Source organism: Scyliorhinus torazame, chromosome 9 (genome assembly GCF_047496885.1).
Source record: "Scyliorhinus torazame isolate Kashiwa2021f chromosome 9, sScyTor2.1, whole genome shotgun sequence".
Taxonomy (NCBI): Eukaryota; Metazoa; Chordata; class Chondrichthyes; order Carcharhiniformes; family Scyliorhinidae; genus Scyliorhinus; species Scyliorhinus torazame.
In genome coordinates this window covers 188,299,968-188,444,146 of record NC_092715.1, presented here as the reverse complement: position 1 = coordinate 188,444,146, position 144,179 = coordinate 188,299,968, and the positions used below count along the sequence as shown (strand labels likewise).

The 144,179-nt window shown below is 47.7% G+C and overlaps 1 protein-coding gene across 2 annotated transcripts; it reads right to left on the bottom strand.

Moving 5' to 3' along the window:
- Nucleotides 1–77,794: 77,794 nt before the first annotated feature.
- On the bottom strand, nucleotides 77,795–142,537 carry LOC140429645 (caspase activity and apoptosis inhibitor 1). 2 transcript variants are annotated; one of them, XM_072516911.1, is made up of 6 exons: nucleotides 142,392–142,537; nucleotides 133,725–133,913; nucleotides 131,250–131,337; nucleotides 128,906–128,987; nucleotides 95,115–95,188; nucleotides 77,795–80,974 (listed from the first exon to the last, which is right to left on the bottom strand). In XM_072516911.1, the coding sequence occupies exons 1-6, from the start codon at nucleotides 142,494–142,496 to the stop codon at nucleotides 80,619–80,621; spliced, it is 894 nt and encodes a 297-aa protein (XP_072373012.1). In that variant the 5' UTR covers nucleotides 142,497–142,537; the 3' UTR covers nucleotides 77,795–80,618. The 2 variants fall into 2 exon arrangements, with proteins under 2 accessions (XP_072373012.1, XP_072373013.1); XM_072516912.1 differs by having other exon boundaries at nucleotides 131,250–131,334.
- Nucleotides 142,538–144,179: the final 1,642 nt, after the last annotated feature.

Sequence of the window (144,179 nt, the reverse complement as noted above, 5' to 3'; positions counted from 1 at the left end):
CCGCTTTCACGATGCTCCGCCCCCTCCAAAACACCGTACTCTCCGAGTACGCTACATCACATATCGACGGCCTCAGGACATTACCTGAGCCCTGCACCCCGGATGCTCTGCTTCCGACCGGCCAAGTTCCCGACAGCGTGGGGCACGTGTGGTCTCACCCGTCGGGAACTCGGAGTGGCGGCTGCGGACTCAGTCCAGTGGCACCACAGTCGGGGGAGGGCCAATCCGCGGGCAGGGGGGGCATTATTCGGGGCAGTGGGCACTGTGGGGGGGGGTGGTCCGGGGCACACAAGCTGTCAGAAGGGGGGGACTATTTCACGGACCGGGCCCGCGAGCGGCCGCCGCCATGTAGCACGGCCCGGCCGCAGCAGGCTGTCGTGCGCATGCGCTGCCACAGAACCGACAATTCTCCAGGTCGTATCGGCAGCTAGATCCGGGTGCTCTACGTTGCCGTCCTGCTAGCCCCCAGAAGAAAGTGGAATCGGTGGCCAGTTTGCACCATTTTTCCTGGCGCAAAGCGCTGCCATACCGGCGTGGGGGCATAGCCCCAGAATTGGAGAATCCAGCCCTATGTTCTCCCGCTGAAACTGAATCATTCTGGTTTGCCTTGGTGCTTGTAGTGCCCAGAAGCAATTAGATTGCCCTTACCATACAAATTTATGCATGATGGGGAGCACAAGGGATTCCATTCCTAGTCCTGCTGTTGGGTCACCATTTTGAGCTGGCTGCTCGATAGCAAGGTCCAGCAGCTGGCCCCCTCCGCCCCCGCCTACAATGCAAATTCTGCCCAGCCCCCACTGACAAGTAGGGACATTATCTCCCCCTCACCAAATCAATATTTATAAACATCTAGCTATGATTGACAGCTCCTGACCCTATCAAATGCAGATAAGTGCTTCCTGCTGAGAAAAAGAGGAAGCATATTCATTTATGGATGGGAGTGTTGTAATGATACGCATAAGCAATTCTGTATATTAATATATTAGACCTCCAACCAGCAGGTGGCAGTAGAACTACACTATGTAACACTGCAACCTCTGGGAGTCTGGGTGAGGAGTCGTTGTGGATAGTCGTGTTTAGTATTAGCTCCCACATTCTAGTTGTTAACAATTTACAGTTCGTAATTAGTATTAGTATTATTTTCTACCCATGTTATTGTAATTCAATAAATCTTAACTAGTCACAAACGAGACATTCTTTGGTGCACTGACTTGATCATTGCAATGCACTAGAACATAACAAGCTTCGCTGGCTGGACCAGCATTAATTGCCCATCCATAAATGACCTCCAATTATAATAATAATAATCTTTATTGTTACAAGTAGGCTTGCATTGCAATGAAGTTACTGTGAAAAGCCCCTAATTGCCACATTCCGGCACCTGTTCGGGTACACAGAGGGAGAATTCAGAATGTCCAAATTACCTAACAGCACGTCGTTCAGGACTTGTGGGAGGAAACCGGAGCACCCGGAGGAAACCCACGCAGACACGAGAAGAACGTGCAGGCTACGCACAGACAGTGACCCAGCCAGGAATTGAACCTGGGACCCTGGTGCTGTGAAGCCACAGTGCTAACCACTGTACTACTGTGCTGCCTCTAATTAAGTGAAAACGTTTAACTCTGAGATGTTTATAAACATTGTGGTTAGGTTCAAAGCAGGGTACTTGAAATGCATTCAAGCGTGCAGGGAAATGAAAATAAACAATCTGGCCACCTGGTTTTCTGGAAGCTTTACCCTGTAAATTGCAGCCTGCTAAAAGCTTTTCTTCTTTGAAAAATGAATAGAAGCCTTGCAGGTCAAAGAATCTGAGGGGGGGATAAATATGTGGTTTTAGCTTTCAATTAAGTAACAGCTGCTGCTTTGCATACCTCTGTCTGTGGCAGCAGGTGTAAGGGTCAGGTGAGCGATAAAGCAGTTATCTTTCTGGCTGGACTGCTCTTTAGCTTCCAGGCAGGGTTGACTGATGGGAGGATCTCTAATATGGGGGGTCTCTAATATGGGGGGTCTCTAATATGGGGGGTCTCTAATCGGGAGGGGTCTCAAATAGGGAGGAGTCTCTAATAGGGAGGGGTCTGATGGGGGGCCTCTGGTAGGGGTGTCTGGTGGGGGGACTGGGAATGGGCAGGATTTGCATTGTGCCAGGGAGAGGGATCCCCCAATGGAACTTGGAGACACCTACGTTAAATACTTACCTTTTTGGCCCGCTGTAAGGTCCAGTACATGAGAGCCACACTGGTAAATACTTGCGCCAATCCATACCCACGTGAATCCCGGCCCAGAGGGTCGAGGCAAGAATCCGGTGTCCATCCCGTTAATATGTTGCAAGTGGGTTCAAACGCACTAGACAGTTTACAATCCTCCCCAATATGTCTTTTTTTTTACCAATGCTGCATGATATAGCAGTGGTTGGTGACAGCACTATTTACCCTTCAAGATGGAAAGCACCATCTGAAAGCCATATAGTTCAGACCAGAAAGAGCAAATACATGTTTATTAGGAAGTTAGATAATATAGAAGCAAAATAAATAAACATATAAGAATAATAAAAACATTCCTTATCCTCCGTATACTGTGGCATTATTTATTTATTTATTTATATAATCCCTTTTCGCTCATGTGTCACAAACATGTGGAGCCCGATTTTTCTGGTTTGTTTGACGCGCGCACAAATCCTGTTATGTCCGCTAAATAAGAGCATAAGAACTAGGAGCAGGGGTAAGCCATCTGGCCTTTCGAGCCTGCTCCGCCATTCAGTGAGATCATGGCTGTTCTTTTGTGGACCCAGCTCCACTTTCCCACCCGAACACCATAATCCTTTATTCCTTTAATCCTGTATCTGGATACATTACTCAAGACTTCTGTATAAAATTAACTATTTTCCTACGGTCCAGTTCACAATGACTGGCAGTATTATGTGTTACAGCTACTTAGTTCATCATTATTTTGAGAAGTTTAACTAGGGAGGGCCCAGGCTTACAAAAGGAAGGGATCACAGTAAAGAACAGTGACAAACCCTCCAGCTGTATTCTCAGTGTAAATTGCTGCAAATGTCATATTTGTTTCATTATCAGTTGCTTCAAGTGTTGAAATGATCCCCAGGATTATCATCTCAAATCATTACTTAATCCAGCGTCAACATAAGTCTCCCCTCTCAGTCCATCTTTTCTTCAAGGTAGATCATAATTAACACATCGAGGTGATAATTAACACATGGGGGCAGTACGGTGGCTCAATGGTTAGCACTGCTGCTTCATAGCACCAGGGATCCGTGTTCGATTCCAACCAAGGGTGACTGTGAGGAGTGCACATTCTCCCCGTGTCTGCATGGGTTTCCACCGAGTGCCCAGGTTTCCTCCCACAATCCAAAGATGTGCAGGTTAGGTGAATTGGCCATTCTAAATTACCCCTCAGTGTCCAAAAGATTTGGTGGGGTGACGGGAATAGGGTGGGGGCATGGGCCTAGGTCAGGTGCTCATTCAGAGGGTCGGTGTAGGTTTGATGTGCTGAATGGCCTCCTTCTGCGCTGTAAGGATTCTATGAACATTCTATGAACAATACAATTTGGACAATTTTATGCTGTCATACATTGTGAGCTTTGTTAACATTTAAAACATGCTTAATTATATCAGCAGGCATTTTGACATGGAATCACTTACTGCAATTCAGATCAAAGCATCCATTAGTCCAAGGAACAGTCATTAAGAATGTTTGAAACTGGACAGTCTGAGAATTTGAGCCTGTTGTTTCCTCAATTGATATTTGTTCAAAATGTCCTCTTTTATGCTCTGCAATTCCAGTAGGATTTCCTGATAGCTTTCTTATTATTTTGAAACAAAGACGGATACATTTCCTCCTTTTTAAGTATCAGTGAAAAGGCAGGAGAGATAAAAACTGCTGCACTCATTTTATATTCACACCTGCTTTTTCACTGGAACTGTGAAGTCAAACAATTTACCTTGCTACATATATTGAATAAAGAATTATCAATACCTTGACATCATTAAAAGGCAGCAATCTATCAGACACGAACGACAGTGAAAGCAAACCTACAGTCGGTAATGAAGGCATCATCTGAACTCCAAAGGTAGATTACGAAGAGTTATGAAGGGTTAACCTTTCTCTCCATTCTTAATCAATAAACAAAAGATCCAATACATGTTAGGTATGAATGATTCTGTTAATTATTTCCTTTGTATAGGTGTTTAGCTCTATTTTTGGTGTTGTTTGTGCGAACAGCTGCTTTACATTTAATCTAATTGAAGGATTCACTGTCTTGAGAGCAATCAGAATTTTATCTATTACCTTTACAATAGAAATACTGTGAATAGTTCTATTCAGTTTCAGGTTTATGTTGTTGCAAAGTTACCATGAAAGAATACAACAATATATATATTTTTTAAATAAATGTTTTTATTGGGTTTTTGAACAAAGTATATTTAACGTTATTTACACAGAATAAGAAATATATATATATACATATATAGAAGAGAAGGGCACACCCAAACATACCAAAAAATAAAGTAATAATTAAAAAATAAAATAGAATAACTGGTAGGGTATTGTGCACCAGCTCAACAGTAGCAACTCTGTACAACTGGCAAAAGTATTTACAACACATAAGTAGGCGACTGTTTGTGGGGGGGAGTGAGGGGGGGGGGGGGAGACTGGGGAGGTAAATACACATTTGGGTGCCGGAGAAACAATTACAGTGGGCAACACTCGAATGGGTCTGGTGTTGGTGTTGTCACTTGCTTCTCCCGGACGGATCTCGCTGCCGTTGTCATCTCGCGCTCACCTCCGCTTCAGCCGTTCCTCCCGTTTTTCGCCTGTATTCTCCTTGTTCTCTGTTCCCGGAGATGCCAAGTTTGTTATCGGATCCCGTGCCCTCCTTCCGGATGTCATTTCCCTGCCGCCTCCCCCCCCCCCCCCCCCCCCACCCCCCACCTCTCTGGTTCTCCTCTCTTGGTCCCTGCCCCTTCCCTCTCCACCCCTCCCCCCTCCTGTGGTTCGCCTTTCATTCCTCTTAGGTTTAGCTGTCCGTACCCCCCCCCCTCTCCCAGTCTATCTCTCCCTCTCATGCTTTGGCTACTTTCCCCTGATTCTTGGATACCTGGCTATTCTTCTGCATGTTCGTTGGCCACAAACAGGTCTCGGAACAATTGGGTGAATGACTCCCACGTTCTGTGGAAGCCGTCGGCTGACCCTCGATGGCGAATTTGATTTTCTCCATTTGGAGAGATTCCAAGAGGTCGGACAGCCAGTCTGAGCTTTGGGTGGTGCTGCTGACCGCCAGCCGAACAGGATTCTACGGCGGGCGATCAGGGAGGCAACGGCAAGGCGTCCGCCCCGAGATGTCATTTCCGCGCCAGCTGGCGGGGCAACAAAGGCCGTTTCCGCCAGCTGGCGGGGCGGAAATTCCTCCGGCGTCGGCCTAGCCCCTCAATGTTGGGGCTCGGCCCCCAAAGATGCGGAGCATTCCGCACCTTTGGGGCGGCGCGATGCCCGTCTGATTGGCACCGTTTTGGGCACCAGTCGGCGGACATCGCGCCGTTTCGGGAGAATTTCGCCCCAGAAGTTAGGTCTCAGCTGTGAGAAACATCTGATACATGGAAGCCAGATAAACTCTGAGTCAAGAAACTCCCCCAAAACTTAATGTCATGGCATTTTTTAAAAAAAATTATATGCCAAATTGCTTTTAAAAAAGTTAAAAACCTGGGGCGAAATTCTCAGGAAACGGCGCGATGTCTGCCAACTGGCGCCCAAAATGGTGCAAATCAGACGGGTATTGCGCCGCCCCAAAGGTGCGGAATCCTCCGCATCTTTGGGGGTCGAGCCCCAACCTTGAGAGGCTAGGTCGGCGCCAGACGAATTTCCGCCCCGCCAGCTGGCGGGAAAGGCCTTTGGTGCCCCGCCAGCTGGCGCGGAAATGACATCTCTGGGCGGCGCATGCGCGGGAGCGTTAGCAGCCGCTCACGGCATTCCCGCGCATGCGCATTGGAGGGAGTCACTTCTGCCTCCGCCATGGTGGAAACCGTGGCGGAGGCGGAAGGGAAAGAGTGCCCCCACAGCACAGGCCCGCCCGTGGATCGGTGGGCCGTGATCGCGGGCCAGGCCACCGTGGGGGCACCCTCCAGGGCCAGATCGCCCCGCCAGGACCCCGGAGCCCGCCCGCGCCACCTTGTCCCGCCGGTAAGGTAGGTGGTTTAATTTACGCCGGCGGGACAGGCATTTTAGCGGCGGGACTTCGGCCCATTCGGGCCGGAGAATCGAGCGGGGGTCCCGCCAACCGGCGCGCCGCGATTCCCGCCCCCGTCGAATACCCGGTGCCAGAGACTTCGGCAACCGGCGGGGGCGGGATTCACGCCAGCCCCCGGCGATTCTCCGACCTGGCAGGGGGTCGCAGAATCTCGCCCCTGGTTATCATTCAGAATAGCAGTCTGGATGATAAGTAGTCTCCCATATTGAGACTCGGATGACTCTTTACTTTTACCTATTGTTCTTCCCGTCTTCATTTCAGTCTGATGTGTTGGGTGTTCTGGATCCGTGGAACACATACAGGCCACCAACACTTAAAATAGTGCAACACTATTTTATTAAGTTAGAAACTGTTGAACATACCTTCACTGTGGGTTAACACGATGTTAGATTAAACTAAAGACCTCTGCCTGTCCGAACCAGTCTATGCACTCAGCACATGGTGAGGATCTGTGCTGTAAGCTGTAAGCTCTGTCCTTGTAGGAGGCTGCATCCCGAATCAGCGGGAACTCTGATGCCCCCTGTCTTTATCGTGAGTGTGCTCTAACTGGTGATTGGCTGCGGTGTTGTGTGTGTTGATTGGTCTTGCTGTGTGTCCATCAGTGCGTGTGTATCTGCACCATGATATAATGGTGTGTATTATGACACTGTCCTTTACAAGAGCTTCCCATTCTGATGAAGGCCCTGCACCCAAATGCTAGCTAGCTTGCTTTTCAGATACTATCAGCCCTGCTGGTGGCCTTTTCAGTTTTCATTTTTGCTTTAAGTAGCTACTGATCACAAACTGATACCTGCAGTGCAACAGTATCCTCAGAGAGGTCATGTCAGAGTTGCCTAAAGGTTTATAATGAATCAATTGTTCAGGCCATGCCACATCTTATTTAATTAAATGCATGAAAGTTCTCAGCTCGCATACATGAAAGGAGATGTGCACCTTTTCATCGAATTAAATATTGTTCGTGTAGACTGGGTGACAAAAAGCTTTCAGTCTCTTTAACTGATTGTAATGAAAGGTTGGAGATAAATGATTGCTCGAGGTTACAAATCTGTCCGGTTATTCTGCAAACAGTTTGTTATTTATTACGTGCCACCACGTGTGCAAATTGATATGATTTATTTTGTAAAGTGGAACTTCTAAGCATTTCAGCAAACAACAAAATAGAATAAAATACTTGGTAATCAGTGAATATAATCAGATAAAATATTACAATAACAAATCAGTATTTGTAATAACTGCAAGCTAAAATTTACAAATAGGTTGGCCTGAAGCAATCAGCCAAACCTGATTATAAGACGCTAAATCACAGAGCACTTGACGATTTGCTTGTTCAAATATTCAACATAAAAAGAACAAAACAAGGTTACATGTGCTTCAGAACTAACAAAGCCAGTTTTGTATAAGTTTATCGTTAAGAAACCAAACTATAATATTTGGATGCACTATTATTTTTTCTGTCTTTTTCACCTGTTTTGCTTACCCTGCCAAATTAGCCCATTGCATCTGTCTATCCTGTTTGCAGGCTTCACAAAGTGATGTAGGAAGAAACTCTCACATCCTTCCTTGGTAATATTCCCATGTTAGATCCCAGCAGAAAGTATCATCCCCCAGAGGAACAGAATCTCTTGATTGAAAGTCCTGTTAATCGAACGGTATGCCTTGTATAATTCAGGTTTGTATCTGCTAATCAGTCTACATATCCCATGAGTTGTTATTCGCCAATCTTTCACTGAAGTGATCATAGTTTGCTGTTTGGCAGCGCTAAAAAGTTAATTGTCGCATCTTGGCTTTAATGATTGGACTGATTACCATTCAGTCACATACAGCACAAACTGTTCAATAATTTAGAATAATCTGGTAACGCATTGCATCTAATTCCCTGATAACTTCCTAATGACGCAGACCGTCCCTGGCTCAGTCCTTTCATTGATAGTGTTTGTATGGGCAACCTCCTTGTCACATGAAATAATCCCCAAAAATATCACACAGAAATCAAGAACCCTGCAGGCCAGTGAGTTTTTATTTCATGAATTTAAAAACTTTCTGTTTATGCACCTACCCTCATTACAATCAGAGCTGCTGGTTTACGATAAGTAAATTAGCCACAATTATTTCTTTTGGGATTAAAATATTCTTTTTTTCTGATCACATTTCATATTACCAGTCATATTGCCTTAAAAACTGATATGCTCAGTTATAGTAAGCACTAGTTTCTATTTTGTGTCCTTAAATCACATTTTAATATAAATCTTCCAAGATAAAGAAAATGTGTCAAAAATAGTTACAAGTATCTATTCTTCGTACAACCTTCGTATAGCACTGAGGGACAAAAGGAGGAGATTGTATCCCACTCCTTGTGTATTTTCCTCAGCAGGTACAAGTTATAATCAGTTTGTCTGTAAGTAGCAAGCCAGCAGAGTTATCACGAATATTTGCTCATCAGTTATAGTAACCATATAGATTCTAGGGCCTGCATGAGTACGGGATTTGTAAAATCCAAGAATGTCCACAAATACCTGCAAGTGTCAGTGTAGTAATCTCTAGCAGGAGCATGTGACTTTCTCTAATCCCATGAAGCTCAAACAAGGCTAATTGGAATTCCTCCAAATCGCAAGTGGAGTCCAAGAGATTTACCTATACCATGTTGTTGAAAGATAGACTGACATATTTTTCAAAGCTTTCAAGATTGCACAAAAGAAGTTTTTCTTTATTTACTGGGCCTAAAGGATTAACCTTAGCACTCGGAGTGAAATAATGCGAGCTGCAATAGCAATATTCCATAAAAGGGTTCAGAAAATAGAATTTTAAAATTATAGATTCTTAAAAGATCAGCATTTTTCATTTCAGCATAAATTTGCCAATAAGGTACGATTGATAGTCTTTGCTCCTTATCATTAAAACATTTTTAAAAACAAAAATAATTGTCGGCTAGAAATTACTCAACTGTATTTATAACTTTGTATTTTCAAATGGATTCCGCTGAGCACCACTTTAAAAATAAATGGGTTAACAGATATATTAAAATAACATAAATGAACTTGCAAGTGTATTAGATAATTACTGCCAAAATTAATTTGAATCAATTTATTCTTCTGATCGTTTTATTCAAGCATTTACAGGGAATAATGGCTTCATGAGTCAGCCATTTTCCAACTGAGGCCATGTTCTGCTAAAACACCTTCATTACAGTAATAAAGCTACAAATGTTAGTTCCATAGCATTCATCTTAGGGTACCAAACCAAATACTCTAAAAAAAGTTCAGCAAAAAATTTAAAACTTGCTTGCCCTTGCTTCCAGTCTGTTCTACATTCGTTCATTCTTATATTTTCATTATTTTAGTTTAGTTCTAAATGATATACTGTTATATTTACTGTCTCGTTTAATTAACATCAGCCCATTACAGGAAAAATACTAGAAGCCAAGGCAAGGGGCACAGCTGATTCACACGAATTATGTTAGGAATGAGAGATTATAGTTTTGAAGAAGGCCAAAGGAAATTACAGGAAGGATTATTAGATGGGGTGGAAAAATGGCAACCAGCATGATTTTGTCAGTTTCCCCACTGACAAAAGGCTGGTTTAAAGCTACCCCCATAGGTCTTGTTGAGGCTAGCAGCGGTACAGGGATTTGGGGCCACCTAGCCTATTTTTCCATGCTATAACCTTTCGGATATATCCAAACTTAACTTGTTTGTTTATTTCTTCCTATCTGAAACAATTTATTAAATTTTCTGCTTTCCTGCTATTCCAGGTTCCAAGTCTACATTCTGGAGATAGTGCCATATAATACAAAATTAGCCCTCCAGTTATGTTAAGGATTGAGCCGGTCAAATCTCTTGATCAGTCTGGTCAAGTTCTTCACAGGATTTATGATTACGTCAGGGGCTCTCCTGCCATTCAACAAGTGATGGAAGGAAACTTATCACTGAAACAATCAGTAGTAGCATCCCACAGGTTAATTAGCTTGCCATAGACCTCCAGCTGGAGGCCACAAAGCTCATGCCTAATACAGACTGATTTGTTTTACTTTATAGGAGCTAGGAATATTGCTAGAATGAGAGAAAAATATTGTTTCAAAAAGATCAACACAAGTGGACTTCAAGGAGTAGATAACTACTCACTGAGTTTCAAAGAGATTCAGGATTTAAAAGACAATAATTGTGATGCATGATTGCTTTGAATTTACTATTTAGCTGCACAGTACTACCTTAGCGACATCCTGGAAGTATGATCATGCGATATTTGGTCACATGACATTCAATGACAGATAACAAACATTCCATTTACCTAAGTTGTGTAGCAAAGTATTAACAGGGATCAAATAAAAAACGTTACGCTTCATGTTTTGTCGGTTAAGATTTGAGTCAGATGAATTATTGCATAATCAATCAACTAAAGCGAGTTTGGATAATACATTTCTGAGTAGTTTTTGGACTGATGCTGAACTTTCTTTTCTCTACCACGAAAGAACCTACCATTGTTCCACTTTTCTTTTTACTTTGACATTCCCTATCCTGCCTCTTCATTCCCTATTTTTTTCTCTTCACATTATCTGTATTTAACATCAACTTCTCACTACTGCTAACCTTTGTGTGTTGTGCTGACCCTAACGCTCTCCCTTCTTGTCAATTAGTTTGGCTTGATGGTTCTTTCCAGATTCCAAACACGTAACCTAAATTGAGAGGACAATTGGAATACTGCAAAGATTAATCTTTCAACTTTGAATTAATTCTGTCGGATCATGCACGGCCTTTTCCACCCTCTCAGATTTTGGTTGGATTTTACAATTTTTGTGACATATTTCCCCTCAGTTGAAATCTCTGAGGCACACAGATGCAAAGTTGCACTTTACTGCTGGGTTATTAGCAGCATCACCCGGGAGAGCGACCCTGGGAAAACCAGCAGGGTTGACATCACTACTTACAAAATTGATGGAAATGAAAGTGGGGAAGAGAAACTTAGTTCCATTTTTTTCTCCCAACCGTCTATGTTTTAGAAATATAGATTCTAAGTGTTGCTTGTCCAATGTTCAATTTGTATTACACATTGATATGTTCCATCATTTTTCACAGGTTCTATTATATTTGCATTACTCTGATAAGTGTCTGTTGCAAAATGATAACAAACAGAATAGAGGAATATGTTTGTGACCATTGAGCTGTTTTTCAAGATCTTAGTGCAGGATTTTTTTTAAGTCCCCTGTACAATTTATTATGCTTTTTCTCATGAGAACCTTGTTTTTACACCAACATTCTTTCCTGAATAAAATCAGGGTTGTTTTTGCAATGCATACACAAGTCTTCCACAAGGAACAAACAAAAGACAATTCTGAATGTGTAACAGTGAGAATAATATTTTTTAAAGGTTCAATTCCAATCAAAATCAAAATGTAGAAGCATTCCAAATGTACTGACGTGTCAAAATAGTGGCGTTGAAAGATTTGTTGTGGAGTAATTGCTGTGGTACTTTGACACGTTACCGCGGCTGGGGACTGGCAGCAGATTTCTATTATGGTCACTGTCGCAAAAAGAGGTTAACTCCTTTGTCAATAACTTCCGGGTGGTTCAATTCCAACTGTGTGCTCAGCTGTGGACTTCCTGACCATCTGATAAATCTGCAATGTTGGTCAAAAGTACAATCCCAGCTGTGAGGAAGGTGATAGGCAGAATTTTATATTGCGCATAGTTCCCTTGCTCTCTGGTATAAATGTCTGGGACAAACCCATTCTGGTGTGTTTTCCTGCAGCCCTTTAATGTTCAGCCGGGCATTAATTGGCTCAGGGCAAAACCTCTTCCCACGTCTGAGAACCGCCAGTCTGGTCCCAGTATCACCATTGGGAATGAGCACAATACTGCAGAAAGCCTGAAGGAGTGCTGACAGTGCAGGGATGCAAGTAAAAAGGAAATTAGGAAATCAGTGAGGGCATGAAAATCTATTGGCATGCAAATTCAAGAGAAATGAAAAGATGCTTTATGAACAAATTAAGGACAAAAGAATGAGACAGGAAATGTAAGGCCTATCAGAGACTAAAAAAGGAATGTGTGTGCAGAGGTGGAAGACATGGACATGCTTTTTAATTAATACTTTGCCTTTGTCTTCACAGAAGAGATGGACAATGTAATCCTTGCATTTTAGGAGAAGCAGCATGAAATACTGGGTGGGATAAACACAGTGAGAGTGGGCGACAGAAACAGACAAAAGTCTGACCTATGCACGGTCAGGGTGCGGAAAGAGACAGAAAGGATTGGAAGGGGATAAAATACCAGGCCTGGTTGAAATATATCCCAGGGAAGCAAAGGGGGAAAAATAGTGAAAACACTGACTATCACTTTCCAATCCTCTCCAGCTACAGGAATGGTACCAAAAAACTGTAAATATGCCATTTCTTAAAAAGGGAGAAATGGATAGACTGAATAATTGCTGTCAGCCTAATCTTGGTGGGGAGCAAATTAGTTGAAAATAATCTGAGGGACAGCATTGAAGAATGAAGATCACGAGCAGTCAATTTGGATTTGTTAAGTAAGGTCACGTCCAATTAATTTAGTTGAATCTGTTGAGGTAACAGGAGGGTCAATGAGGGCAGTGTTTGATGCAGGGCAGACCTTTCGGCATTACCACCAGCGGATCTTCCAGTCTCACCAAAGATTACCTAGTTGCCGGGGGGCATAGTTCCGCAGGATATGTGTTGTGGGGTAGGGGGGCCAGTCGTCGGACCTTGGTATCGGGCCGGCCACTCAAAACGGTGGCCTGATAGCGGGATTTGGAATGGAATCTCTTGTGCTCCCCACCATGCATAAATTTGCATGGCAAGGCAGAGTGAATCACTTCTGGGTGCCGCTCCTGGCACCAGCACAAACCAAAAACCATTCAGTCCCAGTGGGATAGCCTCCCAAATGGAGAATCCAGCCCCTAGTCTCCAGAACAGTGAATCCAGTCCCACATCTGGAGCACTGTGTATAATTGTACTCTCCTTGCATAAGAAAGGATGCACTTGCTTTGCGGCTCCAAAGGTTTCCCAGACTAATTCAGAGGCTTCTGGGATGAGGAGGTTATTCTGTGAGGATGAATTGAGTACAGTGGACCTGAATTCTCCAGAATTTAGAACATAAATGAGAGGCAATCTCATTGAAGCACATAAAATTAATAAGGGGCTGAATAGAATAGATACTATGAAGCTACTTCCTTTGTGTGGGGAGTCAAGAACTAAGAGGCCACAGTCCCAGAAAAAGTGCTCAGACATTTAGGACTGAGATGAGTAGAAATATCAGGACTAAAAAGGGTTGTGAATGTTTGGAGTTATGTACGCAAGAGCAGTATTTTTCAAACTTTTTTTCCCGGGGCGCACCTTTGCCAACTGGACCTTCAGGACCTACACGCCCCGACCTTCGGGGCCCACGCCATGTTTACTAACCAGTCAATCCTGAGTCAAGGCAGTGTTTGAGTGTGGTAGTCACCACTGTTGTATATGTCACATACAAGATGTAATACGGTAAGGCGCCTGTACTACAGGTACGGGGGTAGATCCCTGCCTGCTGGCTCCGCCCAGTAGGTGGAGTATAAATGTGTGTGCTCACTGAGCTGCAGCCATTTTGGCAGCAGCTGCAGGAGGCTACACATCTCTGCTTAATAAAGCCTCGATTACACTCTACTCTCGTCTCGTCATAATTGATAGTGCATCAATTTATTACACAGAGATTTTACAACGATGGACCTCGCATCAAGCCGGATTGCCTGCAGCTGCACCCTCAAGCAGACAACGCCAAGTTGGCCTTTGCACATTGGCTAGCTAGCTTTGAAGCCTACATCGGATCTGCGACAGGACCACCCTCAGAGGCACAGAAGCTCCAGATCCTGTATACGTGGCTGAGCTCCGATATCTTTCCCCTCATCCGGGACGCGCCTACCAACGCTGAGGCCATGGCGCTACTGAAAGAGAACTACACTCAGCAGACCAACAAGCTCTACGCCAGGCACCACCTGTCCACGTGGCATCAACTGCCCGGTGAGTCTGTGGAAGATTTCTGGCATGCCCTGCACGCCCTGGCGAGGGACTACGATTGCCAGGCCGTTTCGGCCGTTGAACATTCCGAGCTCTTAATTAGGGACACTATCGTTACGGGCATAGGGTCAGCGTACATCCGCCAGCGCCTCTGAGAAGGAGCCACCCTCAACCTCCCGGCAACCAAGAAACTCGCGATCTCACTAATGGTCACCTCCCGTAATGTACAAGCATACGCCCCCGACCGCACAGTGCACCCCTCCTGGACATCGTGAACCCCACCAGAGAACACCCCATCGTGGACCCCACCAGCGAACACCCCATCGTGGACCCCACCAGCGACCGCCCCCAGCCAACCCCGGGGGACCCAAGTGCTACTTCTGCGGACAGACGCAACACCCACGGCAGCGCTGCCAGGTGCGGAGCGTACTCTGCAAGGCCTGCGGGAAGAAAGGACATTTCGCTGCTGTGTGCCAGGCCCGCTCGATCGCCACTGTAACCAGGCCCATTGTTCCTGCACCCCCCACGTGCAACAAGTGGGCGCCACCACTTTCGCCCCCGCAACCCACGTGCGGCCCATGGGCGCCGCCATCTTCCATGCCTCAGACCACGTGCGGCCTATTGGCGCCGCCATCGTGCTTGCCCCAGGACACGTGCAGCCTGTGGGCGCCTCATCTGGCCGCTCATCACCTGCCGACCAGGCAGGGGCCTTCCAACACCAGCTACATCTCGCCTCCATCACGATCGACCAGTCCCGGCTGCAGAACCTCGCAACCGCGTCGACAACGGTAAAGGTCGGTGGACACAAGACATCATGCCTTCTTGACTCCGGGAGCACAGAGAGCTTCATTCACCCTGATACAGTAAGGCGCTGCTCCCTCGCGGTACACCCCATTAACCAAAGAATCTCCCTGGCCTCCGGATCCCACTCCGTGGAGATCCGGGGGTACTGCACCGCCACCCTCACCATCCAGGGCGTAGAGTTCAGCGACTTCCGGCTCTATGTCCTTCCCAACCTCTGCGCTGCCTTGCTACTCCACCTGGACTTCCAGCGCAACCTCCTAACCCTGAAAGTCTAATCCTGAAATTCAGCGGGCCCCTACCACCCCTGACTTTATGCGGTCTCACGAACCTTAAGGTCGACCCGCCTTTTCTGTTTGCAAACCTCACCCCGGATTGCAAACCCGTTGCCACCAGGAGCAGATGGTACAGTGCCGAGGACAGGGCATTCATCAGGTCTGAGGTCCAGCGGCTGCTGCGGGAAGGCATTATCGAGGCCAGCAACAGCCCCTGGAGAGTCCAAGTGGTAGTTGTGAAAACTGGGGAGAAAAACAGGATGGTCGTTGACTATAGTCAGACCATCAATCGGTACACGCAGCTCGACGCATATCCCCTCCCACGTATATCTGATATGGTCAATCAGATTGCACAGTACTGGGTCTTCTCGACAGTGGACCTGAAATCTGCCTACCACCAGCTCCCCATTCGCAAGGCGGACTGCCCGTACACTGCGTTTAAAGCGGACAGCTGCCTTTACCACTTCCTTAGGGTTCTCTTCGGAGTCACTGATGGGGTCTCGGTCTTCCAACGGGAGATGGACCGAATGGTTGACCGGTACGGACTGTGGGCCACCTTCCCATACCTGGATAACGTCACTATCTGCGGCCACGACCAGCAGGCCCACGACGCTAAACTTTCCAAATTCCTCCACACCGCCAAACTCCTCAACCTAATGTACAACAAGGAGAAGTGCGTGTTCAGCACCAACCGCTTAGCCATCCTCGGCTATATGGTGGAAAATGGAGTTCTAAGGCCCGGCCCCGATTGCATGCGCCCCCTCATGGAACTCTCCCTCCCCCACTGCCTCAAGGCCCTCAAACGATGCCCGGGGTTCTTCTCATACTACGCCCAGTGCGTCCCTAACTATGCAGACAAGGCCCGCCCATTCATTCACTCCACCGTTTTCCCCCTGACGGCTGAGGCTCACCAGGCCTTCAACCGTATCAAGGCCGACATCGCCAAGGCCGCGATGCACGCGGTCGATGAGACGTTCCCCTTCCAAGTCGAGAGCGATGCATCAGACGTCGCTCTGGCTGCCAGCCTCAACCAGGCAGGCAAGCCCGTGGCATTCTTTTCACAAACCCTTCATGCCTCCGAAATTCGGCACTCCTCTGTCGAGAAGGAGGCCCAAGCCATCGTAGAAGTTGTGCGGCATAGGAGGAATTACCTGGCCGGCAGGAGATTCACTCTCCTCACTGACCAACGGTCGGTTGCCTTCATGTCCACAACACACAGCGGGGCAAGATCAAAAATGATAAAATCTTGAGGTGGAGGATCGAGCTCTCCACCTACAATTACGAGATTTGGTATCATCCCGGTAAGCTCAACAAGATCCCCGATGCCCTATCCCGAGGTACATGTGCCAGCGCACAACTGGACCGACTCCGGACCCTACACAACGCTCTCTGTCACTCAAGGGTCACCCGGTTCCTTCACTTCATAAAGGCCCGCAATCTGCCCTACTCCATTGAGGAGGTCAGGGCTATCACCAGAGACTGCCAGGTCTGCGCGTGCAAACCGCACTTCTACCGACCAGACCGCGCGCATCTAGTGAAGGCCTCCCACCCCTTGGAACACCTCAGCATGGATTTCAAAAGGCCCCTTCCCTCCACCAACTGAAACACGTACTTCCTTAATGTGGTCGACGAATATTCCAGATTCCCCTTCGCTGTCCCATGCCCCAATATGACGTCTGCCACCGTCATCAACGCACTCAACACCATCTTCGCCCTGTTCGGTTTCCACGCCTACATCCACAGTGACCGGGGATCCTCCTTTATGAGTGATGAGCTGTGTCAGTACCTGTTCAGCAGGGGCATCGCCTCGAGCAGGACGACCAGCTACAACCCCCGGGGAAACGGGCAGGTGGAGCGGGAGAATGGGACGGTCTGGAAGGCCCTCCAACTGGCCCTACGGTCCAAAAATCTCCCGGTCTCCCGCTGGCAGGAGGTCCTCCCCGACGCCCTTCAGTCTATCCGATCGCTACTTTGCACGGTGACTAATGCAACCCCCATGAACGTCTCCTTGCCTTCCCCAGGAAGTCCACCTCCGGGGTTTCGCTCCCAACATGACTAGCAGCTCCAGGACCCGTTCTCCTCCGCAGACACGTGTGGCTCCACAAGATGGACCCGTTGGTCAAGAGGGTATAGCTACCCCATGCAAACCCGCAGTACGCCTACGTGGCATACCCCGACAGCCGCCAAGACACAGTCTCCCTCAGGGACCTGGCACCAGTTGGGTCCCCAACCCCCCCACCCCCCCACCCACCCCGGCGCCACCCTTCCTCCCCCCAGTGCACCTCACCACAGCCCCGGTCCAGGATGATCAGTCCTCCCCTTTGTCCCACCCAGGGATGAAGATGAGGTGTACACGCTCCCGGAGTCACTAGCGACCGAGCCGACGCCAGCATCGCCACCGGGACTGCGGCGCTCATAACGGAGGATCAAGGCACCCGATCGGCTGAATTTGTGAACTTTCCCCAAAATGTTGACCTTAAAATGCATGTATATAGTTTTCCACCAGCCCCGCTTGACTCTTTTTTAACAGGGGGTGAATGTGGTAGTCACCACTGTTATATATATCACAGACAAGATGTAATATGGTAAGGCTCCTGTACTACAGGTATGGGGGTAGATCCCTGCCTGCTGGCTCCGGCAGCAGCTGCAGGGGGCTACACACCTCTGCTTAATAAAGCCTCGATTACACTCTACTCTCGTCTCGTCATAATTGATAGTGCATCATTGAGACACTAAAGTTTTCTTGCCCAGGCAAGGGAGGGAAAACAAATCATTAGTTTTCCTGTTCTTAGTCAGTATCCAGTAGCCTCTGGTGCATTAAATTCATGTCAACATTGAGTGAGGACAGGATCATATATGACTGTGATGTCCACTCATTCAGTAAAGTTCACTGTCCATGGTCACACATGAAGGGTAGGTACATACAAGACATACTGGAGTGCCACCAACAATTGTGAACCTGTGCACATCCTGAGAGAATGCCTCGAGGAAACAAAAAAGTGGAGGAAGAAGACTGAGGAGATAAGAACAAGATATCAGTGGGAGAGAGCCATATGTGATTCTTGTAAATAAAACAGCCATAAATCTGAAGATAGTGATATTAAAATCTTGGTCTATAATTAGATTAAATGCAATTCAATTATTCAATGCAAGTTTATTCAACTTCAAAGTACACTATTAGAAACAAGTTAATTGGGGAATTAGTGGCGTAGTGGTATTGTCGTTGGACTAGTAATTCAGAGGTCTAGGATAATGCTCTGGGAACCGGTTTTGAATCCCACCATGGCAGATGGTGAAATTTGAATTTGTTAAAAATATAAATAAAATCTGCAATTAAAAGTAATAATGATGACCATGAAACCATTGTTGAGTATCGGTTGACTAATGTCCTTTCGGGAAGGAAAACTGTCTTCCTTACCTGGTCTAGCCTACATCTGACTCCAGACCCACAGCAATGTGGTTGACTCTTAATGCCCTTATAGATTGGCAATAAATGCTGGCCCAGCCAGCAATGCCGATATTCCGCATGAACGAATAAAACAAAAATATTGATAAAGGCTGACACACTAAAACTGACGCACAGACAACTGACAAACTAACTGTTCTGGTTATCGTTAATCAGGCAAAATAGACATTGAGAAAAGTAATCTCAAATATTTATTATTTTCTCGGATATTCAATTGTGGCATCGTAATGTGCTTATGTCTCCCCAACCAGAAGACATGACATTGCAGTCATTTCATGGAGACTGCCATCTCCAGTAATGTAGCTCTTGCTGCAATGGATGCAAATTCCCTCCCACTGAAGGTGCCTCCATGGCATCGCTGACACACACTCTTCTGGCCCTCAGCAGCAACCACACTGCAAGAAGGTCTGCAGAAGGTTTTCAAGCTATTTGTCTGCACGGGAGACATTCCACATACACACAATCCCTGTGCAGGTTGGTGCTCACTCACTGAGGACTCTGACATAATCTGATTCTCGGATCTGCTGAGCTTGGCGGCAAGTTCGCTGATGGTCTCCGTTTGTTTCATGACGGGCTGGTTCTGCTGCCAAATGGTCTCCCGGAGGACAAGTATGGTCCCCTTGATGTCGTCCAGTAGACAACTGTTCTGCATCGGGGAAGAGCACATGGGATCCATGTCCAGAGGGATGGACGTGCTGATGGGCCACGTCTGGGCAAACACTTGGGCCGCAGCTTTGACCAGGAGAGGGCGAGGAATCCGGCAAACGCTTTGAGGCACATGGTTTTTGAAGCGGAACCGCCGCCGGGAAGGGGTTGGGAGAGGAGCTGTGTGGCTTACAGGAAATCCGTCAAATAATTGCTCCCTCTAGAGGACTAAAGTGATACTTTAGGCAGGATTTTCCCTGCAGTCTTCTGAATGTGGACGTTGGGAAACTCTGCATTAGCAGCTGATGGGTGCAGAACACCATGACGCTTACCTCCGCGACTCTTCTGACACCTGCCCACAACCCACCCATGGGTTGCGACCAGCACCTTGAAAAATCCTGTGCGAGAGGATATTCTAGAAAGATTTACATATTTATGGTTACAAAGGGAATCAAGCAATTTGGGGATAGTAGAGGAGTTGGAGTTGTTGAAGATCTGTCATGATCTCACTGAATGGCGGTGCAGGATCATAAGGGTGAATGCTTTTATGAAAACAATATACTGCAGTCACCTTAAAATGAAAGAATACCCTTTCTGTGTGATTCAGGTTCTAAACTCAACAAAGTCTGTAATGGGTTGCAGAATGCAAAATAAACATTGTAAAATCAGAAAGAAATCATGTAAAACCTGCAAAGAGAAAGTAGCATTATTATTTTAATTTAATTAATAGAAAATCCATGATTAAGCATTAGCTTCTTTGCAATAATTTGTCTTGGTAATAGCATATTGTATTGCAATTAATTCTATTGAAAATAGAATTGCATTTATTTAATTAGAGTAGGTATCACCTTTCCATGGTGATTACTTGGAAAAACAGAATTTAGAAGTTTCCACCAATTAAACCCAACTGCTCAGTATACTTGACAAGGGAGGCTTAGTATTACTCTAAAGCCACAAAGAGTTCATCTGGCTCGGTTGCTGCCCCCAAATTTAACTCTTTCACACAAAGTCAAACCACCCACCCCAACCCCAGCTCTCTCCCATTTCATTTGTGAAAACTCAACTCTTGCTCTCTCAGCTTCATTCCCACTGGACTCTTGATATCCCAAGTTTTTGTACTGCGTCCCATTATAAATGATCACAACCCCTCAAGCACTTATGTCCCCTTCCTTGAAAACACCACTGTCATCACCACCCTATTAAAAAAAACACCTAGAACAACTGTCCCAATGTGAACCACTGTACTGTTTGGATAAGCCACAATTTATGACTACTGTTGCCATAAACTCTGCACTGGCCATTGATTGCAGTCCCTTACTAGCCATTGTCCCAATCTGAATTTGACTGCTCGCAACCTTAGCACCTTGTTTGACCCTAAGCATAGCTTCCATGTCCATACCTCTTTCATCACAGCCTATTTCTACCTCCATAGCTTCATCTGCCTCCACTATTACCATAACCCATCTGCCAGTGAAACACACATCCATGTCTTTATAAGCTGGAAACCCAATTATTCAAATGCTTCCCCTCTAAATTTCAGCCAACCTTCTGCAGCAGGTATCCTATCCTGAAAAAATTCCTCCTCGACCATCAGCCCGGTCCTTGCTTACTTTACCTGGTTTGATGGATGCCTCAAATTTAGAATTCTCTTCCAAGTAGTTAAATCATTTTGACGCCTCATCGCTACCCATCTCCTCCAGCTCTACAACCTTTTCCACTGAAATCACCACTCCTCTAAGTCTTTTGCATCCCCAGCACTTTGACCCACCACTAGACGCCATGCCCAAGTCACTGAAGCTCCATAATCTGAAATTCTCAGCTGCTACTATTCCATCTTCCTCTCTTGATATAAGAGCTTTAAAAAAAAACACCCTTTAACCAAGCTTTTCAAAACCTCCTAATGTTTGTCCATTTTTTGTTTATGCCTCGGAAGGGACTTGAGACATTTTTCTGCAGCAAAGGTGAAATATAAACTAAAGCTGCTGTAGAAACTATGTTGTAGAAAAGTGGTTTTTAAAAATTCTATTATGGGATGTGGGTGTCACTGTGAAGGCCAGCATTTGTTACCCATCCAAAGTTGCCTTTGAACTGACTGGCTTGCGAGACCATTTCAGAGAGCAGTTAGGAGTTAACCACATTGCTGTGGATCTGGAGTCACAAATAGGCCAGATTTGATGAGGACGGCAGGTTTCCTTCCCAAAAGGACATTAGTGAACTAGACAGGCTTTTATAACACTAAATGGTGGTTTTTATGGTCACCACCACTGAACCGAACTTTCAATCCAGATTTATTAATTGAATTTAAATTTGAACTCATGTCCCCAGAGCATTAATCTGGGTCTCTGGATTACTCATTCAGTGACATTACCATTAGCATCATCTCTCCGTGCATTTTCCCCTGTTCAGCAAAATACAAAAAGGATGTATTCTAATTTTTGTTATATTATTCTGGCAGGTGCAAACAATTATTGTCTCCTTCCAAAAATAGTGAATGATGGAAAAACCGTAACTTTTTCACCCAAACGACAGTTTGTGTAAGTGTTTTGTTGGAAGAGTGGTTTGGTGATACAGTGCATTAGTATTAATGCATGCTGCACCCCTGCAGTGAATGTACGTTCCTATCTGTAATTCCCTATTGTCAATGAATGCCACATTGTGGAACTGAACTGAGCAGAGCCAAGAATACGACCACAGAAAGAAGCAAGGAAATCCGAAGGTGAATAAGGATATCCTGAGAGACCTCCGAGAGGCCTTTAACATAGAAAGATCAGGAAAACACAAAAGCATACCCTATGCTAAATATTACATTAATGGAAGGTACACATCTCCTTGTTAAAAATCCTTATTGCAGTTTTCAACTTTCCTTGATGGTCAACAATAGGAAATCCTTCAGAACTCATGAAGGGATCAGCTGTGCCATTATTTCTGTGGCCAATTTCCTATCTTGGGTGTTTGCCACAGATACAGGTTATGGTAGAGAAGGAAAATAACCGTTTGGAAATTAACTAAATCGAAAAAGGCCAAAATAGATGACTCTTTGATTGATCTAAAGATTTGAATTACAGATATTTCTCAAGATTATTTCTTCCCAGACGGAATATAAATCCCCAGAGCATCTCCGTGATTATAAACAATGGTTTTATTCATGAACAGGAAATAGGACGACTAAAGGTCCATTACCCCCTACTAATTAAATTAGCTGCCCCTTGAGGTAGAGGGCCATTTCTGAAATCTGTTTCATGTTTTGCTGGGTTAGTTTGTTGAGAAATCCCAGGATTGCTCGAATGTGTTTTTCAAGAATTTTGCCTTAATAAAAGAACAGCAAGTTTCAACTGAAGATTCTCAAGAGGTTTAGAGATACACAACTCAGCATTAAGGAAGGAACAGAAAGCAACTTTGTATTCGTACCACACAGGATTTGACAACATATATTTCAACTAGTTTGCAGTTTGTGTAATATTAACCTTCAACAGAAATGTTTTATCGTGGCAACAGATTAAATCAGAGGATTTGCTAGTGGATATATTTCACCCAGTTTACTTGATATTTCACTCTTCCCAATTATACCTTATCTAGGAAGTATACTACCTGCCTGTTGTAATACCAAAGCCAATAGAAGGACAGACAAAAAGTCAATCTTTGAACACTTTCATGTTTATTTACAGTGTCACACATTATAAGCATATGCCTCCTAGTCCAACAACCACAGTTTCAGTCAATGTTTATTTGTAGGATTCAAGTTAATGCCCACTACGTGCCTACAATTAAACACAATTAACATTGCCTGTATTATTTGTATTTCTTCTCAGGAGAAACTGTGAAGTAAGAAAAGACTTTGTTGTGGCTAAGGAGTCTGTAAGTTCTGCTTTTAGAAGGTGGAAAGTCAAATTCAAGAAGATCCATGGAAGTAGGTTACATAGGTCTTGCCCTAAAATATAAACTGAACTTCAGGGTTATCATGTAAAAATAGAAACAAAATTGATAGTTATTATAAACTTCAAGAGGTGGTAAATATGAACACAAAAATCAATATGACCTTAGTTATCTTAGCTTCTTTATGAATTGGAAAGCACCAACAATTTATTAACATCTTCAAAATTTCCAAATATTTTAACCAAATCAGATGTGAACAACTGCAAATAATGGTGGCACGGTAGCACAGTGGGTAGCACTGTTGCTTCACAGCCCCAGCGTCCCAGGTTCTATTCCCATTTTGGGTCACTGTCTGCGTGGAGTCTGCACGTTCTCCCTGTGCCTGTGTAGGTTTCCTCTGTGTGCTCCAATTTCCTCCCACAAGTCCCGAAAGACGTGCTGTTAGGTAATTTGGACATTCTGAATTCTCCCTCTGTGTACCCGAACAGGTGTCAGAGTGCAGCAGCTAGGGGCTTTTCACAATAACTTCATTGCGGTGTTAATGCAAGCCTACGTCTGACACTAATAAAGATTATTAGATGCACTGGTAAGAAAGAATGCAGCAGGACTTTCACTAAGGACAATACTAATGCCACTTTCAAAGGACAAAACAAAGTAAGTGTGCCCAAACAGTGAAAAATGAAAAGTCTCTAACAGGCAATTGATCCAATAATAAATTGCCTGAGTTCTGAATCCAGAACTTTTAACTCTACCCAATCTGAGCTGTGACTTGAATCTTTCAGTTGTGACAAGTGTTGATAAATGACTTCAGGTCACATGTAATTTACCAATATTTTTTCCAGCCTGTGCATTCCAGCAGGAGCAGAGACATTAATCAATTTATGGGATCTTGAAACAAAATATAGCAGCAGGAATTCCCATCAATGAGCATCTTCCCAATTGTGTTGCAAGTTGGAGGCGTGTTATTATTCTCATCTGCTTTACCCAGATAATTCCAAATATTTCTTCCATAAGCTCAGAACTGGCACTGTTCCGCTAATGATTTCAGGATTCAGTTCCATTCACAATTCTGGAGATAAGGTAACAGTCCATGCCCTCATGTAGTAATACCTGGACAACATCTAGACTTGGCCTGATAAAAGGGCAAGTAGAATGAATGCCATATAAATGACAGGCAATGACCATACCCAACAAAAGAGGCTAACCACGTCCCTATGGCATTCAATGTCATTTCTGTTGTATATTCATGTTTGCTCCGAGTTAGAACAAGGTCACTTTAAGAGTTCGATCATGTGACGTGTTGATGACATCATTGTCAATTTACATGGGAAAACGGGCAGTCTATCCTAATAGCCTGTAGAGTAAACATCTTTCCAGTAAAGGTTTTCTTTGTGTGTACCTTCATGATCCGCAAGCCTGTCCTTTAAAAACACCACAAAGAAAACTGCTGATGTGGAGGTTGGAACCACACTGCCAGACTTCTGGAGAAGTAAAAAATAATAGAAGTACAAAATAGGAGAAAATAATTTTTTTTAAATAGAACAATTGTCGATCCGTGTGCAGACATCTGAAAAGGATCAAGAACCTATAAACATTGCGACACCAAAGCTGGCGACGGAGGGGTGCCAAATATCAGTAGCAGCCATCGAAGGAACCAAAATTTAAAGGTAGATTTCAGAGGAAACAATATTGAAAAGAAGCTCACCACGTGCTCTGCCCAAAAATATCTGGAACAGTAGCGGGAGCACTGCAAGTAGCAAGTACCTTGCAACAATAGTTTAGGGCTCGGGATGTTCCAAAACCTGAAGGAAACAGGCTGAGATAAAAAGAAGCGAGGTAGTGCAAAAATATTTGTGGCACATCATACTTATGTATCTCCTTTCCGTAGTAAAAATGGCGGGAATGTTTGGCTCAGTGGAACCGTACGATGAGATCACTGAGCAGTGGAGCTCTTTTACTGAAGGATTTGATTATTTTGTCCAACTGAATGAAATTACAGCAGACATTGTAGTCCCAACTTTCCTGAATACAATGGGGGGAAACATTCAACCTCCTGCAAAGTCTGATTCAGCCAGGCTGAGGTGATGAGATTGTGGAGATATTGCAGGGCCACTTCTCAACTAAAATTTTGGTCATTGCTGAGAGGTTAAAGTTCCATAGACGTAAGCAATGAGAAGGTGAATCAATCATACAGTTTGCAGCTACTCTGAAGAAATTAGCTGAATTCTGTGAATTTGGAGATGTCTTGAACAACACCATTAGAGACAGATTAGTGTGTGGGTTAAGATGCAAAGCTATCCAAAAAAATCTGTCAGCAGAAAGCAAATTAAACCTAAAGAAGGCTTTCAAAGTTGTGACCTCTATCAATTTAACAACAAAGGAAGCCCAATAATTAGGTATGAGCACTAAAACAAAATGTTGACTGAGACCCGAATACAGATACAGGTTCGAGATTGCCACCAATGTGCAAAAACTGGGCACGCAGACTGCTGGTGCAAAGATGCAAAATGCAGGAATTGTGGTAAAAAGGGACACATTGAACATGCGTGTTCGGGTTAGAAACAAGTTCCAAACAAGAACTATATGAAGCAAAAACCAAGTGTATCAAATGGAAAAACGAATAGAGGGAAAAAGATCCACGTAATACAAAAAGGGCATGAGAAATGACCACAGTCATAGAACATAGAACAATACAGCGCAGTACAGGCCCTTCAGCCCACAATGTTGCACCGAAACAAAAGCCATCTAACCTACACTATGCCATTATTATCCATATGTTTATCCAATAAACTTTTAAATGCCCTCAATGTTGGCGAGTTCACTACTGTAGCAGGTAGGGCATTCCACGGCCTCACTACTCTTTGCGTAAAGAACCTACCTCTGACCTCTGTCCTATATCTATTACCCCTCAGTTTAAAGCTATGCCCCCTCGTGCCAGCCATTTCCATCCGCAGGAGAAGGCTCTCACTGTCCACCCTATCCAACCCCCTGATCATTTTGTATGCCTCTATTAAGTCTCCTCTTAACCTTCTTCTCTCCAACGAAAACAACCTCAAGTCCATCAGCCTTTCCTCATAAGATTTTCCCTCCATACCAGGCAACATCCTGGTAAATCTCCTCTGCACCCGCTCCAAAGCCTCCACGTCCTTCCTATAATGCGGTGACCAGAACTGTACGCAATACTCCAAATGCGGCCGTACCAGAGTTCTGTACAGCTGCAACATGACCTCCTGACTCCGGAACTCAATCCCTCTACCAATAAAGGCCAACACTCCATAGGCCTTCTTCACAACCCTATCAACCTGGGTGGCAACTTTCAGGGATCTATGTACATGGACACCTAGATCCCTCTGTCATCCACACTTTCAAGAACTTTTCCATTAGCCAAATATTCCGCATTCCTGTTATTCCTTCCAAAGTGAATCACCTCACACTTCTCTACATTAAACTCCATTTGCCACCTCTCATCCCAGCTCTGCAGCTTATCTATATCCCTCTGTAACCTGCTACATCCTTCCACACTATCGACAACACCACCGACTTTAGTATCATCTGCAAATTTACTCACCCACCCTTCTGCACCTTCCTCTAGGTCATTGATAAAAATGACAAACAGCAACGGCCCCAGAACAGATCCTTGTGGTACTCCACTTGTAACTGAACTCCATTCTGAACATTTCCCATCAACCACCACCCTCTGTCTTCTTTCAGCTAGCCAATTTCTGATCCACATCTCTAAATCACCCTCAATCCCCAGCCACCGTATTTTCTGCAATAGCCTACCGTGGGGAACCTTATCAAACGCTTTGCTGAAATCCATATACACCACATCAACTGCTCTACCCTCGTCTACCTGTTCAGTCACCTTCTCAAAGAACTCGATAAGGTTTGTGAGGCATGACCTACCCTTCACAAAGCCATGCTGACTATCCCTGATCATATTATTCCTATCAAGATGATTATAAATCTTGTCTCTTATAATCCCCTCCAAGACTTTACACACTACAGACGTGAGGCTCACCGGTCTATAGTTGCCGGGGTTGTCTCTGCTCCCCTTTTTGAACAAAGGGATCACAGTCAGATGATTAAAGTACGGGCCATTGTGGGTGCAACAAACTGTTGCTGAATCATTACAGGATGGGCAACTGGTGAAAATGGAGGTGGACACTGGAGCACCAGTTTCGTTGGTACAGGTTAAAGGTAATCATCCAGCCTAATGGGAAGAACCTGGCTGAAGAGGATCAAGCTAAATTGGGTCGAGGTGAATTTCATATCAGAGTCCAAAGCAGCTCTACCAAAGATTTTTTTTTTCTAATTATGGGGTAATTTAGCGTGGCCAATCCACCTACCCTACATATCTTTGGGTTGTGGGAGTGAGTCCCACGCAGACAAGGGGAGAATGTGCAAACTCCACATGGACAGTGACCCAGGGCCAGGATCGAACCTGGGTCCTCGGCATCGTGAGGTGGCAGTGTTAACCACTGTGCCACCCTACCGAATATTTTAGGGAAACATGCCATTGTCTTTCATGGAGAGCTGGGACGCATGAAAGAGATCTCAGTCAAGCTAAGGATTAAGGACAAAAGCCAGACAAGATGCTTAAAGGCTGGGTTAGTGCTGTACACCATCAGGCCTAAGGTCAAGGCAGAATTAGAGAGGCTGGTAAAGACAGGGGACCTGAAACCCCCTTTAGGAATTAGGAACAGAGGTAAGCAATTCAGCCCTTCGATCTTGCTCCGCCATTCAATCACGTCATTGCAGAGTTCTTCCTGGTCTCAAATCCACCTCCCCACCTGTTCCCCATATCCCTTTAACCCATTTTTATTATAAATATATCTACCCCCTTCTTGAAACCAGTTAATGACTCCATTCTACCGCACTATGGGGCAGCGAGTTCCACAAATTCACCACACTCTGAGAGAAGTCGTTCCTCCTTATCTCAATTCTAAATCTATTGCCTCTCAATCTATATCCGTGACCTCTCGTTCTAGATTGCCCCACAAGGGAGAACATTTGGTCTATGTTTACTTTATCAATCCCTTTTAGTATTTTATACGCCTCAATCACGTAAGTATTTGGGCCGCATATATATTACCCTTGATAAAGAAAGATGCCTCGGTGGCAGTGTTAAAGTCACTATTAATTCGGAGCTGTGTGCAGAGCAGTATCCTCTGCCTTTAATTGATGATTTATTAAGGGTTGGCTGGAGTCCAGCCAGTACTTCAGTAAAGTTGAGCTTAATCAAACTTGGCTCCAGATAAATGTGGATCCAGATTCACAACAATATTTGGAAATTGTGGCACACAAAGGGCTATTCAGATATAAAAGATTTCCATTTGGTATCACGCTGCACCTGCGTTGTTCCAATGTGCCATGGATCAGCTTTGATATGCGCTTGGCTGGGATTATGGCATTGAAGGCGGAGCTGTAGACAATGAAAATGAGTCTGACATAGGGGGCGGGATTCTCCGACCCCCCCGCCGGGTCGGAGAATCGCCGGGGGCTGGCGTGAATCCCGCCCCCGCCGGTTGCCGAATTCTCCGGCACCGGAGATTCGGCGGGGGCGGGAATCGCGCCGCGCCGGTTGGCGGGCCCCCCCCCGGCGATTCTCTGGCCCGGATGGGCCGTAGTCCCGCTGCTGGAATGCCTGTCCCGCCGGCGTGAATTAAACCACCGCTCTTACCGGCGGGACAAGGCGGCGAGGGTGGGCTCTGGGGTCCTGGGGGGGGGGGGGCGCGTGGCGATCTGGCCCCGGAGGGTGCCCCCATGGTGGCCTGGCCCGCGATCGGGGCCCACCGATCCGCGGGCGGGCCTGTGCCGTGGGGGCACTCTTTTCCTTCCGCCTTCGCCACGGTCTCCACCATGGCGGAGGCGGAAGAGACCCCCTCCACTGCGCATGCGCGGGGTTGCCGTGAGCGGCCGCTGACGCTCCCGCGCATGCGCCGCCCGGCAATGTCATTTCCGCGCAAGCTGGCGGGACACCAAAGGCCTTTCCCGCCAGCTGGCGGGGCGGAAATCAGTCCGGCGCGGGCCTAGCCCCTCAAGGTTAGGGCTCGGCCGCTCAAGATGCGGAGGATTCCGCACCTTTGGGGCGGCGCTCTGCCGGATTGATTTGCGCCGTTTCTGGCGCTGGTCGGCGGACATCGCGCCGATTATGGAGAATTTCACCCAGGATTCCTTGTTGTCGCGATGCTCCAGGGATGAGTGTAGGGCCAGGGAAATGGTGTCTACTGTGAACCGGTTGTTGTGGTATGTGAATTGCAGTGGATCAAGGCATTCTGGGAGTATGGAGTTGATATATCTCATGACCAACCTCTTGAAGCACGTCATAATGGTCGATGTCAATGCCATCGGACGGTAGTCATTGAGGCACGTTGCCTGGTTCTTCTTTGGCACCAGATGGTGATCTTCTTGAAGCAGGTGGGAACCTCGGAACACATCTGCCAGTTGCTTCACGCAGGATCTGAATGCATGACCAAAGACTCCGTTTTCCAAGGGCTCACTTTCAAGTAGGCCGATCTGACTTCGGAAGTTGTGACGTTAAATATGGGTGTGTCCAAGGTTGCTGGGGAAGTTGACAACGGTTTGAAGGTTTCCTGCTCGAACCAAGCATAGAATGCATTTTCATCGGGGAGGGGTGCGCTGCTGCCGAAGATTCTACTTGGCTTTGCTTTCGAGCCCATTATGTTGTTTGAGTCTTGAAAAACCAGCGAGAGTCGGTGACGTTCGTCTGTGGCTCTAGCTTAGTCTAGTATTGTCTCTTGTCATACCTGGATTTCCTGTATAGGTCAGAATCTCCAGTCTAGAATGCCTCAGACCTGGCCTTCAGTAGGGAGTGAATCCCCCGATTAAGCCATGGTTTCCAGTTGGGGAACGTACTTACTATCATATTTTGCACGCAGTCTTCTACAAACACGCTGATGAAGTCTGTGACGATGGTAACATACTCGTTGTGGTAGTACCAGGTATTGCGGTACCTGAGAGGCTGATGACCATTGGTTAGACCCAGGAGTCTACCATTGGCTGTATTACATAGCTCCGCCCTGAAGGCGGGGTATAAGAGATGGCGCCGTCCCAGCAGCATTCACTTTCTGTATCGAAGCTGCTGGGGAAAAGGTTCTAGCAGATTAAAGCCTTCAGTTATGGAATCACTTTGTCTTGAGTGTAATTGATCGCGCATCAATTTAATCTGCTACAACTTAAGTTGGAAGGATGGATCTCCGAATCAAACCGGAGTGCCTCCAGCTCAGCCCCCACGCGGATAACTCTGCTGCTATTTTGAAATACTGGCTGGCGTGCTTTAAGGGCTACCTCGACACGGCCGTAGGCACAAACATGGAAGGACAGAAGATGCATCTCCTGCGCTTCCGGGTCAGCCCTGGGATCTACCCCCTTATCGAGGAGGCGGAGAACTTTGCTGCCGCTATCGAACTGCTAAAAGGATATTACATCCGCCCTGTAAACCAGGTCTACGCTCGTCGCCTGCTTGCAGCTAGGCGGCAAAGTCCCGAGGGAACGTTGGAAGATTTATACCGGGCGCTACTGCTGCTGGGCCAAAACTGTGGCTGCCCGCAAGTTTCGGCGAGCGAGCACACGGAACTTTTAATCAGGGATGCCTTCGTTGCAGGTATGAGCTCCCCCGCTATCCGCCGAAGACGCCTAGAAAGGAGGGTCCATGGACGTTGCCGACAAAAATGCACTGTCTTTTGCACCCGATCGCGCGGTGGCCCCTTGGGCTGTGTGGCACCCCGCAGCAGCAGCCCCTCAAACCTTCTCCCTGACCCCGCAAGCCTGCGCGGCGAGACGGCCCGCTAGCGCCGCCGGGCCCCGCTGTTTCTTCTGCGGGCAGGCGAACCATCCCCGCCCGCGCTGCCCGCCCACACCGCCGCCTGCAAAGGGTGCGGCACGAAGGGCCACTTTGTGGGGGTCTGCCAGGCCCGCGCCGTGGCCGCGGTCTCCAGCGACTATGGACCGCCGCGGCAACCCCCCCTTCAGGCCCCGACCGGCCAGCGCTCACCGCCACCCCACTATCCTAGCGCCACGTGCGACCCACGGGCGCGGCCATCTTGCCCCCCGGACTCCACGCTGGACGGGTGGGCGCCGCCCTTTTGTCCATCGCCGCCGCCATCTTCTTCATCCCCGGACACCATGTGCGACCCATGGGTGACGCCATCTTGGATGGGGCCCCAGGCCCCCAGCACGGCCGGCTACACGCTGCCCGACCAGAACTCGCAATTGCTTCATCTGGCCTCAGTGACACTGGACCAAAGTCGACCCTGGACACTCGCAACGGCTACAACGGCGGTCCTCATCAACGGCCACGGGACGTCGTACCTGATTGTCTCTGGGAGCATGGAAAGCTTTGTTCACCCCGACACGGTAAGGCGCTGTTCACTTGTAACCCACCCTGTAAATCAAAGGATCTCCCTGGCCTCCGGGTCACACTCGGTGGAGATACAGGGGTTCTGCCTAGCGAACCTCACTGTCCAAGGCAGGAAATTCAACAATTTCCGCCTGTACATCCTGCTGCCCTCTTCGCGGCTACCCTCCTGGGGCTGGACTTCCAATGCCATTTGCAAAGCTTGACTTTTAAATTCGGCGGCCCTATACCTCCCCTTACTGTCTGCGGCCTTGCGACCTTTAAGGTCGACCCGCCTTCCCTGTTTGCGAACCTCACCCCGGATTGCAAACCCGTCGCCACCAGGAGCAGGCGGTACAGTGCCCAGGACCGGACCTTCATCAGGTCAGAGGTCCAAAGGCTGCTGGGGGAAGGGGCCATCGAAGCGAGCAACAGTCCCTGGAGAGCTCAAGTAGTGGTGGTAAAGACCAGGGAGAAGCATAGGATGGTCATAGACTACAGCCAGACCATCAACAGGTTTACGCAGCTAGATGCGTACCCTCTCCCCCATATAGCCGACCTGGTAAACAGGATCGCACAATACAAGGTCTTCTCCACGGTGGACCTCAAGTCCGCCTACCACCAGCTACCCCTCCGCACTAGTGACTGCAAGTACACTGCCTTCGAAGCAGATGGGCGGCTCTATCAATTTTTAAGAGTTCCCTTTGGTGTCACTAATGGGGTCTCGGTCTTCCAGCGCGAGATGGACCGAATGGTTGACCGGTACGGCTTACGCGTAACGTTCCTGTATCTGGATAACGTCACCATCTGCGGCCATGACCAGCAGGACCACGACACCAACCTCCGCAAATTCCTCCAGACCGTGAAAATCCTTAATCTGACATACAATAAGGAATAATGCGTGTTTATCACCGACCGTCTAGCCATTCTAGGCTACGTAGTGCGAAGTGGGGTCATAGGCCCCGACCCTGAGTGCATGTGCCCCCTTATGGAGTTCCCCCTCCCTCACTGCCCCAAGGCCCTAAAGCGCTGCCTCGGGTTCTTCAGCTATTATGCACAGTGGGTCCTCAATTACGCAAAGCCCGACCCCTGATCTAATCCTCAACCTTCCCCCTGTCGACGGAGGCCTGCCAGGCCTTCAGCCGCATCAAAGCAGACATTGCAAAGGCCACGATGCGCGCCATTGATGAGTCCCTCCCCTTCCAGGTCGAGAGCGATGCGTCCAACGTAGCTCGGCCGCCACACTCAACCAAGCGGGCAGGCCCGTGGCTTTCGTCTCCCATACCCTCCAGACTTCCAAAATTCGTCACTCCTCGGTCGATAAAGAAGCACAAGCCATAGTTGAAGCTGTGAGACATTGGAGGCATTACCTGGCCGGCAGGAGATTCACACTCCTCACGGACCAATGGTCGGTTGCCTTCATGTTCGATAATGCACAGCGGGGCAAGATTAAAAACGACAAGATCTTGCGGTGGAGGATAGAACTCTCCACCTTCAACTACAAGATCTTGTACCGTCCGTGGAAGCTGAACGAGCCTCCTGATGCCCTGTCCCGCGGCACTTGTGCCACTGCACAAGTGGACCGCCTCCGAGCCCTCCACGAGGACCTCTGCCACCCGGGGGTCACTCGTTTTTTCCATTTCGTCAAGACCCTCAACCTGCCCTACTCCATCAAGGAGGTCAGGACAGTCACCAGGGACTGCCAAATCTGCGCGGAGTGCAAACCGCACTTCTACCGCCCAGAGAGGGCGCACCTGATAAAGGCTTCCCGTCCCTTTGAACGCCTCAGCATGGACTTCAAAGGCCCCCTCCCCTCCACCGACCGCAACACGTACTTCCTGAACGTGATTGATGAGTACTCCCGGTTCCCATTCGCCATCCCCTGCCCAGACATGACCACAAACCACCGTCATCAAGGCCCTCCAAGGTATCTTTACACTGTTCGGTTTCCCCGCATACATTCACAGTGATAGGGGGTCCTCCTTTATGAGCAACGAACTGCATCAATTCCTGCTCAGCAAAGGCATTGCCTCGAGCAGGACGACCAGTTACAACCCCCGGAGAAACGGGCATGTCGAGAGGGAGAACGGAACGGTCTGGAAGACCGTTCTACTGGCCCTACGGTCCAGGAATCTCCCGGTCTCCCGCTGGCAAGAGGTCCTCCCAATGCCCTCCACGCCATCCGGTCACTGCTCTGTCCAACCACAAATCAAACGCCTCATGAATGCCTCCTTGTTTTCCCCAGGAAGTCCACCTCCGGGACCTCGCTCCCAACCTGGCTAGCGACACCCGGACCCATCCTGCTTCGGAAGCACGTGCGGGCGCACAAGTCGGACCCGTTGGTCAAGAGGGCCCACCTGCTGCACGCTAACCCCCAGTACGCCTATGTGGCATTCCCTGACGGCTGGCAAGACAGTCTCCCTTCGGGAACCGACGCCCGCCGGAACCCCACACGCACCCGAACCATTGTCCCCACCCCCACCTCCCCCACAGCACCTCACTGGAGAGTCAGTACTCCCGTCGCTCCTGCCTAGGCCTGACCACCCACCGATGCCTCCTACAGGTGCCCCCCCTCCCTGTCAATCTTTTGACCCTACAGCGCCGCCTGGGGTGATGAAGCTGCCAGGGAGGATGACACCACGCTCCCAGAGTCGCAACCGCTGGGACCCTCGGCAGAATCACCGCCGAAGCCCAGACGCTCCAGAAGGACCACCAGGCCGCCCGATCGACTGATTGCTGCACTATGAACACTTTGTACATATCCTCGACATCACGGTACCTCCATACCTGGTCATACCATGCTAAAGGCGACTATTAACGCTGGCCACCAACCCCGCCGGGCTCTTTTTTAACAGGGGGTAAATGTGGTAGTACCACTTATTGCAATACCCGAGAGGCTGATGACCATTGGTTAGACCCAGGAGTCTACCATTGGCTGTATCACGTAGCTCCGCCCTGAAGGCGGGGTATAAGAGATGGTGCCGCCCCAGCAGCATTCACTTTCTGTATCGAAGCTGCTGGGGAAAAGGTTCTAGCAGATTAAAGCCTTCAGTTATGGAATCACTTCGTCTTGAGTGTAATTGATTGCGCACCAATCGTTTAAGTTGGTCACTGAGTTCTTGAATATGGACCAGTCCACTGACTCCAAGAAGTCATGTAGGAACTCTTCTGTTGCTTCTGACCAGCACTGAACGACCTTCTTAACCGGATTCTCCCGCTTACGTTTCTTTTTTTAAAATAAATTGAAAGTACCCAATTCATTTTTTCCAATTAAGGGGCACTTTAGCGTGGCGAACCCTGCACATCTTTGGGTTGTGGGGGTGAAACCCGTGCTAACAAGGGGAGAATGTGAAAACTCCACACAGTGACCCAGGGCTGGGATCTAACCTGGAACCTCGGAGCCACGAGGTTGCTGTGCTAACCACTGCACCGCTGTGCTGCCCCCCCGCTTCTGCTTGTATGGCGGAAGCAGGAGCACTATCTTATGGTCCGATTTTCCGAAGTGCGGTCAAGAGCTGGATCAGTAGGTGCCCTTGATGTTTGTGTAGCAGTGGTCGAGAATGTTGGCACCCCTGTTAGGAAAGGAGATGTGTTGGTGGAATTTTGGCAGCACACTCTTGAGGTTGGCCTGGTTGATGCCTCTAGCCATGATGAACAAGGCCTCTTAATGGCCCCTAATAGGTGGCCCCCAGTAGAGGTGAGGAGACCAGAGGGGGCGTCCTGGATCTTTGGGCTCTCAAACCAGCCGAGCAGAGGACGATGATGGTCTGTGGTGGTGGCAGCATACTTGTTTAGGTTGGTCGCTGATTTCTTGAATATGAACCAGTCCACTGACTGGTGCAGGAGAGGGCTATCTCCGAGGCACAGGTTGGCACAGTTGGAACAGTCCAATCACCTTCAGGTGCTGGAGACCTTGCTGACAATGCCGGGTACCTGTTGGATCTCTGTATCTTTTCATATACCAGTAACGCCGGACCATTTACCAAATAACTGAGATTCAAGACTGCCTTTTTGCGATAAAGGCAATTTGCCACCTTTATTTTTTGTCAGCTTCTAGTGTCTACTGATAAGTTTCAATTTTCACACAAGTACAAATTTAGAAGGTCCGACTAGCCCTGCAGTAAGCTAATCAGAATGATTGTTTGTCCTTAGCAAATACAGATAAGTTGAATTCAAAATACAAGCACAGCTCCTAGTAATTTCTTCAAGTCAAGATAAACAGTACAAAAGGACTGTGCAGTTTAAAATAGCGATTTGCAAAGCAAGAGGATAGAACAGATTTTAGAGAATAGGTTGAGTTGATTCTCGAATGGCTATCTCGTCTCGATACCCAAACTTTTAAGAAGATCATTATCTATTACGTTTCGTCCCCTTTACATCTGTGATTGGTGTTGACTAATCTAAAATTCATTTAATTGACTAAAATATCTGTCTGCTAAATCAAAGATGAAACATTTCAGTAACTTTCCACTCTGATGAAAAGTTTACTCAGCAGGAATTCCTTTCCGTGGGGTGATTCTATGGTTACCATGGACATGGAACTGGATCCTAGCCTATCTCTTCTAAGACAATGAGCCTTTCTCTCTGTTCGGCCTTGCAAACGTTTGCAGTTTCATTATCAGATCTTTTCACAAGCTCTCAGCATTTTCTGCTGTTATGTTTGATATATGACTTTTAAAATCTTAGTTATTATGATTTCTTTGAATAATTTCTTCCTTTAACCCCTTTTTCCGATAATAAAAGGTTAGTTTCTATCAGTACCCAAGCCAACACTGAACGGTGGTGTCCGTGGTGCAAGTCTTGGGTCAAAACATCACAGCCATGGGTCAAGATCAGCAAAGCTTGTGGCACACTGTGCAGCCGACGGCTGATACTCAGCAAAAGAGAACCAGTCACAGGCAGCCATGTACTGGGCCCACGTGGACATTGCTGCAACGCCCTAGAGCTTGGCGCAGCCACAAAGTGTCATGGCTCAGGGCATCAAGAACATTGGCCAAGTGCTGACTGACCTGGACCAGTCACTCGCTGAAGGACATGGCCAAGTCTCTGTGCTCCTTGGTTGAGGGCATTGAGATCCTGGTTGGGACGAGAGCAGGCCTCCAGGACTGGCAGCTCCAGGTGATGGTGGGGCCTCCAGAGCACGCTCCACCTCACCTCCATCCCATGGAGTAGCCCAGCGAAGGAGGAAGTGATGGGGCCCATGCCAGTGCCACCCGCAGGTGAGGTGCTGGAACACCTCAGCACTTCTGAATCCCACCTGGCGCCCCCTCCCCACCTGACATTGCTGCATCTGATGGGCAGCTGGCAGGTGTTTACCTTGTCACCTGTGACACCCAAATGTCAGCCAGGCCCATCCACGTGGAGACCCTCCAGAGGACGGCCACCAAAGGAGTCTCAGGTCAGTGGATGAGATAAGCAGCAGGCTGCTTCCACGTCTGATGTGATGTCTGTGGTCACACCTAGAATGTTAGACATTAGAATGTTAGATGTTAGACACCAGTTAAGTTAGAAATCTTACAACACCAGGTTAAAGTCCAACAGGTTTATTTGGAATCACTAGCTTTCAGAGCGTTACTCCTTCATCAGGTGATCAGGAGACTCACCTGACCAAGGAGTTACGCTCTGAAAGCTAGTGATTCCAAATAAACCTGTTGGGCTTTAACCTGGTGTTGTAAGACTTCTTACTGTGCCCACCCCAGTCCAACGCCGGCATCTCCACATTATGATCAGTTAAGTTGGCACGGGAACAGTAGATAGGATAGAGGTGGGGGTCAGTGCACAGCAATTGTATTTGGTCACGATTAAACACCTTTTCAGCAACATTCCAACCTGCCTCAATCCTCTGTCTGAAGGGTATGAGGGATGGGCTGGGCTGGGTGCAGAGTGTGTGCTGGGCGGGAGGGGTGTGGGAGGTTGGTGGTGTGGGGTGTGGGTGTTTGAGGATGGAACGGGCCGGGCCCCCAGGACAATTGAATGTTCCACCTGGAGTCACCCTCAGAGACAGCAGGGAACGGGGCTAGAAGTGTGCGGCCGCCTATTAGGACAGCTTACCCAGAGAATATCACATCACCACCCAAGATCTCCATAACCACGACCCCTCCATCCCCCTCCACCCAGCCCCCACCACAACTCCCTCCACCACCCAAAAAAATATATGGACCCAGGAGATGGAATGGCCGGCAGACATGCAGGGATCACCTGGGCGGACAGTGGAATGTGACCCTGATGGCAGGAATCAGACTTTGTCAAACGATGAGGAGCATCAGAGCTCATCTCACAGCGAGTCATCATCATCCTCCGTCCTGTGGACAAGACCCGCTGATACTGCTTGCCCAGGGGCAACACTCCACAGTGATGCTGGTAGGTCCCTTGGACGGGGAAGGGATAGATGGGGTGGTGGAATGGAGTGAAGGGAGGAGGAACGGGGAGGATGTGAGTGGCTATGGGGAAAGGGTTGATGGGGAGAGTATGGTGAGATGGGACAGGTTGGTGGAGCTGCCGGTGTCTAGGCCTCTTAGTTAGAAAATCTGGAGGTAATGAGGTTGTCCTGTGCGCGGCAGCCCTGGAGCACACATTGGACAGCCTACTGTGCGAGCCCAGGCTCCATGCATGGACATTCCTGGCTATCCTCCTCATCAGATCAGGCGTGGCACTCTTCCTCCTCCTCCAGCGTGCCCCTCCTCTGCTGCACGATGTTGTGCAGGATGCAGCAGGCCAGCATGATATTTGAAACCCTCCTGGGGATATATTGGAGCTTCCCAGCGGAGCGGTCCAGGCATTGGAAGCGCATCTTTAGGACGCTAATGCACCGCTCAATGACACCCCTGGCTGCTGCAAGGGTACCATTATAGGGGTTCTCTATGTTGGGTTGGGGTCTCCAGATAGGCACCATCAGCCAAGGCCTCAGCAGGTAACCCTTGTCGCCCAAGAGCCAACCCTTCACCCGAGAAATTGCTGGGAACCGACGAGTGCTGCAGGACTTATGCGTGCAAACATGCATGATGTGTAGCTGATGGTCACACATTAACTGCACATTCAGGGAGTGGAAGCTCTTCTGATTGATGAAGGGCACCCCTGATGAGCCGATGCTCCTAAGGGGACATGTGTTCCATCGATCACCCCCTGGACCTGGGGTATTCCAGCGATGGTGGCAAATCCTGCTGCCCGGGCACCCTGGTGGGCTTATACTCTAACGTTCATATAGTCCGCTCCCCGCATGCATAGGGCATCGTCACAGTGCGGATGCACCTATGCACGGATGTCTGTGAGATCCCAGACAGGTCCCCGCTCAGACCCTGGAAAGACCCAGAGGCACAAACGTTCAGGGCAACCATCAACCTGATGGCCACCAGGAGCCTGGTATCCATCTCCATAACCCCATGGTTCCAGCTGCGCCATCTGGCACAGGTGGTGCACGGTCTCTCTGGTTAGCCGAAGTCTTTGGCGGCACAGACAGTCCAGCATCTACTCGAAGGACAGGTGGTGACCGTTTACACATGGCCTGATATGGTGTCTCCTTCGCACCTCCTCCGCAACCTTTTGGACAGCTGGTACTGGAGCCTCACTGGCAGGCCTCTGCTCCTCTGCGGCAGACTCCTCTTGTGCAGGGTCCTCTCTGAGCGGGCCCTGTGTCTCCAGCCTCCATGTGTCCGCAACGGCAGTTGCAGCCAGAGAGATAGAAAACAATCCTTGTTGTATTCCAAAATTCATTCTCTGCAGAGGAGGAAAGAGAAGACATGTTGGCAAGTTGAGTATCCCCTTGCCCATCCAGATCTAACAGGCTACATGGTTACCCCTAGTTGCACTTCAGCTCCACCCTCCACATAAACCCTCAGCCATTCTCCCTGAAATGTGGGTTTCCTCACTGCACTCCGATCCCCATCAGTGAGTGGCACCAGGCCTATGATGTGGGGAGCCTCTAACCTCACCGCCCATACCGGTCAACAGCAGTACTGGTGGCTGCCGCATCCTGTGTCAGCGATAGGCTCTGCGGCCCCTGTCCTGTACAAAGAACAAAAAACAAAGAAAAGTACAGCACAGGAACAGGCACTTCGGCCCTCCAAGCCTGCGCCGACCATGCTGCCCGTCTAAACTAAAATCTTCTACACTTCCTGGGTCTGTATCCCTCTATTCCCATCCTATTCATGTATTTGTCAAGATGCCCCTTAAATGTCACGATCATCCCTGCTTCCACCACCTCCTCCGGCAGCGAGTTCCAGGCACCCACTACCCTCTGTGTAAAAAACTTGCCTTGTACATCTACTCTAAACCTTGCCCCTCTCACCTTAAACCTATGCCCCCTAGTAATTGACCCCGCTACCCCGGGGAAAAGCCTCTGACTATCCACTCTGTCTATGACCCTTATAATTTTGTAGACCTCTATCAGGTCGCCCCTCAACCTCCGTTGTTCCAGTGAGAACAAACCGAGTTTATTCAACCGCTCCTCATAGCTAATGCCCTCCATACCAGGCAACATCCTGGTAAATCTCTTCTGCACCCTCTCTAAAGCCTCCACATCCTTCTAGTAGTGTGGCGACCAGAATTGAACACTATACTCCAAGTGTGGCCTAACTAAGGTTCTATACAGCTGCAACATGACTTGCCAATTCTTATACTCAATGCCCCGGCCAATGAAGGCAAGCATGCCGTATGCCTTCTTGACTACCTTCTCCACCTGTGTTGCCCCTTTCAGTGACCTGTGGACCTGTACACCTAGATCTCTCTGACTGTCAATACTCTTGAGGGTTCTACCATTCACTGTATATTCCCTACCTGTATTAGACCTTCCAAAATGCATTACCTCAGATTTGTCCGGATTAAGCTCCATCTGCCATCTCTCCGCCCAAGTCTCCAAGCAATCTAAATCCTGCTGTATCCTTTGACAGTCCTCATCGCTGTCCGCAATACCACTAACCTTTGTGTCGTCTGCAAACTTACTAATCAGCCCACTTACATTTTCCTCCAAATCATTTCTTTGTACTACGAACAGCAAAGGCCCCAGTACTGATCCCTGCGGAACACCACTAGTCACAGCCCTCCAATCAGAAAAGCACCCTTCCATTGCTACTCTCTGCCTTCTATGACCTAGCCAGTTCTTTATCCACCTTGCCAGCTCACCCCGATCCCGTGTGACTTCACCTTTTGTACCAATCTGCCATGAAGGACCTTGTCAAAGGCCTTACTGAAGTCCATACAGACAACATCCACTGCCTTACCTGCATCAATCATCTTTGTGACCTCTTCGAAAAACTCTTATCAAGTTAGTGAGACACGACCTCCCCTTCACGAAACCATGCTGCCACTCGCTAATACGTCCATTTGCTTCCAAATGGGAGTAGATCCTGTCGCGAAGAATTGTCTCCAGTAATTTCCCTACCACTGACATAAGGCCCACCGGCCTGTAGTTCCCTGGATTATCCTTGCTACCCTTCTTAAACAAAGGAACAACATTGGCTATTCTCCAGTCCTCCAGGACATCACCTGAAGACAGTGAGGATCCAAAGATTTCTGTCAAGGCCTCAGCAATTTTCTCTCTAGCCTCCTTCAGTATTCTGGGGTAAATCCCATCAGGCCCTGGGGACTTATCTACCTTAATATTTTTCAAGCGCCCAACACCTCGTCTTTTTGGATCTCAATGTGACCCAGGCTATCTACAAACCCTTCTCCAGACTTAACATCCACCAATTCCTTCTCTTTGGTGAATACTGATGCAAAGTATTTGTTTAGTACCTCACCCATTTCCTCTGGCTCTACACATAGATTCCCTTGCCTATCCTTCAATGGGCCAACCCTTTCCCTGCTACCCTCTTGCCTTTTTATGTACGTGTAAAAAGCCTTGGGATTTTCCTTAACCTTATTTGCCAATGACTTTTCGTGACCTCTTTTAGCCCTCCTGACTCCTTGCTTAAGTTCCTTCCTACTTTCCTTATATTCCACACAGGCTTTGTCTGTTCCCAGCCTTTTAGCCCTGACAAATGCCTCCTTTTTCTTTTTGACGAGGCCTACAATATCTCTCGTTATCCAAGGTTCCCGAAATTTGCCGTATTTATCCTTCTTCCGCACAGGAACATGCCGGTCCTGAATTCCTTTCAACTGACATTTGAAAGCCTCCCACATGTCAGTTGTTGATTTACCCTCAAACATCCGCCCCCAATCTAAGTTCTTCAGTTCCCGCCTAATATTGTCATAATTAGCCTTCCCCCAATTTAGCATATTCACCCAAGGACCACTCTTATCCTTGTCCACCAGCACTTTAAAACTTACTGAATTGTGGCCACTGTTCCCGAAATGCTCCCCGACTGAAACTTCTACCACCTGGCTGGGCTCATTCCCCAATACCAGTCCAGTATAGCCCCTTCCCTAGTTGGACTACCTACATATTGTTTTAAGAAGCCCTCCTGGATGCTCCTTACAAACTCTGCCCCATCCAAGCCCCTAGAACTAAGTGAGTCCCAGTCAATATTGGGGAAGTTGAAGTCTCCCATCACAAGAACCCTGTTGTTTTTACTCGTTTCCAAAATCTGTCTACTATCTGCTCCTCTATCTCCCGCTGGCTGTTGGGAGGCCTGTAGTAAACCCCTAACATTGTGACTGCACCCTTCTTATTCCTGATCTCTACCCATATAGCCTCGCTGCCCTACGAGGTGTCCTCCCGTAGTACAGCTGTGATATTCTTCCTGATCAGTAGTGCAACTCCGCCACCCCATTTACATCCCCCTCTATACCGCCTGAAACATCTAAATCCTGGGACGTTTAGCTGTCCTTCCCTCAACCAGGTCTCTGTAATACCAACATCATAGTTCCAAATACTAATCCAAGCTCTAAGTTCATCTGCCTTACCCGTAATACTTCTTGCATTAAAACATATGCACTTCAGGCCACCAGACCCGCTGTTTTCAGCAACATCTCCCTGTCTGCTCTTCCTCAGAGCCACACTGTCCCTATTCCCTAGTTCTCCCTCAATGCTTTCACCTTCTGACCTATTGCTCCGGTACCCACCCCCCTGCCATACTAGTTTAAACCCTCCCGTGTGACACTAGCAAACCTCGCGGCCAGGATATTTATGCCTCTCCAGTTTAGATGCAACCCGTCCTTCTTATACAGGTCACACCTGCCCTGGAAGAACCCCCAGTGGTCCAGATAACGGAAACCCATCCTCCTACACCAGCTGTTTAGCCACATTTAGCTGCACTATCCTCCTATTTCTAGCCTAACTGGCACTGTCTCCCCACTGGGTTTGACTTTGGGTGCCCTCATTGTGTGGGCCTTGTGTTATCCCAACAGCAGGGTGGCACCTGATTGTGCGGTAGAGAGGGTCACTGTGTGCCACTAATCACCTCCATGTTTAGAGGCTTGTGTGTGGGCAGGTACTATAGATGGCGGTGAGGCAGGGAAGTGTGCATCTGCTGGGAGTGCAGCTCCAGTCTGATGTGGGTCCTGGGCAGGATGGATGGGAGCAGGCGTGTGCTGGACAAGCAGGGCTTGGAGACAGATGGTGGCCCTGCGGAGTGGACTAGCTGATAGTGTAACTGTTGAGGCCACTACCCTGATAATGGCAGTGTGCCAGGGAGGATGTCAAAGGCCACAGTGCATGTGTCCTTTGTTTGGGGTGAGCTCTGCTATTCCCTGCTCCCCTGCAGTGGGAATGCGCTTCTGATGAGTGCACTGAGGAGTGCCAGCACCTGATTAAGCTTGGCCACACCCACCCCATTGAGGGGTCAGCTGGGGGTTTCCAGAGGAGAGGCCTGGGTGGGCTCCAAAATGACCAGAGTCTCTATGAACATCTACAGGACACAGGGCGCAGTCAGCAGAGTGAGCATCCGGGGACCTGTACCTTGTACCAAATGGGCGCATTTAAAACAAATAAATCAGCAATGGCAACCTGAGCCAGGCCACCCCGATCCCGAGGGGGGCACATAAATCCACCGAGCTGTTAGTAAGTCGCTGCCAGCTACACTCCCCTGCCCTGGCAGCCATCCCCAGCAACCGGGACAATATTTAAAAAATGTCAAACTTTACATACCTCCTCTCTCCCCCTCAGCGGCCATGGCACCCATTCCCCATCTGTAAGTACCTGTATTAAACTGCACGCAAGTGACATCCGCTTGAGGAGGGTGGACCATCAGGGAGGCCCGGTGCATACTGAGTCAAACCTGGCAATCACATTGAAGTAAATGGAAATGCCGGTTTTGGATACCGCTGCCGCTGTGGGGCACGAACATCGCCACCAACGAGGGACTGGAGCTTGGCGTCCAATTCAGCCCTGGGCACGGACCTCGATTTTGGCCAGACGCCCAATTCTCTACCCGATCACGGTCTGCATTTGCCGCATCGGGAGGCGGAGAATTTCACCCATGATTTCAGGGTTACAGCAGAGTGAAGATTTGGGGAAGAGGGGGAGGTTTTGTTTGCTGGTGAAGGAGGAGGAAGCAGCATAGGCAGGAGAGCAGATGATCAGAATCGAAGACTAAGATTACAGTGAGCTCTTTGTGCAGATTATTAGATGAGACGTAGGAGGCGGCAGAGGAAAATCATTTAAAAAGGCTGGGTAGTGACTTACATTGTTTTTTTTCCAATTTGACCTTGGATGAAATGAGTGGTTTGCGGGGGATGAAAGAATGATTTGAAAGTGTTTGAAGAGATCTAATTAGATCAGGTACAGATTGGCTCAGTCAGTGATATGTCAGATATATTCACATCTCTTGTCTGAAGTAATCGGGTCCTACAGACCCAAAACGTTAACTTTGTTTTTCTCTCTCCTCAGGTGCTGCCAGAACTGCTGAGTTTATCCAGCATTTCACAGAGTCTGCATGGCTCTTCTTAAGACCTTCATTTTCTTACCTTGACAGATTATTCCCTCCACCCGCAGGCCCTTCTCATTTCATGCCACCAACCCAACTCCGTTCCCTCCCTTCACTCCCTCCACTCCACCACTGACTCACCCTTGCCGGTCTCGAGTCTCCAATCAAGCAGCCTATCTCCTGATTGTGGTAGTCACCACTGTTGTATTATATTGTATATACTGCACTGCATACGAGGGTATTACAGTAAGGCCCCTGTACTACAGGTACGGGGGTAGATCCCTGCCTGCTGGCTCCGCCCAGTAGGCGGAGTATAAATGTGCGTGCTCTCTGAACTGCAGCCATTTCGGCAGCAGCTGTAGAAGTTCACACATCTCTGTGTAATAAAGCCTCGATTACTGTCTACTCTCATCTCGTCGTAATTGATAGTGCATCAATTTATTACACAGAGATTTTACAAAGATGGATCTCCGCATCAAGCCGGATCGCCTGCAGCTGCAACCTCAAGCAGACAACGCCAAAAAGGACTTTGCACATTGGCTAGCTTGCTTTGAAGCATACATCAGATCTGCGACAGACCCAATCCCAGAAGCACAGAAGCTCCAGATTCTGTACACGCGGCTGAGCTCCAACGTTTTTCCCCTCGTCCAGGACGCGTCGACCTACGCAGAGGCCATGGTGCTACTGAAGGAGAACTACGCTCAGCAGATCAACAAGATCTACACCAGGCACCTCCTGTCCAGGCAGCACCAACTTCCCGGTGAGTCTGTGGAAGATTTCTGGCATGCTCTGCTCGCCCTGGTGGGAGACTGTGATGGCCAGGCCGTTTCGGCTGCTGAACAGTCTAACCTGCTAATGAGACACACGTTCATTACGGGCATAGGGTCGGCCTACATCCACCAGCGCCTCTTAGAAGGGGCTACGCTTGACCTCGCGGCGACCAAGAAACTAGCGCTCTTGCTCACAGTTGCCTCATGCAACGTGCAGGCGTATGCCCCCGACAGCACGGCCCACCCCTCCAGGGCATCGTGGACCCCGCCAGCGGCCACCCCATCATGGACCCCATCAGCGACTGCCCCCTGCCAACCCCACGCCTGCGCCGCGCGGCAGCCAACCAACCCCAGGAGACCCAAGTGCTACTTCTGCGGATAGACAAAACACCCCCGGCAGCGCTGCTCGGCAAGGCCTGCGGCAAGAAAGGACATTTAACTGCAGTGTACCAGGCCCGCTCAATCGCCGCTATTGTCCCTGCACCCCCCGCATGCGGCTAGTGGGCGCCGCCATCTTCGTCGCCTCAGACCACATGCGGCCCGTGGGCGCCACCATCTTGCTCCACTCACACCACGTGTGGCCCGTGGGCGCTGCAATCTTGCTTGCCTCACAACCAATGAATGGAGCCATCTTGCCTGCCCCAGGACACGTGCGGCATAAGGGCGCCGCCATCTTGCCTGCCTCAGGACACGTGCGGCCCATGGGCGCCGCCATCTTCCCCGCCTCAGGACTCCTGTCCGTCGGGCACCTCATCGGGCCGTTCATCGCCTGCAACCGCCGACAACCAGCCGCGTCTCGCCTCCGTCACGATTGACCAGTCCCAACCGCACAACCTCGCGACCGCGCCGACAAATGTGAAGGTCGACGGGCATGAGCTATCCTGCCTTCTGGACTCTGGGAGCACTGAAATGAAATGAAAATTGCTTATTGTCACAAGTAGGCTTCAAATGAAGTTACTGTGAAAAGAGAGCTTCATCCACCCCGATACGGTAAGGCGCTGCTCTCTCGCGGTACACCCCATTAATCAAATAATCTCCCTGGTCTCTGGATCCCACTCCGTGGCGATCCGGGAGTACTGCATCGCCACCCTCACCATCCAGGGCGTGGAGTTCAGCGGCTTCCGGCTCTACGTCCTCCCCAACCTCTGCGCTGCCTTGCTCCTCGGCCTGGATTTCCAGTGCAACCTCCAGAGCCTAACCCTGAAATTTGGCGGGACCCTACCTCCCCTTACTGTATGAGGCCTCACGACACTTAAGGTCGACCCGCCTTCTCTGTTTGGCAGACCTCACCCCGGATTGCAAACCCGTCGCCACCAGGAGCAGACGGTACAGCGCCCAGGACAGGACCTTCATCAGGTCTGAGATCCAGCGGCTGCTGTGAGAAGGTATCATCGAGGCCAGCAACAGCCCCTGGAGAGCCCAAGTGGTAGTGCTGAAAACGGGGGAGAAAAACAGGATGGTCGTTGACTACAGTCAGACCATCAATCGGTACACGCAGCTCGACGCATACCCCCTCCCACGCATATCTGATATGGTCAATCACATTGCACAGTACCAGGTCTTCTCGACAGTGGACCTGAAATCTGCCTACCACCAGCTCCCCATTCGCAAGGCGGACCGCCCGTACACTGCGTTTGAAGCGGACAGCCGCCTTTACCATTTCCTTAGGGTTCCTTAGGCGTCACTAACGGGGTCTCGGTCTTCCAACAGGAGATGGACCGAATGGTTGACCGGTATGGACTGCGGGCCACTTTCCCGTACCTGGATAACGTCACCATCTACGGCCACAACCAGCAGGACCACGACGCTAACCTTTCCAAATTTCTCCACACCGCCAAACTCCTCAACCTAACCTACAACAAGGAGAAGTGTGTGTTCAGCACGAACCGATTAGCCATTCTTGGCTATGTGGTTCAGAATGGAGTTCTAGGGCCCGACCCCAATCGCATGCGCCCCTCATGGATCTCCCCCTTCCCCACTGCCCCAGAGCCCTCAAACGATGCCTGGGGTTCTTTTCGTACCACGCCCAGTGGGTCCCTAACTATGCGGACAAGGCCCTCCCACTCATCCACTCCACCGGTTTCCCACTGACGGCCGAGGCTCACCAGGCCTTTCAAACGTATCAAGGCCGAAATTGCCAAGGCCGCGATGCATGCGGTCGACGAGACGCTCCCCTTCCAAGTCGAGAGCGATGCATCAGATGTCGCTCTGGCTGCCACCCTCAACCAGGCAGGCAGGTCCGTTGCATTCTTTTCCCGCACCCTCCATGCCTCCGAAATTCGGCACTCCTCCGTCGAAAAGGAGGCCCAAGCTATCGTTGAAGCTGTGCGGCACTGGAGGCATTACCTGGCCGGCAGGAGATTCACTCTCCTCACAGACCAACGGTCGGTTGCCTTCATGTTTAACAACACACAGCGAGGTAAGATCAAAAATGATAAGATCTTGCGGTGGAGGATCGAGCTCTCCACCTTTAATTACAAATTTTGTATTGCTACGGTAAGCTCAACGAGCCCCCCGATGCCCTGTCCCGAGGTACATGTGCCAGCGCACAAGTGGACCGACTCCGGACCCTGCACGACGATCTCTGTCACCCAGGATTCACCCGCTTTTATCACTTCATTGAGGCCCGCAATCTGCCCTACTCCATCGAGGAAGTCAGGGCTGTCACCAGAGACTGCCAGGTAAACGCACTTCTTGCGGCCAGACCGTGTGCACCTGGTGAAGGCCTCCCGCCCCTTTGAACGCCTCAGCGTGGACTTCAAAGGGCCCATCCCCTCCACCGACCGTATTTTCTCAATGTGGTCGACGAATATTCCCGATTCCCCTTCGCCATCCCATGCCCCGATATGACGTCTGCCACCATCATCAAAGCCCTCAACACCATCTTTGTTCTGTTCGGTTTCTCCGCCTACGTCCATGGCGACCGGGGATCCTCATTTATGAGCGATGAGCTGTGCCAGTACCTGCTCAACAGGGGCATTGCCTCGAACAGGACGACCAGCTACAACCCCCGGGGAAACGGGAGAATGGAATGGTCTGGAAGGCCGTCCAGCTGGCCCTATGGTCCAGAAATCTCCCGGCCTCCCACTGGCAGCAGGTCCTCCCCGACGCACTTCACTCCATTCGGTCTCTCCTGTGCACGGCGACTAACGAAACCCCCCATGAACGTCTCTTTGCCTTCCCCAGGAAGTCCACCTCCGGGGTTTCGCCCCCAACGTGTCTGGCAGCTCCAGGACCCATTCTCCTCCGCAAGCACGTGCAGCTCCACAAGGCAGACCCGTTGGTTGAGAGGGTACAGCCACTCCATGCAAACCCGCAGTATGCCTACGTAGCGTACCCCGACGGCCGCCAAGACACAGTCTCCCTCAGGGACCTGGCACCAGCTGCGTCCCCACAAACCCCCCCCCCCCCCTGCTCCGGCACCACCCTCCCTTCCCCCAGCGCACCGCACCACAGCCCCCGCTCCAGGACAATCCGTCCTCCCCTTGGTCCCACCCGGGGATATAGAGGATGTCGACACGCTCCCGGAGTCACCGACGACCGAGCCGACGCCTGACTCGTCAACAGCACTGCGGCGCTCTCAACGATAGACCAAGGCACCCGACCGTCTAAATTTGGAACCATCTCTGAAATGTTATTGACAACCTGTATGTAAATAGTTTTCCACCACCCCCGCTGGACTCATTTTTAACAGGGGGTGAATGTGGTAGTCACCACTGTTGTATTATATTGTATATGCTGCACTGCATACGAGGGTATTACGGTCAGGCCCCTGTACTGCAGGTACGGGGGTAGATCCCTGCCTGCTGGCTCCACCCAGTAGGCAGAGTATAAATGTGTGTGCTCTCTGAACGGCAGCCATTTCGGCAGCAGCTGTAGGAGGCCACACATCTCTGTGAAAGAAAGCCTCGATTACTCTCTACTCTTGTCTCGTCGTAATTCATAGTGCATCACTGATCCCCTCCCTGTGCTTCAGAATTCGACAAGGAAAACTTGCCCGCAAATACACAAAGTTGACTGTTGCATGCCACCCTTAAATGACCATGCACTGGATGCGATGAGATTCTCGTGTGCTGCTGACTTTATCTTGAAGGAATGCAAATGTATTAATATGGATTTCTGAAAGGGAAATCATGTTAAACAAACTTTTTGGAGTTTTCTGAGGATGCAACTCGCAGAATGGGTTTGGTTGAACAGTATTATGTGGCATATTTAGATTTTCAGAAAGCTTTTGATAAAGTTCCAAACAAAAAGCTAGTGAGCAAAATTAGAGCACATGGGATTGGGGGGTAATATATTGGCATGGACTGAGAACTGGGGAATGGGCAGAAAACAGAGAGTAGGAAAAGATTAGTGGGGTGTGGTATTAAAGGTATTTTAGGTACCTGATAGGCTAAAGCACCATTGGTGGAAACTATATGCTTTCTATTGGTTAGAGTGTATGATATCTCCGCCCTGATAGGTGAGGTATAAGAGCCCGTGCCGCCCCAGCAGCCCTCATTCTATACCTGAGCTGCTGGGGGAGATATCTAGCTTATTAAAGCCTTCAGTTGGACTACAACCTCGCTTTAGTGGTCATTGATCGTGCATCAATTTAATAAGCTAGTTTTTTTTAAGACAAAAGGATGGAGATCCGAATCAAGCCGGAGTGTCTGCAACTTAGCCCCCACGCGGCGAACTCAGCGGCAATCTTGAAGCGTGCTTTAAAGGGTATCTCGGGACGGCCGAAAACGCACCCACGAGAGAGCAGAAACTGCACCTCCTGCACTCAAAGGTGAGCCCGGAGATTTACACCCTCATCGAGGAAGCGTAAGACTTCGATGCAGCAATAGAGCTGCTAAAAGGACACTATATTCGCCTGGTAAACTAGGTCTACGCCCGGCACATTCTTGCAACAAGGCAACAAACCCCTGGGGAATCGCTGGAGGAATTCTACCGTGCACTCCTTGTGTTGGGCAGTAGCTGCGGCTGCCCGCAAGTTTCGGCGAGCGAATACGCAGAACTCTTAGTCCGGGACGCTTTCGTGGCAGGTATGCTATCGTCACAAATCCGCCAGCGCCTGTTAGAGAAGGACACCCTGGGTCTCAGGGAGGCACGGGCCCTTGCAGGCTCCCTGGACGTGGCCTCCAGGAACGCCCGCACTCGCGTTCCCGACAGCGCGGCAGGCCCCTGGGCAGTGTGGAACCTCTCCGCGGCTGATCCCGAGACTTCCCCCATTCCCGACAGGCCTGCGCTGCAAGGCGGCCTGGCAACCCCGAGGGGCCCCGCTGCTACTTTTGCGGGCAGGCCAAGCACCCCTGCCAGCGCAGCCCGGCCCCCGCATCCACCTGCAAGGGATGCGGCAAAAAGGGCCATTTTGTGGGGGTATGCCAGGCCCGGGCGGTTGCCGCGGTCTCCAGCGGCGAATGCAGACCGCAACCACAAACCTCTCTACGGGCCCCGTGTGGCCAGCGGTCGCCGCCACCTCCATATCCCAGGGCCACGTGCGGACCCCGGGTGCCGCCATCTTGTTCCGCGGATGCCACGTTGGAGGGATGGGCGCCGCTATTTTGTGCACCCCCAGCCATGTGCGACCAATGGGAGACGCCATCTTGGATGAACCCCCAGGACCCCAGCTCGGCTGACCACACACTGCCCGAACAGAACTCTCAACTGCTGCGACTAGCCTCGGTAACTCTTGATCAGTCTTGGCCTCGAACGCTCTCAAACGCTATGACGACCGTATTCATCAACGGGCACGAGGCGTCCTGCCTAATCGACTCTGGGAGCACGGAGAGCTTCATACACCCCAACACGGTAAGGCGCTGTTCTCTCCTCATCCACCCTGTTAATCAAAAAATCTCCCTGGCCTCCGGTTCACACTCAGTGGAGATAAAGGGGTTTTGTATAGCAAACCTCACAGTCCAGGGAAGGGAGTTCAAAAACTTCCATCTCTACGTCCTTCCCCACCTCTGCGCAGCTACACTCCTGGGATTAGACTTCCAGTGTAACCTTCAAAGTCTGACCTTCCAATTCGGCGGCCCTATAACCCCCTTACTGTCTGCGGCCTCGCGACCCTTAATGTCGACCCGCCTTCCCTGTTTGCGAACCTCACCCCGGATTGCAAACCCATCGCCACCAGGAGCAGACGCTACAGTGCCCAGGACCGGATCTTTATTAGGTCAGAGGTCCAAAGGCTACTGAGGGAAGGGGTCATTGAAGCCAGTAGCAGCCCCTGGCGAGCTCAAGTAGTGGTGGTAAGACGGGGGAGAAGCATAGGATGATCATCGACTACAGTCAGACGACGCAACTGGACGCGTACCTTCTCACCCGCATATCCGACCTGGTAAACAGGTCTTCTCCACGGTGGATCTCAAGTCCGTCTACCACCAGCTCCCATCCATACTAGTGACCGCAAATACACTGCCTTCGAGGCGAATGGGTGGCTGTATCACTTCTTAAGGGTTCCTTTCGGTGTCACCAACGGGGTCTCGGTCTTCCAGCGCGAATGATTCACCGGTACGGTTTACGGGCAACATTCCCGTATCTCGATAATGTCACCATCTGCGGCCACAACCAGCAGGACCACGACACCAACCTCCGAAAATTTCTCCAAACCGCTAAAATCCTTAACCTTACATACAACAAGGATAAATGCGTGTTTAGCACCGACCATCTAGCCATTCTTGGCTACGTAGTGCGAAATGGAGTTATAGGCCCCGACCCTGAACGCATGCGCCCCCTCATGGAGTTCCCCCTCCCTCACTGCCCCAAGGCCCTGAAACGCTGCCTAGGGTTTTTTAGCTACTACGCTCAGTGGGTCATCAACTATGTGGACAAGGCCCATCCCCTGATCCAATCCACAGTTTTGCCCCTGTCGATAGAGGCCCGCCAGGCCTTCAGCCGCATCAAAGCAGACATTGCAAAGGCCACGATGCACGCCATCGACAAGTCCCTCCCCTTCCAGGTCGAGAGCGATGCATCCGACGTAGCTCTGATGGCCACCCTCAACCAAGTGGGCAGATCCGTGGCCTTCTTCTCCCGTACCCTACATGCTTCCGAAATCCGCCACTCCTCAGTCAAAAAGGAGGCTCAGGCCATAGTAGAAGCTGTGCGACATTGGAGGCATTACCTGGCCGGCATGAGATTCACTCTCCTCACTGACCAATGGTCGGTGGCCTTCATGTTTGATAATGCACAGCGGGGCAAGATAAAAAACGAAAAGATCTTGCGGTGGAGGATCGAACTCTCCACCTACAACTACGAGATCTTGTATCGTCCCAGGAACCTAAACGAGCCTCCTGACGCCCTGTCCCGCGGCACATGTGCTACTGCACAAGTGGACTGCCTCAGAGCCCTCCACGAGGACCTCTGCCACCCGGGGGTCACTCGATTTTTCCACTTCATCAAGACCCGCAACCTGCCCTACTCCATCGTGGAGGTCAGGACAGCCACAAGGGACTGCCAAATCTGCACGGAGTGCAAACCGCACTTCTACCGGCCAGAGAAAGCGCACCTGATAAAGGCTTCCCGTCCCTTTGAACGCCTCAGCATGGACTTCAAACACCCCCTCCCCTCCACCAACCGCAACACGTACTTCCTGAACATGATTGATGAGTACTCCCGGTTCCCATTCGCCACCCCCTGCCCCGACATGACCGCAACCACCGTCATCAAGGCCCTCCATAGCATCTTTGCATTGTTCGGGTTCCCCGCTTACATACACAGTGATAGGGGGTCCTCCTTTATGAGTGACGAACTGCGTCAATTCCTGCTCAGCAAGGGCATCGCCTCGAGCAGGACGACCAGTTACAACCCCCAGGGTAACGGACAGGTAGAGAGGGAGAACTGAACGGTCTGGAAGACCGTCCTACTGGTCCTATGGTCCAGGAACCTCCCAGTATCCCGCTGGCAAGACGTCCTCCCGGATGCCCTCCACTCCATCCGGTCACTGCTTTGTATGACCACCAATCAGACACCTCACAGACGTCTCCTTGTCTTCCCTAGGAAGTCCTCCTCAGGGACCTCGCTCCCGACCTGGCTGGCAGCACCCGGACCCATCCTGCTCCGAAAACATGTGCGGGCACACAAGTCGGACCCGTTGGTCGAGAGGGTCCATCTGCTCCATGCTAACCCCCAGTATGCCTACATGGCGTACCCCGACGGCCGACAAAATATGGTCTCCCTACGGGACCTGGCGCCTGCCGGAACCCCATGCACATTCCAGCCACCAGTCCCACCCTCCCCTCCACCGCAGCACCTTACAGGAGGATCGGTCCTTCCGCCGCCCACGTCTAGGCCCCCCACCCACCGACGCTCCCCGCAGGCGCTCCCTTCCCAGGTCAGCCGTTTTTCCCACCAGCGCCGTCTAGGGGTGACAAAGCTGCCATGGAGATCGAAGCCACGCTCCCGGAGTCACTGACGCCCGAGCCTCCACCGGAGTCACCACCGAAGCTCCGACGATCACAGAGGACGACCAGGGCCCCGGATCGACTGATTGGTTCATTTTAACTGTAATCTGTAAATATAAACCATCAAATGTACATAGCTACCAGACTTGTAAATAGTTACTAAACACTGTACGGAGGTATTACGGTACCTCCATAATTAATTATACCATCTTGCTATGTTTTGTAGTTCCTGGCCACCACCCCTGCCGGACTCTTTTTTAACAGGGGGTGAATGTGGTATTATAGGTATTACGGTACCTGATAGGCTAAAGCACCATTGGTGGAAACTGTATGCTTTCTATTGGTTAGAGTGTATGATAGCTCCGCCCTGATAGGCGGGGTATAAGAACCCGTGCTGCCCCAGCAGCCCTCATTCTGTACCTGAGCTGCTGGGGGAGACATCTAGCTTATTAAAGCCTTCAGTTGGACTACAACCTCGCTTTAGTGGTCATTGATCGTGCATCATGGGGTACCGCAAATATCAGTGCTTGTGTCCCAGCTGTTCAAAATCTATACTCAATCATTTGGATACAGGGTTTAAATTTAATATTTCCAAATTTTCAGATGACAAAACTAGGTGAATGTGTGAGTTGTGAGGAAGATAGAAAGAACCTTTCAGGGGATTTGGAGAAACAAAGTGAGTGGGCAGAAATTTGGCAGATGGAATACAACGTGGAGAAATGTGAGAATATCCACTTTGATAGGAAAAATAGAAAGGTGGGGGAATCTTTCAATTTTATGCAGTGTCGCAAGGGGCGGGAGAAGGGGTGTTGAAGCAGCCAGCCATAACGGCAGCTTTCTCTGCCTGATACAAGAGAAAACTCCAAGGGTGTGTCCCATAACATCACGCTGGTGGGGCGGGCTCAATCAGCCAGCAACTTAGATTTTTAGAGGCCACCCTGATATAAAAAGGTAAAAACCGACCTCCCAACACCTCCCCCAACACCCTCCCACCCCCTCCATGCAACACCCTACCCTCCCTCCACCCAGCACTGTCTTCTGGCACTGTCTGGACAGTGCCCCCAGTGCCAGGGGATAGTGCCAGGGGCCAGTTCTCAGCTACTGCCTGGGCATGAACCTCTCACCACTAACAAATGTATTCACCTGAGCTCCTGATCCTGCCCACCAAGTGCACGCCATAGGAGACCTATTGTAATTCACGTTGGCGTGCCCTCTTGCTGATGTGAATTAATAATGTAATGACTGGCACGGCATGGGGACGTGGGGAGCCTTATCAGAGACCTGATGCAAATTCATTGTAATGGGGTTTCTGACGCTGAATGTTGCGATTCCAGTTACATCACTATCAGGGAAGCGGGGACAATCGCGTCACGCATTTACATTGGTGTGAAACACAATTTGGGCCATTCGTAGGATTTTATGGTTCGGTCGCCAATCCTGCCTGACGAATGAAGTAGAGAATGCCCCCCCAGCATATTGCTTAAATGGTGAGAGGCTGGGAAGTGTTGAATTTCTTGGGTGTTTTTATTCATGAGTAACATGCAGGCACAGCAAGCAATTATGAAGGCAAATGGCATGTTGGCCATCATTACAAGAGGATTTGAGCATTGGAGTAAATATGTCTTACTGCCTTGGTGAGTCAGCACCCTGGGTATTGTGCACAGTTTGGTCTCCATACCCAAGCAAAGATATACTGACCATAGACGGAGTGGAACGAAGGTTCACTAAACTAATTCCTGGGATGGTGGGATTGCCCTATGGGCAAAGATTAAAAGACTGGGCCTTTATTTTCTAAAACTTAGAAGAATGAGAGGTGGTTGCATATAAACATACTAAATTCTTCCAGGACTCGACAGGGTAGATGCAGGAAGGATGTTTCCCCTGGCTGAGGGCCCCAGAACCGGGTGACATTGTCTTATGTCAGGCCATTTTGGACCAAGATGAGGAGGAATTTCTTCACGCGGAGGGTGGTGAACCTTTGGAATTGCCTGCCCCAGATTGTTGAGTAAGTACAAGACTGAGATCGATAGATTTCCACATGTTAAAAGCATCAAGAGATATGGGGACAGTGAAGGAAAGTGATGTTGAAGTAATAATAATAATAATAATCGCTTATTGTCACAATTAGGCTTCAACAAAGTTACCATGAAAGTAGGTCAGCCATGGGCCCATTGAATGTCGGAGCAAGCTGAAAGGGTTGAATGGCCTAAAACCTCCTATGTAGAGGTGGGTACTTGTCAACAGGCCCGACACTCGACAAACAAGCTGCATCTCAATTCGCCATTGGGAAAATTGAAACTTTGCATCTGCCTAATTCAGCCACATTTACCACTCATGGCAGGCACCATGAAACCTCTCTCTAAGAATGGTGAAGCCTGTCACAGTAACTTCATTTGAAGCCTATTTGTGACAATAAGCTATTTTCATTTCAAGAATGGGGGTGGTTGAAAAAAGAATAGGATTGTAATGGAATGGCATAAAGTATGGTTCTCAGAGGAGGAGAAAGTATCAGAGAAGTATAATGAAAATACCAAGATATGGTATGTTGATAAGGTCCTATCCAGCAGTTGGGCAGTACAAGTGTAGCTGGATGGAGGGGCTTCAATAAGGGGAAAGGCATCACCTCTCACCTGTTAATTTTCCCTCAAAGTAACGTTGCCATTGGAAAGATCGACGATGAGGGTCACAGTGAATGACCACAATGTTGGAACACTGCCTTTCAAAACATGGAGAGAGATGTTAACCTGAAGGACAAAACAATTAATACACAATATGCTTTTCTACAGGAGAAAGCAAGAAAAAACGCAAAGCAGGAAAATATACTAAATGTTCCAAAACTATTTTAACCAGAATGTAATTTTGGAGTTATAAATAAAAAAGAGCTTTGAACTTTCAACATTACCTGATGAATTGAAGGCATAGGAAGCACAGTCATAACTATTGGCCCATTGTGATGTAGAGGTTTCTGAGATTCTGCAGGGACCCAAGGTGATTTTATGACAACCTTCCCTTTGGTCTTTCAAGTCTGAATGTGCACTATGCTGTCACAACATTAAGGGCTTTGCTCCCAAGCAGATTGTCTAAAATTGTCATGAAAATATTTAAATTCAGAATATAGAAAATTAAAATAGAGCAGTCATTTTGTAACAATTCAAAATTAAATTAGAGAAATTCCGCATTATGGGGATAACAGTCCACTTTATTGCGCTCAAATGCTAAAAAAATTCCATATTTCACAGGATGGCTGAAATATCATATTGTTTGGAATTTTCCAATATTTTTTCAAATTCAGTTTTAGCGCAAAAACAAGAGAAAATCTCTCCGCCGCTGTCAGCGAGCAAACGCACAGTATATTCAACCTCTTTAAGGAAAAAAAACCATTTTTCACAAGTTTCACACTGGCCCCCATGGTGGCTTGCGTCTGATTCGCTCACCGCGCTACAACTTAAACTCTGAAACAAATGGGGCCCACCATTTGAACACCTTCCTAGACTCCCCAGCACTTGTTCCAAGTCCAATCGCAATGATGGCTGCCGGAAAGACTGCACCACGCTTCGCCAAGTAAGTCCTCAGCAAGCTTCTGGATGGAGTTGAGCAGAGGTGGGAAAATCTGTAGTCTCAACCGGGCAGACGTCCAGCCAGCAAAGTGCCCAACCCCACCTGGGAGGTTCAGGCCGCGATTGTGAGCACCAGCTCAGTCCACAAGGGGATGGGGATACAGTGCTGAAAGAAGAATGATCTTCTTTGTGCAGCCTGTGCTGAGGGCATGAGCTCCATGCTGCAGGGCTTCAACAGCATGCTGCAGGGACTTGTGGGAATCCACGAGTGTCAGAACCAGAGTATGGTGAGGCTTCTGGATCTCACTCCAGCTGCCCCTCTATCCCATGGAGGGGTCCAATAGCCCCCATGCACCCAAAGGGAAGAAAAGCAGCAGGAGTCCAGCCTGGGGGCCTTCCAGCCTATCTGACGTTCCTTTCCCTCTGAGCGCAACACCTCCAGCCCCACTCACCCGCGCTGCCTCAAATCAGGCCAGGACTAAGAAACAATAAGCACCGAGTTGGCACGGGTGATCCTAAGCACTAGTAGAGAAAAGTCACCATTGTAATAACAAGCTTGTATTAAAATTCCCTTTGCTCACCCATAAAGAGCCTCCATGCAATCACGTCTTCGTACCACAATCCGCAAACCCGGTTCCTTCTCCCTGTGCTGTGTGAGAATGGCAGTGCTATGTCTCTCCCATCTCCCGCACTGACCATTCAGAAATGCCACTTCTGGTGCGGGGTCCCCAGATTTATTCCCCCCCCTCCTCCCCCCCCCCCCCCCCCCCACCCCCTCACCCCACATCAGCGTTCAGGTCTCTCATGTCTGCCAGCATTCTCTAGTTATGAGGATGCCATTATCTGAAAACATGAGGGAGTTTGACCATCTCCTCAGTGTGTGAGGAAACACACTGGGTCTCCTGACCTTGGAAGAGCAGTAGCAGCTGAGATGTGTCATTCTGTTTCTATGGACCTCAAGAACACCCCGTTCAATGGCAAGTTGCGTTTAGCTCTCTATCAGGCAGGCGTCAGACATTTCGTGGAGGAACATCGCTCTGTCCTCACTACAAGTCATCATCATTCTTCTGCAGTATGCAGTCAGTCACTTTAGCGCCCTGCCTATGAATGAGTGGATGTCAACCCCATGGTAGAAGGGGTCTTCACAGCTTGGCCTTGGCCGTCACCAATCCGAGAGGTCATAAGATATAGGAGCAGATTTAGGCTACTCAACCCATCAAGTCTGCTCCACCATTCAATATGGCTGATATTTTTCTCATCCCCATTCTCCTGCCTTCTCCCCATAACCCCTGATCCCCTTATTAATCACGACGGCGTCCCTAGTCCTGCGCCCCATGCGGATCAGAACCATTTCCCGAGATCCTTCCACCTCCTCTGCCATGGGTTGCCCCTCATCACTCTACCTGACCTCGTCTTCATCCGAGGAGATGTGGCACTACACGTCTCCTCCTGGTCCAGCTGCTCTTCCCGCTGCAGTGCCAGGTTGTGCAGAGTACAGCAGACCACTATGATGCTGTATGGAGGGTTCCCCCGATTGGTCCAGGTACTAGAACTGCATCTTGAGCAGTCTAATCACACCAGCATTGATGCATGAGCGTCGATGTACTGGCGCCACCAGCCACCTCCTGAGTGGGTGCCCTTTGACCCTGAGAAACCATCCCTCCAGCTGTTGCTCGCCCTTAAATACGGGTGAGATTTGCGGGATTCCCAGGATGTAGCTGTCTTGGACGGGAAACAGACATATGCCCACATTATGCACATCGTATGGTCACACACTTTCCGAACATTGAGGGCGTGGAATCCCTTGCAGTTCACAAATGATATCCATGCCCACATGGGGAACGCAGAACCACGTGGGTCCAGCCATGACACCCTGCAACTGGGCAGGCCAGCTTTGCGAGCAAAACCCATCGTCCTGGGTCATTGGGTCCTGGTGCAAGTTAATCTACATGTGGGCTCTGGCAAATGGTATATCGATCACTTCCCCTACACATTTTGGGCAGCAGACTGGGAGATGCCACATATGTCACACTGTGCAGTCCTGAAATGAACCGTTGGCATTAAAATTCAGAGCAGTAGTTACTTTCAGGCCACAGGCAATGGGTGACCTCCCAGTCCATGTGGTGATAACTCTTGCATCACCTGGGACAGGTGGTTGATTGTCTCTAAAGACAGACGCAGCCTTCTCCGACACTGGACCTCTGACATCTGGAGGTAATTCTTCTCCCGTCGCACACCAGTGGCCAGCAGTACCTCCTCCAAGGCTCCGCCATCTGTGGCAATGCTCCTGGGGGATCAGCGGGCCCTGCCTCCTCCACCTCTGCAAGGTGCTAATCCTGGTCACGTGCTGTTACAAATTGATGTCGCTGATGCTACTTCACAGTTAACAATAGAGCCGCCTGTTCGACTGGCTCCATGATTCTCTCGAATCAATAACTGAAAGTAAGAGGTCATAAAAGTGAGCAATGAGGAGTCCTGACAATGCCCTGACCCACAGCCCTCTCATGATCTTGGACATCTACCCATGTGTATTCCTCTATATGAGTGCCTTTCCAATGAGCCTTACTCCCTTTTCACACAATAGTCCATCATTCACAGTTGGACCTCTCAATTCCACTTGCCAGGAGCACCCCGACCCTTCAGAGCCTCAGCGCACCACATGTCGTTCCCCCCCCCCCCACCCCACTCCAAGGGTGAGGCCTGTGGGCAGTTGACTGTGTTCAATTGACCTGCGTTGTAATCTCACGGGTCAACGAGATGCTGCCACCCGTCATGCCCTGAATGGGGATGACTGATGAGCACCTCTACCCTCCCACCTTGTATTAGGGCCGTCATGTGTGACACCTCTCTGTTCAGGAGAGGTGGGTGTAAGCCTTGGCGTTCAATGCTTGGGGGCTCAGCTCCCAACTATCTTGATCAAACCGTTGGGCACCAATCAGTGGCACACTGAAGCATTGCAGGACTGACTAAATTGGGATAATTGACTCACCAAAGAAGGGTCAGGGAGCTGATTAGGCAACTGGCTTGCCCTTGTGGTAGAGGGGAGGCAGACCTAATTCTTGTTGAAACAGCAATTTACAGTCACCTTCATCCTCAGATGGCACCCCCATTCCCCCAGCCCTTAAGGTATGCAAATTAAAGAAGCCTTCCACCATGAACAGCCAGCCACCCCAACTTTATTCCCTGATAGTCTGGCCTCCAAAACCAGTTGCTCTTCCCTTCCAGACAACTCGTGCCCTGTGACACTTTGCAGCCTGAGGGTTGGGAGTTCATTCTGACTGCATTAATCCTCGCCCCTGTGTGAGGGTCTTCTGCCCCCAATTAGCTGCTCAACATACCTTGTCAGAGTCCCGCACTGAAATGCAGCCGAGCATTTCATGGGACCTCAGCCAGGGACCTCATAGTCACCCCCTGTGCTCCGCCAGTAATTGCACCTGCTCCCACCCATCTCCAGCTGCCTCACTAGAAGGCCAATTGCTCAGCAGAGAAATGGCCACAAGACCAGCAAGGCGGGATCCGAGAAGCGAACCCAGTCACACCAACCACCAGACCCCTGAGACCTGGATGACTAAAGCAGTGAAGGGCCACGAAGACGTGTGAGCAAACCACATTCCAATGCCTCCGAAATTCTGCGACACAACCTCTCGCCTCCCCACCGACCCAGTTTCCACTTATCTGGTCCCCCACGTCCTCTCCGGTTAGCCCTTGTCAAATTATACCCTAGAGGGTGATGGCGAGCGAGTGCTCACCTCCGATATTCCCTTCAGAGGCCAGGTCAGCAGGTTCTCGTTATTATATAGCTTTAGTAAATCGCGCCTGTGTGATGTCATGCTTGCGAGCAATTAATACTTAGTGGGGGGGGGGGGGGGGGGGGGGGGGGGGGAGAGTCCCAGTGAGGCGGCTCACTAATGATGTTATAATATATTTAAATGAGGTTCCCTGCCTTCCTGGGCGGGAACCTCGTTATGTCATCAGCGAGGAATGTGGAAAACCAGGAAACGCGATCTCGCCAGTCAGAATCGCGTTTCCCGACTCTCCCGGGACTTTGCGCCCACATTTCCGTTCTCACTGGGGGCTAATGCTTGCTCAAAATTCCTTCCAATAGTATTCTTAGTTCTCTTATGATGGATCCTCTGATTTCACACAGTTAAAGGATGAAAATAACATAATCCTTTGGTGTGCTGAATGGAGCTTAATTGTCTATGTAAATTAACCTTGGCTTCAGTGCCTAATCTACATGTAGAAGTAGAATTGATCTAATTTGCATCTGAAATTTCTCTTATGACCAAGGCAAAACCTCATACAAAACTCAAAGCAATTAATTGCAAACTTCATACACAAGCAACAACAGCCAATTAAATAGACACGTCAAGCATATAGCTTTTGCATTTACAATTTAAGATAAACCACCTATCTGTTGACAGGAAACTCTACATTATAACCTTGAGTCAGTGGTAGCATTCTTACCCGAGTCAGAATGTCCAAGCTCTACTCCAGAGATTTAGCCCATAATTGCAGTGTGAAGGGTGTAGATGATGATGGACCACTGCCACTAGTCAGTCATGTGTTTGACTCTCTCAAGAGGTAAAGATCTACAGTCATGCCGAAGAGCAACATGCCTACTCTGTAACCTGTTTTAGATGTAGTACTAATAAACAAGCGGATACAGAGTATGTCTACAATCTGTCTAAGAAGCAAATCCCACGCCTAGAATCCAAGGCAGAAGGACCCAATCTCAGAACATGGTGGCAGTGATGGAGAGATTGATGCAAAAGACACATCAATGTTATCAAATGAACGACAGAGTGAAGATACCTTTGAAATCAGCTCAAAGAAACTGGTAGTAAAGGAGACACAGTGACGAGAGGTAACGATGACCGTACCTGGTCAGCAGCCCCTGCCATTCCCCACCAATTTGACTGCCTTGAGGGCCCAAAGAGAGGTCGGCAGTGGGAGTTAGAGAAACACCATTTTCTCTGGTACTGAGCAGCATCAGGTCATCACCATAAAGAGCCAAGTTAGTTTCCTGATGCAGTAAATGGAGTGGCATGTGACATTCCCAAGGCAAGGAGTACAGGAGTCCACCACAGATTTTCATTCCATTATTAAAACCTCTTTGAAATCTATTTTAATCTGAAGCAAAATTTAGGAACTGAAAAACACGATTTAACCAGTGCTCTCAACAACCAGGGGAATCAATTCAATTATTCCTAACTGACCTTTGGGGCACTGAAGGCCAAGTTAATCCATGATTGCATAGATATGGGACACGTTCATACTTACTGTCATAGCCGCAGAAGTCAGATCGGCCTTCTTGAAAGTGAACCCACGGAAAGCAACAGGTCCTGACAGACTCCCAGTTGATGCACTCAACTCCAACTGGCGTGTGTGTTCATGGACATCTTCAACCTCTCCCTACTCTGTTCTGAGGTTCCCACCTGCTTCAAGAAGACCACCATCGTACCCGTGCCAAGGCAAAGTGTCTCAATGACTTCTGTCCCGTAGTCGACATCTATTATTGTGAAGTGCTTCGAGAAGTTGGTCATGAGACACATCATACACTCCATACTCCTACAATGCCTTAATCTATTGCAATTCACATACTGTCACAACCTGGCCACAGGAGACACCATCTCCCTGGCCCTACACTCATCCCTGGAGCATCTCGACAACAAGGACTCCTATGTCAGACTCCTAATTATTGACTACAGCTTCACCTTCAACACCATAATCCCAGCCAAGCTCATAGGCAAACTCTAAAACCTTGGCTCCTCCCTCTGCAACTGGATCCTCGCCTTCTGACAAATAGACTACAATCAGCAAGGATAAATAACGACACCTCCTCCATGATAGTCCTTAATACCGAGGTCCCATAAGGCTGCATACTTAGCACCCTACTATACTAGGTGTAAACATCACCAACAGTCTGTCTTGGTCCACCCACTTCACCGCTATGACCAAGGAAGCACAACGGAACCTAAATTCAAGTTTACAGAGGTTGGAAGGTTGGAGTTCAGACAGAATGACATTGGCATAGTCAAGTCTAGACGTAACAGAGGCATGGATAAGGATTTTAGCAGCAGAGAAGCTGAGACAGGGGCAGAGATAGACAAGGTTATGGAGGCAGTATTGAGCTGGGAGTGAATTGGTTCCTGGAATGAGAGCTAAATATTGCTCACATGGGATCTTTTTGCCATTGGGTGCAGAAAATATTTGATAGAAAGTGGCATTTGAGTCAGAAAATCTGAAAATAAGGGGGCCCCAAATAATTTGGTTTTACTTACCTATTTTTCGTTATTAGATTGAGTATCAGTGAGACAATGGAAAGGTGTCCAAAATGTATTACACTAGAAATGAAGGAATCTACCCAGTACAAGGTTGTTTGGATAAATATCATCAGTGACCAAGAGCTAAATCACCTCAGTTGGTAGCATTCTTGCCCCTGTGTTCGAGGTTGTGGATTCAAACCCCAATTCAGGTTTTGAGTACACTGTCCAAGTTTAACATTTCACTTTAGTGCTGTACCATGTCAAGAAGTTGTGACACAGGGAAAATTGAGGAATCTAATCTATTGGGTGGCATGGTGGTGCAATGGTTAACACTGCTACCTCACAGCGCTAGGGACCAGGGTTCAATTCCGGCCTTGGGTGTCTGAGTGGAGTCTGCATGTTCTCCCAGTGTCTCCGTGGGTTTACTACAGGTGATGGGGTTTCCTCTCGTTCAAAGATGTGCAGGTTAGGTGACGAGAGTAGGGTGTTTGGAGGGCCGGTGGAGACTCGATGGGCCGAATGGCCTCCTTCTGCACTGTAGGGATTCTATAATGATTGTAAAAGGCATTCTGCTGGGTGTATGATTAAAAGACAGCAAATTATTTTCAAATGGGAATTGGTTAGGAAGACAGATTGGCTGAGGTGAACGAATTGAGGTCTTTGATATGCGGATTTGTTTGGCAACACCAAAACCAGATGTATACCTAAGAGAAATGGATAACAATAGGACAGATTAGCCTCGCAACATTGTAACCAGATGTTCATTGAAGAGAAGTGGATAACAATAGGGCATAGAAGTTCAGGAGTTAAAGCAAAGATGGTAAAATTTCAAAATAATAATAATCTTTATTAGTGTCACAAGTAGGCTTACAATAACACTGCAGTGCAGTTACTGTGAAAAGCCCTTAGTCGCCACATACCGGCGCCTGTTCGGGTACGCTGAGGGAGAATTCAGAATGTACAATTCACCTGACAAGCACGTCTTTCAGGACTTGTGGGAGGAAACCGGAGCTCCCAGAGGAAACCCACGCTGACACGGGGACAAAGAGCAGAGTCCGCACAGACCATGACCCAAGCCGGCAATCGAACCCGGGTCACACTTACATTCCACAAAGGTGAGCTCATGTAAGAAAAGTCATTATGAGGGAAATCTAGGAAAGCTAGTTCAGATAAGAAAAGATCAAAAGAAAAAGCAGTATAGCTCTTTAGCTCTGAAGAAGAGTCACATGGACTTGAAGCGCTAACTCTATTTTCTCTCTTCACGGATACTGCCAGACCTGTTGCGCTTTTCGAGCATTTTCTGTTTTGTATCAGTGGCAGAGTTCGTCCTATGCAGAGGAACTGATGCAAGGTCATGGCCATACATGGCGACAAGTTGTGTTAAGTCCCAAACCAGAAAATGCCTAGAGATATGTGGGCAGGATTCTCCGTCGCTAACGCAGAATCACGAAAAACGATTGGGTGGAGAATCAGTTTTGACACCGAATCATGTCCGGTGTCAGGTTCACGCCAAATCGCAATTCTCCGGTGCCTCGATAGTGGCGTCAATGCATTCCACTCTGCAGTATAGTAAACGCCATTGGCATATCATTAACAGTCCTGACCCGGTATTCTCCGGGGCTACTGCGATCCTCCACCAGGGGGGAATTCCTGACGGCGAGGTTTACTTGTGCTTTCAAAAATTGTGAAACAGGTGCCGTGGCTGATGAGGGGGGAGTGAGGGGGTACGCAAAGTGTCCAACGTCGTCATAATGTGCTGACATTGGTGCCACTGGCTGGGGGCATCTGCCAGGGCCAGGGGGAGTAGCAGGGGGTGGCCAAGAGGTGGGCCGTGGGGACGGGATGGTTGGGCACATGACACCATCGCGGCAGCCATGCGGCTGCATACGCCGCTGACTGCCCACTGTGAACCTAGCACCATGGGTCATATGCGTTCCCCCCCCCCCCCCCCCCCCCCCACCTAGGCCATCCCTCCTAGTTACCTTATGGCCCTAGCCAACCATCAAAGGGATGGGCGCGTTCCAGCGCAGCCAGTGCCATCTTGTTGTTTGGGATGAGTGTGTGTGGGGACTGGATTGCTAATATGCGGCTGCAGCTTGTCAGTCTCTCTCGTGTCCATCCCAACCCTGGAGAATCCAACACAATTTACCATTGGAATCAATCGTGTTCCACATTGCACCACTGCTAGCCCTCCAACGGTTGCTGAATCAGTCCAGGTGCTGCGCCAGTTTTGTTGTCTTAGAACTACACGAATCCTGCGCCGGCGTCAACACTTAGTCTCAGGAACGGAGAATCCAGCTGATAGTGAAGCCAGAAGCAACCCCACAAGAGATATAAATTCCGAGTGTGGTAATTATTATTGAATTTTGCTTATGGTTTCAAACCTATGTGATGTTGCTTGGGGAGATTAGGAAAGTAGAGGGATTTGGAACTGCATCAATTTAAATGCATTCTGTGCAACCTTTAATAAAGGTAATTGTATGTTTTTAGTTACCTTTTGAGTTGTCTGCTTTACTGTTTCATAAACATTTATGTTGTTGAATTATTACAACACTGGATCATTCTTCCCTGGACTTCACATCTTTCTTTACATTATACCAAATTGCAGAAAATATAGTAAGGAACCGGCTTTCCCAATTTCCCTTCTGAATAGCCTAGCATTTAAATTCAGCTGGATTCTTCATAACCATCGTAGGTGCTGTCTGACACGCACACACACATAATAGACATAAAGTCACATTTTAATCTGCCCGTACACAAGCCTCTTCACATGAGGCGATTGGCAGCCATGTTGACAATGTCTACCATCTAACATGTTGCCACCCTGCTGGTGGTATAACACATGGCCCAACAGTGCGGAGACTCACAGAAGACCCACTGGGGTAAACAGGACATGGGCTACAGAGCTGATCGCAGCAGCCACCGGAAACCCTGTTGACGGATCCCCGCAACACAGGCCAGGTGCCACTCACTGATGGAGACGGGCTGCAGTGCGGATAACAAAATAAGGGCAGCACAAGTGGCTAGCACTGTGGCTTCACAGTGCCAGGGTCCCAGGTTCGATTCCCCGCTGGGTCACTGTCTGTGCGGTGTCTGCACGTTCTCCCCGTGTCTGCGTGGGTTTCCTCCGGGTGCTCTGGTTTCCTCCCACAGCCCAAAGACGTGCAGGTTAGGTAGATTGGCCATGATAAATTGCCCTTAGTGACCAAAAAGGTTAGATGGGGTTACTGGGTTACGGGGATAGGGTGGAAGTGAGTCGGTACAGACTCGATGAGCCGAATGGCCTCCTTCTGCACTGTACGTTCTATGTTCTATATTGAAAGAGTCGGGTGAGGTGCGGAGGTGGGGGACATGTTGAAGGTGGCACAGCAGTACAATCCAGGGTAACCAGGTAACCTGGTGGCTTTGGATGGTCAAGGGAATCCTCATCTTGCTGAACAAATTCCAATTTCCTCTGCAGCCCAGATGAGATATCCTGAACCTTGCCACCAGGTAGGCAAAACAACCTTTAGGACTTGGGGCTCTCGGTCCTGGTCATGAGAGCAGTGACTACCCCCCTAACTATATTATCCCTGATTACGATTACATTTCTCTCGTCTCTCCCCGCCCCCCCCCCCCCCCCCCCCCCCCCCCCACTTGACTGGCTTCCTATACCAGTGCTGTGATCAGTTTGCTCATCCTCCCTAACGTCACTGCTCTCATCCACACAGGGAACAAGAATCACGAACCTGTTGGACAAGGACTGAGGCTCCGGAAACCTTAGCTCCTAAATCCCTCTACCTGCCTCACTCATATTCACATCCTCCTGTCCCTGACCACTGGCCGAATTCAAAGTAGTGTTTTTTTATATTCATTTTTATGGGATGTGGGCTTCCCTGGCTCAGCCAGCATTTGTTGCTCATATCTAATTGCTCTTGAGAAGGTGGCAATGAGCTGCAGTCTATGTGGTGTAGCTCCACCCACAGAGCTGTTAGGTTGGGAGCTCCAGGATTTTGACCCAGCAACAGTGAAGGATTGGCGATATATTTCCTAGTCAGGATGATGAGTGACTTGGAGGGGAACTTCCAGTTGGTGGTATTCCCATGCACCTGCTGCCCTTGTCCTTCTAGGTGATAGCGGTCATGGGTTTGAAAGGTGCTGCCTAAGGAGCCTTGGTCAGTTCCTGCAGTACATCCTGTAGATGGCACACACGGCTGTTACTGTGTGTCGGTGGTGGAGGGAGTGAATGTTTATGGCAGGAGTGCCAATCTAGCGGGCTGCTTTTTCATGGATGGTGTCAAGTTTCTTGAGTGTTGTTGGAGATGCACTCATCCAGGCAAGGGGAGAGTATTCCATTTCACTCCTTACTTGTGCCTTGTATGTGGTTGACAGGCGATGTGGAGTCAGGAGAAGGGTTTACTAGCCTCAGGATTCCTAGCCTCTGTTCTTGTAGCCACATGTATTTTTATGGCTAGTCCAGTTCAGTTTCTGATCAGTGGTAATCACCAGGGTGTTGACAGTGCAGGATTAATGATGGTAATGCTATTGAATGTCAAGGGACAATGGTTTGATCCTCTCTTATTGGAGATGGTCATTGTCTAGCACTTGTGTGGTGCGAATTTTACTTGCCATTTGACAGCCCAAACCTGGATATCATCCGGGTCTTTCTGCATTGGCAGGTGGACTGCTTCAGTGGCAAATGGTGCTGATCATGTGCAATCATTAATGAACATCTGTCCCGCTTTTTGTGTGCAAGACATACCTGGTCAATTTTCCATATTGTTGGTTAGATGCCAGTGTTGTAGCTGTACTGGAACAGCTTGGCTAAGGGCACTGCAATTTCTGGAGCACAAGTCTTCCGCACTATTTCTGGAATACTGTCAGGGCCCATAGCCTTTGCAGTTTCCAGTGCCTTCAGCCATTTCTTGATATCAAGTGAAGTGAACCGAGTTGGCTGAAGACTGGCATCTGTGATGCTGGGGAGCTCTGGAGGAGACGAGTTGGATCATCCACATGGCTTTTCTGGCTGAAGGTTATTGCGGATCCTTCAGCCTTGTCTTTTGCACTGAGGATGGGAATATTTATGGAGCCTCCTCCTCCAGTGAATTAATTGTCCACCACAATTCACAACTGGATGTGGCAGGACTGTAGAGCTTAGATCTGATCTGTTGGCTGTGGGATCACTTAGCTCTATCTCTTGCTGTTTATGTTATTCAGCATGCAAGTGGTCCTGTAGCTTCACCAGGTCAACACATTATTTTTCAGTATGCCTCGAGTTGCTTGGGTATGCCCTCCTGCACTCTCCATTGTCCCAGGGTTGATTCCCAGATTTGGTGCTAATGGTAGAGTGCGGGATAAGATAGGACTTCATCTCCACAAGGACTGTGCTGACCGATACCGTAATGTACAGATGCTTCTGCAGCAGGCAGGTTGGTGAGGTCGATGTGTAATATGTTTTTCCTTCACCACCTGTTTCAGACCCAATCTAGCAGTTATGTCCTTCAGGATTAGGTCAGCTTATTCAGTAGCGGTGCTACCGAGCCACTCATGGTGATGGACCCAACCAGAGTACAGGTTAGGATAATAGGAAAGATTTATCAGAAAACATTCATATTGGATTTCATGCCAGCCTGACAATGTCAATTTTACTGAAGTGGCCCACCTAATGTACTAATATTGGCCTGTCTCTTTCTTTCAGATACTGACTGATTTACTGCATTTTAAAAAATATATATACTTATCGCTCATTTGGTTTCATGAATACTTGAGTTCTACCATTGTTGCCAATTCGCACCGGAGACGCCAATAATGCTGCTCCTTTTAACTGGACACTAATATGACAGCTGTTAATGATGATATTGCTTTTCAGAGTCGCCAGGTATCAAATGATACCACCACAAGGTTTGGCCGGATATCAATCAAAGACCCAACAACCAGTTAGTTAGTTCAAGTTCAATGATAGTTTATTTACACACAAGAATTACTTTGACATGCAACATAATAAACTACAAGCTAAATTACACCTAACACTACAACAACCTGTACTTAACTTCAGGCAACCGGCTTTATGCAGAGGAACAAGGCCTTGGTTTGGATCTTGCGTGGCTGGGTCTGGAGAATTGACTTTGTTTCTGCTGAGCTCATCCTCCTGGTAGCGATCGTTGGTCTTGAACGTGCTTCTGGTCGTGATGCTACAATTGGTTTTGGGCACAAGCCAGGACCAAGAGAGTGCTGGTGCCCCGGGGCCAAAAGAGACCGAACAAATGGCAGTGTCTCTTTTTATCCTTCGGGGGTTTCGCGCTCTTTTGGGCAGTCCTTAGCTTTGGACCACTAATTCGGCAGGCTTCGATTACTGCCTTCAATTTTAGCCAATAAAGGGGCGAGTGCCTTGGTGGCTGGGCGCGTCCTGAGCGGTCATTGACCTTGGCTCTTTGAGCTTCCTGGGTGAAGGGAGTGGCGCCAATGAGTCTGGATCTGTATCTGATACCCGAGTACAAGTCTTTTGTTCTGGGGAAATGGGCCATCAGAATGCAAATCAGCTGGGGGTTTCGATAGTGTCTGGTTATCTAGTGGCAAATATACACTTAAGCTCTGAGTTCGTCTGGATCCTGCATTGGCCATATTTCCTGTGATTCTTTGCAAGTGGCCATGTTTCCCTTCGTAAGTGGCCACCCCAGATGGCTACACCATGCACAGCAAAATCCTGGGAAATCAAATTCTCACTACATGAGTATTGCCAAAAAAAAATTCTGAAGCTTTTAATCTTGCATTTATTTATCAGGACAATTTGCAAGAATATTAAATGTAAAGGGAACATCAATTTGTTCTATACAAGTGCTGATTGGTTAGCAAGTGGACTCGAGTTGAGGTGTTGTCATGAAGAATGCAACCATTGATGGTGACCGACAGTTAACTGCCATGCATTGTCTGAAAATTTATACTAGACAACTAAGTCAGATTGTGGAGATGCCAGTGCTGGACTGCGCTGGGCACAGTAAGAAGTCTCACAAAAGGGCAGCATGGTGGCGCAGTGGTTAGCACTGCTGTCTCACGGCGCCGTGGTCCAGGTTCGATCCCAGCTCTGGGTCACTGTCCGTGTGGATTTTGAACATTCTCCGTGTGTTTGCGTGGGTTTCGCCCCCACAACCCAAAGATGTGCAGGGTAGGTGGATTGGCCACACTAAATTGCCCCTTAATTGGAAAAAATGAATTGGGCACTCTTAATTTTAAAAAAAGTCCCACAGCACCAGGTTAAAGTCCAACAGGTTTATTTGAAATCACAAGGAGTGCTGCTCCTTCATCAAACCTTCACCTGATGAAGGAGCAGTGCTCCGAAAGCTTGATATCAAATAAACCTGTTGGACTTTAACCTGGTGTTGTGAGACTTCTTACTAACTCTGATTGGTCAAGGTATTGTCCTAAGCAATGAATGAGTGAATGGCTGTCACTTATTTTGCTGAAACAGGTGCAATGTGTATATATATCCTTTCTGCCTGTAAATAGTGCCTTGTGCATGAAGCTTCCAGTACATGCAAATACACCACAGCTTCAGTCCAACGGATAATCTTAAATTGGTTGCCAGTGTAATTCTTCAGGATTATTTCATAAATGTTGCCCAAACACGGAATCACATCTAATGTTGGACAGTGTTTTGAGTTTGTATCTTGCCCATTGCAAACAGCAGAAGGGACCACGCTATTTTATATGATCCACAAATCTTTTGGACATATAATGCTATATAGCTTGCATCTCATTGGTACTGAAATTCATATGCCACAACACTCATTTGTGAGATAGGCAGAATGTATTTTTGGCTTGCTGGAACATCCTGTTAGTGGCGAATACAACTTGCATTGCTACTACATACAAGCAGTGTAAAATAGCTAGCTTAATCTGTTGCTCAATTTTTTTGAGATATCTTTCCCTTCCAGATTATCCGAAGTAGACTGGGTGCTTTTCACAGCCAAAAGTGACAACAGGTTGCATAGAACACGTGACAGCCATTTGTTCATTCAATCCCAGCCTTGACTAATCAGACTGTCAGTCATCAACCCGTGCATTCTCCATGGCTCAGAATCCACTTGCCAACCAATCAGAACTCTTTTCCAATACCATTTGTCTTGTTGAAACGCCTGCAAATTGTCCTGATAAGTACAAGACAAAAAGCTTTGACGAAAGATCTCTTCAGTGTTATTCGCTGAACGACTATTCTCGTCATTATTATTTTAGGATCTGTTTGGAAGACTTTCATCTGGTTGACAAAATTAACCAATTTGTATTGTTGGTCTTTTACATTTTTTTTAGTGTAGTCATATTATCCCTGAATATATTCTTTGGGGCTTTTGTGATGAGGCACGTTGAATGGAAGATTTAATTCAATTTTTATTTGTGACAATGATTAATGTTTAAGACATTGTTGTTGTTATTATGTGAAGACATGTTTTCTCAAGATGTTTTCTGTAACACCAGGTATTTTCTCCTGCAATTTTACTGAATTACTTAGCAATTGCAGAGATTTTTCCATTGAAGTGATTGAGATTTACCTTTACACTTTTAGATTTTATGCTCAAGATAAAAGATGGTAAGTTCCACATCAAGTACAGGTAGATCTGAGACAATTCCCTTTCCTCGGTCTCAAGAATGAGCTTTAAATACCTCAAAAAAGGGCCCACATACTACACGACAAATGAGAATTCTCCATTTATAGACAAACTTTATGAAAATCATGATTGAAATTGTCCATAGCTTTGTGCTATGTGTTTAAGGAATTGGGGTGATGCTACCCAAACATTTCCTATATAGCTATTGTGACCACAGAGGAGTCCACACAAAAGGCACAAAGAAACTGGTTATTTATTCATATCAGTAACTATTTACACGATGTACACAGGTCCTAGTCGGTACTTCTCTGCTCGGCTCCCACTTGGGCCGATTTTTTTATACATAGTGGGGTCCACGCCACTCAGTGGGGGAGCTCGTACTCGACGAGACTTGCGAGACCAATTGATCGGACCCGTAGGTCTCGTGCGGGTTATAACAACCCCCACCTGCCCCTGCCCTCGCCAAAGTCCGAAGACTCTTTTAATGAAGGTGGAGTAGGAGGGTGTGCTTGTGGAGCTGGATCAGGTGGTGTATATCTAGACGGTGAATGCCGCTTCCTCGTTGTGGTTGGAACACCACTGGCGGCTGCTCATCTGTCTGTTCACCGTCAGAAATGCCCGGTGCCCGAGTCTCTATTAGTCCGAATCCTTGACCGCCTGAATATCTGCATCAGAAAACCTTGGACTAACGCAGCTAGTGCCGGGGCTATCTGAATCAAAGTTGGCTCCTCTGGATGAGGTTTACATAAAACTGGCCTCCTGTTGCGGCGATGATCAAAATGCCTCTTCATTTCTCGGTTCTGTACCCGAAATTGGCACGAAAATCGGTCCCTGTTGTTGAACTACCGTGCCTGAAACCCACTTGGTGCTGTCACCCAAGTTCCTGACATCGGCTGCTTACCTGGTATGAATTGCCTGGCCTGTTTCGGCAACGCACTTGCTGCTCTCAACCGTGGCGTATTCTCCTGCTAATTAATATCTGGAAACACAAGCTGAGACAACTAAGGAGCCCGCGACCCATCAAAAGTTCTGCCAGCGCTACGCCGGTCACAGCATGTCGGATGATAGGATAACAAAATTAGAACCTGGCCAGTTGCGTGTCGAGGGGGCCAAGGTCTGCTTTTTCAATCCTCTCTTGAATGTTTCCACTTCTCCTCTGGCGAGCACATTTGAAGCAGGCGATACAGGACCATGTGAATGTGGCACACCCCGTTAAGTCTTCATAAAATCCCCAAGCTCTTCATTAGTAAATAGCATGCCGCTGTCAGTGACTAACATTCCCGGGATACCGTGTGCGCTAAACAAGAGGTGCAGTTACTCATCATCGCCTTTGAATCACGGATGACACCCTGTGGACAACTAGCCATTTAGAATGTACATCAATTATGATCAGGAACATTGAGCCTTGAAAAGAGCTGGCAAAATCGTCGCGAAGCCGTACCCAAGGCAATCCCGGCCATTCCCAGAGCTAAAGAGGTGCAGCGGGCGGGAGTTTCTGGAGTCCCTTGCATACGCAACATTTTTGGGCCGGTCGCTCAAGCTCCGCGTCCAGACTTGGCCACCACATAGCCGCGGGCGAGCATTTTTGTTTTGGGACACGCTCTGGTGTCCATTATGAAGGTTCCTCAGTATGTAGGTCCCTCAGTATGGGGTCCTGACCCTTGTCTCCCAGAGGAGGATGCCGTCTTCCACACTGAACTCAGCTATTTTGGTGGTAAAAGCCTTCAACTCGTTGGATAGTTTCTGATACTGGCCCCAATATAGTACCATAAGGTGAACTTTGGACAATAAAGGGTCTGTTTGTGTACACGCTCATATTTGGGCCGCCGTAACTGGCAACGTATTCATGAAGTGCAACATGGCTATCACTTCACTGGGTCTGGGAGACATTGGCTGACTAGTCAGCAGCGGGAGTCTAATCATAGATCATAGAATTTACAGTGCAGAAGGAGGCCATTCGGCCCATCGAGTCTGCACCGGCTCTTTTTTTTGAAAGAGCACCCTACCCAAGCCCACACCTCCACCCTATCCCCATAACCCGGTAACCCCACCCAACGCTAAGGACAATTTTTGGACACTAAGGGCAATTTATCATGGCCAATCCACCTAACCTGCACATCTTTGGACTGTGGGAGGAAACCGGAGCACCTGGAGGAAACCCACGCACACACGGGGAGAACATGCAGACTCCGCACAGACAGTGACCCGGGAATCGAACCTGGGACCCTGGAGCTGTGAAGCAATTGTGCTAACCACTATGCTACCGTAATCATCGCGCCCTGCATGTCCGGCTGAAACTCCAACGTATATAAGAGGACCCATCTCTGGATTGTGGCCGTGCTACGGACGGATTGGCCTTATCCTCCTTGAAGAGTCCCAACAGCAGTTTGTGGTCAGTCAACACCATGAAATGACATCCGTACACATACTGATGGAACTTCTTTACTGCAAAGACCACAGCCAGACCTTCTTTCTCGATGTGTGCACAATTGCGTTCAGCCACAGCCAGTGCTCTGGAGGCGAATGCAACCGGTTGTCCATCCGATGTGACAAAACGGCGTCAATGCCATATGGCGAGGCATTGCACATGACTCGGAGTGGTTAGGCAGGATTGTAGTGCATCAGCAGGCCGGGTGAAGTCAGTTGGCATTGCACTTTAGCAAACGTCTTTTCCTGTTGCCCATTCTTGATTTTTCCTTATGGTTGTGAGGCCCAGGATAAATTTGCCGTAGTCTACTAGCTCCAGAAACGATCAGTTGAGTATTCCGATGTGCGGGCTTGTTTGATGGCACTTACCTTTTTCTCCACTGGGTGTATGACACCTCAGACAAGACAACCTTTTTGGTGTGAAAAACGCACCTCTCGAGGAGTGCAGAGCACCTCATCCAGATTGCTCATGTGTTCATACTCTGTCATCCAAATAGCCCTCCATGTGTAGTAAGCCCCGCAGAATATTTTCCATAACTCACTGGAAAATGACACAAGCTGATGATAGCCCTAGTGCACACATACAACCCCATGGTATTTATTGTCACGTACTGCTGAGACTCTGAGTCCAAATCCAATTGGAGGTATGCATGGCTCATATCGAGCTTTGTGAACGAGTGACTTTCAGCCAATTTTGCATGCAAGTCCTCAATCCGCGGTCCAGTCCAGTCTAGAGATCCTATTCAGTCAATTTATAAATCGCCACAAAGACAAACAGTTTTATCCGGCTTTAGGATGGGGACTACTGGCCCTGCCCAGTCAGCGAATTTAACCGGTCTGATAATTTCCAGGTCTTCTAGCCACCCGAGCTTTGCCTCAATCTTTGGTAGCAGTGGTAGGGAACCCAAAAATAGTTAGGTTGTGTGCTAGGGCCCCTTCGATTTTCCCCAATCTGGTCTGGAAAACCTCAGGGTACTTCCCCAATATCTCCTGGAGGCCTCCTGAGCCCATCTGAAAAATACGCTGCCAATCAAGGCGGAGACTCTAGTCATTCGCCGCCTAGTAAACTGGGACCATGTTCTTTCACTATAATCAGCGGTAGCCTTATGGACTGCTGTCTGTAGACGACTGGGGCCACCGTAGGCTATAGCCAGTGGTTCTCCCTTTTGAGGCCAATCATGCCTCAGTATCCTGTAACTGCACATATTGTACTCCTGATTTGATTTTCTCAAATGTTTGCCGAGCAATGACCGAGACAGCATGTCTAATTCAATTTCCAACGAATGGCCGTTTACTTGGATGGTGATTCTAATGAGGGAACCTTTGGGTGCCGTGATGCAGTTTAGTTGTTTATACCCATCCTCTGGCTGTTCCAAAAGAAAGGTGTGGGATACAGACGGAGTGACGGGCTGACAGTCCGTCCTGTGGTTTTTGCTCCGTGTCTTCTACGGGCGCACCACGTGGGGTCTTCCTCTTCTGGTTCGGGGGGGCGGGGGTCCCTCCTGTTCGACTCGGTCCTAAACCCTCGCCTTGACCTTGGCGGGGTTCCATTCAGGGTGGGATTCCAGTGGTTTCCATTATAGGGAATGCCATATGCCGGGACGGGGCGTGTCCACACTATTGACTTCCATACCTTGCAACGTCGGCACTCCCTGCTCTCTCGACACAGATTTCCACAGACGAGCAGCGGCTTGAAAAGTAACTTCCGTTAAGTCGCTATGTTATTCACACCACAGACCAATCTGTCCCGTAATCGGAAACAGAAGGGCCAAAACTCATTTCCTCAGACACGTCAAAAACCCTGGTGTTCTTTCACCGGTTGCACAATGACCAACTACTTGGGAAGGCAATGGTTTGCCATTGGTGTTACCAACTCTTTAAACAACTGTGTCTGGGGATGTGTGGTATGGCTTTTGCTTACGCTGAAGATGGGTGCTCCGCAGGCAGTCAACAGTATCACTGTCTGGTGCTCGTCATCAGTTATAGCATTAGCCCTGAAGTAGCACATATGTTCTATGTATTGTGCCCAATCTTCCAAGCTCACATCAAACGCATCAAATCTACCTAAGTGAGGCATTTTGAAAGTGGTGCAAGCAGAGGTGGCTCCATTTCCAATGATTAGCGGCGCCACGGCAGCTCCACTGTATCCTTGTCACCAATATGGTGGCCACAGAGGAGTCCACATGAAAGGAGTAAAGAAACTAGTTCATTATTTATATAACTATTTACACGACGTACACAGGTTCCCACTCTAGCCGAGTTTTTGTACATAGTGTCCATTGCTCCGCTGATGGGGTCCCCGTCCCTGTGTGGGAGCTCCTACTCGACGAGACCCATGGAGAGACTAATTGACCTTGTAGGTCCCGTGCAGGTTATAACAATAGCTTTACAATCAACAAATAGAGGAAATGTTCATTCGATTAGCCTGTGTTGCATTCAACCTTTGCCTTTAGGTGCAATTATCAAACCCACGGCTATAATATCCAAATCAGAAATGTACACTGGCTTCTTAAATCCTGCTTTCCCCAAAACCTATTTCTAATTACATTGTTTTCATTTGTCCCACTTGCTTTATTGCATTTACAATATTTAATTGGTATACATATATTTAATTCAGATGCTTTATTTTTGATTTGTGGCCGAGCAGAACACAAACAGGAAGAGCAGAAATTCTCCTTGTGTGAGAATGGTGACTACGCTTCAAAATTGGAATTTATAGAATGACACGCTTTGAGCAATGAAAGCCAATATTTCTAATTAATAATATTCACAAAGAATTGTTTAGTGTCTATTTTTTTAAAATATTACTTTAAATTCTGATAACCATTCATGTTAAGATAATGATCAGCAGGATTTCTCCTAATACAGTGTCCAGCGATACTAGAAACAGATTAAATTCAGAACGATTAGTTGGGTAGATTTAAAAGTAGTTTACAGCAAAAATATGGAACTGCACAAAAATAGTTCAAATATGCATTGAAACATAAAAATATTCAACTCAATTTTGATTCCATACCTCTGGCAACCAATTTATAGTTCAATGGCACCTCTGTAGTGCCAAAGTCTTCCATAAACTTCCATCCCTCACTGGTGGTCCTCAATGCCCTTGTCTCAACATGATCCTTGTAGGTTAATAAAATTTATGCTAATTGTTGATCTCATTAAAAAAAAAAACCACAAAGCCAAATACACTCTCAAGATAATATATATACTTCAGTCAACATTCACTTTTAGTATAAATGCCAACTCATTAACAATTACGAGGTGGTTAAGTAAAGCAAGCCTGTATCAGTCAAACCAACTCAATAATAAGGCGACACGCACATGCTATTGAAAAGATTGTGGTTTAATTATATTTGAATATAGACAACCAAGATGATGTCAAAGACCCACAATTAATATAATGGTAAACACTAGAAAATGCCACTCTGCTTTCCAGGGGAATGTTCTCAAATCTGAACAGCATGTGGAATAATTGCTCTGTTGAATTTAGACAGATGCCTGTGGCTACTTTCACCTGAGCAAATTCTGTAATTCATTCTCCTTAAAGGAGTGTGTTTCAGCTGATGTAGGCTGTAAAGTGGAAACTGCTTGTAGGTTTTCCAAAAATTAAAAGCAATAGAACATAACAGCGCAGTACAGGCCCTTCGGCCCTCGATGTTGCGCCGACCTGTGAAACCACTCTAAAGCCCATCTACACTATTCCCTTATCGTCCATATGTCTATCCAATGACCATTTGAATGTCCTTAGTGTTGGTGAGTCCAATACTGTTGCATACAGGGCATTCCACACCCTTACTACTCTCTGAGTAAAGAACCTACCCCTGACATCTGTCTTATATCTATCTCCCCTCAATTTAAAGCTATGTCCCCTCATGCTGGACATCACCATCCGAGGAAAAAGGCTCTCACTGTCCACCCTATCCAATCCTCTGATCATCTTGTATGCCTCAATTAAGTCACCTCTTAACCTTCTTCTCTCTAACGAAAACATCCTCAAGCCCCTCAGCCTTTCCTCATAAGATCTTCCCTCCATACCAGGCAACATGACCTCATGGCTCCAAAACTCAATCCCTCTACCACCGTACACCTTCTTAACAATGCTCTCAACCTGGGTGGCAGCTTTCAGGGATACATGTACATGGACATCGAGATCTCTCTGCTCATCCACACTGCCAAGAATCTTACCATGATCCCAATACTCTGTCTTCCTGTTATTCCTTCCAAAATGAATCACCTCACACTTGTCTGCATTAAACTCCATTTGCCACCTCTCAGCCCAGCGCTGCAGCTGATCTATATCCCTCTGTAACTTGTAACATCCTTCCACACTGTCCACAACTCCACCGACTTTAGTGTCATCCGCAAATTTACTCACCCATCCTTCAACGCCCTCCACCAGGTCATTTATAAAAATGACAAACAGCAGTGGCCCCAAAACAGATCCTTGTGGTACACCACTAGTAACTGGACTCCAGTCTGAACATTTCCCATCAACCACCACCCTTTGTCTTCTTCCAGCTAGCCAATTTCTGATCCAAACTGCTAAAACACCCTGAATCCCATGCCTCTGTATTTTCTGTAGTAGCCTACCGTGCGTGGGGAGTCATTTAAAAGAAAAATCAGCTTTATCAATACAGGAGAGAATAAGTTTCCTAAAATAGATAATACAAAACTGTTTGGAAGATATGGTTTTAAAATACGGCAATAAACATCATATGCTTTCAAATCTAAGCTGAATTGGTTTAGAATTCCATTTTCAAGAGCGCTTCTTGAAATTCGAATTTTCAACAAATGTAACCACATCATTTCTCTCAACCAGATTAAAATGTATGTTTTTGTTAGATATAATGGGAGTTAGGGGCGGCAAGGTGGCGCAGTGGTTAGCACTGCTGCCTCACGGCGCCGAGGTCCCAGGTTTGATCCCAGCCCATGGTCACTGTCCGTGTGGAGTATGCACATTCTCTCCATGTCTGCGTGGGTCTCACCCCCGGACTGGTCACGCTAAATTGCCTCTCAATTGGAAAAAAAAAATGAATTGGGCACTTTAAATTTATAAAAAAGATATAATGGGAGTTTTCAGATCTTTCAATAAATGTGTTTGCCTCAAGCTCCAATTTACTCAAGAACATCTATTGTTAACTCATTAATTAAACTAAATTGAATTAAAGCAGCCACAAGCCAACATAGAAATCACATTTTGAAGTTTAATTAAAAAGCATAGGTAAGTAAAAATTGTGGTCTTAACAATTTCAACTTTTATTAAATTTCACCGTTAAAATTAAAGTTTTTTTTCAACAAAACTTAACTGGATAAATATTCTTCCATAGAACATACATGCACAATATCTAAATATTCTGTATTTAGGAGGGTGTTTCTCCATGGATGTGCCTGGTTGCTATGCCAATAGCCCTATTTAAACATTTTTAGATAGGTGCAATTTCGAACAACTTCAACTTCAAAAAGAGCTGCTTCAAAGTCTAAACAGAGTGTGTTTGGCAGCTTGTTATGAATAATGACATTCAAGATCATTGCAATTTTGTATTGGTGCTCAGCATTGCAAAGCAATAAAACACATTTGAAACACTTGTGTTTTATATTCTTGAAATCACGACGCTCCACTCCCCTTGTTATTTAACCTCGGTTATTGAGAAGATTCCTTCAAAGTGCTGACTCCAGTTAACAGGTAAGGTTCTCCACAGAGGGCAAGATGAGCATTTGTTTCCCATCAGTAAAAAGTTGATCACATCTCCATCAGCATTAGGATGTAAACATTTGACTAAACAAGGAAAGGTCACTTACCATTTCACTGCCAGGTCATCCAGTATACAACTGATTATTAAGTACAATGCATGTGAGCACACTTTGCCCAAATTCAAAATATCTTTACCCATTATTACAATATTTTTGAAAGTATTTGCAACAGAAAATTTCAGATCCATAATTTATTACTGAATAATAGGGTACTGATGGAGCTGAAGTATGATAAATAAAATCCCAAACATTTCCTGGTAGGGAGGGTGCACAAAGCAAGTAAATTTTCAATTTGAGAGAAATACCACGGTGAAAGTGGAAACTAAAGACAATTCTATAGTACTCTATCTAGCCTGTAGTGTTAGGTTACAATATTTTGCACTTTCTCAGAGTAATAGTTAAGACTGCATTTTGGTGTCACCAGCTCTCATTAGGGCCTTAATTGCCCGGGCCCGCATTTCTAGTTCGAGCAGTTCCAGTTGCTGTGCTGAAGGGTGAAGACCATCCCCATCAGGATTGGGGGAACCAGCTGTTTGAGGGCTTTCTGTGGTGGAGCCTGACAAGCCTAGAATCTCATTTACGCTCTTTTCGATGTCCTTTTGTATTTCATCTTCAACACCAGCGCGAGTTGCCGTACCTTTCTGAGGCACCAGGTTTGTACTGTCGTCTTGATCATTGCAGTTTTGTTCTATGTCACTATCATATGCTTCTGCATTTATGCTTAGGGCATCACTTTCATCTCCAGAGCCCCCACCTGATTCAGAAAGGACAAATCCATACTGTTTACCAAGTAAATGCATTACATCAATTACCAAAAAAACACACATTCCATAAAGCTAATAAACAAAATATACCAAGAATGCAACAAATCCAGCTGTTGCATTGCCATTTCAAATTTGATACATTACTTAACTGGTAATATTCCACTTATGACACACTCTTGATATCATTATAATTTATGCAGTGTTAAACTAAGCCTACATGTAACACTAATAAAGATTATTATTAATTAAAATTAACCAGTTTTACAAATTAAGATATTTATGCATTTGCATTTAAACAATGAGAGAGGAAAAAAAGTGAATTGAATCAGGTGTGATCAGTGCATTGCTAACCAACAAAGAAACACTGCCGAATTAAAATCACAAAGCACCATTGCATTTTGAGATTATATAACATCCCATACCACTAGAACATTAAAATGGAAGTTAAACGTAGTGTGTAAATATTAAAATTTCGGGGAATTAACCATGAATTGGAACGTATAGAAGTACAGTTAGTCCATCAGTTTTTGAAATAAGTATTAAAATTAATGTGGTACAAGCGAGATTGGAGAATAGATATGGGATTACAAGGATGCCAGACCTCCCAAATGAAAACATTATCCCCCTCAACAATACATTCCCCAAAATCCAATGGTCTCTGCTCAACTGGTGTTACAGCTATATGATTATTATATTTTGGGACTGCAGCTTTAAATTTAGAGTAAATGAAGGGCTTTGTGTGAGCTTTTCTGCAGTCTGCCTGACAGTAAGCCTGGGTGGTTTGATTGTTAAGAGATCAAAAGTAGGCCTTGATTGTTTTATACCGAGAAGGAGCACACGGTATTCATACTTGGAAACAATGGCAGCAATTTCTGAGTTTACAATGAGTAGACAGAGTCTCCCAAAGTCCCAGAAAGGTGTTGAAGGTACTAGATTTACTTGTAGGATGACAAGTGTGTTTGTCAAAGACAACTAATTATCATTCCTACCTGAATACATTTAATGTATTTCACATTGCTATGGGGAAGAGGGCTGAGGAAGTCATTTTTGTGAGATCAGGTTATGAGCTTTCCTACAAATCAATGAATATTGTACAGCTGTTTTATGTGGTCAGCAGTATGGCTTGGAGAGTGCTGTTGGGAATGTAATCAGAATAGGCATTGTTGGTGGACTTAAGGACTCTGTAAACGGAGGAAAATGCCTGGAGATGGTTGTTTAAAGTTACTACTTGGCAAGAGAGAGACACGGGAACCCATTGGAAGCTGGGAGAAACTGTGGTCTGCTTTCCACAAGGACTGCAATTGCATTGAGTATGCAATAAGCGAGTATAAAAGGAGTTTGAGGTAAATGTTGCCTACTAAAAGAAAAGTATTGTCAATAATCCTTTCAATCATTTGTTACAGTAAAGATTTTAAAATGTCAACTTTTGCCATATCATCCTTCCAGCTAGTAACTGAGAGTAAGAATCTCTTGCTAAAAGTGATCAGAACCTAGGGGGTTGCAATACAGATCTGGCAAGGCTAATGTCACGTTCAGTTGTCTCTCAGATCAAAAGTTTCTGATGATGTACTAATCTTTTATTAGTGTCACAAGTAGGCTTAGATTAGCACTGCAATGAAGTTATTGTGAAAATCCCCTCGTCTCCACACTCTGGCACCTATTCGGGTACACGAGAGAATTCAGAATGTCCAATTCACCTAACAAGCATGTCTTTCGGAACCTGTGGGAGGAAACCCACGCAGACATGGGGAGAACGTGCAGACTCTGCACAGACAGTGACCCAAGCGGGAATCGAACCCAGGACCCGGGCGTTGTGAAGCAACAGTGCTAACCACTGTGCTACATAGGATGTATGATTTTGTGGACTCCTGAATAGAGTATGAATGTCATACTAGAGTTAAAACCATTCCGCCCTTGTCCTTCTCTCACCCCATTAACTCTTCGGTGTTTTGTGAATGGAGATACCGCCTCTAACTGAAGAATCATTCCATTTCTACTGTGAAATAATACCGAGAAAATATTGCTACAATTGTCCCTCCTAACAATTGTAAGGGTCCTTCTTGTTTGTTCTTGTTTCTTCCTGATTTATTCCCTTATTTTCCCTTTCTTTTACTTTTGCTGTTACGTTTTTGATCCATGGATGTATACTGGGCCTGTGATTTCAAGGCAAAGCAGCCTGTACCTTTAATTCAAACAAAAGGATTCAGAAGGTTTTGGGATGGTGTTGGCAGATTGGCTGATATCAGTGCTGACTCCGTTTGATTGATTTAGCTGGTGGCCAATGAATTGGCCCAAAAGACTGCACTCTGCCTGATAACAGGCGGTGATTGGATCTGATCCCACTAGAATGTTTTTAGAGTTACGAGTTTCAAATTTGGTTTCACTTTGGCTTCTGCAGCCTGGATGGAGGGTTCAAACTAATTCCCTCCCAAAAGATCTACTAAACTATTTTCAGAAGGCCATGGTGAGTGCTGACTCTCTCTGTCAGGTTTAATGTGAATTAAAAAGTGACTGTACAGAAAGATACAAGCCTCGGTGTGAACCTCGAGCTGAAGGTGCAGTTCGATAAGAAAATAAAGCATCTCTCCAGAAAGACTGCTGCCTGCAAGTTCTGTATTGAAAGAATGACTCTGCAGGGAAGGCTCTTCATATCAGCTGTAAACGAGAGACTTTAATCAACCAGCGGCTGTGAGAAAAGCATGTTAAGGAACCACGATTTGAAGAAAAAGACTTATCTTTTGACCTTCAACCTTGTTATTTTCACCCCTTCCTCCCCACTGTGTTTGTCCATCTTGTGTGTATGGGTAGAGGGTGGGGCAGTTGAAGGACACACACAGTAGATTAGCTTGTCGTTATCCAGTTGGGTTTACTGCATGTATCATTATTCTTGTTATAAATAAACAGTAATTGTGTTTCTACTTACAAACCTGGTGACTGTAATTATTGGGCAGCCAAAGGTGGGTATTTTTAGAAGAATTATTGGTTAATTCACTTGTGTTGTGACTCCGGGGCAGGTGGGGCTGGAATTGACTGCGTACGTGCCCAGGGTGAAATAACACAATGTAATAACTTAAATATAAAACTTTACATGCACATCAAAAATGGAATTTCCTAACTTGACAAGTTTGTCAAGCAATACAAAAATAAAAGCCATCCATTTCTACAGGCCTGTTAACCAATTTTGTTCTTTATGATATAAACAAGGTGAAACGCTAAGGTGGGTTAGGAATATTAAATGCAAAACGACAGATATACGTGAACACAAAAGGGATTTGGTTTGCACTGTTTGATGGCGGTGACACAGAATATTCTGCTCAAAGCACCTCAGTTCTTTGAAGGAACTCTTTTAAGGTAACAACTACTCTTTCCAGAGCAAAGTTTACATTCATAGTTTTACTCAATGTATCACAATAAATTTTCAGTCCTTTTGGACCTGTAGAAGGATCATCTGTGTAATGTATTTCATCAGGGTAGAACAGATAAAATGCATTAAACTAGAGTTTAGTTTGTTTTAAAAGAGAAATTTAAAATTTTCAGATGGTTTTAACTTTTGAGTGGTCATCTCAAGAGATACATCTGTGGCAGCTACATGGGGGACAGACTAGTGACTGAGCGAACTGATCTGCCAGCCAGTCTGCTTCTCCATCTAGGGAAGATCAAGTACACGATCCAAGGGTCAGAGGAAGGCTTCCACAAAGCATGGGAGCAATTCGTCGGCCTATTCCAAAACCTATTTGAGGCCAACAGCGACTAGGGAAAGTGGGAGAGACGGGGGAAGAGCAGACAAGAACACACACTAAAAGGAGATACAAACTATGTTTTATTTTATATTTTAATTATGCTGGATTGACTTGGCTTAAGTTAGAATGCATTCAGAACAGTAACTGAGCTAGGTGGAGATTTATTTGTCAGTAGTTAATGTACTCAGAGAGGCATTGGTTATCCCCATTTTGATATTCAAGGTTGCTGCTCTTCTGGATGTCAATTTAAAAAAAGCCTTTGTCTCTGCCCATGCAATACAAGATGCTGAATTCAGAAATAAATAACCTTTTCAGACTAACTAAATCCCTACTGCATACAAAGCATGGCAGAGTGTCACTAAAGCAACAAAGCCAACTTTATCTTTGTGCATTTCGGGTTGTTAAGCTGGTTAAAAGCAAAATTAGTTTGAAACACTGCACCAAATGTTTTTCACTTACTTTCTTTAGAAGAATTCAATTAATATGGATGGACAGTACAGAATCACTAAATTAAGGATAAACCGTTTCAAATCTTTACAGTTGAGAATGTCGGAAGTCAAAGGGCAATTGTTACAGCAATACGTTTGACCTGTAGCATTTACACTTCAAATTCCATAATGCGGCAATGGAGTAAACAAGTTTAAGAACCGTGGCTAACAATGTTTAACTAGCTGCAATATGTCAGCTACAAGAGCATTAACAGAAGGCTGGTTGGTGTAAGGTTGTCTACTACCTGCAGCCAGAAATGATACAATTTATTTTTCCGCTGATTTCACACAGGAACAAAAAGCCATCATGAAACAGCTAGCACAAGTATACATGTCAGCAGGATACCACATGTGCAAACAGTCAAACACAAAGGTTCATTTCTTGAAAGGTGGCCCATCAACTCTATCATGCTGCAAATTCCTAATAAATAACACAATACTCCAGTTTTCTTGAAGTGGTTATATCTTACGTGAAGACTATGCTTTAGATATTTACGATGTGGAGAAGCCGGCGTTGGACTGGGGTGAGCACAGTAGGAAGTCTTACAACACCAGGTTAAAGTCCAACAGGTTTGTTTCGATGTCACTAGCTTTCGGAGCGCTGCTCCTTCCTACGGTGAATGAAGAGGTATGTTCCAGAAACATATATACAGACAGATTCAAAGATGCCAGACAATGCTTGGAATGCGAGCATTAGCAGGTGATTAAATCTTTACAGATCCAGAGATGGGGTAACCCCAGGTTAAAGAGGTGTGAATTGTCTCAAGCCAGGACAGTTGGTAGGATTTTGCAGGCCAGATGGTAGGGGATGAATGTAATGCGACATGAATCCCAGGTCCCGGTTGAGGCCGCACTCATGTGTGCGGAACTTGGCTATAAGCTTCTGCTCGGCGATTCTGCGTTGTCACGCAGAATCCAACGCCTTCAGGACGCGCGACAACGCAGAATCGCCGAGCAGAAGCTTATAGCCAAGTCACACCGGGACCTGGGATTCATGTCGCATTACATTCATCCCCTACCATCTGGCCTGCAAAATCTTACCAACTGTCCTGGCTTGACACAATTCACACCTCTTTAACCTGGGGTTACCCCATCTCTGGATCTGTAAAGATTTAATCACCTGCTAATGCTCGCATTCCAAGCATTGTCTGGCATCTTTGAATCTGTCTATATATATGTTTCTGGAACATACCTCTTCATTCACCGGAGGAAGGAGCAGCGCTCCGAAAGCTAGTGACATCGAAACAAACCTGTTGGACTTTAACCTGGTGTTGTAAGACTTCGTACTTCGATATTTACCACAGCTGTTAAAAAAAAGCCCCTAAAATTCACTTTAATTCAGTGATATATTTTGGATACGCACACTAACCTGGAAAACTAATCATGTTTTTTATTGGCATTTTTCAATTTAATAGAGTGAAACTTTTGTGTCTGATATTTACATTTTGCAGTTTCTTATTTACATACATATTTCTTAGTATATATTCTCCCCATCCCCCCTTCCTGTCCCCTCCTTGGTATCCCTCTCTTCCGCCCTGCGTGTTCTATTGCTGAGCTCTTGTTCTCTTCGCTACATTTTATGATGTAGGCCTTGTGGGTTTGGGAGGGGGGGGGGTGCTTGCTGCCCCCCCTCTCCCCAATGTTTCTCTCTGTGGCTCCATTGGGTTTCCTCCTCCTCTCCTCCCCCTTTGTCCCTCCTTGTAGTGTGTGTTCTTGTCTGCTCTCCCCCGTCTCTCCCACTTTCCCTCATCGCTGTTAACCTCAAATAGGTTTTGGAATAGGCGGACGAACTGCTCCCATGCTTTGTGGAAGTCCTCCTCCCGACCCTTGGATGGTGTACTTGATCTTCCCTAGATGGAGAAGCAGACTGGCTGGCAGATCAGTTCGCTCAGGGTCCCTGACTGTTAGCATCTCCCCGGCCTGTCTCCATTTAAAAAAAAGTGGTGTCGAGCATGGCTGGTGGGAATTTGCGGTTTCCGCAGATGGGGGCCATCTCAGTTAGACTGAAATGTTGCCTCATCTGGTTCCGAGGGCGAGATTCTCCACTCCCGCGCCGGTTGGGAGAATCGCCTGGGCCGCCAAAATTTCCCGGGACGCCGGTCCGGTGCCCTCCCGCGATTCTCCCAAGCGGGGGAACGGCCCGGTCGAGTTCCGCAGGCCGGAGAATCGCCGGAGACACCCAAAATGGCGATTCTCCGGCACCCCCGCTATTCTCAGGCCCGGATGGGCCGAGCGGCCAGGCCAAAACGGCGGGTTCCCCCCGGTGCCGTCCACACCTGGTCGCTGCCATCGTGAACGGTGCGTGAACGCTGGGGGGGGGGGGGGGGGGGGGGGGCGGCGGCCTGCGAGGGGGGATCCTGCATCGGGGGGGTACCTGAAATGTAGGGTGGCCCGCGATCGGTGCCCACCGATCGTTGGGTCGTCCTCTCTGAAGGAGGACCTCCTTCCTGCTGCGGCCCCGCAAGATCCGTCCGCCATCTTCTTGCGGGGCGGACTTAGAGAGGACGGCAACCACGCATGCGCGTGTTGGCGCCGGCCAACCCGCGCATGCGCGGATGATGCCAGTTATGCGGCGCCGGCCACGTAATCTATGCGGCGCCGCCTTTACGCGGGCGACAAGGCCTGGCGCGTGTAGATGACGCTGCCCCGATCCTAGCCCATTGTCTGGGCCTGAATCGGTCGGGATCAGGGCCGTTTCGCGCCGTCATGAACCTCGACGGCGTTCACGACGGCGCGGCCACTTCGGCACGGGAGTGGAGAATCCCGCCCCATGTCTTTAGTGTGGCTACCACCATTGTGCAGGATGTGTCATTCTTCAGGGGGGATGGGAGTGCTGCCTTGGCGAGGGTCATTCTCTTGCAGGAAAACTCCTCCATCCTCACCTATTCCATGTCCGGTACACGTATCCATCCCCTCACTCTTGCCAGGGAGAGAAGGAGCGTAACCCACCTCTGGGTTACGTAGGTACTTTTTAAAACTTCCTCCGCCAGACTGGTCAGATTTCACTTGTGGATCCATGTCCAGTCATGGCTCTTTGGATCCCCAGGTAGCGGAATTTGTTTTGGGTTAGTTTTAATGGGAGTCCCTCCAACTCTGTCCCTCCCTGCTAGGGTTCACCGGAAAGCTTTGCTCTTTCCCAGATTGAGTTTGTAGCCAGAGAAGGCTCCGAACTCTTTCAGGAGCTGCACAATTGCTTTCAGGCATTTCTGTGGTTCCGAGAGGAAGTCATCCACAAAGAGTGAGACTCTGTGCTCTCTGCCTCCTCTTTGGATACCCTTCCAGCTTTTTCCGTTGCGCAGAGCGATCACCGTGGGTTCAATTGGGGCTGGTTTAGCACAGGGATAAAGAGCTGGCTTTTAAAGCAGACCAAGGCAGGCCTGCAGCACGGTTCAATTCCCATACCACCCTCCCTGAACAGGTGCCGGAATGTGGCGACTCGGGGATCTTCACAGTAACTTCATTTGAAGCCTACTTGTGACAATAAGCGATTTTCATTTCATTTTTCTTTTTTTTTTAATATACAGGGGCTGGTTTAGCACAGGGCTAAATAGCTGACTTTTAAAGCAGACCAAGACAGGCCAACAGCGCGATTCAATTCCAGTACCAGCCTCCCTGGACAGGTGCCTGAATGTGGCGACTAAGGGCTTTTCACAGTAACTTAATTTGAAGCCTACTCGCGACAATGAGCGATTTTCATTTCATTTCAATTGCTGGGGCAAACAGGAGTGGGGACAGTGGGCATCCCTGTTGTGTGCCCCTGTGCAGCTGGAAGTATTCAGAGCTGGTGGTGTTGGTCCGACTGCTCACCTTGGTGGCATTGTACAGGAGTTTCACCAAAGAGGTGAACCCTGCTCCTTGCCCAAACCGCACCAGTACTTCAAAGAGGTACTTCCACTCGGCTCTGTAGAAGGCTTTTTCTAAATCCAAGAAGATGATCATCTCTGGTTCTCTCTCCCCGGAGGGGGGGTTCATTATTACATTCATCAGCCGCCTGATGTTCATAGTTAGCTGCCGACCCTTGACAAAAGCCCGTTTGGTCCTCTGCGGCCACCTCTGGTACGCAGCTCTCCAGTCTCTTGGCCAGCACTTTCGTGTCTACATTAAGCAGCGAAATGGGTCTGTTCGATTCGCATTCCGCCGAGTCTTTTTCGGATATCACTCGGACGTGTACAGCCCTTGATAGAAGGTCTCAAACACACCTCTTTTGGCTCAGTTACCAGGCTACCTCTGCTGTTTTTTACCGGCGCTATCTCCCTCCTGGCTGCCTGCTTTCTCAGCTGGTGAACCAGTAGGCAGCCAGCCTTCTCTCCGAGTTCGTAGAAGGTCCCCTGTGTCTGGTGGAGTTGGTGTACTGCTTTCCTGGTGGATAGGAGGTTAAAGCCCATTTGCTACTTTTTCCTCTCCGCCAGCTCTATGGTCAGGGATCGGAGTACTTTCTGTTGACCTCCAGGATGGAGTCAATCAGTTGTTGTCTAGGCGTCCTCTCTTCCCCGTCTCTACGAGCCTTATAGGCTAGAATTTCTCCCCTGATCACAACTTTCAGTGCCTCCCAGAATGTGGAAGACGAGACTTCCCCGTTCTCGTTATTAGTAATGTACATATGGCCTGTGATGTTTTTTGGCAGAAGGCCTTGTTGGCCAAGAGGTCTGTGTCCAGTAGCGTGTAGTGTGGAGCATGGTCGGAGATGACAATCGCGGAGTATTCTGCTCTTACTATTCCTTGGAGCACCGATTTCTCCATTGTAAAGTCATCGATCCAGGCGTACACCTTGTGGACCGGAGTAAGGAACACCCCCCCCCCTTACTGCTCGTCTTCCGTGCTAGCCCTCCCTTCTAGTACTATGGCTCCCCTCCCAGGGCAGATCTAGCCCTTTGCCTATGCCCGCCAACTGTCCGCTTTCTCTGCCTTCTCCCTCACATGCATTTCCCTGTCCTCGCTCACTCCGGTGACCCGGTCTTTCTGATCAGAACGAGGCAGAACACCCGCGCAAACAAGTTAACTTGTTCTATAAATCTGTTTCTTTCAGCGGTCTTCATCACTGTCTCGCCTGCCCTTTGTCAGGCCGCTGGCCCGTACTAAGTTATTTGCCTCCACCGGGGTATTGAAATAATACTCTTTTGCTCTGGCCTGTGACCCAAAATCTGTCTGGAAATAACATGCCAAATTGCACCCCATTTTTATAAAGTGCCGACTTTGCCTGGTTAAACTCGGTCCTTCTTTTCGCCAGGTCTGCCTCAATGTCTTGATAAATACGAATTCTGTGTACTTCCCATGTGCTTGCTTTAGTCTGTCTTGCCCACCGCAGGATCCTCTCACCGTCCTGATATCGGTGCAGCTTCGCGTTGATTGCTCTCGGATGGAAGATCTTTTTCAAGGAGCTGGCCGCCATGACCTGTGTGCCCTGTCGTGTTCTGGTGGGTTGGGGGAAGCGGTCTCTCCCAAATAAGTTGCCCTGCATTTGGGCGATGCAGCCTGTCTGGTCTCTACCCTCAATGCCTTCTGGCAGGTCCACAGGCCGCAAGTTCTGTCGTAGCGACCTATTTCCTAGTCCTCGACTTTCCCCTTCAAGCTCCCTTGGGCCGCCACCAACCTTTTCACCTCTTGTCGCTCTGGTCCGTCAAGGCTCTCTGGAGGTCGTGGATCATCCTCACCTGTACCTCCACTTTCTTCCGCAGCCCGTCGATTGTCTTTTGTAGGTTGACCATCGCCTGGGTCACCACCATCTTAACCGCCACCCGGATCTCAATTCTGATCACCTCTTTCATGGCGGCCACCTCCTTCTTGAGGAAGATTTTCCATCCGTCTCCAGGTGGCGAGGGGGAAGCTGATGCTCAGGTCGATGGTCTCCCCCTCTCTTGGGCGGCCGGGGTCTCCTCGCCTTGTGGGCCCGCCGGTTCATTCTCTTGCTGTTTGTGGCCCTTTCTGCCATCCCTTCGGCGCCTTGAACTCCCGTTCGTTGGCATTTTTTTGTCATTGTTTTCTTATTTCCGTTGGGGTTATTTTGCTGTCGATTGGGCAAAATTCGCCTAAAAGTGCCTTTTTCACAATGGTTGGGAGGAGAGCCACTTGATGTGTGTCCGCTCAGCACATCACCATCGCCGGAACTTGTCCGAAAACTAATCACGTTTGACAGCCCCCCAAAAAGCTAATGCTGTAAAGATTATAAGCTGAGGCATATCTAAACAATTAGATACAAAGAGATCTCCAATTTAAGCTGTAGGCACTCTCAACGTTCCTTCACTTGTATTAATTAAAAGAAACCGCTACATGAAAGCCTAAAGGGAAACATCCATTGGTGGAGGACACAAAATGAGTGATGCAATTATGGCAGGATTGGTGCTAAAACATTTTGAATTTTCACCGTAAATGGTATCCTGGCAAATTTTAACCCACATTTGTACTTGACCATTTATTTTTAATCTAAAAAGGGTTTTAGATAATTAAGAAAAACAGACCGACTAGATCACTTCCTCAACAGTGGTGAGCACTGTTGCTTCACAGCTCCAGGGTTCCAGTTTCGATTCCCAGCTTCGGTCACTGTCTGTGTGGAGTCTGCACGTTCTCCCCATGGTCTGAGTGGGTTTCTGCCGGGTGCTCCGGTTTCCTCCCACTAGTCCTGAAAGACGTGCTGTTAGGTAATATGGACATTCTGAATTTTCCCTCTGTGCGCCCAAACAGGCGCCAGAATCTGGCGACTAGGGGCTTTTCACAGAAACATCATTACAGTGTTAATGTAAGCCTACTTGTGATAATAAAGATTATTAAAAAAACGTTACCTCAAGAGTCAATTTTCCTAAATCAAACCTGGCATGCTCCAGTTCACACTCTAAATCTCTTGGGTAGTTCTGAACTTTTCTAGTACTCACTCTCAAGACAACATGGCATGTGTCCCTTTCCAAAATTCAGCTGACTGCTTCTTCCCCAAAACAAATAAACCTGGCACTGTTTTTCCCTCCATCTGAGTTCAAACAGATACTTTCCTGCTCTTCTCCCCCACAACGCATATTCAAACTGACACGACTTTTGTCATTTCCAACCAAGCAGTCTCTCTCCATTTCCTCAAATTCAAGTTCTCATCTTTTTGCCCTCCCCCCGCCTCTTTATTGTTGATATATCACCACTACCGTGCCATCATTCCTCATTCTTTTCCTTGATCTTTTATTGCTGTCCATTTGCTCCTGTTGATGCCCTTAACACCACTTCCACCAAGTCTTGCAGCAAATGGAAAGGGTGCTAGCAGTTGCATAGCTGGAGGGCAAATTTCTATCCTTTACAGGCTTTCCTCTACAGTATGCAGTCAGGATCTCTTCCAAAACTCAAATGAATCTTTGCAGGAACAATAATAAAGAGATAGTGATCAGTACACAATGATTTTCGTAAACCAGTGATCTTCAAACTTTTTTCCCAGGACCCACTTTTGCCAATCTTCGCTTACTTTCATTTACCTTTCATGCGAAAGGGGAGCCTGCTTGGTCCTTAAGATATCACTCTAATCAGGTTGACAGGAGACGAGGGTAATGTGCATATCAGGTGCCAGTTCCTTTGTGTCATATTCATATTTGTGAGAACGGAAAATCTAACCTCACACATGTAGGTTGTCGTGAAGGGCGATAGCAACAAAACACTTGTTTAACTCCTGGGAAGTTTAACTCCTGGGAAATGCAATTCCAGAATGCTGACACCCTCATGGACTTTTGGTGTATTTAATGTGCATATCACAGGTCATGTACAGCAGCGTAGTCTTTTCATCCGGAGTCAGTTGCAAGTTATTAACCAACTCTGGGGTCACAGCCTCTGAAGGAATTTTTCACCCACTACTTCTCTTTCAAAATCTGAAACTTCTCTCATTTGCCAGTACTACCCAGCATATGATACATATGGGCTTTTTCATCCTTAGTTGCATGGCACAATTGACTAAACCATACTTCGAGAAATAATTTTCATACTGCTTTGATCTCGAGTTAAGTTTCTTCTTTGTAGACTGTTAATTATAGGCCCTGGCGCTCTGTACAGAACTAATCCTGCTCTGTTCTGTCTTAGACTCTCTTGAGCAGCTCTCTCCAGCATATTCAGATGAGAGATCCTGGCCAGTAGGTACTCTGCCTAATTCTGTCTCTGGCCATCTCTTACTTGTAAGAAAACAATATACCTTCACAGGCCTCTTGACCTGCTTGCCAGCAGCTAGAAAATGTAACAAGCTCTCCTCCATGATATGGTGCCAAAAACAAGTACATAGAGGGCGCTTGACATGAAGTGTACATGAAGGGCACGTGACCTGCTCACTGCTGATGCTTATGGTCGCAAGACTACAGTCTAATTTAAAAGGTACGGCGACATTTAAAAGTAATATTCTCAATAAAAATGCCGGTAGTGGCCATTGGCCTCTTCTCCAGGAATCAGGACCACTGCTGGAAGGCCACAACCGTTTGCTCCGTAACCCTCTTGACACTTGGGGGGTCACAACCCGCACTTTGAAAAGCCCTGCTGTAACCAAACGCTGACCTTATACAAACCTTCAAAATGTTATCAGCAACAAAAAAAAATTAAACACGGATGATCGACAAGTATCTTACCTTTTGAAACAGGTGTTCAACGATATTACCATCGATGCATCCCCCACCATCAACATTCTTGGGGTTACCAGTGACCAGAAACTAAACTGGATCAACCATATAAATACTGTGCTTACAAAATCTGGTCAGAGGCTGGGAATTCTGGGGTGAGTAACTCACCTCCTGACTCCCCAAAGCCTGTCTCACCAGCTACATGGCACTACCATCCTGAAGGAGAAGGGCAACAGTTAACTGGGAACACCACAAATTTCAAGTTCTCCTTCAAGCCACACACCATTCTGACTTGTTACTGGTTTATAGGAGCTGGTTTAGCACACTGGGCTAAATAGCTGGATTTTAAAGCAGACCAAGGCAGGCCAGCAGCACGGTTCAATTACCGTACCAGCCTCCCAGAACAGGGGCCGGAATGTGGCGACTAGGGGCTTTTCACAGTAACTTCATTGAAGCCTACTTGTGACAATAAGCGATTTTCATTCATTTCATTTCATTACTGTATAACCATTCCTTCATTGTTGCTGCTTCAAAATCCTGGAATTCCTTCTCTAACAGTGCTGTGGGAGTATCTAAACAACATGATAGCAGTGATTCAAGAAATCGACTCACCATCTCTTCTCAAGCGCAGTTAGAGATGGGTAATAAATGCTGGCCTTGATAGCAACGTTCAAATCCCAAGGATGGATTTTTTAAAAGTATAAAACATTGATGATTTATAAGGGTCCTGCTTTTCAAACAGAAGTTCTCTTGGGTTTCTGGACCCAAGAGGGGTTATATTTTGTCTTACTCCTATTTAAATTGACACAGGGATATTCCTTTCATTAATTTTGTATAGAATTAACTTAGACAAAATTGCTCAACTCTTCATTTGTTATGGTTCGACAAATTAAGCAGATTATTATGAAACAAAACCAGGATCGGAAGGAATCACTGGAATGGAATCTACAGTGCAACGTATGCAAAGACAGCACTAAAGAAATTCCTGGAAAATGGCACCCTCTAGTGTTATTAATCTGCAAGCTTCATACAAATTTTCATTTCTCACCCGGACCTAAACAAAGTGGCCTATCGAATAACCATTCATCAACCCAAATTTTGATCATTGGAATTATTTAATAGTAAAGATTTATTGTACTGTTAATGAATGATTTATTTAGAAATGAAGGTTAATAGAGAAGTTAAACATTGGGCAAAGCTAAAATGGTTTCCTTGATCTTATTTATAATTATTAAAATGTTAACTCAAGTCACCTTCAGCTTTTAAGGAGATACACGCAAGGACCATCAAAAGATATTTAAAAATTAAGTGCAGCATTCCAATGCCAATTTAACCTACCCTGTTTCAGCTCGGGTGCCTCTTGCTCATTGCATTCTTTGTAGGAAGAGGTGGAATCAACATTATTATCCTGTCTGGAGAAAAAGGTCAAAATTTCATAGCCTGCTGCTTTGTTAGAATATATTTAACTATGCAGGTTAATAAACAAGTTAAGATATCACACAATTCAATGAGAACAGAAAAATTCTAAGTAGATAACCTATACCATCTTGTGGCCATTTTGAGGTAGTACACACTACATGTTATTGTAACTGAAGGGAAGCAATGTCTTCCAAAAAAAATAACAATTACATGTAAATAAGACCAATTCAGTTAATATTTATTGCTTTCACAAAATATTGTAAGAGCAGGATGTGAAATCTAGCCCTGCAAGCAACAGCCATACCTACTACCTGTCTCCTGAAAATGGCATTCATTAAAAACGTGCACACACCTTTCATCAATTAATCTCCATCAACTTTCCATGATCTTTTCATTTGCTTTTAAGAGCTGCATAAAACTTAATTTGGTGAAATATACAAACGTGCAATATTGCTTTTGTTCAGGATCAATTTTGCAGAAATACATAGCATTCAGCCATTTACATAATTGAATGTTTCCCAAATGTTCTTCAATAATTCATCTTCAAAACAAAGACATCAGGACATCAGCACTGCAAAAGAGCATGCTAAGATTCACTGAATAGAGACCAGGAACAAATGGCTGGAGTTATGCAGGCTCTTAAAAGACTTTCTCTCATTGGAAAATAAACATTAAAAGCTGAGTGAGGATGGTAGTGGTGACCTGTTAGAGATAAATTAAGCTTTCAAAAATTGTGAACATTTTTCAGCATAAACACTGAATAGTTGTTTCATCGCAAACTCAAGGAATAGCACCTCATCTTTTGTTCAGGCAGTTGACAGCCTTCCGCCCTCAACGCAGAAGTTAAACAATTTAAAACCATTATATTTCCTTTTATGTTTCAGTTTTTCTCTTAATTTTGCTTTCAGGCAACAGTACACCTGCTCTCGGCACATCTTTTGTTTCTTTTCTTGCTCCTTCATCTTCCCCTATTCGCCCTGTTAGACGAGCTCTTCTCGAATGTAATCTCTCCTGCCTTCCACCCCATTACAAGCTTTCCTGGTGTCCTTTCTCCCCACCCTCTCAAAATCTGCACTTCCAACTATTCCCAATTCTGACAAAAGGTCATCGACCTGAAGTGTTAACTCTGTTACTCTCCACAAATGGTGCCAGACCTGCTTTTCCAGCATTTTCTGTTTTTATTTATAATTGTTTCCACTGACTGGTAGGTGAACTGGTAACAACAGCATGATTAGCCATAGAAGAACAAATAGGACATTCAGTATTTCTTTTTACCACAGAGGGCTGATTTGTAGATGATTTGAAACTTGGCAAAGTAATAGATAGTGAATAGGATGACACAGACTGGTGAAATGGACAAAAGCATGGCAGATAATGTTCAACGTAGAGAATTGGATGTATCGTGATGCACTTTAGAACGAATTTGGAAAGTGTATACCATAAAAGACAAGGGGCGAAATTCTCCGTTACCGGCGGAAAGTCCGCCGATCGGCGCAAAAAACGGTGCAAATCCCACTTGCGTCACGTCATAAAAATGGGACGATAGTCTCCGGCCCGAAATGGGCTAGCAGCGACGTAACGGGATCCGTGCTTGCGCAGTGGTTCACGCCGTGCAGCGTCATACGCGTTGCACGGCGTGACGGCTCATAAGGCCGCGCAGCTCCCCCCCACCCGACCAGAACACCCGACCGCAACACCCGACTGGATGGCTGGCCGTCGCTCAGCCCCGAGGTTCGAGTCACGCGATGTGGAGGCGCTCCTGGACGCGGTGGAGCAGAGGAGGGACGCCCTGTATCCCGGGCACGGCCGCAGACTTGCCCCACGCCACAGCCGGCGTCTGTGGAGGGAAGTGGCAGAGGCCGTCACCGCTGTGGCCCTGACACCACGGACAGGCACCCAGTGCCACAAGAAGGTGAACGACCTCGTCAGAGCAGGCAGGGTGAGCCTCCCCCATATCCCCCCCCTCCCCCATATCCCCCCACCCCCATATCCCCCCCATATCCCCAAGTGAATCCAGCCCTAACCTTAACTTCTGCAATGCACGCGCAACCGATGGCGTGCATTCATATACCTGCCTAACACTGTTGCCTTTTACCCCTGCCACCCCCCCCCCCCCCCCCCCCCCCCCCCCCACAGGAGAAGCGCGCACACAACAATAGGGAGCATGTGAGGACTGGAGGAGGGCCCGCTGATGAGAGGCCACTGACCATACACGAGGAAAGGGCCCTGGAACTGGCTGGCGGACCTGAGGACCGGGAGGTTGCTGATGCAGAGGTCGGGGGCCCACGAGCAAGTGAGCCACCAACAGCCCGTCCCCATATCCCCCCTCCCCTATATCCCCCTCCCCCGTATCACCTGATCACTGCCTGATGTCTAACCATGCATGCTTCATTGTGTATCGCAGGACCAAACGTCCAGGCACCCATCCCCGCAGATGCACACCGCCCGCAGGATGCCCCTCGGAGACCACAGGAGACGGAGAGACCCGCACCCTCCAGCATGCGATGCCCGCAGGATGCCCCTCGGAGACCACGGGAGACGGAGAGACCCGGACCCTCCAGCATGCGACGCCCGCAGGATGACCCTCGGAGACCACGGGAGACGGAGAGACCCGGACCCTCCAGCATGCGACGCCCGCAGGATGCCCCTCGCACACCATGGGAGACGGAGAGACCTGGAGCAACAGGGAGACGACACCCCTGTCACGTGCGGGAGCGACCACCCAGCGATGAGGGGGGCAGCCACAGGCCCCCGTCACATCCGAGCCGGGACACCACTATCCGGGACACCCCTACCCGGGACAGCACGACCCGGGACAGCACGACCCGGGACAGCACGACCCGGGACAGCACGACCCGGGACAGCACGACCCGGGAAGACGAAATACCGGACAGTGACTCAGAGTGGATGGGTGGAGACGAACCCCCACCCCAAAGTGCCATGGAGTCAGAGTGGGACGAAGAGCACGACACAACGCCACTGCTGTCACCAACACCCTCCACCATCGCAGAAACACTCACCACGGTTGGGCACTTTAGTGATGAGGCGTCTGGTACACTCACTGGTGCGCACAACACAGCCGTCCCGGTACAGCAGGTGGAGGTAGGAGCAGCAGAGGGACCGGGCGGTCGGAGGGCAGCCCAGGCCAAGCGAACATCTGCCGCCCAGATGGATCCCGGGAGGAGTCCACCCGCGTCCAGGAGCTGGGAGTGGTCCCGGTCATGCGTGCCACCCAGGCTGACACCGCACGGGTGGCGTCCGCGGTGGAGGCAATGGGTGCGACGGTGTCAGACATGGGGAATGGTTTGCGAGGCCTGGGGCCTTCCGTGCAGGCGGCGTCTGTGGCCCAGGAAATGGCTGCCCTCTCACAGGAGGCCATGAGCCAGTGCCAGTGCCAGCGCCAGATGGCAGAGGCGCTCAACGCCATAGCCCAGTCTCAGCAGGCCATGGCCCAGTCTCAGCAGGCCATGGCCCAGTCTCTGCAGGCCATGGCCCAGTCTCTGCAGGCCATGGCCCAGTCTCTGCAGGCCATGGCCCAGTCTCTGCAGGCCATGGCCCAGTCTCTGCAGGCCATGGCCCAGTCTCTGCAGGCCATGGCCCAGTCTCAGCAGGCCATGGCCCAGTCTCAGCAGGCCATCGCTGAGGGCATCGGCGCCAGTGGCCATGTGCGAGCCGGCGTCGCACTGTCACAGACAGGGTTTGACAACCCCCTGGGCTCCATAGCTGCAAACCTGCAGACCCCTGTCGATACCAGCACGGGCCTCCAGGACTGGCAGCGCCAGATGTCGGGGGCGCGTCGGATGGCCAGTCCGTTCGCATCCCCCACCCATGTAGAGGCCTGGGGGCCATCGGGCACCCCGAGGGAGGAGGAGGTGGTGTGGTCCGTCCCGGCTCCCTCTGTAGGGGAGGTCCCGGTAAAACGCGACACCTCGGACTCCCCCCCCCCCTTCCGTCCCAGGTGCATCGGGTGGGCAACGGGCAGGACAGGCTGGCAGCTCGCCATCCCAGTCGCCCGGGCCGCAGCCTGGCCCATCTAGGCCAGGACGCCCCAGGAAACGGCCGCCAAAGGGATCCAGTGTCAGAGGGCAGGAATCACAGGAGTCCACCTCCAGTTCTGCTGTACCGTCTGGGGAACCACGTAGACGTAGTCAAAGGGCCCGTAAGGCCAAACAATTAGACACTGAGTAAGTTGGCACGGGTGCAGGGCACAGATGAGTTTTAGGGGCTAGGGCACGTGCATGAACTCCTTTGGTTATTAAAGTCAATGTTACACCTACCGAAGCTGCCTTTGTGCTCTGTCCAAAGTGTGCGGGGGTGTCATGTACGTTGAGCGCAAGTGTGTGTGTGAGGGGTGGTCTTACCTCAGCTCCAGGTGAGTCTGCCCCCTTCCCCCTGGGCCGCCATCAACATCCCCCGGGCAGAGGACGGGACCGTGCGCTGCAGTGTCACAGCCGCATGCAGGGATGGTCCGGGTGGACGGTGGTACTGTGGCCATGGGTCAGACATAGTCCAACGATGTAGAGCCAGGAGCTCATCGCAGGGCGGGTTGTCATCATCCTCCATGGCCTGCGATAGACACGCGTCCACCCGCAACTGGGTGAGCCCGGCCCGTTGTGCCGCCGGTGGATCGGCAATTGGGGGGGGGGGGGGTGGTCTGCATGCGGGTGGGGTGTGTGGGGTTGGGGAGGGGGGTGAGGGTGCTGGGTGGGTGGATGGGTGGGGGGTGTGGGTGGTCGGCTGTTGCCATGGTGTGCGGTCTGTGGCCATACTACCCGATTCCCACGCCCATCTAGTCAGTGAAGCGGGCGGCTATCAGTCTGTCCCGTGCCCGCTGGGCCAGCCGGTAACGGTGGACAGCCACCCGCCTGTGTCTACCCAGTCTGCCCTGACCATTGCCCCACATCCCCCTCATCTGGGGAGGACTGCGCCTCTTCCTGCTGCTCCTCCACTCCGCCCTCCTCTGCCTGCGGCACATCGCCCCTCTGCTGGGCTATGTTGTGCAGGACGCAGCACACCGCAATGATGCGGCCGACCCTATCTGACCGATACTGGAGGGCGCCCCCAGAGAGGTCCAGGCACCTGAAACGCATCTTCAGCACGCCAAAGCACCTCTCGATCACTCCCCTTGTCGCTACATGGGCATCATTGTAGCGGTTCTCCGCCTCATTGCGTGGCCTCTGTAGGCGTCATCAGACACGATCGCAATGGGTAGCCCCTGTCGCCCAGCAACCAGCCCCTCAGCCGGGGATGGCGTCCCTCATACATGCCGGGGATGGATGACCGCGACAACACGAATGAGTCGTGTACACTGCCCGGGTGACGGGCGCAGACGTGCAGGATCATCATGCGGTGGTCGCAGACCACCTGTACGTTCATCGAATAGGTCCCCTTCCTATTAGTGAACACGGCCCTGTTATCTGCAGGTGGCCGCACGGCGACGTGCATCCCATCGATCGCGCCCTGGACCATGGGGAACCCGGCAACGGCAGAGAAGCCCACGGCCCGGGCATCTTGGCTGGCCCAGTCCACGGGGAAGCGGATGTAGCGGTGCGCCATGGCATAAAGGGCATCTGTCACTGCCCGGATGCACCGATGTCTGCGATATGCCGGACAGGTCCCCACTCGGTGCCTGGAATGACCCCGTTGCATAAAAGTTCAGGGCCACCGTAACCTTGACGGACACGGGGAGAGGGTGTCCCCCGCCAGTGCCACGCGGTGACAGGTGTGCCAGCAGGTGGCAGATGTGTGCCACGGTTTCCCGGCTCATCAGGAGTCTCCTCCTGCATTCCCGGTCCGTGAGGTCCTGGTATGACTGCCGGGGCCGGTACACACGGGGCGCCCTCGGGTGCCTCCGTTGCCGTGGGGCCGCGACGTCCTCCTCCCCCTCCTCGTCCTGTCGGTCAGGTGTCCCTCCAGCCTGGGCGGCTGCCGCCTGCCCCTCTGCGGCAGCCTGCGCCGCCTCTCTGGCACGCTCCTCCTCCTCCTCCTCATCGAGGGCAACATAGACATGAGCGGCTGCCACCACGGCGGCCAACATCGCTGGATGGTCTGAAAACATGACGGCCTGGTTTGGGGGGGGGGGGGGGGGGGGGGAACGACGACATGTCATCATTGCCCATATCCCCTCCTCCCCCCAGCCAGGTGGCATGGACCTGTTGGAGGCTGGCACCTGGCCAGGTGGACCAACTCATTTGCCCTCCCATAACCCTCCTCGGCACGGACCCCCTCCCCAACCTCCACCCCAGCACGGATCCCCCCCAACCCCCAACCTCCACCCCAGCACGAAACCCCCCCCCCCCCCCCCAACCCCCAACCTCCACCCCGGCACGGACCCCCCCCCAACCCCCACCCCGGCACGGACCCCCTCCCCAACCTCCACCCCAGCACGGACCCCCTCCCAACCCCCAACCTCCACCCCGGCACGGACCCCCCCCCCAACCTCCACCCCAGCACGGACCCCCTCCCCAACCTCCACCCCGGCACGGACCCCCTCCCCAACCCCCAACCTCCACCCCGGCACGGACCCCCCCCCCAACCTCCACCCCAGCACGGACCCCCTCCCCAACCTCCACCCCAGCACGGACCCCCTCCCCAACATCCACCCCAGCACAGACCCCCCCCCAACCTCCACCCCGGCACGGACCCCTCCCCAACCTCCACCCCAGCACGGACCCCCTCCCCAACCTCCACCCCAGCACGGACCCCCCCCCCCCCCCAACCCCCAACCTCCACCCCGGCACGGACCCCCCCCCCCCCAACCTCCACCCCAGCACGGACCCCCTACCCAACCTCCACCCCAGCACGGACCCCCCCCTACCCCCAACCCGGACCCCCCCCAACCCCCACCCCGGACCCCCCCCAACCCCCAACCTCCACCCCAGCACGGACCCCCTCCCGGCACTCCCCCGGAGCCCAGCCTACTCTAACCCCCCCCCCGCCGCACACACACACACACACACAAGCCGAGACACACCTCTCCTCACGCAATCAGTCTGCGGCCACGCCATCTCCTGCCCAGAGCCAACCCCCCAGGCCGTCACTCACCTCCACGCTGGTCGGCGTGAGCCTGGAGCACCGGGTCACACCGATGAAAAGGAGGTTTGATTCACGTCGACGTGGACGGTCATCACGTCGACGGGACTTCGGCCCATCCGGAAGGGAGAATATCGGCAGGCCGAAAATCGGCTGCCTTGCGCAGACCCGTTACATTCTCCGCGGCAGCGGCGCCATTAACGCCCCGCCGACTTTTCTCCCTTCGGAGACTTCGGCGGGGGCGGAATTCACGGCGGCCAACGGCCATTCTCCGACCCGGCGGGGGGTCGGAGAATGACACCCAAGATTTTTAAAATAGCAGAGGCCTGGTTGTCCCTATACTCACATCCTTAAAGGTGGCACAGCAAGTTAATAAAGATGTTCAAATAGTATGAGAATTTTTGAGGAATGGAAGAGAATAAATAAATAAGAGATCATGTAACCACTTTATAAATCGGTTGGTTAGGCCTTAGCTGAAGTATTGTGAATGCTTTTGGGCATACTCAGGAAAGGTGTAAATGTCAAGTACAGGTGAGACTGATCAGGATTTACCAGGGATAATAGACTTCAGTTATGAAAAGAGGTGGAAAAAGTTAGAACTATTCTCCATTGAATAGAGGTTAAGAAGTGCACTAATAGAGCCATTCAAGGTGATTTGAGGTTGTGACAGAGTAGATCGTGAAAAAGTATTCCCTTTGGCAAATGAGTCAATGACCGGAGTGATGAATTTCAAGAACACTGGAAAAAGATTTGGAGTTTAAATCTTTTTCACTTTGGAAGCTGGTGGGATAGGAAACGTACTATTTGAACAAGTAGTGAAGCTGATTCCATAAATAATTATAAAAAGATGTTGGACAGGTATTTGAGGATGAAGAACTTAATTTAAGTTTCGGATTTTTTTTTTTAAAACGGGGAAAATGTGGGAACAACTGCTTTCAGAAAACAAAGAATGGCCTCCTTTACTGTGTGTGCCTATGGGTGGAACCTGGAGACGCTCCCGGGAATGGGAAACAAGGTGGACAGGTAGACTTAACTGTACGGGAGGAAAAATGTCAGCTTCCTGTGGCGGGATGGAAGTTGAGAGCCATAGAACCCCAACAGCGCAGAAAGCTGCCATTCGGCCCATCGAGTCTGCACCGACCCTATGAAGAGCACCCTACCTAGGCCCACTACCCCGTCGTATCCCTGTAACCCACCTAACCTACACATTCCTGGGCACCCAGGGGCAATTTAGAATGGCCTGATGAAATCACCTAACTTTCTCATCTTTGGACTGTGGGAGGAAATCGGAGCACCCGGAAGAAACCCACGCAGACACAGGGAGGAAGTGCAAACTCCACACAGACAGTCACCAAAGGCCAGAATTGAACCTGGGTCCCTGGCGCTGTGAGGCAGCAGCGCTAACCACTGTGCCACCCCAGAAATTGGCAGCAGGTTAAAGGTAGATTGTGGTTTCCAACGGTATGTCACCAAGACTTATTAAAACATATGCTTACCAGATTAAGTTGAACCTTTGCTATTAGGTTGGCGGAAAACAAGGAACATGTGCCTTCTGATTCATAACTGGTTAAAGGTGATGCATAGCAGATAAGGTAGTCTTCCTGGTGGAGCTGGGGCAAGGAGGAGCTGCTTTTCTTGTATGGAAGCTTTGGTGGACCAAAGGATGGGGGTGGGTAATCTAGGGTGATAGTTGGCAGGTCGAAGGAGCCAGAGGGGCATCTCCATGATGAAGGGGCTGGGGATTGTTAGCTCAAAATTAACAGACATTTTATTAAGGGTGATGGTATGTATTTCGAGAGTCTCATACAAGGCAGGGCAAGATTGTTGGAGTGAGGGTATAGGATGATGGAGGAAAGGTCAACGGTGACTGAGGGAGGGTACTGGATGATGGCTTGCAGCTCCCGAGATCCAAGTATAGCAAGTGGGAAGCAATACAAGTTTGAAATCCTCATTTCAGATATACAAATTGATGCTGCTGGCTTGCATGGAATGGATGTCTGTCTGGATCTTCAGCCATTGGGAGATATTCAGGGTCAGCAGTCATCTGCCCCTGCCACACAATAGACTTGCCACTCAACAATGCACAACAACAGTAAGGCATTTGAGAAGGTTCCCCATGGTAGTCTCATTCAGAAAGTTAGGAGGCATGGAATACAGGGAAATTTGAATGTCTGGATTCAGAATTGGCTGGCCGAAAGAAGACAGCGAGTGGCAGTGGATGGAAATATTCCGCCTGGAGGTCGGTGAACAGTGGTGTGCCGGTGGGATCTGTTCTGGGACCTCTGCTCTTTGTGGTTTTTATAAATGACTTGGATGAGGAAGTGGAAGGGTGGGTTAGTAAGTTTGCCGATGACACGAAGGTTGGTGGAATTATAGATAGTGTCGAGGGCTGTTGCAGGTTACAAGACATTGACAGGATACAGAGCTGGGCTGAGACGTGGCAGATGGAGTTCAACCTAGATAAATGTGAAGTGATCCATTTTGGAAGGTCGAATTTGAATGCTGAATACAGGGTTAAAGGCAGGATTCTTGGAAGTGTGGAGGAACAGAGGGATCTTGGGGTCCACATACATAGATCCTTCAAAGTTGGCACCAAGGTTGATAGGGCTGTTAAGAAGGCATATGGGTGACTTCCGGGTGCGGCGATGACCAGCTGAGTCGCACGTTTCGGCAGCTCCCGGTGAAACGGACTTTTGGGCTCTTGATAGGAGCCCCAACGGCAATTTTGACGGCTAAAAACACTGTGCGGTAAACCAGAAGGGAATCCCCCCTGGATACGGATGGAAAAAGGAGAGAGTGGCCAGATTGCAGTGGATCCTTTAGAACAGCGGCAAGGAAGGCAAGCAAAAACCAAGATGGCGTCGGAAGGTGGCAGTTTAACATGGGGCCCTGAACAACAAGAGTTCTTGAAATGCTGTGTGGAAGAGATCAAAAAGGAAATGAAGAAAGAGCTGTTGGCCCCGATACTACAGGCGATCGAAGGGCTAAAGGAGGAACAAAAGACCCAGGAGCGGGAGCTTCGGGTCGTGAAGGCAAAGGCAGCCGAGAATGAGGACGATATACAGGGCCTGGTGGTGAAGACGGAGACGCAGGAGGCACATCAGAAACGATGTGTGGAAAGGTTGGAGGCACTGGAAAACAATGCAAGGAGGAACAACCTGAGGATTCTTGGTCTTCCTGAAGGTGTGGAGGGAGCGGACGTCGGGGCATATGTGAGCACGATGCTGCACTCGTTAATGGGAGCGGAGGCCCCTGGCGGGTCCGTTGGAGGTGGAGGGAGCATACCGAGTGATGGCGCGAGGACCGAGAGCAGGAGAAATTCCCAGAGCCATAGTGGTGAGATTCCTCCGTTTTAAGGATAGAGAAATGGTCCTTAGATGGGCGAAGAAAACTCGGAGCAGTAAATGGGAGAACGCGGTGATCCGCGTTTATCAAGACTGGAGTGCGGAGGTGGCGAGAAGGAGGGCGAGCTTTAATCGGGCCAAGGCGGTGCTTCATAAAAAGATAAAATTTGGAATGCTGCAACCGGCAAGACTGTGGGTCACATATCGAGGGAGGCACCACTACTTTGAGACGGCGGATGAAGCGTGGACTTTTATTGTGGAAGAAAAACTGGAATGAGCGGGTTATTAAAAAGAACGTTCGAACAAAGTGGTGGGGCGAATGTGGGGGGCAAAGAGGGGTTTTATGTACTAATCCTGCGATGTGGTAACTTTTCTCTCTCCCACAGGTGGTGATGGGGGGAGGAGGGGAGGTGGAGGAGATGGGGCGTTGGCCATTGGGGGCGGGGCCAAGGGAGAAGCGCGGGCTTGGTTCCCGCGCTATGATAATCATGGCGGGAATAGAGAAGCAGGAAGGAGGGGGCGTCGCACGGTGCGAGCCGATGTCACGGGGGGAAGCCGAGGTCAGCCAGAGTTTGCTGACTTCTGGGAGCAACATGGGGGGAGTAATTACGCTAGCGGGGGGATCTAGCGGAGGGGGGTGGGAGGGGGGAATTACTGGGTTGCTGCTGCTGGGGAGAGGGGGGAGCTGGTATGGGAGAGGATGGGCGGGGGGGCACCGCCTGGGGGAGATACAGCTGCGTGGGAACCGGGTGAAGAGCTGGAAAAAGGTGATGGCTAATCGACAAGGGGGGGGGGGGGGGGGGGGGTAGGAAGCCCCCCAACTCGGCTGATCACGTGGAACGTGAGAGGGCTGAACGGGCCGATAAAGAGGGCACGGGTACTCGCACACCTTAAGAAACTTAAGGCAGATGTGGTTATGTTACAGGAAACGCACCTGAAACTGATAGACCAGGTTAGGCTACGCAAAGGATGGGTGGGGCAGGTGTTCCATTCGGGGCTAGATGCGAAAAACAGGGGGGTGGCTATATTAGTGGGGAAGCGGGTAATGTTCGAGGCAAAGACTATAGTGGCGGATAACGGGGGCAGATACGTGATGGTGAGTGGCAAACTACAGGGGGAGACGGTGGTTTTGGTAAACGTATATGCCCCGAACTGGGATGATGCCAATTTTATGAGGCGGATGCTAGGACGCATTCCGGACCTAGAGATGGGAAAGCTGATAATGGGGGGAGATTTTAATACGGTGTTGGAACCAGGGCTGGATAGGTCGAAGTCCAGGACTGGAAGGAGGCCGGCAGCAGCCAAGGTACTTAAAGATTTTATGGAGCAGATGGGAGGTGTAGACCCGTGGAGATTTAGCAGACCTAGGAGTAAGGAGTTCTCGTTTTTCTCCTATGTCCATAAAGTCTACTCGCGAATAGACTTTTTTGTGCTGGGTAGGGCATTGATCCCGAAGGTGAGGGGAACGGAGTATACGGCTATAGCCATTTCGGATCACGCTCCACACTGGGTGGACTTGGAGATAGGGGAGGAAACAGGAGGGCGCCCACCCTGGAGAATGGACATGGGACTAATGGCAGATGAGGGGGTGTGTCTAAGGGTGAGGGGGTGCATTGAAAAGTACTTGGAACTCAATGATAATGGGGAGGTCCAGGTGGGAGTGGTCTGGGAGGCGTTGAAGGCGGTGGTTAGAGGGGAGCTGATATCAATAAGGGCACATAAAGGGAAGCAGGAGAGTAAGGAACGGGAGCGGTTGCTGCAAGAACTTTTGAGGGTGGACAGACAATATGCGGAAGCACCGGAGGAGGGACTGTACAGGGAAAGGCAAAGGCTACATGTAGAATTTGACTTGCTGACTACAGGCACTGCAGAGGCACAATGGAGGAAGGCACAGGGTGTACAGTACGAATATTGGGAGAAGGCGAGCAGGTTGCTGGCACACCAATTGAGGAAAAGGGGAGCAGCGAGGGAAATAGGGGGAGTGAGGGATGAGGAAGGAGAGATGGAGCGGGGAGCAGAGAGAGTGAATGGAGTGTTCAAGACATTTTATAAAAAATTATATGAAGCTCAACCCCCGGATGGGAGGGAGAGAATGATGGGCTTCTTGGATCGGCTGGAATTTCCCAAGGTGGAAGAGCAGGAAAGGGTGGGACTGGGAGCACAGATCGAGGTAGAAGAAGTGGTGAAAGGAATTAGGAGCATGCAGGCGGGAAAGGCCCCGGGACCGGATGGATTCCCAGTCGAATTCTATAGAAAATATGTGGACTTGCTCGCCCCGGTACTGACGAGGACCTTTAATGAGGCAAAGGAAAGGGGACAACTGCCCCCGACTATGTCTGAAGCAACGATATCGCTTCTCTTAAAGAAGGAAAAGGACCCGCTACAATGCGGGTCCTATAGACCTATTTCCCTCCTAAATGTAGATGCCAAGGTCCTGGCCAAGGTAATGGCAATGAGAATAGAGGAATGTGTCCCGGGGGTGGTCCACGAGGACCAAACTGGGTTTGTGAAGGGGAGACAGCTGAACACGAATATACGGAGGTTGTTAGGGGTAATGATGATGGCCCCACCAGAGGGAGAAACGGAGATAGTAGTGGCGATGGATGCCGAGAAAGCATTTGATAGAGTGGAGTGGGATTATTTGTGGGAGGTGTTGAGGAAATTTGGTTTTGGAGAGGGGTATGTTAGATGGGTGCAGCTGTTGTATAGGGCCCCAGTGGCGAGCGTGGTCACGAATGGACAGGGATCTGCATATTTTCGGCTCCATAGAGGGACAAGGCAGGGATGCCCTCTGTCCCCATTATTGTTTGCACTGGCGATTGAGCCCCTGGCGATAGCGTTGAGGGGTTCCAAGAAGTGGAGGGGAGTACTTAGGGGAGGAGAAGAGCACCGGGTATCTTTGTATGCGGACGATTTGCTACTATACGTGGCGGACCCGGAGGAGGGGATGCCAGAAATAATGCGGATACTTGGGGAGTTTGGGGATTTTTCAGGGTATAAATTGAACATGGGGAAAAGTGAGTTGTTTGTGGTGCATCCAGGGGAGCAGAGTAGAGAAATAGAGGACCTACCGTTGAGGAAGGTAACAAGGGACTTTCGTTACCTGGGGATCCAGATAGGTAAGAATTGGGGCACATTGCATAGGTTAAATTTAACGCGGTTGGTGGAACAGATGGAGGAGGATTTCAAGAGATGGGATATGGTATCCCTGTCAATGGCAGGGAGGGTGCAGGCGGTTAAGATGGTGGTCCTCCCGAGATTCCTCTTTGTGTTTCAGTGCCTCCCGGTGGTGATCACGAAGGCTTTTTTTAAAAGGATTGAAAAGAGCATCATGGGTTTTGTGTGGGCCGGGAAGACCCCGAGAGTGAGGAAGGGATTCTTACAGCGTAGCAGGGATAGGGGGGGCTGGCACTACCGAGCCTAAGTGAGTATTATTGGGCCGCTAATATTTCAATGGTGAGTAAGTGGATGGGAGAGGAGGAGGGAGCGGCGTGGAAGAGATTAGAGAGGGCGTCCTGTAGGGGGACTAGCCTACAGGCTATGGTGACAGCCCCATTGCCGTTCTCACCGAGGAACTACACCACAAGCCCGGTGGTGGTGGCTACACTGAAGATTTGGGGACAGTGGAGACGGCATAGGGGAAAGACTGGAGCCTTGGGGGGGTCCCCGATAAGAAACAACCATAGGTTTGCCCCGGGGTAATGGATGGGGGATATGGAATGTGGCAAAGAGCAGGAATAACGCAACTGAAAGATCTGTTTGTGGATGGGAAGTTCGCGAGTCTGGGAGCGCTGACCGAGAAATATGGGTTGCCCCAAGGGAATGCATTCAGGTATATGCAACTGAGGGCTTTTGCGAGGCAACAGGTGAGGGAATTCCCGCAGCTCCCGACACAAGAGGTGCAGGACAGAGTGATCTCAAAGACATGGGTGGGGGATGGTAAGGTGTCAGATATATATAGGGAAATGAGGGACGAAGGGGAGACTATGGTAGATGAACTAAAAGGGAAATGGGAAGAAGAGCTGGGGGAGGAGATCGAGGAGGGGCTGTGGGCAGATGCCCTAAGCAGGGTAAACTCGTCGTCCTCGTGTGCCAGGCTAAGCCTGATTCAGTTTAAGGTATTACACAGGGCACATATGACTGGAGCACGGCTCAGTAAATTTTTTGGGGTGGAGGATAGGTGTGCGAGGTGCTCGAGAAGCCCAGCGAATCATACCCATATGTTTTGGTCATGCCCGGCACTACAGGGGTTTTGGATGGGGGTGACAAAGGTGCTTTCAAAAGTAGTAGGAGTCCGGGTCGAACCAAGCTGGGGGTTGGCTATATTTGGGGTTGCACAAGAGCCGGGAGTGCAGGAGGCGAGAGAGGCCGATGTTTTGGCCTTTGCGTCCCTAGTAGCCCGGCGCAGGATATTGCTAATGTGGAAAGAAGCCAAGCCCCCGGGGGTGGAGACCTGGATAAATGACATGGCGGGGTTTATAAAGCTAGAGCGGATTAAGTTCGTCCTAAGGGGGTCGGCTCAAGGGTTCACCAGGCGGTGGCAACCGTTCGTCGAATACCTCGCAGAAAGATAGACGGAATGGGAAAAAGAAGGCAGCAGCAGCAGCCCAGGATCCGCGGGGGGGGGGGGGGGGGGGGGGGGGGGGGGGGGGGGAGGAGGAACCAGAAGGACTCTCAGGGTTGTTAATATATACTGTATAGTATGTATAGGTCGTTGCTACAGATAATTATATATTGGACTGTTAAATTATATTTTTGGAGAGTGTTACTTGTGACAAGGCAGTTGCCAATTAGGGCTAGTTTTCATTTTTGTTATTTATTATTTATTCATTTTTTGTTTATAAAATAGGTCATTGTTATTTGTGTTGTTATAATATTGTGTAAAGGATGCACAATGTACTGTGTTGGTTGACCAAAAATTTTCAATAAAATATTTAATTAAAAAAAAGAAGGCATATGGTATGTTGGCTTTCATTAACAGGGGGATTGAGTTTAAGAGCCACGAGGTTTTGCTGCAGCTTTCTAAAACCCTGGTTAGACCACACTTGGAATATTGTGCCCAGTTCTGGTCGCCTCATTACAGGAAGGATGTGGATGCTTTGGAGAGGGTGCAGCGGAGATTTACCAGGATATTGCCTGGACTGGAGGGCATGTCTTATAAAGAAAGGTTGAGCGAGCTAGGGCTTTTCTCACTAGAGCGAAGAAGGAAGAGAGGTGACTTGATAGAGGGTACAAGGTGATGAGAGGCATGGATAGAGTGGAAAGCCAGAGACTTTTCCCCAGGGCGGAAATGGCTGTCACGAGTGGACATAATTTAAAGGTGATTGGAGGAAGATAAAGAGATGTCAGAGATCGGTTCTTTACAGAGAGTGGTGGGTCCGTGGAATGCACTGCCAGCGGAGGTGGTAAGAGTCAGAATCATTAGGGACATTTAAGCGACTCTTGGACAGACACATGGATAGTAGTAAATTGAAGGGGTGTAGGTTAGGTTGATCTTAGATTAGGATAAATGGTCAGCATAACATCGTGGGCCGAAGGGCCTGAACGGTGCTGTACTGTTCTATGTTCTATGTACTTGGAAGGCACTGCAATGTCAGCTACACACTCACCATTGCAACAAAATTCTGCCCTCGGATTCTATTTCAGCCATGGAATTTTTTATTACATGCAGATAGCGTGATAAAGACTATAACATTTGCTTAAACTAATTTACCTTATATTGTGGAAGAGCAAAAACAAATGCTTTGGGAAGTTGACAGTGAAATGGAATAGAAAAACCCATTGGGAAGCTGTAATCCATCAAATGATCTCTTTATATGCTATGATTCCCATGATTTTCAATGGTTATTAAAACAATGCATTTCTGACCAGAGCTTTATTTTCATATTGATAATTACTTTTGGTATTAGTTAATTCATTACCATTCTTGTCACAAAGAGTTCAAGCCCCAATCTAGGGCCTCCATAATTTAGGTGATCAGCCCTGAGCCATTCCTTAGATGAAATGTCAATTCAAGACACAATATACCTGGTCAATTGAATTTTTTTAACAATCTCATGGCACTTTTCAAAGAACAGCAGGGAGATCTTGCTCACCTAGCTTGCAAGAACAGCAAGAAATGAAATGTAAAATAATGGCTTACAATAGGAAAACAAGAAAGAGTAAGACATTTGGCCCTGCTTCACAAATGGATGAGGCCATGGTTGTTCTATGACCTCATCTTCAGTTTCCTACATATTTCTCAGATCCCTTCATTTCCTTAGATTCTAAAATCTATCGATCTCAGCCTTGAATGAACGCAGCAACTGATCACCCAGAGTTTTCAGGGGTAGAGAATTTCAAAGATGCACAAGTGAAGAAATTTCTCTTCACCTCAGTCGTAAATGGCCAATACCTGAACCATAGCCTATCGCCCCAATTTCTCTAGCCATAGAGTCAAGGATGTTTACAGCATGGAAACAGGCCCTAAATCTCTAGCCACAGATGTTTACAGCATGGAAATAGGCCCTTCAGTCCAGCTTGTCCATGCCACCCAGTTTCTATCACTAAGCTAGTCCTACTTTCCCGCATTTGGGGCCTGTGGGGGCCAGAATCGCTACTGCCCGCGCCCATTTTGCGCCGTCGTGAAACGCGACAGCATTCACGACAGCACGAATACTCTTGTCTCCATTTCGGAGAATCATGCCTAGTCTCTTTGAATGTTATCAGGAGTCATCAACAGTACTATCAATTGGCACTTACTCAGCAATATCCTGCTCACAGACGCTCACTTTGGGTTCCACCAGGGTCCCATAGCGCTTGACCCCATTACAGCCTTGGTTCAAAAATGGGTAAAAGAGCCAAATGCATTAGGGGAGGGGTGTGACTGCCCTGGACATCAAGGCAGCATTTGACTGAGTATGGCATCAAGGAACCCTCGCAAAGCTGGAATCAATGGAAATCTGGGGGAAACTCTCCGCTGGTTGGAGTCATACCTGGCAGAAAGGAAGATGGTTGTGGTGGTTGGTGATCAATAATCTCAGCTCCAGGACACCGCTGCAGGAGTTCCAAGGCCCAACCATCTTCAGCTGCTTCATCAATGACCTCCCTTCTATTATAAAGGTTAGAAATGGGGGATGTTTGCAGATGACTGCACAATGTTCAGCACCATTTGCCATTCCTCAGATAATGAGTCCATGTCCAAATGCAGCAAGACCTGGACAATATCCAGGCTTGGGCTGACAAGTGGCAAATTACATTCACGGTATATAAATGCCAGGCAATGACCACCTCCTACAAGAGAGGATCTAACCATCGTCCGTTGACATTTAAGGGGCAGCACAGTGGTTGGCACTGCTGCCTCACAGCTCCAGGGACACGGGTTCAATTCCGGCCTCGGGTGACTATGTGTGGAGTTTGCACTTTCTCCCCGTGTCTGCGTGGGTTTCCTCTGGGTGTTCCAGTTTCCTCCCACAGTCCAAAGGTGCCTTCTCATAATCTTATACATTTCAATGAGATCACGTTGTTCACCCTTCCAAAATTCTAGAGAGAAAAGGCCCATTACAAAATTCTAGACAGAAAAGGCCCATTCAACTCAATCTTTCTTCATATGATGACCCTCTCATCTCAAGAATCAGCCATGAACATTTGCTGTACTCCTTCTCAAGCAAGTATATCTTTCCTCATGTATGGTGACCCAAAACTGTACGCAGTGCTCCACGCACCAGCTCACCAATGCCAGTAAAAATTGCAGAAAGAGCTGAAAGGATTTGTGTGTGTGTGTGGACGAGATAACTATTTGTATAATATTCAATATTAATTTCTGAAGATATAATGAGGTTATTAGACTGTCTTTTTACATACTCATCCAAGTTCCATGTTTTGCTTTACATTTCATGCCAGTTTATTCTCGGATTTGATTGCCTCACTCTATATCCGCTTTTGGTAATTTTTTGCGGCTTTCTAAAATTTTCCCAATCCTCAGCCTCACTACTTTTCTTGTTTTAAGCCTTTTCAAACTCTTCACACCTCGGGGTGCAATGATATCTGAACTTTTTATGCATCAGTATTTTGTACTTTTCATCCAACTAGAAAACATTTCAATAGCCAGTTTAAATATAGTTTAGACATGAAAGCCAATCAGCTATTTTAGCTTTGACATAGAGTCATCCAGACTCAAAACGCCAGCTCCCTTCTTTCTCCACAGATGCTGCCCGACATGCTCAGTTTCTCCAGCACTTCCATTTGTATGCAAGGACATTGAGGTTGTGGAGCAAATTACTGCAGATGCTGGAATTTGAAACAACAGAAAATACTGGACAATCTCAGCAGGTCTGATAGCATCTGTGGAGAGACGGTTAACATTTTGAGACAAATATGACTTCTTCATGTTCCAAAGAATAGTTATATTGGAAAATGTTACCTCCGTTCCCCTCTCCTAGAAGATGCTGCCAGACCTGCTCAGTTTTTCACGCACTCGCTATTTTTATTTCAGAGCTCCAGCATCCAGGGATTTTGCTTTTATTCAAGGTTTGCATTTGTTTTTCAAAATTCCTCCATTACATCAAAAACTTCCTGCTGGATCTTCTGACCAGACATATCAAATTTCTCTCACAAAAGATAAAAATCTTGGGTCTCTCTCCCTTTCCGGTCAGTGTTGCCCTGTGGTTACCTTGCTTTGTTTTTTCCTACTGCACAGTTATTTGAAACTGATGACAGGATAGTATATGTATTTTGGTAAACACATTCACCTCTTGCTTACAATCTTAATGAATGGCCCTCAATCAGGAAGGTGCTCACTCCCTGCAGACTTTACATTAATGGCTTGGAAAACAAAAAGTGTTACAAAGTGCAAGCCTGAGAGTCCTCTGATTCATTAGCCTGCAGCTAAACCTAGAAGGTGGCAACAGTCTAAGCGTGTTTCTAGAAGGCAAGGGCAACAAAAGAATTACTGGAGTGCTTGGTGAAAATCAATTTAGATCTCTTGAATGAACATAAACTCACTTATCCCTATCTTTGATTGCCCCAGTAATTATCTTCCAGATTGGGAACGGTAGCATGCTGATTATGAAACTGGACAAGTAATAGAGGGGTCTGGATTAATCATCCAGAGACAGGAGTTTAAATCTCATTTTGGCAGCTGAGCAATTTCAATTTGGTTAACTAAATAAAATCTGCAGACCACAAAACTACTGGCTTGCTTCTAAACCCACCTGGTTCGCTAACGTCCTTACCCAGTCTGAACTATATGTAACTCCAGACTCACAGCAATGTGCTTGACTCTTAAATCCCCTCTAACTGACTAGGAAGTTGTCACCATCACCTCAAAGGCAAATAGGGATAGGCAATAAATGCTAGGGTCGCTAGCGTTGCCCAAGTTTTGACCATAGGTTGTAAAAGTTAGCATCTATCAACTACATCACCTGGGCTCCTTTCTACCATTATCTCATAGCAACTGTGGAACACCCGGAGATCATGCAATCATTACTCTTTAAATCAGTTCCCAACTGTTTGCCGATTTATTGTACAATCGTCAAGAATCCAACTCCGAAGAATCATAAGGACTCCAAGAGTTAACTCTGTTTCTCTCTCCAGCTGCTGCTAGACCAGTGGCTTTCCAGCTTTTCCTGTTTTAATTTCAGATTTCCAACATCTGCAGTAATTTGCTTTAATTTTATTCAAGAATTCTTTGTTACTTTTTCCTGGTCCAGCTCCCGCTTTCACTCTTGGAATTGTAGGTGACAATTGAATCTGTGGTTAGTAACCATATACAATTTTTGTTACTGATCCGCTATTCAACTTTGTTAAATGTATGAAGCATGGGTTTCCAAACTGGGGTACGTAGATGTAAGAGGTCTCCCGCCCAACAAGAAATCCCACAGGCATTTCAGAGATCATTAGATTCTTGTTTTTTATGTACATGTTTTTTGTGAACCAATAAAAAAACATTGCAACAATAGGACTATTTATTTTGAGCAATAGGTTCCATTTTATAGGTTCCCTGAACCATATAAATATTTCTGAGAGCATTAACACTGGAAAGCTAGAAAAATCACTGGTGTAAAGTAAACAAGCACAGATTAAAACCACTATGTTACAACATCAAACTTCAAAATAAACTGGCTAGCTTCAGTGGTGAGTCACTCAACTCAAAAATGTTAATGCTGTTCCTCCCTCCAAAGATGCTGCTCAGTTTCTCCAGCACTTTGGTTTCATTTTGATTTGCAGCATCCACAGTATTCGCTTTTATTTTAGTGGAATTTTGAAGTCTTACTTTTAGGGGAAGGGTGTGGGGAGGGGGAGAAAATACCACTGCAGGAAGGTCACTTCCTTATAATTACACAAAAGCTATTTGAAACATTCATATCAGTTATCAAGGGAAAGATAAATAAGCAGGACATATATAAAAACGTTGTACCTAAATACCTGCAGTTTTTCGGAATAAGGTCAATGAGCTGACGGCACAAATAGAAACAAATGGGTATGATTTGGTTGGGATTACTGCGACATGGTTGCAGGAGAACCGGGACTGGGAGTTGATTGACCAAGGGTACTCAGTATTCCAAAATGATAGACAGGATGGAACAGGAGGTGGAGTTGCTTTATTGGTTAAAGATGATATCAAGGCTGTATTAAGAAATTATATTGGCACTAAGGGCCAAAATGTTGAATTTATCTGTGTGGAAATAAAAAAACAAGGGAAATGACTCCTTGGAAGGGGTAATTTACAGGCCCCCGAACAATACTTCTAAAGTGGGGCATAGTATAAACCAAGAAATAATGAGGATTTTTGAGAAGGGCACAACGATAATCATGGATGATTTTAACATGCATATTGACTGGACTAATCAAATTGGCAAGGGTAGGGTAGCCTCAAGGGAGATTTCAAAGAGTGTACAAAGGATTGTTTCTAAGAGCAATATGTTATGGAGCCAACCAGGGAGCAGGCTATTTCAGATTTATTATGAAACAAAGAAGGGTTGATAAATAGTCTTGTCATTGCGGATTCTCTTGGAAGGATTGATCACAGCATGCTAGAATTTCAAATTCAGATTGAGCGAGAGAAGACAGAGTGCCATACTAGAGTTTTAGTGTTGGGCAGAGCTAATTATATAGGCCTGCAGAAAGAGTTGGCCCAAGTAGACTGGGCACAAATAATTAAGGGTTTGAGGAACAATGGCAGATGTTCAGGGAGATATTAAATCCCCCGGGAGCTCTGGTTTCCTTCCACAAGTCCCGACAAACATGCTGTTAGGGGAATTCGACATTCTGAATTCTCCCTCTGTGCATCCGAACGGTGCTGGAGTGTAGCGACTAGGGGATTTTCACAGTAACTTCATTGCAGTGTTAATGTAGGCCTACTTGTGACAATAATAAAGATTATTATAAATAAAGATTATTAAATACCTCAAAAACTATATTCTTGAGAGGAAGATGAATTGTAAAAGAGAGAAGAACGTTCCTTGGTTAAACAAGGAAGTCAAGGAAGACATAAAGGCAAAAACAAGATCATACCGTACCGTAATGGAGGATTAGGTGCACTTTAAGGTTCAGCAAAAGGCTACAAAAATAAAATCAAAAGAGCGAAGATGAACTCCGAAAGGAAACTAGCAGAAAACATAAACACTGATGCCAAATGCTTCTATAAGCATATAAAGAGGAAGAGAACGGGGCGGCACAGTGGTTAGCACTGCTGACTCACGGCACTGAGGACCCGGGTTCGATCCTGGCCCCGGGTCACTGTCCGTGTGGAGTTTGCACATTCTCCCTGTGTTTGCGTGGGTCTCACCGCACAGCCCAAAGATGTGCAAGATAGGTTGGCCACGTTAAATTTCTCCTTAATTGGAAAAAAAGAATTGGGTACTCTAAAAAGGTATTTTAAAAAAGAGGAAGAGAGTAGCTAAAGTACATGCTGGCCCTTTAGAGGACTATACTGGTGAGTCAATAATGGGGAACACAAGAGGTGACGGAGGCACTGAACCAATATTTGGCTCTGTCTTCACGGTAGAAGATAATAAAACATTTCCAAAAGTTAGTTAATACAGAGGAACTTGGTGCAATCATCATCACGAGGGAGACGGTATTGAATAGACTAATGGGATTAAAAGCAGATCAGTCTCCAGGGCCTGATGGCCTGCACCCTGGGGTATTAAGGGAGGTGGCAGCAGAGATAGTGGATGCATTAGTTATGCTATTTCAGAATTCCCTGGATTCTGGAAGGGTCCCGGTGGATTGGAAACACGTTAATTTGATGCCACTTTTCAAAGAGGGACAAAATGCAGGCAACGATAGACCAGTTAGCTTGACCTCTTGTGGTGGTGAAGATGCTGGAATCCATCATCAAGGAGGAGGTAACAGAACTTTTGGAAAGACCAAGTTCAATCCACTATTGTCAGCATGGTTTTACAGAAGGTGTTTGACAAGGTGCCACATAAAAGACTGTTCCAGAAGGCGAGATCGCAGGGGATTGGGGGTAGAGTACTAGATTGGATTGAGGATTGGCTGAATGACAGAAGGCAGAAGGTCAGGATAAATGGGCCCTTCATTGGCTGGCGAACTGTAACTAGCAGGATGCCGCAGGGGTCAGTTCTCGGACCTCAACTGTTTACAATCTATATAAATGATCTGCAAACAGGGGCAGAGTGTAACGTTGCAGAATTTGCAAATGATACTAGAATAGGTGGGAAAGCAGACAGTGAAGAGGAGATAAAGATTTTACATGATTCCCCTACACGCAAAGCATTTGATGTGAATCGCTGTTTTTCTCCATACCAAAAGGGGGGAAAGCAGACAGCTAAAATCCCTTGGGTTACTGAGTTGCACCCCTTGCTGACACATCAATAGCATCAATGACAAGAACCTACAGAAGGACCACTTACTTATTCTGGGGGGAAAATGTACAATAGTGGGAAATCAATAAAGAAACATAAATATATGTGGGTACACATGGAAGGAAAGAAAGTTGTCCTGCAATTGTTTCCCATTAAAAATGTGAATATTGGGATTTATAATGAAAGGATATACAAAATTAATTACCGCAATATGATTTTTAAAAGTGAGAACTGAAATACGTTCTGGTCTAATTAGCGCTGCTTCACCTCAAAACACTCGAATCTGTATTTTTATCAAGTCAGGTAGACTTGGGAGCCTTTCAAAAATGGTGTGCAGTTTCAAGTTCTGGGATTCCTGACTCCGTTCCCAGGCTTTGCAATTTTGGGGTATGATTTTAAAGGATACGAGTTGCTTCCTGCCAGAACCGTCCTGGCCAGTTCCATTGCATTGATGGGTATCAACTACATCTCTACAATTTTCATGGAGTCAGGCCAGGTTTTTAAAGAGTCATGGTTTACAGCCCCTTGGAGGAGTTGTGAGCCCCAGTGCTCACGAGTGGATATTTTATAAGCTAAGTGCAAAATGTTCCCCCGCATGCCCCCGGTGCTAGGCTTTGCCTTTTCACCCACCCTCATGTCCCTTCAAGCCTGGCTTTGCACTTCCGCCCACCCTCCATAACCCCCCATGCATCCTCCCCAATGCCAGTCTCTGGCATTTTCAAGCCCATTGATTCTAGAAATGGTACTGTGGGGTAAAGGGCTCTGAAAGGAAGCATGGTAGCACACTGGATAGCACTGCTGCCTTACAGCGCCAGGGACTCGGGTTCAATTCCGGCTTTGGGTCATTGTCTGTGTGGAGTTTGCACTTTCTCCCCGTGTCTGCATTGGTTTCCTTCGGGTGTTCAGATTTCCTCCCATAATCCAAAGATGTGCAGGTTAGGTGGATAAGCTAAATTGTCCAATGATTAGGTGGGGTTACAGGGATAGGACGGGTGAGTGAACCTATTTGGGATGCTCTTTCAGATGATCAGTGCATACTCAAATGGTTCAAATGTCCTCCTTCTGCATTGTAGGGATTCTATGAAATGCCAGAGCTTGGCATAAAGGACTTGAGGGAACATGGGGGTGGTGGTGTTATAGTTACCCAGAAGTTAGAAGTGATTACAATTCTTCTAAACTTTTCTGGGTATCAATTCCTCCGACAGTCTAAAGTTTGCGATTTAAATCAGATTGTTCCCAGTGCAGGGCAATTGCCCACAGAGAGTTTTAACTTCTGGCCAACTGGCAATCCTTAAGTGGGGACTTTGGTATGACGCTCCAGAGATGGAAAGTTATGAGCCTGAGTGTTTAACCCCTCATTTTATGCTTACTATTTTAGGAAACACCACTTGTATTTCCATCTTGCTTTATCTTATTAAAAGCACACTACATACATACACACACTTATTCTAATTTTCTTTCCTGATGATGCTATTTTAATTTATTCAAAGCAATGCAAATATTCAATTTTACAAAACGTTTCTATTTATTCAGCCGTGGAGATAAATTTCCTTCTTATTGTGGACACAGTAAGAAGTCTGACAACAACAGGTTAAAGTCCAACAGGTTTGTTCCGAATTGCTAACTTTCGAGCGCAGCTCCTTCCTCAGGTGAATTCACCTAAGTAGCTGTGCTCCGAAAGCTTGTGATTCAAAACAAACCTGTTGGACTTTAACCTGGTATTGTGAGACCTTTTTACTGTGCCCACCCTAGTTCAACGCCGGCATCTCCACAGCATGTCTTATTATTGTGATCATTTATTCTCTGATAAGTATTATGTAATTGTGATGGAGATAGGTTTGAGTTAAGGGGAAAACGAAACGGATCAGATTTCCACCTTTGATTTTATTTGACTCTTTTTTTACTTCAAATCCCAATGAACACAGCAAGCTATAACATTTCGAAATTTGTGTTTCTTCTGGTAGCAACTCCCTGATGTTATTATGCCTGTTCAAAATACAATGTCATTTGTATTGTTATTTGGAACCTAGGAAATGTAATTCTGCAAAAGTTAAGATATTACAAATGACTACATTTACTAGTGTTATGCGTTTAACATTGTGTTTTTAAAAAATAACACAATTAGGGACAACCAGTTAAAATTTCCAGTTACAATTCCTATTGACTATTTATGAACATGAGCATCATTACTGGCCCAGAACTTCCAATCTCCAGAGGGCTGAGGTCTTGCACCCCAGAGGTTCCCTAGAAGATGCGCTCGGTGACACCCAGAGGTCCACACACAAACCTTTTTTGGAAATTGCTCAGGGAGGTTTAAACTTCTGATAGGCAATTACCCTGCAGTGTGAACCATCTGGGACTCAGATTTAAATCAGAGGTTTTGGATGGTTCCAACTCTCTGTAGTGGTTTTAATCTTTCTACTTTTTCATGGGTAACTACTCTTATTAACCTCTGTATAATTTTTGTACCAACATCAACCCCTCCACCCCCCACAGTCCCTGACATCCACAGCGCCCCCCCCCCCCCACCCCCCCCAACTCCTCCAGACTTCCTGCAACTACTCCTTTCCGACTACGTCCCACTCAACACCACCCGACTATCCTCCAAACCATTAGGCCATCACCTCCACCCCCAAATGCCTACCCGTCCCTTCCTGGCCCCCTAACTACCCCACCCTCTGACAACACAACACAACTACCCCACCCTGCGGCTACACCCCCGCCCTCCCGACTACTCCCCAATGCCCCAACTACCCATCCGACCCCCCTGGACCCATCTTACCACACCCCCGCAACCCATCCTACCCAGCCCCACAATCCATCCTACCACACATCGATTGCTCCCCCATCCCCAATCCTACCCACTTACCTTCTCCCTGCCTTCTGAAGAGATTTAAAAACAGGACCTTTTAATTTATCTGGTGCCATATAAGCAGGGTATGGGTACTCTTCCACTTACAGGATTTGGGAACCAGGTACACTGCACAATTCTCATCAGATTCTGATTGGAAGAGCAAGTGGGGAATGTGAAGCTCCTGACCCGAGTAAATACAAGGGAGTGCAGTGGCAATCTAGCTGTAATTGCCGCCAGTGCCTCTCTCTCTCTCTGAATCAGAAGCTCTGGATTCAGGCCCCACTTCAGGACTTGATGGCCAAAGAAGGTGTATTAATAAGCAGTCAACTTGAAAATCCTTTTGACATACGCCAACAGCAGACGCTAAGAGCAAGAAAGATTTCTGGTCAGCTGCGTGACATCTGCCATCACTATCCATAGCTGCAAACTACAACATGCAAGTAAAAGTGCATGTAACACACTACCAACCACATCAAACCAGAGGAGGATCTACCCTTGGATGTCTTGTTTCTGGATAATTGCTGAGTATATCTAATATTTTCTACTCATCTTTTAACATTTGGGGATTCAACATAGTGCTCTTCTCGGCACCCTATCTCAAGTATATATGTTTTTTTATGATGTGGCCCAGAGTTCTTCATATCTGGTCATAATAATGCATCTCTAATGCTGAGCATAAACTCCAGCGATTTCAGTTTTAACCACAGATATCAGTACTCTGTTACTTCTTTAAAAAAAAGCTTCACTCCAGTATATAACTCTTATTATTCTTCGGTTCCTTTCTAATCTCAATTCCATTCACTGAATACATAAGATACATATTTTTGCCCATATGATGCTTTACATTCCTTTTTAATTTGTTGAGTTTGCTCCATTGCAAAACCAGTACAGGTCCTCCAAATCTTCAGCTTGATCATCTTGACTCCATGACTCTCATTGTTTTACTGCTGTCAGCAAACATGAAAGCTATATTGTCGTTTCAATACCCAAGTCATGAATTTAGATTAGAACAGGGTCCCGGCATAGTTTACCATGGGATCCCAAACAACATGAACTCCCAACTCGTCATTGTAACTCTCATTGGTACCTTACTTTACTTTTCTAACATAAAAATCCATATTCCACTCTGGACTTTTAGTTTAATTATGTCTTTCACATGTAACAATGCAAAATGCATTCCAGAGATTATATAGGCTATACCAATGAAAGTTCCACTATCTATTTAACACTATCTATTTAACATGAAATTTCTTAGAAAGAATCACACCTTTCTTTCATTGCTATCCAGATGCTTCCTCTTCCTTCCTTATACAATTGCATCTAATTGATTATAAGCTGCTAACCAGGGGCTGGTTTAGCACATTAGGCTAAATAGCTGGCTTTTAAAGCAGACCAAGGCAGGCCAGCAGCATGGGTTCAATTCCCGTACCAGCCTCCCCGAACAGGCACCAGAATGTGGCAACTCGGGGCTTTTCACAGTAACTTCATTTGAATAAGTGATTTTCATTTCATTTTCAATCGCGACATTATTTGATCCAATTCAGAAATGTAAGACAGGATTTTATAGGCCACCCCATTCCCCTTTCCTCCACCCCCCGACCGAAAGATCCACCCCAAAGCCAGCTGCCCTGCAGTCATTTTACACTAGGAGCATAGAACATAGTGTGCAGGCCATTCAGCCCATCGAGTCTGCACCGATCCACTTAAGCTCTCACTTCCATAACCCCTCCTAATCCTTTTGGACACCAAGTGCAATTTAACATGGCCAATCCACCTAACCTGCACGTCTTTGGACTGTGGGAGGAAACCGGAGCACCCGGAGGAAACCCACGCAGTCAAGGGAGAACGTGCAGACTCTGCACAGACAGTGACCCAGCGGGGAATCGAACCTGGGACCCTGGCGCTGTGAAGCCACAGTGCTAGCCGCTTGTGCTACCGTACTGTCCAGTCTTAATTGTTTCAGAGTGAGACGTCTGCCCCCATCTGAGGAGGTCCCGCCTTGGAGAGCTGCCTGTAGTCAGATTTGCCGACAGCTCTGCAGTCCCAGCAGGATCAGGTTTGAGCAGTGGCCACTACTGAGACTATGGACAGTCCTGAAAAGGTAATGAGGCCAGACTTCAAGGTAAGTCTGGGGCTTTAGATGTGTGTGGTTGGCGGACCACAGCTGAGGGGTGAGGGGTTCTGGGTTGAGAGGTTAAGAGGGCGGACCGTTAAGGGACGGGAGCTCCACCCTGACAAGTGCATGTCACCACCCCACCCCCCCGCCCCTTCCAAACACCATGTAGCCCAAGTGAAAGCCGCTGGGCTACCTACCCAGCCTGCGGCTTCTCCGGCCAGGGGTAAAATAGCAATAGAGGTGAAATGAGGCCCTTCCAAGTGGCCAGTAATTGGCTACTAGTCTCAAGGGCAGTTAGGCTGCCTGACACCTTCACCATCCACTGTAAAATTGGAGACAGGTCATGGGTGGGTGGGAAGGCAGTGGGAATGCCATGCATTTTATTTTTCAGGCCACCCCCACCCCTTACCTTTAAATACACAGCCAGGGGGCTGTGAAATCCAGCCCAAAGGTACATTTGCTGGCTTTCAGTAATGGGAAACAGCAATAAGATCCAATGTTTCCAAATTGGCCAATTCTCTCACTGGTCTCAATTAGAACCTTATTTTAGAATATATGCCAACTTGACTCAGGGAATGTGTGTTTTCTAAATATTTTTAACTAAGCAAGTGCCTCTGTCACACTGACTTCAAAACCATCTGGAAAGTTGTATCGCAAATTATCTTCTGCTGAATACTTCACAAAAGTCTAATTTTCTGTTTTATCTTCAGTTTATCTTCTATAGTTTCAAGTTCTTCTTTAACTGTACTGCAGTCATATTTATTGTACACGGTCTCCTTCAATAAACTCACCGATTAAGCCCATGAGGCAAGAGTTCTTATTGTTGAAGTCTATTTCAGCAATTGCCTATTTCATTTGAGTTCTTCACTTCCTTTTAAGTCTGATTCATATTTTAACAACCACGTGTACTTTACATTACTTTTTGGGATGCACGATTGATGATTAATAATAGACTGCAATGTCAATTCTAAGATGCAGATACTTTATATAGTATATATGCACTCTGAGGTACAGAAACTCTACTTCTTGTAGCTGACAGCAGTAATTACCCTTGTAAACAATTTTCAGTGAAAATGTGTTGGCACAAAATTAGCAGTTTGCATATGTAACTACAGTAAATTGTAGCATTTTGTGAGGACTAAATGGCGTTGAACATTTATTTTAGCCCTTCCTACTCTCCCATATGTTCTGGGAGCAGAATGCTCAAGAGAACAAGAATGCAGGAGCTGCTGCTGGCATTTCACATCACGAACATGGAATTTAGTCATTTGGACCCATTTAAATAATATGAAAAAATGCATAACAGATGGAAGGAAATGGAGGCAATATCCATTCAACTGTAATTGCTGGCCATGGTCTATTTATGGAAGATGAACTTTTTAAACTGCTTTGTTTTATAACAATATTTTCACAGAAGACAAGACACTGATCATGGATTTGCAACTGCAACAAGAAAAATAGTTTTCACTAAGGCAGGGTTTTTCAAACTCGGGGTCGCAACCCGTGGGTGGGACACGGAGAGATCAGTCGCGGCATTCCCGATCGCGGTGGAAGAGTCCAACGGCTGCAATCGACTTTTAAGAATGTTGAGCGTGACTGGCCTTTAAATACAAATGTTTGAATCTTCCAGCAAGAAGCGGTGGCAGAGAGCAAGTCACGAGCATGGCGCCCTGTAAGTCAGTGCTTTGGGCTCAAAATCATGGCGGAGTGATTCCTTCATTTGTAGCAGCCAAAGAGGGGGCCAAAAACACAAACAGGCCAGGATCTCACAACTGAATCTCCTGGAGAGCACTTCTCATGAGAGTTCAGGGAAGAATAAAGCAACAATGGTGTGAGCTGTATGCAGAGCTCCAGGGCTTCTGGTGAACACCCGACAAAGTAAAAAACCGAAATCAGGAACAAAGAGGTATAAAAATGATATATCGAGGAGCGGCTTCCTTAATTGTGCCAATACAAATCAGGATGCAAAGCCCGTGTGTGTTTTATGCAGGGTGGTATTGGTAAATTAAAGTTTGAAAATCTCAAAACTTCAAAGTGTTCAAGGACAAACCACTTGATTTTTTTCAAAGAATGCAAGAACTTAAATCGTCAGCTGAAATCCTTAGCGGAAACATAACATTTAATGACAAAGCAAGTGAGATTGTGAGGATCAGGAAGGCTCATCTGTTTCATTATAGGTAAGAAATAACGGTGGGTCACAATGATCGGCCGGCCTGGGTGGCGCAGACCGGCCAGCCTTGGTCACGGAGATCTGGTGATAGACAGGTACCCCAATGCTGGCTTCAACTGGGTCTTATTTTTAATTAATTTGTTCATGTATGTGGGCATCACTAGCTAGCATTTATTGGAAACACCTAATTACCCACAAGTGGTGCTGAACCACATTCTAGAACCACTGCAGTTTATGCAGTGATGGTATTTCCGCAGTGCTGCAAGGAGTTCCGGCAATTTGACCCGACAACATAAATGACAAAATGTGTTGGTGAGTTGTTGCAGTGCATCTTGTAGATGGTTTATGCTGCAGCTACAGTGCTGCTGGTAGAGGGGGTGAATGGTTACATTGATGGATGTAAAGGGGCTAATCAACGGGCTGCACTATCCTGGATGGTGTTGAGCAGCATGGACTCAATGTGCCGAATGGCCTTTTGTGCCAAGATGACTATGGCATGGTGTAACTTTCATACATCAAGTCAAGTGTAGAATAGTCCACCTCACTCCTGATTTGGGTTGTGTAGATGGTGGAAAGGCTTTGGTGAAATACCCTTTGGCAGAATACGCAAGTCTCTACTTTGTTCTTGAAGCACTTATGTGGCTGGTCCAATTAAGTTTCTGGTTAATGATGTTTACGGTGGGGAGGATTCTTCTACGGTAATACTGTTTAATGTCAAGGTGAGGTGATTAGTCTCTCTTATTGGAGATGGTCATTTCCTGGAGTGTGGTTGCCACATATCAGTCCTAGTCTGCCTGCTGTTCAGGTCTTGCTGCTTCCAGGCAGACTGCTTCATTATCTGAAGTGTTGCAAATGGAACTAAATACTGTGTAGACATTCCTGCTTTTGATTTCATGATGAAGCAGATGAAGATTGTTAGGCCCAGGGAACTCCCACAGCCCATTCCTGCAGAAGTACAGGGAAAGTTCAGGGGAGTGAGACTAGCTGAAATGCTCTTGCAAAGGGCCGGCACAGACATAATATGTTGATTGGCCTCTTTCTGCGCTGTAACCATTCTATGATTCCAGCCTTTTATTCCAGATTGAATTTAGCTACCCGAATCCAAATACTCCAGGTGCTGTGATGGGAATTAAACCCATGTCTCTAGATTACTCATCCAGTAACAAAACAACTATGGTACTGTACTCAGCGGGGCCAGGGCTCCTCAACTGTTTCGAAAAGCTTACCTAACATATCTATGGCATGCTTGTGCTGAGTTCTGAGTGGAAGCTCAAGTCATTGTTGGCATTTTGCGAATATTAGGTGGGTGGAAAGGTACTCTATACTGGTATCTTACTCTCTGGATGCGGATACTGAAGTACATTCAGTACTGCCTACGTTAATGTCTCCATTCTTAACATGTTTGGTAACATTCATTCCCATCTGATAAGAACAATGTGCAATTTGTATTAAAAGTTATAATTTTGAATTAGTTTCAACAGCTTAGAAGTCCTAGAAAAATCAAATGCTCTCAAAAGAAGTTATCAAAACAACTTTCACCTTTCCATCAGCTTTGCTATGCAGTACGATGTTGGCTTTCTCAGTTGCTAAGAGTACACTGATAAGAAAGGACTAATCTGAGAAAATTGTTCCCTCAAAATGGAGAAGAATTTCCCTTGCAATGAAAGAGGTAACTTTCTACAGTAGTATTCTTTATCCATGATCCTGACAGTATAGATTGCGATTTCATTCTAAGAGTCAGATTTGCTAGTCGTTTAATGATGAGAAGGATATTGTCATATAATTTTTGCTGGATAAATGAAGAAAGATGATTAACATGATTTAGATTTTTTTTCCATTATTTGGTTGCAGTCAAGCACTAGCCAAAGGAGAAATCTAGGCCAAAGTTTATACCCACTAGACCAACGATATTTTTAGTTGTCAAAATAAATAATGATCCAGAATTTACAGTTACAATGATGGTGAAACAGACAGTGTCAATGTCGTTACTGTGCAAACGTGACAACAACATTTGGTGTCTGCAGATAAACACTAAAATCTAGAAGTTTGCGTTATTGATATCCTGCTCCTGCACACTGTAAAACTGAAAATATTAAGCCCTGTTGGATAGAGGTGGTGCTGAGTTTTTAAATGATGTACCGAGTTTTTAAATGATGTACCAAGTCTTAATTATTGTTCAAATTTCTCTGGCCTTGTAAAACTCCAACAGAAGAATATTTAAAAATTCCATGTTTTTAAAATAATAAAGTTATTTTTAAAGTTCACCCCATGTGTATTTTGCAATCTTCTATTAATTTCCTGTGCAATTATTAAAATGTGAAATATAATCCCCACTTTTTACTTTCTGCTTTGCTGCATGAGAAGTCTGAAAACTGATTGCTAGTCAACCTCTGCTGCTGGATGTCAGAGATTCACGAATGATGTCACACTCAAAGTCACAATGAAATTGAGAAAGTCAATACTCTACAGCCCACTGAACCTTTGAAGGCAGCTTTTCTTGAGATTAGTTTTGAATGCCGTCCATTTCAATGAACATTCCTTTCTAGGAACAAGAAATCAACTAGGGAATCGTCCTCACCTAAGCATTTGGGAGCAAATCCGATCTGTCTCAACTATAAATTTTATTCCTAAGACCCAATACCTGTATGTGAAAACTATGTTTGAACAATGCCATCCCATTAGTGGTGTAGCGACATGGGCGACACAGTGGCTAGCACTGCTGCCTCACAGCGCCAGGGACCGGGTTCGATTCTGGCCTTGATTGACTGTCTGTGTGGCGATGTGTGGGTGCTCTGGTTTCCTCCCAGAGTCTAAAAATGTGCAGGTTAGGTGGATTGCCATGATCAATATGAAGGGTATGGGGATAGGTCGGGAAAGGGGGCCTAAGTGGAGTGCTCTTTCAGAGCGTCAGTTCAGACTCAATGGGCTGAATGGCCTCCTTCTGCACTGTAGGGATTCTATCATGTTTTCCTTAATAAATAGTGCATTTTTCAAGGTGGTTTTGCCATCAAAAAAGAACATTCTACAAAATGTTCAATTATTCATAAGCATCAAATTCGCCATTCAATAGTCACACACTATTTATAATTATAAAACATTATAAAAATATAGAATAGAAGTTACAAGAAGCAGTGTAATAGTCAGACCATCACAGAAAATGAGGACAATACAGACAAGACTAAATTAAGCTATGCTATGAAACAGTTCAAAAGGATTTGATTATAATTTCATTACAATAAATTTGTTTCAATTCATTTGGTGTATATACAGATAGGCATGCATATATAACTGTGCTGAACAGAAAACTAAATCAAATAGTGTTGTATGTTGCAAGCACCTTCGAATACCCAAACTATACTCTTGAATAATTAAAAGCTGCACTTACTGACTTTGTGTGTCCAGTTTCTTCTTGTACCGGTAATTCTCTCCTACCTCTTCTTCAGTATCAGATGAACCAAAGTAATCACCTAGAGTGAAAAGATTGTTTGAAATATTACAATACAACTTGGGAGCCTGCAGCTGTGTCGGAATATTTTAAACTTGAATTTGTAAATAAAAAATAGATTGGTTGTCAGATTTAGAAATCGTAATCCAAAAACAGATCATTTACTATATCAAAGAATTAATATCACTTTGACCTGCACTATGTATTAATTCTTCTGTTTAGATCAAGTATTAAGACTTCTGCCATGTCAACAGTTTCTACTGCATTGCCAAGTCATGTTAATAGTTATAATGGTTCCTTTAAATGTTTGATTGTCAACATTTTTAAAAATCTATATCATATCTAAGCATTTTACATATTTAGCAGAAATATTCTCAATCTCAAGCCTTCCTTCATAATAGTTTCTCCTCCTTGGTATCATCCAGGTGAATCTCTACTGTATATTCTCTGTATGGTTTTCATAATCTTTCTATTCTAGAGACAGGGCAGTGCTATAAAAAAAAAGAATTATCTGCCAGCACAGAGTATCAAGTACTGCATTTGCCAATTAAAGTGTAACAAACAAAATTAATGTTTAAATGCAACAGCTTCCTTTACAGCAACATGCAGTAAAGTGAAAAGAACGAAAATTGATCAGATGCATGTGCCTGAGTCTAGTCTGACAATTTATTCCTGTATAGAGACATCAAATCTCACATGGTGTTTCTAACCTTAAGTTGCCAAAGCAGCCATGCACCCTGACAGCTTATGCCCTAATTCATCTTGAAAACCAGGCATATCGCCATTCTTTCACTGTCGCTGGGGCAACATCCTGGAACTCATCCCTAACAGCACAGTGGGTGTATCTACACATCAAGGAGGTATTTCCAGGATATGTGCAAAAGAATCAACTATTATACACTTTAAATAGGGTCAGCATTTTAGTTCCCCTTCTGAACATAGGCTTTTATATGTACAGTTGGTAAAAGACAATGGAAACTCATTATTACGAGTGTAAGGGAGGAGGTCTAATATTTTAGACAATGTTTGGATTTTCTAAATAACGTATAAGAACATGGTCATAAGAAATAGGAGCTGGAGTAGGTCATCGGCACTTAAGAGCCTGTCCCACCATTCAATAAGAATGACTAATCGGATTGTGGCCTTAACTCCACTTTCCCACCTGCCAGAATCTCCACACCTCCCTAACCCACCACATTGCACCGCCCTGCCATAATCCTCACCTCCCTGGAAATGAAAAATCTGTGTAACTCAGCCTCGAATATATTCAATCACACAGCCTTCACTGCTCTCTGGGAAAGAAAATTCCAAAGACTAATGACCCGAGAGAAGAAATTCTTCCACATCTCCATCTTAGTTGGGAGACCCCTTATTTTAACACTGTGCCCGCCCCCCCCCCCCCCCCCCCCCCCCCCCGAGTTGCAGATTTCGTCATAAGGAACAACATCCTTTCAGCATCTTTCCCGTCAAACCCCCTCAGAATCTGATATGCTTCAATAAGATCAACTCTCATTCATCTAAACTCCAATCAATATAGGCCCAACCCACCATCCATGGAATCAGCCTCGTGGATCTTCTCTGAACTGCTTCCGAGAGCATTTGCTCCTGAAGTAAGGAACCAAAACTGTGCACAGTATTCTACATATGGTCTCACCAATGTTATAATAATCAGAATATTTATTAGTGTCACAAGTAGGCTTACATTAGCACTGCAATGAAGTTACTGTGAAAATCCCCTAGTCGCCACACTACGGCACCTATTCGGGTACACTGAAGGAGAATTCAGAATGTCCAATTCACCTAACAAACATGTCTTTTGGGACTTGTGGGAGAAAACTGGAGCACCCGGAGGAAGCCCAGCATAGGGAAAACGTGTAGACTCCGCACAGTCAGTGACCCAAGCCGGTAATCGAACATGGGTCCCTGGCACTGTGAAGCAATGTGCTAACTACTGTGCTAATGTCCTATAGAGTTGAAGCAAGACTTCCTACTTTTCTACTCTACCCTCTTGAAATAAAGCATCACATACAAAAAAATATATACAGAAAAATATTAGATCCTCACTGGAAACTGTTTTCTAACAAACGGCTGTTTCCTTTTGGATTGGATTGGATTTGTTTATTGTCACGTGTACCGAGGTACAGTGAAAAGTATTTTTCTGCGAGCAGCTCAACAGATCATTAAGTACATGAGAAGAAAAGGGAATAAAAGAAAATACATAATAGGGCAACACAACATATACAATGTACAATTCAACCAATAAAACAGAAATGCTACTTCTTACCCTCAATAATTTGGAGAAGTTTCTTATCAGATAAAAGTGTCAGTTGCTCCAAACATAGTGCCTTAATTTCTTCTACAGAGCAATTCTGCTAGAGACAAAATACAATTATTCCATTGCAAGAAATAATCCCATTGCATTATCTGGGCAAAAGCTAATATCACACAACTGTAGATATTAATAAAATTAAATAGGGTTATAACCTGTGCAATTAAGATGATTTAGGAATATATTCATTCCTAAAGAGAGAAATCACTGCCATGTGACAAAAGACATTGGACATGAAAGAAACGTTTTAACCAACTTGAAACACTTGGCCACTGGACAAGCCTCAAGGTATTGAACAAACTGAAGGGATTTAGGGCAGATAAGTCTCCAGGACATGATGGCCTGCACCCTAGGGTATTAAGGGAGGTGGCAGCAGAGATAGTGGATGCATTGGTTATTATATTTCAGAATTCCCTGTATTTTGGAAGGGTCCCGATGGATTGGAAATTCAAAAAGGGAGAAAGGCAAAAAGTAGAAAACTACCGTCCGGTTAGTTTGACCTCTGTGGTGGGGAAGTTGCTGGAATCAATCATTACGGAGGAGATGGCTGAACATTTAGAAAGACAAAGTTCAATCCACCATTGTCGGCATGGTTTTATGAAGGGTAAGTCATGCTTGACATACTTGCTTGAGTTCTTTGAGAACATAACCAACAAGGTGGATAATGGGAAACCTGTGGATGTGGTATATCTAGATTTCCAGAAGCATTTGATAAGGTGCCGCATAAAAGACTGATCCAGAAGGTAAGATCGCAGGGGATTGGGGGTAGAGCCCGAGATTGGATTGAGAATTGGCTGATTGACAGAAAGCAAAGGATCAGGATAAATGGGTCCTTCTCTAGCTGGCAAACTGTATCCAGTGGGGTGCTGCAAGGGTCAGTCTTCGGACCTCAACTGTTTACAATTTACATAAATGATCTGCAAGCAGGGGCAGAGTGTAACATAGAAAATTTGTGGATGAAACTAAAATAGGTGGGAAAGCAGGCAGTGAAAAGGAGATAAAGATTTTACAGACTAATATAGATGGCTAGGCGATGGAGTTTAATGTAGGTAAGTGTAAGGTTATCAATTTTGATTGACAAAATAGAAAGGGAAATTATCTAAAGTAAAAGCAGATTCAATATGTGCCCGGGGGTCTTTGTTCATGAATCGCAGAAAGTCGGTATGCAGGTGCAGCATGTAGTAATAATAATAATCATCACTTATTGTCACAAGTAGGCGTCAATGAAGTTACTGTGAAAAGTCCCTAGTCGCCACATTCCGGCGTCTGTTCGGGGAGGCTGGTATGGGAATTGAACCCACGCTGCTGGCCTTGTTCTGAATTAGAAGCCAGCTGTTTATCCCACTGTGCCCATGTAATTCAAAAGACAAATAGAAAAGACAAAAGACAAATAGCGTTTATTGCAAAAGGACCGGAGTATAAAAGTAGAGAAGTGGTGTTGCAATTGTATAGGGTGTTGGTGAGACCACATCTGGAGTATTATGTCCAGTCTTGGTCTCCTTATTTGAGGAATGATATGGTTCATTGGCAGCAGTTCAGAGGAGGTTCACCAGGGGTTGACGTACGAGGAGAGATTGAACAGTTTGGGCTTATATTCGCTGGAGTTTGGAAGGATGAGAAGGGATCTAATCGAAGTATATAAAATACTAAATGGGATTGATGAAGTAAACGTAGGCCAAATGTTTCCCCTTGTGGGTCAATCTAGAATGAGAGGTCACAGATATAGGTTGAGAGGCGAGATTTAGAACTGAGATGAGGAGGAACTACTTCTTGCAGAGGGTGGTGAATTTGTGGAACTCCCTGTCACATAATGCGGTGGAATCGGAGTCATTAAGTGATTTCACGAAGGAGATAGGTATTTTCTGATTAAAAAACGGGTTAAAGGGATATGGGCAACAGGTGAGGAGGTGGATTTGGGACCAGCAAGAGATCAGCCATGGTCTGATTGAATGGCGGAGCTGGCCGAAGGGCTGAATGGCCAACATCTGCTCCTAATTCCTAAGTTCCTAAGGCGCTTTATGGGTAAATGCAGTCAGACATATTAGCTTCTGAGACCCAGGGAATTCCAAGTTTCGAACAATTCCATTGGAGATCAACTAGCATTACTGAAAATTGATTCTGGATTAATTTAGTGCCTTAATTTCCTGTCTTCTCTTAGTCGACTTGCATTCAATCTCTTTCGGATCCACCTGAACATTATTATTTATTTGAAGTGGATTATCAGTGGACATATTACAAATATTAAGCTTTGTTAAAATTTTATTTTTGGCTTAAGTCAAAAGGGGTCGTGATGGATATCAATTAAAATTGAGAAAAGTCTATGCAGCTGTTTGGACAAGAAAACCCATTCCTCATTTATACCCCTGGGGGAGACAGTGACTTTCACAGTACTATGGCATATTTTGTGTGATGATTTTGTTGTTACAGTACCTTTAATATATCTGGGAGCATTTTCTGAAGCTTTTTCTCTCCTATGACTCTGAAGCACTGTTCTAACATTTCTTTCCTGTCGGAGATGTACGAACTGATCGGCTTCAAGGTAACATTGAGGTCAAGGCCCCCTTCTTCCAAGTCACTGGCCTCATTGGTCATCTCTTTTTCCGAAGCAATTCTTCCTGACTTCAAGGACGTAAAACAGTTACAGAATTGGAATTGCAAACATAATTCACATTAAAAAATTATTATAAACTTAATAGAAATTAATCCCAATGCAACATGGAAATAGGAACAAAAATACCACGCACAATATTGAAAGAGGTCAAAAAGTTCTCATTTACTGATTCTTCGAAAGCAATTTAACCTCCAGAAACAAATTATACGCCTAGAGAAAACTTTCTGAACTGTAAAAGCACAGTAGCAAAACATTGGAAAAACAGAACATAACAGCTGCAACTCCTGATGTTGTAACTTCCCAATTACTCTGCCTTGTCAGGAACAATGGAGCAAGAAGGTTTGCATGCAAATCTTTGGACAGTACTACTTAGCTCACTTGGCTGAATAGCTGGTTCATGATGCTGAGCAAGGCTAGCGGCGTGGGTTCAATTCCTGTAGCAGCTGGGGTTATTCACAAAAGCCCACTTCTCAACCTTGCCCGTCGCCGGAGGTGTGGTGATCCTCAGGTGAAATCACCACCAGTCAGCTCTCCCCCGCAAAGAGGAAAGTAGCCTCTGGTCATCTGGGACTAAGGCGACCTCAATGCTGGACTCCCACAGAGAAGTGAGGAACTGCTGGGTGCTCTGCTTCACCGAGCCATGGCTTACTCCAGCCACACCAGACTGCGCCATCCAACTCAAAACCCAAAGGCTTCTCGATCCACTGGATGGATCGCACAATGGCCTCAAGCAAGTTGAAGGGCGGGGGTGTTTGCCTCCTCATCGACACCGCCTGGTGCTCGGATGTGGTGTCCCTAGCGTGCCACTGCTTCACAGACCTTGAATACCTGACCGTGAAGTGTCGCCCTTTCTACCTCCCACGTGGATTCATCTATGTACTCATCACAGCAGTCTACATCCCACCCCAGGCTGAAGTGAAGAAAGCACTTGACGAACTACACTCCACCACCAACAACAAAGAAATAAATCACCCTGAAGCCCTGGCTGGAGACTTCAATCAAGCCAATCGCAGGTGGGTTCTACATAAATTCCATCAACATATCTCCTGCCCCACCAGAGGTGCAAACACCCTGTACCGCTGCTACATGAGCATCAAAAGGTGCCAACCGCTCCATTCCCCGACCACACTTTGGCAAATCCGACCACAAGTTGGTACTCCTACTTCCGGCTTACAAACAGCAACTCAAGCATGCTGAGCCAGTCAAGAAAATCGTGCAGTGCTGGTCCGAGGCATCAAAGAATATCCTCCACAACTGCTTGGAGTCATGGCAGCTAACCTGGACGAGTACGCAACCACCGTCACAGACTTCATCACTAAGTCTGTCGAGGACTGTGTACCAAAGACGACAATACGGCTGTTCCCCAATTGGAAACCCTGGCTTTACAGAAGGGTTCACTCCCTTCTGAAGTACTGTATGGAGGCGTTCAAATCTGGCGACCCTGACCTAGACAAGAAATCCAAGTATGACGTACGTGAAGCCATCAGGGACGTCAAAATAATACCGGACCAAACTAGTGTACCAGGCCAATGACACAACCCCATGACATCTATGGCAGGGCTTACACGTGATAACGGGCTACAAAGCAAGGCCAGGCAGAATCTCTGGTGCTGGAGCATCCCTGCCCGATGAACTGAACAAGTTCTATGCCTGCCAATACATCAGTGCGACCCGCCCCAATAGCCCTGGACACACCCATACCCATTATTACAGCCTCAGGAGGTTAAGAGCTGCCTTCTTGAAAGTGAACCCACAGAAAGCGGCAGGCCCCGACAAAGTCCCTGGGCGAGTACTCAGATCCTGCGCAGACTAGCTGGCGAGTGTATTCGCAGAATCTTCAACACCTCACTTCTTTGCTCCGAGGTTCCCACCTCCTTCAAGAAGATCACTTTAATACCATCACCCAAGAAGAGCAAGGTACTATGCCTCAACGAATACTGACCGGTGGCCCTGCCGAGCGGCTAGTCATGAGACAGGTCAATGCTAGCCTCCCATATGGTCTCGATCCATTGCAGTTCGCCTGCAGATGCTATCTCCATGGCCCTACATTCAACACTCGAACACCTCAACAACAAGGACACCTACGTCAGACTGCTATTCATCGACTACAGCTCCACCTTCAACACTATTATCCCGACAAACTCTGCAATATTGGACTTCACCGCTCCCGGTGCAGCTGCATCCTTGACTTCCTCACCAACAGACTACAATCTGTCAGGATAGGTAACAGCACCTCCTCCACAAGAGTCCTCAACACAGGGGCCCTACAAGGATGTGTGCTGAGTCCTCTATTGTACTCCCTATACACTCACAACTCTGTGGCAAGATTTGACTCTAATTCTATCTATAAGTTTGCGGATGATACGACTGTGGTGGATCATATCTCAAACAACGACATGTCAGACTACAGAAAGGAGATAGATCACTTGGTTGCAAGGTGTATCGAAAACAACCCGTCTCTCAATGTCGGCAAAACCAAGGAACTGATCATTGACTTCAGGAAGCGAGGTATGACACACGCCCTGCCTACATCAATGGCTCCGAAGTGGAAATGGTCGATAGCTTTAAGTTCCTGGGGGTCACCATCACCAACAGACTGCCCTGGTCCACTCACGTTGATGCAACAGTTAAGAAAGCCCATCAACGTCTCTACTTCCTACGGAAGCTAAAGAAATTCAGCATGTCTGCATCGACTCTCACGAACTTCTACAGATGTGCCACAGGGAGCATCCTATCCGGCTCCATCACAACTTGGTATGTCAACTGCTCGGCCCAAGATCGCAAGAAACTGCAGTGTAGTGAACGCAGCCCAATGCATTACACAAGCTTGCCACCCTCACATTGATTCTGTGTACAGCTCCCGCTGCCTCAGGAAGGCAGACAGCATTGTCAGAGACCCCTTGCACCCAGCCTTTGCCCTCTTCCAGACCCTTCCATTAGGTAGAAGATACAGAAGTCTGAACATCCAGACTTAGGAACAGCTTCTTCCCCAGTTATCAGACTCCTCAATGATTCTTCCTCTGACTGATCTGTTCCCTGTAACACACTATTAATGATGCTGAATGCTGCTTTTGTCGTATTTGCTTTGTTATTTTGCCCTTGTTCCATACTGTAACTAACTATTTGTCGATGTACTGTGTACTTTTCCGCATTCACTGTAACTATCTACTTTAAAAACAAATCTACTGTGTACGTTTCCTTGGCTGCAGAAAAGAACTTTTCACTGTACTTCGGTACATGTGACAATAAATAAATCAAATCAACTATACCTTTACTACTGTTTAAGGCGGTCATTCTCAAATCGGTGTTTGAAATTCTTCACCCAGAAACATACTGAACCACATTTGACCACATGCAAAATAAGGGAAAGCTCCAAGAAGCAAGGAATTTATATATAAAATCACATTAATTGAACAAGGACCCAAGAAGTGGAAAAAGTATGTACACAAATAGTAATAACCAGTGTCGGTACAGTAAAAGCGCATGGCTAGCAGGAGACCAGTTTGATAGACAGCTGCATCAATGTGCCAGCATCCGACTCGCCTTCTTCCCATATTCATACATCGCCCCCTGCGCTTTCCTCCACTGTGCCTCTGCTTTCCCCGTGGTCAACAGGTCGAAATCCGTCTGGAGGATCCGTCGCTCCTTAAGTAGCCCCTCCTCGGGGGCCTCTGCATACCTCCTGTCCACCCTTAAAATCTCCCCCACCAACCTCTCCCTCTCTTCTCCCTGTGGGCCCTAATGGAGATTAGTTCTCCCCTGACCACCGCCTTCAAGACTACCCCCATCTGCACCTCCCCGTTGTCATTGGCCTCCAAATATCTTTCAATACACCCCCGCACCCGCCCTCACACCCCCTCATCCGCCAACAGTCCCACATCGAGGCGCAACAGCAGCCGCTGGTCCCTCTCCTCCCCCAACACCAGCTCCACCCAATGCAGGGCGTGGTCCGAGATGGCTATGGCTGAATATTCCGTTCCCTCCACTTTCGGGATGAGCGCCCTACTCAAAATGAAAAAATCTATCCGGGAGCAGGCTCTATGGACGTGGGAAAATAAGGAAAATTCCCTGGCCAGCGGCCTGGCAAACCTCCATGGATCCACTCCCCCCATCTGGTCCATAAACCCCCTGAGCACCTTGGCCGCAGCCGGCCTCTTACCCGTCCTGGACCTAGAACGGTCCAGTGCTGGGTCCAGCACAGTGTTGAAGTCCCCCCCCCCCATTATCAAGCTTCCTACCTCCAGATCCGGAATCCGACCCAGCATGCGTTTCATAAATCCGGCATCATCCCAATTCGGGGCATATACGTTCACCAGTACCACCCGCCCCCCCTGCAACCTACCACTCATCATCACATATCGACCTCCATTATCCACCACAATATTCAGTGCCTCGAACGACACCCGCTTCCCCACCAGTATTGCAACCCCTCGGTTCTTCGCATCCAGCCCTGAATGAAAGACCAGCCCTACCCACCCCTTTCTCAGCCTAACCTGATCTGCCACCTTCAGACGTGTCTCCTGGAGCATAAAGGGACTGAAGGTCGATATGGTTAAGTGCGCGAACACCTGGGCACTCTTGACCGGCCCGTTCAGGCCCCTCACATTCCAAGTTATCAGCTGGATCGGGGGACTACTCGCCTCGCCTCCCCCCCCGCCGACTAGCCATCTCCTTTTCTAGGCCAGCCACGTGCCCGCACCTCCCGCACCCTCCAATCCCCCAGGCGGCGGACCCCCGTTCAGACTACCTCTCCGACTTCCAGCTCCCTTTTGGCCAATGCAGAATCAACCCAGTCTCCCCCCCCCCCCCCCCCCAACTAGATCCTCATCTATCCATTTTGCTCCCCGCATAACACTCCCGTAAGTCAGCTGACTCCTGCTGACCCCGGCCTCTCCCACCATTCCATCGACCCCCCAGTGTGAGAATCCCCCCACCCCTTGGCAGTCAGTGTGCGCTCCTCTCCAGCACCGCCCTCCCCCCCCCCCCCCCCCCCCCCGGCCCCGACCCCGACCCCATCCTTCCCGAACGTGGGAAAAAGCCCGCGCTTTCCTGAGCCGGCCCCGCCCCCTCTGGCGCAGCTCCTTTTTGCGGCCTTACCCCAACTCCCCATCCCCGGGCTTCCACCCCCCCTCTTCCTCCATGGGGCCCTGCCCCTCCAACACCGACGCCCACACTCTCCCACAGCCCCCACATCAAATCCAGTCACCCGTCCCCACCCAGCACTCGAACAAAAAGAACATTCCCCAAACGCGGTAAACACAGTAAACATCCCCCCAATTGGAGTCCAACTTTTCAGTCTGTATAAAGTTCCATGCCTCATCAGGCGTTTCCAAATAGTGGTGCCGATCTTGGAACGTGACCCACAATTGCGCTGGCTGCAGTATCCCGACCTTCACCTCCTTCCGATGGAGCACCGCCTTAGCCCGGTTGAAACCAGCCCTCTTCTTAGCCACCTCCGCACTCCAGTCCTGATAAATTCAGATCTCTGTGTTCTCCCACCTGCTGCTCCGCTCTTTTTTGGCCCATCTCAGCACACACACTCTGTCCATAAAGCGGTGGAACCTCACCACTACAGCCCTTGGCTGCTCGTTGGCTTTGGGTCTCCTTGCCAGGACCCGATGAGCCCCATCCAGCTCCAGGGGCCTCGGGAAAGCACCCGCGCCCATCAGTGAATTGAGCATCATGCTCATAGTATGATATCATAGAATTTACAGTGCAGAAGGAGGCCATTCGGCCCATCGGGTCTGCACCGGCTCTTGGAAAGAGCATCCTACCAAGGTCCACACCTCCACCCTATTCCCATAACCCAGTAACCCCACCCAACACGAAGGGCAATTTTGGACACTAAGGGCAATTTTTATCATGGCCAATCCACCTAACCTGCACATCTTTGGACTGTGGGAGGAAACCGGAGCACCCGGAGGAAACCCACACACACACGGGGAGGATGTGCAGACTCCGCACAGACAGTGATCCAAGCCGGAATCGAACCTGGGACCCTGGAGCTGTGAAACAATTGTGCTATCCACAATGCTACCGTGATGCCCCGGCATCGGGCCCCTCCACTCCTTCGGGGAGACCCAGAATCCGAAGATTCTTCCTCCTCGACCTATTCTCCAGGTCCTCAAATTTTTCCGCCCACCTCTTGTGCAGCGCCTCGTGCGCCTCCACCTTCACCGCCACGCCCAAGATCTCGTCCTCGTTCTCCGAAGCTTTTTGCCGCACCTCCCGGATCGCCGCCCCTCCCGATCGCCGCCCCATGGGCCTTCTGGGTCTCCACAAGCTTCTCAATTGCCACCTTCATTGGCGCCAGTATTTCTGTCCTCAGCTGCTCAAAGCAGCGTTTAAGAAACTCCTGCTGCTCCTGCGACCACGCTGCTTGGTCTCCACCTGCTGCCATCTTGCTTTTCTTCCCTTGCACTTTTTCGCTGCACCAGGATCACCTTTTTTAACCGCTCCACTCCTGGTCCAATCCATATAATGTCGGGGGGACCTTACTATCACCTTCCCACACTGGAAGCCGTCGAACAATTGCCGTTGGGGCCCCTCTGAAGAGCCCAAAAGTCCGTTCCCGACAGGAGCTGCCGAACGTGCGACCTACCTAGGCATAGCCGCAACCAGACGTTCTCCCAAGTAGCCAGCTTGATTGTGCCCCACAGTCCACACATATTCACTCCCTGCAGCACTAAAACACCGCAGCCACTCTGTTTTCTATTTACAATATATGGCCCGCAGGCCACAATCTGGCTTGTGGACACACTCCTTCAAAATACAGGTCAGTGAAATGTAAGGTTCTGCAAGGAGTGCTACTCCTCCAATCACAAGTCTAGCATTAGTCAGTATATCAGTGGCAAAGGCAGGAGAGAAAGTCTGTGCTTGGAAAAATAGTTACCACTATGGAGATGAGTGGAACAAAAACAGAAAATGTTGGGACAATCTCAGCAGGTCGGAGAGCATCTGTGGACAGAGAACGGAGCAAACGTTTTGAGTATGGATAACTCTTTGTCAAAGTGAACGGAAAAGAGATTTATACTGTTGTGGTGGCAAAGAGTGGGACTGGATAGAGGGCCAGTGAAAGGTTGACAAAGATGTCATGGACTAAAAGAAAAAGGAATTGTAAATGGTGGTGATAATGATTAAGGAGGGTGCAGATAGTGGCACATTAAGAGATCATAAAGATCAGAATGTGTTAATAGCAGAATAGAGGTAAGCAGTTTGCCAAAGGACAACTTGGAACAGACAGTCCTGGGGGTTGCGGCTGGGGCAGGGAGAGGAGGCAATGGTGAGGGAAAATATATTGATGGAAGAAAATAAATAAAAACGGGGTGAAGGTAGGGGGAAGAGTTCAGTCTGAAGTTGTTGAACTCAATGTTAAGTCCAGAAGGCTGTAACACGTCTCATTAGAAGATGAGGTGCTATTCCTCTAGTTGCACTGGGCTTCACTGGAACATTGCAGCAGGCCAAGGACAGACATGTGGACATGAGAGCAGGATGGCGAGTTGAAATGGCAAGCGAGAGGAAGGTCTGGAACTTGTTGTGGACGGGCCAAAGGTGTTCTGCAAAGTGGTCACCCAATCTGCTTTTAGTCTATTCAATGGTTTTGGGGGTGGGGAAAACGACGGAGAGTAAAGTGCGGGAGATGGGTCGAGAGCCCGGTCAATCCCAGTGTGTGGGAAACCACGACAAAGAAAGCAGCACCGTTTTGAAAAGTGGCATCAACGGAACAGATGAGATAGAGGCGAAGGAACTGGAAAAATGGGATGGATTCCTTACAGGATGTGAACAGCTGTCGTTGAGGTAGCTGTGGGAGTTGGTGGGTTTGTAATGGAGGTGAATGGCTTTGTTCAGCCTGAGGCATGAAGCTTGGCAACAAGTAGAATGGAGGGAGACTTTCGGAGAGGGGGGAGGGGGGGGGGGGGAAGAGAGAGAAAAGAGAGACTGCATGCTAGGAGTGTGCACAGTAAGAAGTCTTAAAACACCAGGTTAAAGTCCAACAAGTTTCTTTGGAATCACTAGCTTTCAGAGCGCGTGCTCCGAAAGGCAGTGATTCGAAACAAACCTGTTGGACTTTAACCTGGTGTTGTAAAACATATATACTGTGCCCACCCCAGTCCAATGCCGGCATCTCCACATCATGCTAGGAGTGGGCAGAGTATGAGAATCTGCCTGCCGGAGAAAGGAGTAGAAATCAGCCCCGCCCCCCCAGAAGGACTACAGGAATCAAGATGGCAAAGTGGCAAACACAGCAACAGTGGGACCAGGGACAGCTGCAGCGTTAGGCAGGGCCGAGGGGAAGTGTTTCGGTAATAATCAACTACCCAATGAACCTCTCCTCAGCTACATTAATCTGCAAACTTCCCGGGCCCGGTGGGCATTGAAGTGATGAGGCGGAGTGGGGGCAGTATGAGATGGAACAGATTGGGGGAAGCTGGGACGGGGGCGTGACCGCTCCTCGCCCTCCGCTTCTTTTGACGCCACGCGCTCACCTCATTAGTTCCTGAATCCGAGTTGAGCCATTTCCTCTCGCCATGACTCTCCTCGCCATGGCTGCGTTTCCGCTTCTTGTCTTTGGCCGATTTCTTACCCGCCATCACCGGCTCGCCGACCGGAAATGGCCCTGGCGCCTGGCCCCGCCCCCTGCTTCCTCTGACCTCCGGGACCGGCCCCCTGTTTGGCCAATGGGACGGGTTATCCCCCCCCCACTCCCCCATTGTGAAATCACAATGCAGCCGGCACCCATTCCACCTTCACATCGCCCCTAATTAACCTCACACAATCAGGTCCAGCATCTGGCTCTTTTGCTGCTCCTTTCAGTATTTTATTCGGTGTTGTTTGCTGGACTTGAGGCTGGAAGAGCTTCTGTTTAAACTGGATTTTCTCCAACCTGTGCATGCCTGTTGAAAAGACCCTGTTCAGCCAGAATTGGAATCAAACCTGCACTGTTGCCATTATTCTGAACCACACACTAGCCACTCAGCCACCTGAGCTAACTACCACTCCCTTGTACTCGGCTATATGGTTTAGCTATTCCACTGGGTTAGTTCATTTCCATCCATAGCATAAAGTGTGTAGTTGTTTTGCATTAATAATTATCTTCATTCCAAATACAATTTCTATAAAATACATTGAGTCAACCAATAGGAGCAGTATTGTGTAATTTAGCAAACGGTATATGAATTATTCAAACCAGAATAAAATCAGAGTTGAAAACAATGTTTTATTTCCATGAAAAGGAACATTCATTCTAAGAAATATCTGAAAAATATTGAATAATCTAGTGCATCTCATGAAGGCAGGAGATTTAGATATTTTTAAATTATATAAGTTTGTTCTTTGTCGTGTTGGGTGTTCTGATGCACAAATGACCAACACGGCTGTAGATGGTACAACTCAGTTTTATTATCTAAACAACTGTAACAAATAACTACTGGCTTGGGTACGTGCTTCACCAACTAACCTGTGGACCCAGCCCTATCACTATCTTAGTGAGGCACTCAGCACATGGTCTACGTCTGAGTGGCGCGCTGTGAGCTCTGTGCTCTGAGCTATCTCCTGGTAGAATGAGCGGGAACTGTGGTGTTCCCTGTTTTATAATGCGTGTGCTCTCACTGGTGATTGGCTGCGATGTTGTGTGTGCTGGTTGGTCCAACTGCCTGTCCATCAATGTGTGATTGCACCATGATATGCTGATGTGGATATCATGACATACCCTTCTTTCACAAAGGATATGTGCCTACATGCTAATAAATAGAAATGTGTACTGAGTGTATCTGAGTATGTGTGTGCAATATTTACAACATGTACATGTGGCTGAACTATATACAGAGGAAGGTGTCAGGTGAAACAGAACAACGAGGTTGTACCAATAACAGAACAAATGCAATCAACAAACGAGAGAAAACTTCTGGAACAATGAACGACAAGAAAAGAAACTCGTTAACAGTACTGTAAAACAATTCAGTGAGTCCAATGTGCTAACAGGCTCATAAGTGAAGTCTCTCAGGTGGGCGATGAATTCGGTTTGACCGCCTCAAGGGTGGGTCAGGATCCACCGGCTGAGGAATGGGCCTGGCCACGGGCGATAGAGGAAGAGGCAGAGTGTCAGGAAGCTCAACAAAGTCAACATCAGCGACAACAGGAGGGCGTGGCACCGGTGCATGATCTCGTAGCGAGCGCGGAAACAGACGAAGGGCCCGCCGATTACCGCAGCGAATGGAGCCATCAGGCATACGAACCAGGAATGAGCGGGGAGCCACGTGGCGGAGAACCTCGGC

Bases quoted from the DNA above. Each gene is read 5' to 3' on its own strand.
- LOC140429645 (XM_072516911.1), bottom strand. From the start codon at position 142,496: ATGGCGGGTAAGAAATCGGCCAAAGACAAGAAGCGGAAACGCAGCCAT. The intron at 131,338-133,724 runs GTACTGTAACAA...TTTTGTCTCTAG, and splicing joins TGCTCCCAGATATATTAAAG to CAGAATTGCTCTGTAGAAGA. The intron at 80,975-95,114 runs GTAGGTTAAATT...TTTCTGAATCAG, and splicing joins GGCACCCGAGCTGAAACAGG to GTGGGGGCTCTGGAGATGAA.